General features: G+C 38.4%; 1 protein-coding gene across 1 annotated transcript; it reads right to left on the reverse strand.

The window, feature by feature from the left end:
- Window positions 1-1,611: 1,611 nt before the first annotated feature.
- On the reverse strand, window positions 1,612-105,712 carry LOC132795962 (optomotor-blind protein). The gene is given in 9 exon segments (XM_060806942.1): window positions 1,612-4,241; window positions 4,905-5,155; window positions 10,060-10,136; window positions 10,235-10,381; window positions 51,644-51,712; window positions 51,714-51,807; window positions 51,879-51,992; window positions 82,594-84,015; window positions 105,539-105,712. Coding segments are annotated over 8 exon segments (3,018 nt in total). The 5' UTR covers window positions 83,652-84,015; window positions 105,539-105,712; the 3' UTR covers window positions 1,612-3,033.
- Window positions 105,713-115,771: the final 10,059 nt, after the last annotated feature.

The following is a 115,771-nucleotide window of genomic DNA, read 5'->3' on the forward strand; positions in this document are numbered from 1 at the left end:
TGTTGTTGTTGTTGTCTCGTTATAGTTGTTGTTGTTTTCATTTTTAGTAATAATTTTTATTTAATTTGCTTTGTTTTTGTTTAATTAATTTTAATATAATTGCAGTGACATGAGGTGTTGTTGCTTGCGTTTTCCATCGTTAATTTTATGTTATTCATTTATACATACACACGCACACACATACATACATATATCTCTATATACATATATATCAAATATATATACATACATCTGTGTGCAGCTGTGTGTGTTGTCTATACGGTTTTTGCTTGCATTTCGTTTAAATTTAATTAACTATAATTAATATTGCTTTTGCGTATAATTCATTCAAAAAACAGCTAAACAAACAAACAAACAAAAAAAAAAATCATTAATTACGCATATCGATATATATATATAATTTGTTGTTGAAGTAAGTATATAAATATACACATCTATATATATAGTATATATACAGCTGTGAACATTGAAATAGCAGTGCGACAGAAACCGTTTTTTTATTTCTTTGTTTTTGTTTCGTTCGAACTTGTATTTGTAAATTTTTAAAGCACTGCTATTTCATTGTTCACATCTGTATATATATATATATATATATATATATATATATATATATATATGTATATATCTCTCTGTCGATTATAAAGAAAACAAACTGCGCTACAATTTTGCTCTTTTTTGAATTATTCAGTTTTCTTTTTATTTTTTATTTCTTTGCTGCTTTCGGTGTCTGTGTGTGTGAGTGTGTGTAAGGTGTGTTGTGTGTGTGTGGGGGGTGGGGCTGGGAGAGGTGCACAGGTGTGTGGAGGGGGAGGGATCAACTTAAAGCAGTCGCTCTTTATTTGTTTTGCTTCTAAACTTATGCGAGGAACATGCGTTGAATGCCATTTCAATATTCTCTTCACTTAGATACCAATAAAAAAAAAAAACTAATATCTGTATATATATATTTATTTCTATATATTGTATATCTATAGATACATATATATATATATATATATATATATATATATATATATATATATTTGCATGTGTATATGTATGTTGTATCTATATATATGTATAGGCTCTATTGATGTTTAAATCAAAACACACACACAATCATAATACTCTTCTAAGTAGCTATTCCGAGTCTCTTCTCTAATCTTGTCTGCATTACAAAAAAAAAAAAAAAAATCGTGTCTTGTTCTTTGGTTTTAGAACTTAAAATTAACAAAAAAAAAAATAGAGTACAAAACAAAGTCGAATAAAAATAAAATGTAAAAAATTACATAAAGAGCTGCGCTTGGCTTAGTTTTGTGATGATATACTTTGTATGAAATCTTTCTATGCTGTGAAGGATCGAAGTGGAGGGAGGCAAATAATGCTTCCTCCTAACTTCCTCATTGGTGCAGGGGAATGCGGAGGGTGGGGGGAAAAGGTGTGTGTATAAATTATGCATTGCTGTTGTTCTTGTTGTTGTTGTTGTTGTTGCTGTTTAACGGTAAACGGTACACGGTACTTAAGAACTACATAAATTAGTTTAATTATAGTTATTTTGTTTATATCATTTTTTTATTCTTTTTTCTTTGCTTTTCTTTTATTTATAATTGTTTTTTCTTCATCGTGTTGTTGTGTGTTGTTTTTTTTTTTTTTTCGGTTTGCTTAATTCATTCAATTTACGATTACTAAAAAAAAAATTCATCCTATGACTAAGAAAAAAAATGTACGTTTTTTTTTTTATTTTTTTTTTTTTTTTTTTTTCTGTTGTTGTTGTTTATGCTTGCTTGCTGTTGTTCTTCTTGTTAAAGGTTACAATTGTGTATATATATATATATATATTTATAATTTTTTTTTATATTTTTTTTCTTGTTTTTTGTTGTTTTTGAGATTTACATATATGCGTGTGTGGGTGTGTCTAGGGATGTCTGAGAGTGTGTGTGTGTATGAGTGTGGGCATCATCTTAGATGTTGCAAATATCAATATATATAACTATATATATGTAGATACGTATTTCAATTTATGTTTTTTTTTTTTTTTTTTATTTATATAAATTTGTTCAGCCCCTGGGCGCGTTTTACTTTGCAAAGATCTCTCTCGCTCTCTCGCTCTCTCGCTTTCTTTCGATCTTTCTCTTTCTATACATCTGCAGTTTCATATATATATATAGGGGTGTGTGTGTGTGGGATTTGTTACATACATATAAAGTTGTTATGCTTAAGTGCTAAAAATGGGGAGTTGCTCAAAAAGGGGATTCCAACTAATTGCAAGAGCACTGGGCAACGTGTTTTTCTTTAAGGAAACGAACATAACTCCAACTCACTATCGCTATCTCTCTCTCTCTCTCTCTCTCTCTCTCTGTCTTAGTCTGTGTCTGTATGTGTGTCTCTTTCGCTCATCTGTGCTTTAAACTAGGTTTTAAAAGCTGGCGGGTCCTGCGCATCACAAACAATTTACAGGCTAAACTTTTATATATTTGTCACTTAAACGCAAAGAAAAAAAAAAAAAAAATAGTATTGTTATTAACACTATGCGCAAAGCGACCCGCAACGTCTCTAGGCTCTATAGGGTATTACACTTCTCTCTCTTTCTCTCTCGCTCTCTTTGTCTTGCTGTGGGGAGGGGGAGCTGTGTGTGTGTGTGTGTGTGTGTGTGCTATATGCTATATGCTACAATGCCTACATAGATCGCTATTGCTGTTGTGTGTGGGTGTGGGTGTGTGTGTGTCGTCGTCGTCATAGCGCGTATTTACAGTCGCAAATGCTGGCCAGTGTTGGTTAACGCCATCAACTGCCACCGCTGGCCGCCAGCAAGTGATTGCCCCAGCCCCAGTCCCAGCTCCAGCCGTTTGTTGCACGCTAAAGCTGCTGCAGCTGTTGCGTTTGCGGTCAGACATCGACATCCAAATCAATGACCGAGCTGCGATCGTGCTCATCATCCTCATCATCATCCTGGTCATCGTGCTCATGCTCCATGCTCATCATCATCGCAGCCGTCACAACATCATCATTGTTGTTGGGGCCGTCACCATCGATGGTGCGGCCATCCAGTAATTGTCACTGATCCGCCGCCGTTGCCGCTGCCCCATGATGATGCTGCTGCTGCTGCTGTCCATGTGCCACATGCTGTTGCTGCTGCTGCTGCGGATGCCCTGCCAATGGATGCGCATGCGAATGCGGATGTCCGTGCGGCGGATGTGATGTGTGATGCTGTTGCGTGTGATGCAGCTGTGTTGCATCCTCGGAGAGCAGCGCTGCTGCTGCCGCCGCCGCTGCTGCTGCGGCCGCTGCTGCTGCGGCAGCGGCAACGCTGCCATTGTGTTGCACCTCCAACCCGTTGACCATCTTCTCCATGCTCTTCAGCTCCGACGGCGAATGTTGTGCCTGACGTTGTTGCTGCTTGCTGCTGCTGCTGTTGTTGTTGCTGTTGCCGCTGAGCAGCGATGGCGGCGTTGTCGGTGACATTGATATGGGACGCGTCGGTGGCGAATGCGATGTCGCCCGATGCGGTCGCGGACTCGAGCTCAAGCTACGCGGTCCGCTATCGATGGGGCCACCTCCACCGCCACCTCCTCCCAGGGGCAGCACATTGGGCGGCGCTGAAGCATCGGCGCTGCCATTGCCACCGCGATTGGCATTCGAGCCCGGGGTGACGGCATCGAAAGCGGAGCCCAAGCTGCCGGGCAGACTGTACGGCGAGAAGCGATGACTCTTCAGTCCCTGTAGCGGCGACACCGGCGTGTGTCCCGCCGCCGCGTAGGCATGGCCGAAGAGCGCCGGATGTTGGGCGGCCAATGCGAGTTGGGCATTGAAGAGGAGTCCCGGATTGAGGCCGGCGGGATTCATGGCCGCCGCAGCGGCCGGATTGTGCAACAGACCCAGATGCGGTGGCGGATAGAGACCATGCGGATAAAGGTAAGGCAACAGATGCGGCGACGGGTGTATCGGTGGTCCCACTGATATATTCGGCGATGGATAACTGCCGGCGGCATTCAGGCCAGCTGCCGCTGCTGCAGCCGCTGCGGCTGCACCGCCGCCACCACCGCCGCCGCCGCCAACGCCCTCCTTGGGACTGCCAGTGGAGGTGGGGCGAAAGGCACCGCCGGTGCTGCCACCGACGCTTTCCGAGCAGCTCGAGTCGCTGCCGTCGCGCTCCATGTCGTCCGCTTGCAGGCGACGGCGCAGCGCGTCCTCGGCATTCGCTGCGGCTGCGTGTTCGCCGGCGCCAGCGCCGGCAATGTGATTGAACCAGGCGGCGAGGGCTGCTAAATCGAGCGAGTGATGAATAGCACGTAGTAGGTGAGGAGTAACGAGCAACGAGTAATTAATAGCGAGTAGTAATCGAAGAGTGGCGAGTAACGTGTTATGAATAACGAAGAGTAAGGGAAGAACAGCGAGTAACGAGTGTTGAATAGCGAGTAGTATGAAAAGTAGCGAGTAACGAGACACGAATAGTATGCATGAAGCATAGTATAAAATAGCGAGTAAAGAGACACGAATAGTATGCAAATAGCATAGTATAAAGTACCGAGTAACGAGTGATGCAAAAAGCATAGTATAAAGTACCGAGTAACGAGTGATGCAAAACGAGGATCATACGAAAAGTAGCGTAAAACAAGTTAAAAATAGTGAGTAAAGCGTGGCGAGTAATTTAAATATAATTTAGCGAGCGATGAGTAACGAGTAGCGATTAAAAATGTAAAGAGTCAGGAAGCAAGCGTCGATTGATGAGCACCAAGTGGCAAGTGGCGCAAACGTATCGCAAGTAACGAGTAGTAGCGTATCAAGTATCGAGTAGCGAATGACATGTAACGAGAAGAGCAAAAGAACGAAAGAAAATTGATTAGTTAGATATTGTTTAATGGTGAGTGCCACCAACTAGCTACCAAAAGGCAGAAAGAGATGGAGATGTTGTTCAAAAAACTTACCCGAATGCTGATGTGCTTGCATCTGTTGCAGCGAGTGGCTCAATGGCAGCAGCGGACTTTGCGGCGGCCCCACCACATCCAATAGCTTATCATCGTCGTCCTGCTGATTGTCGAGCAGCGCCGCAGCGTGCGCGGGATGCAAATGCGGCGGCCGTCCGGCATGGCCCAAATGCAAGGGCGCCCGTGAGCTGCTCACGTGCGTGGGATTCAATTTGTCCGAATCGGACCCTCGGTTCGACATCAGCGCCTGCCTGTAACAACAGTTGGGCGAAACACAATAAAACCAATTAGAACATCCAATTGTTCACATTGTTCAAAATAACTATGATAGTGAGAGATACTAAAACATATATCCATAGTGTGATCCTATGTTTCTTGAGACATTCAAGTCGCAGAGATTTAAAATCAACAAAAAATATTTTAAGAGTTGTCCTTACTGCAAACTGGCTTTAATGTAGAGTTATCTTTCATTTGTTTTGCAAGATATTCTTTAACCTAGGTTTTAAAGATCTTAGAGATTATAAATGCGAGAATTATATTTTATCAAAATTTTTCTTATCAAAATCTTTGAAAATCATCTTTACATTAATCTTTCGCTTTTTGGTATTACTTCAAATTACGTTTCTTTTACATTATATTATATTTTTAATTCATCCAATTCTCTTCATTTTTATTTTTTAAATTCTTAAAATTCTTTTTCTATTTCAAATTTCTTCAACCCTCTTTATTTCTTTCTTACCAAATATGCCTTTATGTTTTACTTATTTTTATTATGATTGCAAATTATCTCTTTAAAGATATACTTCTATTTAGTGCTACAAATCTCAGAGATTTTAAAGAAGTAGTTGCATCTTTCGTTAGCACTCTTTTCACACATCCAATTTGCTTTAACCAATTCAAAAATTGTTTTATTTTTATGCTTCGTTTAGTTACGTTTGGTAAAAATGTGCAGAGTGTGTGCGCTAACAACGTATTTGATCCGGGCTACTATAATATTTTGCAGCGCGATGTTTGTGTTGGTTTTATGAGGCTTTTTGGATCTAGCGGGCACTTGCATAATATTTTTGCTAGCTGGCAATATCTGTTAAATGATAAAACGACGCTTGCGGCCCATTGCAAATGTGTCTGTGTGTGTGTGTGTGTGTCGGATGGGATGACAGAGGGAGAGAAGGGAGGGAGGTTTACGGCCGGAACCTTAATTGAAATGTAACAATGGCAGGCGGAAACAGCTTGCAGTTTGTGTCTGGGCTGACAATGAAATTGAAAAATAATTCAAAACACGTTAGTGTAATTTAGTGCTCCACACTGTCCGTAATATACAGACGGAGAGAGAGAGGCATGCCTCCCCTCCCCTCTCCACCCCCTTCATATGTATTCTCCGCCCACTCTTCTACGTCCGTGCATTTTGCTTTTTTGTTGTTCACACATCAAAGCAACGCTGCTGGCAGCGTCAGCTCGTGTTCGCCAAATTGGGCAATTTACCAACACACACACACACACACACATACACACACACACCGTGGCAGACATGTGTGTATCATTATCACAGCCCCGGAACCATCCATATAAACAGTGGCTCGCAATAGCTTCCAGCTCGCAATTCACAATTCGCAGTTCACCGTTTGCCACAGGCGTCTTCTTTTACACTTAACTGTTTTTCCACGTATTTCCCCCCAGCACCTGTGTATGTGTGTGTGTGTGTGTGTATTACTAATTTAATAGCAAATCAATTTGTGCTAATCCCAGGCAACGCTGCTAACCCACCCACTTAACAGCATTTGAAACGAGCGAAGAAAGAAGCTAATGGAGGCTAGAAAAGCAGCGTCTAAGGCGCCCAAAATGGGGCGGATTAAATTGTTTGAGTAGTTCTAAATTAGATTAACTGTTAAACTCTGATAAACTTTATAGAAACTTGGAGTAGTTCTACATTTGATTATCTGTTAAATTCCGCTAAAATTTATAGAACACACGATGTAATGGTATATTAGAAAATGCTAATAGATTTCCATAATAACTATATGACGATTTATGCGAATCTCAAATTGCTTCCTTTATTTATTTGTGTATTCGTAGCTAATTTGCCATTGAATAAGGTCCGTTTATAAAGCGCGTAAATTCATTATTAAGCATTTTGAGGATTCGAGTAGTATGTTTTGTTTTGATTTATTAAGTTGTTGAATCTATACAGTAATAAAGTACCATATCATCACATTTTAGGGAAATCAGCGTTTTTAAACGTTTTGGTGAAACTTTGATGCTTTAATCACCTCAGTGGCTTGGCAGAGTCTGTAGCTAAATCGAACGATTAGAATTAAATTTAAAAAATTTAATATTTGTTTCTTTGTTTCTAATCGGGCCCAAGTGTCGTGTATGGCGTTGAACCGCTCCTGTGTCTCACATGCAACTCGACCATAAATTTCAACACTCGCACAAAAAGCAACTAAGACGTTTATCTTTAGCTTTTGTAATGCTACCCCACCCCACCACAGACCGGTCGGGGGGCGTGGAGAAGGCGCGGCTGCTCTATAACACAATTTGTTGTTGTTGTTGTTGCTGTTGGTCGAGCATTTGCGAAAAGGGCGTCGAAGGCCGTGCTAAAAGTTGAAGAAATTGCGCGTTTGTCTGCGTGCTCTGCTCTGTAATTTTTGAATTACGTTTAAATGTGCCCAGCTTAAGCCAGTCACACACACAGAAACACACACACGCCTGTCTAGAGTTGGTGTACAGACCGCGCCCAAGCAAAAAACAGAATTTATATATATATATTTCAAGTGAATACCGACGAAAAATTGTGCCGCAATTGTCAACTGACGCCTGCGGTTATTTGTCTGGGAGAGACGAGTATAGAAAAGTGCAAAAGGGGAGGAAGGGCAGAAGTAGGAGAAGAGTATAAAGAAGGAAGCTGGCGCAAAAGGAATTTCAATTGCGCAACCGCTTCTCGAGCTGCTGTTAAAACGTTTTCACTTTAGATTTCCGCTGTGGCCCGCGGGGCCCAAAAAAAAAACTGGCCGGACAACAAAAGCGCGCCACACACACACACACAAAACACCGCACAAAAAGGGGTTGAACGACAAGGGAAGGAGAGGGGGGGTTAAAGGCTAATAGCTATAGAGATGAATATCATTGAGAGCGGAAGCTGAGAGAGAGAGAGAGGCTCCTGCAAAGTTGCCACCAATTAGCGAGACACCCAATGTGGTGGCAAATATCGTCATGGCATTGTTGTTGCTGCTGCTAATGAAGCACCAGAAGCTAAAGCAAAAGGGTTAACCGCAGTCACAGACACACAGCTTAAGCATTTAATGTGACTAAGTCCCGCTAATTGCTCAGCGCATTTTAAGCACACTAATTGAAAGTGGCTGCTGCCAATGAAAACGAAAAAAAAAGTATAGCATACTTTACAGCGCCGCTAGTAAAAGACAAACTTTGTGACTTTCGACTTTCGAGTTTGAGTTTGAGTTTGAGTTGACTGACACACGGCTGTCACAGCAATGACCAGCAACTTTTTGGCAAGACAGACATCAACAGTCAGGGGGGGAGGCGACGGGGGTGTGTCAGCTAATGCCAATCAGAAGGCGGCTGTAATCAGTTTTACAACAACTCAACGGGAAGTCGGTTGGCAAGTAAATTGTTTGTGTCAATGCAAAAGACTGATGAAGTTGTTCCATCATCGACTTGCTGTCTGCTCCCCCGCTTTCCCTTGCCCCCTGCGGGTCACTCTTCTACTCGCCCCCTCGCTGCTGTCATTGTCAGAGTGAAAATTGATTTGTAACGTTTAACAGAAGCAACTATTAAATGTCATTCATCATTATGCTAAGTCAGCGAGACCGAAAGAGAAACACAGCGAAAGAGCGAGAGAGAGAGAGAAAGAGAGATAGAGAGAGAGAGAGATGGAGCTGCTCGCCGGAAACCGGAACCACTCCAAGCTCAGCTTCCTCGTCCCCGGTTCGACATACAGTTTGTTGACTTTATGGTTATCCTTCAAAAACAATTGCAAAAAGTCAAAAGCATGCCTCGAATGTTGTTGGTCAAACAGGAAATTGAAATCAATCCATCAATATGGATTACAAACGCACTGCGGGGGCAGCAGCAGCAACAACATCGACATCGACATCAGCAACAACATCGACAGCAACAGCAACCAAGGTGCCAGTCATCATCATCCACATTGGAAGCGACTTTTGTGGTCACTCGCTTCTCTCTCGGTCTCTCGGCCTCTATGACTTGCAATTTGACAAGCAGCAGGCTAATTAGTTCCGCACAGATTTGACAAAAATTAATGTCTGTGCTAATCATGCTCTACAGATACAAAATGTGAGGCTCAGCTATAGATTGAGATACCACACAGTTAGACAAATGACTCGCATTCGCATTCGCTTTCGCATCAAATCGAATCGAATCGAATTCGAATTCGTAGCTGAATGTGAAGTGCACTACAAAGTGCTGATTAGTTTGCTTATCAACTTGGAATGGGGGAGAGAGTAGAAGTCCATCCTATTGAAATGCCATTCAATTGGATTTGGGCAACTGTCCTGACAACAAATAGAGAGCTTCTCATAGCTGCCTTGGCTACCAATTTCACAAATGCTGCTTCCACTTCAACAATGAGTTGGACGTAAGTTGCTTAAGAGCTTACTTTAACTTAAAACAGACACGTCTTGCAGCGTGCCACAAATTAGTTGCGCCAAATCATGCAAGCTATGAGGAAGATGGATATAAGTACTCTATATAGCAAGCACAATCAATGGCATCTCTATCAATGTTCGTTGAGTTAATCCATTTCAAGAGTTAAGAATTAAGAATTATGCTGTCAACATTTAGTAAACTAAATTTCAAGTCAAGGAATATACCAATTTGTATAAGAATTTAACAATAAGTTTCAAATGTGCCCGTATTATATATATCATAATCAGCATAATCAACGTGACCGTATTAAGTTTTTGGTATCCTTGACTTTGTTGTATGGTCACACTTGAAATTCACTCTAGAAGATTATTTGATAAATTACGACAAGTGGTCGGTTAATGGATAGTTATTAGAGTTTGTTTCTTAACAACAATTGGGTTTCATTTCCAAGTTCTGAGAGAACACTTGTCTTCACTTCCCCCTTGAGCTTAACCTTTGCTAATGGATCGGACTTAACTCTAGTGATACTCACTTCTTTTCCCGCTTGCCAGCACCAGTATCACGAAAGCCCTTCGCAAACGGATTGTTGTCAATTTTCAATTGAGTTATCTGTACGTTGGGGGAGAGAAATATGTAAGTAAACGTTGCTCAAAATGATTTATTATTTACTACATGTGTGTATGTATGTGCGATGGATTTTGGCTTACCTTCTCATTTTGATATGCAGTCACGGCTATAAACTCCGTCTCCTTGAACACGTACGTGCGAAACGTGGAATATGGTAGCTTCAAGATATCGTTGGCTCGCACCAAATGAAAGCGCGGCTGATACTTATGCATTGAGTTCAGTATTGTCTGTGGGGATAAGCGAAAGGAAGGAGAGACAAAGATTAGTTAGCTTGGCGTGTTAAGTACAATGGGGGGATCAATCAACAACACAACACAAAACAAGAACAAAAACGAGAAACGAGAAAAACGAGAAAAACGGAAAAATACGAAACGAAAGCAAGTCGGAGAATAAGCGACACACAAAGTATGATTTCCCCTCTAGAGTAACTTGACAAAACTTGACACACACAGCACAGCACAGCACAAAATACATATTGCAAATGGCCAAAACGCGGCGACATTCCTGTCCTATCCTATCCGGTCCTTTGCTGTCCTGTTCTGCCTGTTCTGACCACCCACCAAAGTGCACGACAACGACAACGAGCATGAGCGAGAGCGCGTCGAGTTTTGTCTCATAAAATATGAATTTGTCGGCAGCAAAAAGAAGGCAAGAAACAAACCCCGAAGACCTCCCATGCTAGCAAGCTAGCAAGGCAACAACATTTGCAACTTGCTGCGGTTGTTGCAGCAAAAGGAACACCTTTTTAATTACCATAACTCGTCGAATCGACTTCGATTAAACGACAACGAACTGCGCACAGCGTCTAGACCGTTTTCTCTAGGCTGCTTTTTGGTTTTTTTTGGGCTGCGTGTGGACCTCACAAGAGACGCTGACGTTGCCATTTTGTTCGTGTAATTTTGAAAACAAGCCGCGACTTTTGTCTGTTCCAGCGACTGCCTGTGGTTGCCGTTGATGGCGGCGACAACGGGCAGACAACAACCAACTACCAACAACCAACAACAACAACAACAGCAGCAGCAGCATTGAACTAGACAAGAACTTCATGGCGGAGTCTCTAGCCGATTGTATTCGCATTGTAGTCTGCATCTTTTTCAAAATACGAACATATACAATGTATGCATAGTATCTTGTATCTTGTGTGTTAGAGAGCTTGATTCGCACGCCCTCGGCGTAGACCACCAATGGCGTCTGTGGTGTCATGCTCAAAGGTGTGACTAATAAGATGCTTGTTGCTCTTGCTCTTGCTGTTGTGCAATTGCGGATTGTTTTGCTCTTGTTACCAACAAAACAACCAACAACAAATACGATTACATCGCAATGATTAGTTAAACACACTTGCATTTATAATTAGCCAACGATCATGGCGGCAACAACAAGTAGAGCAGGAAACGAGTTCTTTGATAGACAAGCAAACTGCATACTTTTGGCTTGAAGTTGCTAATAACGAGTTGAAAGCCAGCGAGCGACTTAGAACGACGAGTAACAATATTGAGTGATTTATTGCTGAAGTTGAAGTAGTTTTAAGTATAAACAATAAGTAATAATTGTAACGAATTGATTTATGATGTTTAAGAGCGAGTAATAGTGAGCGAGTTGAGCAACGAGTAACGAGTTGTTAATAAAGCGACTAATTAAACACCAAGTAGGTTATTATGGAGCAATACGAAATATGCGTAATACTAACGAGTAGTATTGATAACAGTTAAAAAGCAACGAGTAATATTCAAACGTGTTAAAAAGCAATGAGTAATATTTAAACGTGTTAAAACGCAGATGGGTGACGAAGTAATAAACTTCAAAAAGCTTATCGGTGAACAATGTAAGATTAGCGAATAAATAATTGACACTAGCGAGTGAAATACGTAACGAGTAAAGTTGAAACTAGTCAAAAATTCACAAATACTGCAATCTTCTAATGAGTTGTATGAAAACCTAATGAGTATCAAGTAAATAAATGTATTTGTCTAAAAGATAACAATTACAACAATGACATAGAACAATTAATACATAACGAATGCATAAGAAAAAGATCTGAATCAAATAAAACTGCTGCTAACAAGCCGATTAAACAAGTGCCAACGAGTAGCGACACAACTGATTGATATCAGCGTAACAAAATGCGGCAAATAACAAGCGAGTCAAAGTTTTACACTTGGCAATTTTATGCAATTGAAAAATGCCTCAACACAAAACTAAATAAGCTACTACTCTGAATGCATTCGAACAGCATTCACATTAATATGAATGCTGTGCTTGTAGAAATCATTGGACATGACGTTGCTGTGATCAATGGCTTAAAAGCTTTAACAGCTTTTTATTGCCAGATGCCAAAAACGAAAATCTCGCAAAATAATATAAAATAATAATAATAATAATAATGATTAATTGGCAATGCGTCGCCATTTTGCTGTTGTTGTTGTTGCTGTTGCTCTGGCTGCAGTTGCCAGTGCAACCAACGAAACGAATATTATTGCTTGTGACAGTCGGCGATTTGGGGCGACTTTAAAAGGCAAACACTTTATTGGCATGCGGCTAAAAGCTGTGGATCATCAATCAAACTCTGAGTGTCAGAGGGAGATAGAGAGAGAGAGAGAGAGAAGGAGAGCCTTAGCGCTTAGTTCATAAATCGTTTGAGCAAAATGCTGTGCTGCCTTTGGAAAATGTCGTTTGCTAATTTGCTTTAAATTTATTGACACATAAATTCATTTAGGCCGCCGCAGCAACAACAACAACAACGATAATCATGATCATTAAGTGAAATTACTCGTTGGTTTTGCATGCGTTTTGCATGTGTCTAGAATTTATTGATAAAACAATTTGCATTATTACGTACAATTGTATTCAATTTGTTGTCGCTGTCGCTGCTCTGGGCGTGGCTTCAAATTGCGAAGAGGCGCAAAATTGTCATTTAAAATGTGATTCGTCGACGAGTTGTCGTCGCTGTCGTTTTGCCGAGTTTGAATTGCGATTTAAATGAAAATAACCGTGAAGATAGCCATAAAAAAAAGCAAGCAAAAAAAAAAAAAAAACACTATAATATGTGCATGCACAATCATGTTGCCGTTGTTGCTGCTGCTGCTGTTGGCTGCATTGCTGCTTTTCAAATGGGCATAAACAAGTCTAATTAGACATGAAGTGCGATTACACGGACGCCACGCAGTCGTTGTCGTTGTCGTCACTCGACAACAAGCAACACAACAAATCAGCAACACACAGCACACAGCAATTGTTGCTGAGACAAAGAGATTGCGATTGAGACTCAACAACTCCGCAGCAAAGTCTTGTTGTTGATTGAATTGATGATTGGCAGCCAGACTCTAATGCAATTATGCGTCAAATATTGTCTAGATTTTTCGCATTATGATTGCTGCAAAACTAATGCAAAATTCAGCAACATTGCAGCACGTTGCAGCTAGTCTGTTGTGGCTGCTACTGCTGTTGCTGCTAGCAAGTGGCACTCCAATCCAATCCGTGGGCCACTTAATCACTCTATATATATTGACCAAGTGACAAACTGATTGAGCCGCCGGCAGCCACGACCAAAAAAGGTAGCAGCAATTTTGGTGCTGCCGAGTTGCCAAGTTGCCGAGTTGCCAAGTTGCAAGTTGCCGTTGAACGCTGCCAGTTGCCGTTTTGTTGCTCTGGCTGTTGCTGTTGGTGCTACGTGCAGTTGCCTTGGGGCCGCATCTTTCACGCTAGTCATGTGCCCCGATATGCCCGCCTGCCTGCCACATGCCTCCCCCCCTTTCCACGCCGCGCCACCATTCACCCTCTGGCTGCAGTGACACGTTTGTTTTGGGCTTTTGCGTGTTGATTGCTAAAGGCGGAGTTGCTGCTGGTGCTGCTGCTGTTGTGATTGCTGTCGTCGTGTTGCTGTTGCACACTCATTGTTGGCATATTATCACATAATTTAACTGATGATGGCACCGCAGTTACTCTTGTTGTTGTTGTTTGCTTAACGCTGTGTGATTGCTGTCGTTGTTGTCAACTTGTTGTTGTTGTTGCTGTTGCTGCTGCTGTAGTTGTTGCTGCTGTCCATTGTCCGCTGTTGTTGTCGGTTGGCGTGCTGCTTAATTGAATGATCACTCACACTTTGATTTGGCATGTTTTGTTCACATGCAAGCGGCAATAACACAACACACAACAGCACAACAGCACATCAACAGCAACAGCGACGATCGCTAACGGTTATCGACAGTTTGCATCGACTGAACTATTAACTTACACTCCCGATATCATTTTGCTCGATCGTGAGTGAATTCCAGCAGCAGCAGCAGCACCAACAACATGCTCAAATTACAGCTAGTTACACAGCTAGTGCACAGCTGGTTTGTGTGATTACACAGCACATGTAAATCGCATGATAAACTAATATTGTGGCGTTATCGATTACTATCGATTGCTAACAAGCTTGTAATTGCGCATGTTTGCAGCTCATCAAGCGAGTGGAGACTGAGTGCATTTCTGAGAGTTAAGCACGCACATTAATATATCGATTACGGTATATTGATATGTGGATTTAGTGCTGTCGATAACATATCGATTGCACTCAATCGATAAATAGTAGTCGCTACTCTGCACTTCGTTGCAATCAATATCAGTTTAAAAAGTTGCGTAATTTATGAAAATGTTATCGATATCCATCGCTAACGATAGTAAGTGTTATCGATTGAAGATGATCAATATATTACTAACACAACTACAATTTTATGTAGAGCAAACAATGTGAGTTTAAATAGCAGCAGAATTTGTGAAAATGTTATCGGTAATCGACGCTAACGATAGTAGGTGTTATCGATAACGATAATACCATAACAGTTTTAAGCAGAGCAGCCACATCTTATTAAGCTCGTAGTTTGACAATATTTATCGATAGACGTTTGTCGCACGCTTTGAGCTAATTTCTGTGACAACTGGCAAAAAAGACTTTAGCTAAAGTTCTAAGCACGCCGACGCTTGCAGCCTAATCTTTGGCTCGCTCTCCTCCGATTGTGGATTGTCTGTTATTGCCAGTTATTGGTCGCTCAATTAGGCAACACTGGCTACTGAGAGACTTGGCGATCGGGACAGAGAGGCATGAACAGGGGGCAGGGTGCAGAGTGAGGCAGCTACCAAAACCATTTTCGGCTACCTGTTGACCAATTATGGACATAATTGAAGGCGCCGACAACGACAACAACAACAACAACGATGTTGTCGATGACGACGACGATGTCGCCTGTTTGCTGTTGTTGTTGCTGCTGCTGTTGCTGCTGCTGCAGATGAAGATGGGACACACAACGAACACTCACTGACTAAGCGTCTCGAGGCTTATATTTTCTTAATTTTGTGTTATTTTTGTTGTTGTTGTTGTTTTATGAAGCTGTCGCTGTATTGTCTTAAGCTGCTTTCTGAAAGCTAAATCGATATGCATATTGAGCGATCTATACCATAAATATCAACACGAAAACGCGGCTCGAAACATGTCTTAATTAAGCCAGCAGGTCAAAAACTAGCAGACGTGAAAGAGGAGGGAGCTAGTCTAGAGAGAGAGAGAGAGTGATGAAGAGGGGGAACCGAAGAAGACCCACCATGCAGTCAGCCGGCTTTTTACATGTGTATGTGAGTAGACAGTAGATATATATATATCGATGCGTATATGTATGCGATAAATCGGTAAATTATGCATAATTTTATAGCCGAAGCAAAAGCAAAAAAAAAAAAACGTAAAGAAAGACAAAAGACACAAAATACGAGCAGTAGCTGGAGGATGTTGGCCCGGTTCTCTGTGTGTTATAGCCACCCAAGCGTTGATTCAACAAACGATGTTGATGCTGATGCTGTTGCTCTAGTCGAATTTCATTGATCTCTGTCTTGGAGATCTCTGATTTGCGGAACGCTAGAGTTGAGTGCGTGAGTCGATGTATTTCTGTTGACAAGTCCACCGATGTTTCAAATATACGCATAAAATATTCGAGTGAAGCAAGCCATTGAATGAAGTTTATTATTAAAAAATGTCTGTGTTAGCTGATTTTTTTAATAGCCACTGAATCATTAAAATTTAAACTTTTAAAAGGGTAAAAAAGGAAATTGCTTTGATTAATGGTAAATTAATATACCACAAAATACTAAAGATATTGCTAACACTATATTTGGTATATTTATATAGTACTATATTCAAAATATGCAGTAGAGTGTAAAATATAGCAGATTGTCAGATGCCCATAAAGCAGATATAAAAACTTCTACTTTTACTAACAATTTGCTGAAACATATTGTTACTTCAACAATGCAAAAAAACTTCAAATAAGTAAGGATTTAAAATATAGATCTAAAGTTCTATTAAACGAAATACTTTCGCAAGAGAACTAGAAAAATGTTTTTATTCAGTCAAATAAACTAAATTATTAACCAAAAAAACTCTGATCATTGAAGTTATATATTTTTGTATTTTTTTATTTTCTTATCATCTCCGTTTTTGTCGTGTCGTGCTCACGCGCTCATCTCTAGCTGTTCAAGCGAAGCTAAACTCTCACGCTGGAGATTGTAAGCAGTAGCTGAAGCTCAAGGGAAAGACAAGGCAAGTTGATGAACATTTCATTTAAATAATGTCAAAATTTATTTACAATTTATAACAATTCTTTTTTGGTGGGCAGTGGCTGCTGTTGCTGTTGTTGCTGCTATCTTTTGGTGGTCGTCGTCATCGATTGAACGGAAAATGTTAATTAAATGGATTTACATTTTAATGACAACACGAAGCAATGAAGCAACGAAGCAAAAGAGCCAAGCAACAGATTGAGATACAGGCGTGCACACAAAGCCCCCAAACAGAGTTGTTGCTGTTGCCACACAAACACACAAACACACGAGAAGTTGTGTCCAGCTATGTGAAATGTCTGTGCTGTGCTGGTCGCTCTTTCGTCCTGGCCTGGCCTGTTTTGTTGTTGTTGTCGTTGTTGTTAGCGTCTGTGCGCCGGTCAAAACGGCGACAGCCAATTGCAAATTTGCTAAACAAAATGGGCGGCGTTTTGGCCACAACAACAACAACTCAGCCACACAGACTAATGATGCCTGGGCACAAGAAAACGAAAAACGAAAAGAAAAAAAAAAGAAAACCTCTGAGGCTGCTTGCGACCGCGCCGTTTTGTTTTGTTGTATGCAAATCGCAGACGCAGACGCATTCGTTGCTGTTGCCATTGCCTTTGCTTTTGCCTCCCTTCGTGCTCACCTTTAGCTATAGTTTCTGTGGCGCCGAGAGACTCTCTTTTGAGTCACAGTCGATTGGGTAAAACAAAATGCTGGAGCACTCGATACACATCGATTTGCTTTGCTTTTCTTCATTTCTTGACTTTAGCAATTTGTGTTTTTTTTTTGCTGTATTTTGCGTTGCGTTGCGGTTCGCTGAAGCGAGCGGCCAATGAGCCGAATGAACAAATGCGCAGTCGATAACGATGACCATGGCAATTGAGATCAGCAAACTGTGGCGAACGAGTTGTTGATTTGAACTAAATTAGATTGCTAAGCGTGGCTTTAATATATTATCGATAACGATGGCCAACTTTTAACTAATCGGTAATTAATCGATAATAGCCACAGATCTAATCGATATGTTATCAATAACCACATGATAAATAATTGAAAGCGAACGCGACTTTCAGAGATAGAGATACATGGTATCCACTTCTTATAAAAGTGTCGAAGAAGAACTTGATCGATAGTATTCATACAAAATATCGAAAGAACAAAAGTCTTAACCTCTTTGTTTCTTCCCTAGCAATTTCTATGCTCTCGATTACAAAATTGAAAATATCAATTAATTAATTAACAAAAAGATTACTCTTTGCTTTTATATGCTAAATGCTAAAGCTGGATAATTAATCGATAGTAACCGGCGATTCGTAGAAAATGTCGAAATAACAGCTCCGAATGACTATTCGGTGTGCGTTTCTATGCTAATCGATAGCGTGATCGATAGCAAGTAATGCATACAATTTGCATTATTTGTTGGCTGGCTGACAACCTGGCACTCATAACTCCATAAATATCGATACACATTTATCGCCGCCACAGCGATGCGGCGTCATAAATAATGCAGCCCCCCGCCGTTGCAAGACGATGACGACGAAGACGAAGAATTCACTTACAAATGAGCTAAGTTAGTTATGGCCATCCTGTCATAGATAAACGATCAGCATGGCTAATGGTGAGGCAGCAGCTACTGCCTCATCTCTCTCTCTCTCACTCTCTGTCTGTTTGTCTGTCTCTTTCTTGTACTTGACTATCGGCAGAAATGACAAATATTTCAAATGATTTCAACACTTTGCCGACTTTTGCGATTCGGGGCGGGCGAATTGCGAATTGCGAATGATTTGCGTTTTATTGCAGCTAATAAATTGAATTGGCGACCCACCGCGTTGTCTGAGTTGCCGGATTCAACTATTTTCGCATTGACTATTTGTTGCGATAAGCTGGTCTTAAGTTGCCTTCTGCTTCTGCTTCGACTTTAAGTTTTGTGCTGAGCTGAGCTGTGTGTGTTGCATGCCACATGCAATGCGACGACGCGCATGCGTGTGTGCATTTCAATGCAACACTGATAAAGGTGTTCAACGCTCGATGACATTAGCACCATCCAAATGCCGCATGCCGCAATCAACTGGCAGTTGCCGCAAGTTGCCTCAGTTTGCCGTCGCCGTCGTTTTGCCATATTTGTCGGCACCTTTTGTTCTTCTTTATTAAAAAGGCGAATAATCATAATAAAGAACCAACAACGTTGTCGTTGTCGTCCATTTAGCCACTGAGTTTTGGATGAGCAGCCGGCTCCAAACCCGCCAGCGCCGAGTTTTGTTATTGCCGGCAAACTGCGTTGGGGTTCGGGTTTTTATTCTTCGTCTTCTCTCTTGTTTTTGTTGTTTTTTTTTTGGTTTTTTTTTTTGTTTGTATTTTGTATTTCGAGTGACTTTGTCTTTGGGTTCTTTGGTGAGGTTCAGTTCAGCAGCTCGTTCGGTAGCTGCTAGACTTGGACATTAATCGATAACACTTGAGTATTTTTTCATGTTTTGCAGGCGAGCCATTAAGCGATTGTCCACCAATCGTTGTTGTTGTTGTTGTTGCTCTTGTTGTATATTTAGGCAAATAAATGTGTGCGCTACGCCAACTAAGTAGATATATAATACATGATCTAGTTCTTTAACACTGCAGCTGCTGAACACGAGTTGAATAACCTCGGCAAATGATCAATCAATATGTCATTAAGTTGAACTAAATAGTTGCCCAAAAGTTGTCAATTTGATGTCAACTAATTAAGTGTGTATAAATTGTATATCAAGAATAATTGTTTTCCATTCTGTTCAGTTCTTTGCTGTATTTGGAAAGCTATAACTTAAGAGCATACAATAGACCGCTCAATGAATTAAAAGAGTAACTCATAGTTAAGTGCGGCAACAGAATTTTGTTTATATTTTCTATGCAATGTTGTCACAATTTAGTGTGACTCTTAAGTAATTAAAATATGCAGGTAAGTGCACAATGGTTGGCCGTTAAGTGAAGCTTATGTAAAGCAGCGAGGCTGTTAAGCGAGGTGTTAAACTGTCTAAGAAGGTAACTAATTAATTTTTCTATTTGCTAAGTTGTTATATTTGTAATGCCCAGAACCAATAATTTTAAAATTATTTTTCATTTAACCACAATTTCATTTAACTGCCAAATTATGCAACACATTATGGAACTTAAATGAAATTGAAGTTAAATTAAATATTATTTTCAAAATGTAATGCATTATTCTGCTAAGTAATATTTGTGAAGCTAGCAAAACAATATTTCAATGAATTCACATACTTCATAATGGATTAAATAGTATGCAACAAATTATGACAATTAAATGCAATTTTAGTTAAATATTCATAGAAAATTTGTTTTGAAGTGTGATTTAATTTAGTTGCCACAAATTATTGTGTTCAGCTTGAAGTACGCCACTTATTTAATTCGTAAATACAAATAAGTATTAATAATAATAATAATTTATCTTTTTCCACGTAGCGCATTCGCCTGTTCGCCTGACTGTCACATTTTTGTATGTTCCCAACTTTCTTTCCCTTTTTTTTCGCACAGTTTTGCTGAGCTCCCAAATCCTGTTTCCCAGCTCTCCCAGCGCTTAATGAAATTCAGCTTAAAGCGTTAATGACGATAGTAGCAAACGGCGTCAGTCGCTTTTTTCTTTTCTTTTATTTTGGGCCCAGTTCTGGCCAAATCGCAATGTCTGCGGTGTCCGCGATGTCGGGACTGCGCCTGTTTATAGTCAACACTCGGCAATTACTAAAAGACAAATTTATTTGCACGCATGCATATGAGATGCGGCGGGTTCGGATTTTTGTGCGTCTTCTTCTTGTGTTCTCAGTAGCTGTGTCGATGTGTCTGTGTGTCTGTGTGTTGTTCGTCGGCGACATGGACAAGTGTTAAGCATAATGCAGACACACTTAGCAGACAGCATAAAGAGGGGTGAGTGAAGGAGGGGGAAGCTTAATTGAAGTGCGGTCGCGTCGCCTCATTGGCGTTAAGTGTCGATAAATTAAGCATACGCAATGTGCGCCGCCGCTCGAACACAACATAGAGCAGCAGTAGCTACTCCACTTATGCATATGCATATATATCTGGATAATCTGTTCATCTGTTAAATCAGCTACCGGGTTATGCGCTAGCTTCTGATATTTGTTTTTTTTTTTCTTTTTTTGCCCCGTTTTCCTTCTTGTCTTTCCTTTTCTTTTCATTCATTTTATGAATGACACTCGAGGCAACGCAAATGTGAAAGGCATCTTCTTCTTCTTCTCTCCTCCCCTCCTACTCTAGAGTGCGCATAAATTGCTGATAATTTACAGCATATAAAAATCAACACAAAACATTTTATGTTAATGAAAATAAAAGTAGAGCTTCGTCGAGCTCTCTTCTTCTCAGGTGAAAGCCCCACCACCAGCATCGACGACAACCGAAATTATTATCAGCAGCATTCACATCAACATCATCAGCATGATCATTGTGATCATCATCATCATCAGCTCTCGCGGGTAGACAACAACACAACATCCTCTGTTGAAACAGTAGCTCTCTGGGCCGCACAGGCTCACAGATTCAGCTCAAAGCAGTCGCACAGATACCCTCGGACAATTAATGATCAACGCCAAGCAACTAATGAGCGCAATTTATACTGCAGTCAACAGCAGCATAGACCGGGAGACCGAGAACCAGAGAGAGCACGAGAGTAATTTTTCTCCTCTGACTTTATTTTGGGGGAATGTTGTTGACCCGCACAATTGAGATGCTCACGATAAACAATTTAAAGTCAGCTGAATGTATTTGATTTTAAAACGATTCATCACACGTTTTCACACAGAAAAATCTTGTAAATTCCTTAGAAATATTAACAACTTACAGTTGCTGAAATATATTTGAGTAAGTTCCTTTAAAGTACAACTCAAACATAAACCAATCCAGCTGAAATGCTGGCCAAATATTTCCTACTGATTCAGAATTACTTAGAAACTTTTTCAAGATTTTGAGTTACAACTTTGCAGTTACTGAAATATATTCTAATGAAATGGTTTAATCACAAATTTTGAATATTGGAAAACTCAACAATTCTAAACGTTATTACTTTGCTAACGTTGGTCACACTTTTTGTACAAAAATATATTTTATAGATTTGTGTGAAACTGGCTGTGGCTTAAATACTTTTTTATCATTTGAAAAATGATCTTAAATTATGTTTTAATAAAAACATTTCATAGTTTTACTCGCTGAAATACTTTGCTATTTGAAAACAGGATTAAAGGTTTGCTTTAATAATGTTCTGCTTTACTAATGTTAATCAAAGTTTGCCCTAAATTTTGCATTGCACTCTTTTTACTTCCAAGAGCTGACAAAGCTTTTAGGAACTTTAACATAATTCTCTGCAATACTTTTCTGTTACTTGAAAGCTGAACTAAAATTATGTTTTAATAATGTTTTTCGTTACTAGTGTTAATCAAATATTTTATAGTTCTGCACTAAACTCGTAGTTGATGAATTGCTTTGCACTATTTTTGGTTCCAAGCGCTTTGCAAGCTCTCAACAGCTTTAAGTTTATAACCATTTGTTTTACTGCAATCACTTCAGTTGCTGCTGCTGCTGCTGTTGCGGCATCTCTATTGATTTCTATCGCGTATTCAAGCATCAAATAGTTTGAGCACTTTTCACGCCTCCTTCCACCGCGTTGTGTCGTGGAGGCATTTTAGTGAGTTATCGCATGCAACGCTTGGCACGATCACGATTTTAGTGCAGCCAGAAGTCGTCAAATCCAAATCCAAATCCAAATCGAAAACAGGGGCAAGCCAAGTGCGTGTTACAGCTTCCCTTCAGCAACATTTGTTCGATTGCTTGGGGTTTGAAGGTAGCCGCTATCTTATCGGGGCGTAAGTAGTCTGCTGTTGCCTGTTTGGCCTGAGAGAGTGGGTCGCTCGCTTCCCCGTCACACCATTAACTTTGTTTTATAACTTAATTTTGTTGGTCGCAGCAGCAGCAAGCAAATCGACACTTGTTTAATATTTAAATGTAAATTTAAATTTAAATTTAAATTTTGGATTATCGCTCTCTCGCTCTTCCTCTTCCTCTCTTTCTTGTTTTGGTTAATGAATGAATGATTTTTTTTTTTTTGGCTGTTTTTTTTCGTTTTTTGGTGTGTGGCTCCAAGACGTGACCACCACACGCTGTGGCTAGGGTCTTGATCTTGTTTTTATGGCTGCACTAGGCCGGATAACAGCAGCAACCAGCAACCAGCAGCAGCAGCAGCAACAGGCAGCGAGCATCTATTTAAGTTCTTTGCTTAATTAACGAAAGGAAAAGGCAAAGCGTAGCGAAGAATGGGACATAAAAATTAATTAGCAGACAAAAAAAAAACAGAAAACAAAAAACGACAACAACGAGAAAAATCAAATCGGGATTATAACGGTGTGTATGACAGGCGCATGCGAGTTGGGTGGGCGTGTCTCAGCTTATTATCAATGGGCGCCCAACGTGCGTTGCACAGCTACAATCAGAGGTAATCTTTGGCGCCCAACGTGAGCTCAATTTTGGAGCTCATTCAATTCACAATTTACATGCCGCACTTATAATTAAGTGTAAATTTATGTAAATTTTCATTGCCCTCGGCTAACGCTTTTCCCTTCCGCCGCCCCCGAAATAGTTTGTCGTTTTGTTACCTGTTTTCTTGATTGGTTTTTTTTTTTTGTTTTGTGTGTCTGTCGTCTGTTTCTTTTGGTTGATTGAGGAAATTGTCGCTGTTTGCTGCTGCTGCTGCTGTTCCAAATTGGCAGCTAATCAGTGAGCTAAATGCAACGGAAATACCCAAATGCGCGACCATATATAGGAGAGAGTCTCAGGTTGAGAGTCGAGCCCCCCAGCCCACAATTTCCCGTGCGCTATGCTAATGTATATTTCAATACTCAAGTTTAGATTGTTGAATGTCTGTCTCTCGATGGAGTGTGTGTGACGATTTAGGTGGCCAGACCACAAAAGAAAGTCCCCAAAAATCAAAGAAGCTATAAGCATTAATTTATAACGTGACTACCAGCAAAAACAACGAACAGCAACAGCTTCCAATTCTCTCTCTCTCTCTCTCTCTCTCTCTCTCTTTGTCTCAGTCTCTCTGAGTCTGTCTGTCTCGCAGCTTGAGCATCAGTTGCTCATCAAAGCCATAAAAATGTGCGTTAATAACATTGCCGCCAAAGTAAAGTTGGCAATAAAATGGCAGATTCATGTGACGATGACGACGCGGCGACGATGGCGACAGCGACGGCGCTGCTACCGACGCGTTTGGTGGGAAATACGACCCTGGCTATAAGTATAACTACAACGATGACGGCAACGTTGACTTGGCCATGCAACTTGCAACGCATTAAAATTTACGTGCCATAAATTTCCACACAAGGCTGCTGCTGCTGCAGCGGCTTTTGTAGATTCGCATTTATGCGTTTAATGATAAAAAAAAGAACGCGAACGTCTCTCTCTATCTCTCTCTCTCTCTCTCTTGCTCTCTCTCTCTCCCCCCACATTGCGTAGCGTGTTGCCAGCGGTAGCCGCCAGCCAAGTGGTCAGCTTAAGTGCCGTCGCATTGCATTTCTTTCTTCTTGTGCTTTGTGGATCTCTTTCGATTTCTTTTTCTTTTTTGGGGTGCTACCCCAACCAAGCTTTGGCCACACAGGCGCACCAGCTTCACAGTGGTTGGTTGGTTGGTTAGTTGGTGGTCTCGACAATAAATGAATCGCATAGCAGATCGATAAAAATCGCTAAAGAGCGACATTGCAACCAACAACTTGGCGCCCAACGTGGCCCAAGACTATTAAATGCCATAAATTGTTGTAGCCCCAATTTCATTGCCAAAGCAATACAATCCTGGTGTTTGCCTTAAACACTTTGTATGGGAGATTGTTGGAAAAGTATTTGTGTCTAAATTATACATCAACAAAAATTATGATACTATACATCGTTTTCTTATTTTCAATATAAAAATTCAATAGAAATCAACCATATCAATTCTTTTGGTGCATAAAGAATGCTGTGTTGTAAAAAAGCCACAAAGGTACCACAATTATATATGAATAACCCATGTATCTATGTTAAGTATTAAAATCTTCGACGTGTACTTCATAAATTCAAAAAGCACTTTTAGTGTGACCAGCTTGCGTTTGGTCTTTTGATCCTAGTAAAATGGAATTAGTATTTTTTCATTGTTTTCAGTTTAGTTAAATTTAGAAACGAGGCTTGCCAATTTATGAAAAAAGAGGATAAGTTCATACATAGAGAGAGAAGCTTAACATATGCAATCAAAAGAAATGCATTTCAACTCAATCGCAGATTTTAATGAATGGAAGAGCGAGTTAATTTTTTGAAGTTCTCTATTCATTTTACCAAGACCCAAAGTTTGCTAAATTAATTGAAGTACAATGACATAATCTTTGAAAAAATAAACTTTTATGAATAATTATCATGCAGAGAAGTTCATTATTATTAGCAATGGATTTAGTCAACGTTTTCAAATATATAAAAATTTTGGTTGCCCCAAAGGCAATTCTCTGGCAATTGTTGCAGAGCAACTTCGGTTGTGAACTACAAGTTGAAGTTGTGTACACACACAATTAGGCCGCGGCGACCTTGCAGACTCCGAAGTAATGCGGCTGTTGAGCTCTTTAAGCCTAATTAACAAGTCTCGCATAGCAGGCAAAATAAAATGCATCAAATGCGCACGCGCAACAGAAGCAGCAGCAAAGTTGTTGCCACACAATTGGCGTCGATTTGGGCGTTGCAAGCGAAGGCGGCGGCACGCACTTCATGCAAAGTAGCCAGAGCCAGAGCCAGAGCTTCAACTTCAGCTTCAGCTTGTTACAGGACTGTCCGAAATAAACAAAACAAGTAACAACAAAAAAACAAAAAAAATGCGAGTAAAAAACACAGGACAGCTGGCGACGACGACGGTGGCTGAGCCGGCGCCTGTTGCCTGTTGTCCTCTCGCATGTCGGCGCTGCTTGAAGATGAATGTGTGTCGCTTGTCGCTTGTCGTTGCAGCAGCCACAGCAGCAGCCAAAGCAGCAGCAGCTTGTCAGCTCTTGTATTTTGTATGTAATTGGCTCTGAGCTGGCTCTTAATAGATGTGGCAAGCATCGGCAAACGGCGTCACCTGTCGCCTACTGTGTGGAGCCAAGATCGTAGTAACAACAACTAGCAACCAGCAACCAGCAAGCAGCAACCAGCAATGCTTGCAACTGTTGACTGCGCCATCGACTGCGGCATCGGCATCCAAAAAGCCAAAGACATTTGCAAATCTTTTGTTTCTCATGTCCGATCATTTCTCATATAGGCGAGCAGGCGACGACAAGACCCCAAGAAGAGCCCCCAGACTCCCGACTCCGACTCCGACTCAGTCCGAAGACCGAAGACGACAAAGGCATACCGCAGGCGCCAGGCCCAAATACACAAAACAACAGCGAGAGGCCAGACAACGACGACGGCGACGTGGCCACCGGCCAAACGACCAACGGCCAGCGGCCTCCAACTCTCGCAAAACGAGCTCAACAAAACCAAAAAAAAACCAAAGAGCGCGCCCAAAAAGGGGAGCAACGTGAGGAAGAAGAATCTCTGGCTTTTGGGTTTTCGTTTTTGCATTCACAGAAAACGACGACGCACGAGCTGCGAGAGCGCCACAGCAAAACACAGGCAGCAGAAGGCAGCAAACTAGTGGACAGACGGACAGACAGACAGTCAGACGGACAGACAGACAGACAGACAGACATTGGCTGGGCATTGTCTTGGCCGAGCGACATTCAAATCTTAACTTGAAATCAACGGCTTGAACGCCAGCGCCAAACAAATTCGAGCTGCCAAAATAATAAGCAGGCAGCCCTCCGGACTCTACCGACCGACCGACCGACCTTACCGATCGACTGCAGCGCACAGTGGCCAAGGCAGAGGCTGAGGCTGAGGCTAACTGCAAGAGACCCTCCAGAGTGGGTAGCAAAAGAGACAAATGCGTCGTTGTCGGTTGTGAAGGTCGCCCGGCTAACGCCAGGCCAGACCAAGCTCTTTTGGGGCCTCTTTGGCTTTACCTTACTTTTTTTTTTTGCGCTTTACTTTTTCTCGGTGGTCGCTGTTTGCCTGCCATAAAATTTTTGAAACAAGCCCCAGAAGGAGCAGCAGCAGAAGGAAGAGCAGCAGGAAGGAAGAGCGAGAGCAAGAGCGAGGGCTACGAGATAAGAAATTTTTGCTGAAAACTCGTGCGCGCGCAAAAAGGAAGCGACAACAAGCAAAAGGTTTGAACTTGCTAAAAAACGAAGAAGTTGGCGACGGCGACCGGTTTCATATATATTGATGACGACGATGATTCTTTTAATTTTTTTGTGTATTTTTTGGCGACCGCCTGCCTGCATAAAATTTGTTTGCCAAAGAAGCATGAGAAACAGCAGGCGCTGAAAGGCAGAAAGAGAGAGAGAGAGAGAGGCAGAGAGAGAGAGACGCATACAAATTGGCGTCGGTAGCAGCGCATTTTAGATGGCTATCAGTAAATAGAACACAAATGAAATTCATCGATAGAAATCGAAATCGGCAAAACTTAACCAACCAAACGAACCACATCAAAAAAAAGGGGTAACAGAGAGTTCTTTGAGTTCTTTCTCTGTCTCTGTGTGTGTGTGTGTGTTGTTGTTGTTGTTGTTGCTGTGGCAACAACAACTTCATGTGATGGAGTACACATGTTGCCGTGCACTTCTTGCCTGGCACGACAACATGACCAACAACACCCGACCACAGCACAGCACAGTACAGACTTTAAGCCCAAAAGCCAATGGCAGCCAATGCTCTGACCTTTTGGCCTTCGTCGCAGCGCAACGGCAGCAACAGCAACAGCAGCAGCAGCAAAATGGCTCAAAATTACAAGCAATGCAACACTTTGGCATGGTAGAAGCAACCTATCAGCATTGGCCACATTGACATCCTTGCCTGCAGCTCATTGCTTGCTGTTTGCTGTTTGTTGTTTGTTGTCGTGAGCAGCGGGTGGCCCAACAATGGCCGCCAGTTGGTAGCCCAAGAAGTAGATTTGTTTTACTTTTTTTTTTTTTGTTGACAACATTTCAGGCAATTGCAGCTAAGCAAATTGTGAGCTTTTTGTGTAAGAAAAGAAAAACAAAGCTGTTGAACTAAGCAAATTGTCAACGTTATCCGAAAACAAATCAAAAAGAAAAAACTATTCGCAGATTTCAATTGCATTGAACATAGCTTTGAATGAAGCACAAAAGCTGATTAATTAACAGCTTTAAGCTCCATTCAATGGAAGCGTAAATACTTAAAAGAAACAGCTTCCATTTGCAATTCGAATTTGGATATACAACATTTAAGTTTAACGAGAGTTTTGAATATGCCACAAAAGCTGCTTAATTTCGAGCTTTAAGACTCTTTTGAGTGGCAGCATAAATCATTAAAAAGAAGTATATAGCAAGAATGTTCATATATACAAATTTAAAAAACATTTAAAATTAAAAGTATTATATGATTTCTTGTCAACTTGCCGAAAATTGAATTTGAAAACAAAATTTGCTTGAGTAAAGCACATTAATTTTTTAACATAAAGCCGAAAGGCTTTGCATCCAGTGCTTTAGTGCAGTCTTAGTTCTAAAATATACCACATTAATATACGGCAAAAATACTAAAAATATACCAAATGCTATATTTCGTTTATCGATATAGTATTATCATATACCATAAAGTGCAAAATATGCCAAAATATTGCCAGCCAAAGCAAAGTAAACATTTTTCCATCACAATTCTCTCAACATTATGAAATATAATTCATAATTAATGCCGAACAATTGAGTCCTGTAAACGGCAATCAATTGCTAATGTGATGCCTCAGTTGTGTCCCCCATCGAATCAGCCCCAATCATGTGATTGGTTGTGCCCTCTTTCCCTCTTCTTTAGGCCATCTTTCTCAGTCTTATGTTATGTGTGTGTGGGCTAAGCATATTATCAAAAAAAAAAAAAAAAAGAAATACTGATGAGAAGACTCATTGTTGCTTCAAGTAGCTCACGACTTTTGTCAATTAATCAATAACAATAGAAATCTCTGGCCCCTGGCGACATCCAACTACTGCGCGTCTTTTCCATATAACATATATCGAAGAGTCTAATCCCCTCTAATGACAATGATGCTGATGCTGCTGTGGTTGCTTCTGCTGCTCTGGCTGCTCTGGCTGATGATGATGATGACAAAATGCCAAACAATAAAAGCAAACAGCTGCCTGGAGGTCTGCGGGCACCCTACTGTCGACAGGTCGCTCTCATGTAGATTTGTTCAAATCAACAACCAAAATAAAAAACGACAAAAAAAAAACGTCGAAAAAAACGAACGAAGATGGTATATAAAAAAAAGGTCAAGTGGAGGCTCTGAGCCTGTCCGTAGCTCATTCTCACATCATTAATTACAAAATTATTGGGTTTTTTTTTGCTGCTGCACACACACACAGAGGCACACACAGGTGTATGTGGTATAAATGTACAAATGTCCACGCATAGCCGCAGGAACTGTAACAAGACCTAAGACAACGACTAAAAATCCCCAACAAAACACAAAATCAAAAACCAAAAGCAAAATGTTAATTTTCAAATCTTCGTGGGAATTGAAATTAGTAGTTAACACAGATACACACACACACACACACTAACACATACGTACACTCGCTGATGCGTAGGACTTGGCTTGCTGTGCATATTCGTTATACCCTGCAGGCAGTCAATTGTAAAGGGTAGTTTCAATTTGTGACATATTCCATTTTCGATATTTTAACTTCTAAGTAAATACCAATATTTATTCCATTTATTTATAATATTTTATTAATTGAAATTTCCCAAACCAAAAAAAAATCTTATTGATAGTCAGGACTGAAATTTATATTTCACATGATTGCATACAAAATTTTTGCATTGTTTTTAAATAAATATTATACAAATATTTTGTAATACCGAAATTTCATGTAATTTATAGTACACTATACTCTATGTAAATGTAAATTGTTTTGAATTTTGAGTTTGAATTAAATGTTATAAAAAATAACAAAATACTGCAATCGGGCCTTAGTTGGCTTAAAAGACAATCTGGTATATTTCACACCCTATGGTATATACCGAATACAAAGCCTTTGGTATGTCTCAGTATTTTTGCTGTATGTGAATTTGGTATATTTTAGGAATAATACTACACTGATTTGCTTTTATTTAAAATGTGTACTTTATTTGTGTTTGATTGCGTTTAAATGCGTTTTTTCAAATTCTAAATTCCAGCTACAATAAATATATATAATATTCTTTAAACAGTTTATACAAATAAATAAATTGTATAGCCCTTTATTCAGCAAAGTTAGAAAAGGTTTTACTTTCTGTATACTTGGCTATAATAAAATTATAAAACATTATGTATTAATCTTTATAAAACTGCATTTGCCTTTACAGGGTATCGTTAGGTTAAGCTCATGATCGCATAAATAAAGCAATTCAATTTGTGTGTGTAGCTTTTCGAGACTCGCAAGAGCTGAAGAAGCAGAGATTGGCCTGCGGGCGGCCTACAGATATTAGCATTGTTGATTATCTAGAAGACGCAAGCGAGATCAGCAAACAAGCAGAGTAGAATGAAAGAGCAATAGAAAGAAAGAGAGAGAGAGAAAGAGAGCTATTGATATTGCATGATAATTACGCTGTGCACGCTCAGAGAAGCACATATTAAAATTCTCAACTGTATACAATATATGTATATAGTATATCTTTGTGCAATAATTGGAGTCTAATCTGAGTCACGGCAATGATTGAGGAGCCTCTTCTCTGCTGATTGCAGACGAGCGAGCGATGGGCCTGCTTTTTGGGCAATTAAACGATTTGGTTTTGTGTCTGTTGACTACAGCTGAGCAGATGCCATGATTAATATGTTTTTGAGTAGTTCTTAGCTGCAGGGCCACACGACAGGCCAAGCTAACAAGTCTACAGTCTTCAGTCTATATAGTCTGCTGGCAACGTATTTCTTGTATTTTTTTTTTTTTGTTGGTTTCATCTCTTGGGCATCGCTAGCAAAGTTGACAAATTGTTTGTAAATGGCTGGCAGACAAAACTGGAACACACGCACTTCAGCCGCCGGCGGTTGTCAGTTGTCAGTTTTGGTAATTGGGGTAACCGGGCTGAGTGGGAGATAGACCACAGCGAGAAGAGAGCGGGAGAGACAGCACGAGAGAGAGAGAGAGAGAGCGCATGCTGATCAAGCTGACTGAAAATTAATCGTTAAGTTTGTTGAGCAAAGCTCCCGCTAAACGCCAACGAATCATTAAGAGTCTATTGTTTAATGCGGGCACAAATTATGAAACATATTTACTATAAATAAAATCAACACTGATTAGCTATTTGTTATTTTTATTTATTATTTATGATATTTGTATTAACAATTTTAAATATTTGTTCATCAAAATGTTGTCAAATAGAATTTAGCTTTGATTTTAAAGTTTTGGCAAGGAGCTTTGTGTTTAATTCTTTCTAGTCGTATTTATCATTTAAGATAATAATTGTTTTTATTTAATGTTTAAGATATTTGTATTTTATCTACTAAATATTTGTTGATTGAAAAGTTGTTTAATAGAATGAACTTTTATCTAAAAGCTTGCTGATGAACTTTGTGATTATTTCTGTCTATTATTTGAGGTATTTATCATTTAAGAACATTTTTAAATTTTATATTATTTTAAAGAAGCTTTTGCTAGCTGTTATTCCTCGAGCTTTTGTATAATTTGTACTTTGGAGCTGTAAGCTGTTGTGATTGAAAAAGCTTTTGCTAATAATTATTCCTCGAACTTTTGTATAATTTGTAGAATCTGCGAATTGTCGACTTGAGAGACTGACAGTAAGCGTCGTCTAAGCGTTGCGTTTAATGCGATTAAATCGGGGAAAATTTGCTGATTAGTTAGCTGAGGCTGAGCTGTGCTAATCCCGCGCCCAGTGTCAGCTGGTGGCAAACACCTGCCAAAACACTTGACAAGCCGTTGACGTAGCGTTCTCACTCTCTCTCTCTCTCTCTCTCTCAGTCGCTCGCAAAAAAAATGAAAATAATGCCTGAATGGTTGAAATGGTAATGGCAATCGCATTCAGGCAAATGGCAATCCTATTAAGTCAAGGTGCAGCTTTAAGAAATCCAATTAAAAAGCAAACAACAACGAGTGGCTCAGGCTCCATCTCACAGATGGGAGATGGGAGTTGATGCAGCAGTTGATGTTGAAGTTGAAGTTGGAGTTGATGTTGGAGTTGATGTTGGAGTCAGAGCCGTGACAATGAGCATAATGGCTGGCATGATGGGACACTTGAGATTCAGTAGCTGAATCTCTCAGCATAATAATACGTTAATAATGACTGACTCACTGAATGAATGAAAGTGTGTGTGTGTGTGTGAGGAGTGACTCGACTCTGACTGAATGAATGAATGTCGAATGCTGTCGAATGAATGAATGCTGGGTGACGGTGACGCGACTGAAGAGCGCGAAACACTCCAAAGACATTAGCGCACTTCACACACACACAAAAATATGCAGCGCATATAATCTCCGGGTTCGGGTTCGGGTTCAGGTTCGAGTAGCTGGCTTAAATCCGCTCAGGATAAGCGGAAATGCGGCTGCCACTTATTGAACGGAAGTGTTTTATTTTCACCCAAATGCGACACAGCTAATGAGCAAAGAGTGAAAGAGAAGTCGAGAACTGAGTCTATTGATTGACTGGCCAACACAAAAAAAAAAAGAGCTTTCGGGTGTTTGTCAAGTGGCCAAGTTTTGTGTCCATCAAGAGCGCAAGCGAGATAGAGACAGAGACAGAGACAGAGAGAGAGAGAGAGAGAGCTGAATGCTTGGACAATTTGCATGCGCAAATGAGTTGCATAAAATGAACACAAAACGTAAGTGTAAGAAGAAGATGAAGAAGAAGCTGCAGCAGCAGCAGATCAGAAGTAGAAAAAGCACAGAGACAACAAGAAGAAGAAGAAGAAGAAGAAGAAGAGGGAGTGGCAGCAGCAGGCGATGGCCGCTTGACAAAAGACACTCCGAAGAATGAAGGAAGCAAACCGCAAAGAAAAAGTTTCAACATAAATAAAGATGACGAAGCTTGCCAAACAGAGACAGCAGCACATTGCACACACAGAGTGCTAATCAGGCGAGAGCGAAAGCGAGAACGCATGCAAGGTGTGCAAGGAAAAAAAAAAAAAAAAGGAGTGAAGAAGTGCGGGAGAGCGAGAGAGAGAGAGAGCGGGCGCCTCGAGTGCAAAGTCATGGCTGGGCACAATGGCGGAAATGTGTGAATGAGGGCAGAAAAGGCGTCAACTCGCCCTAGCTGCACACACGTGTGTGTGTGTGTGTATGTGTGTGTGTGTGTGAGTGTATAATTAGCACTACACTGCCAGAGAGAGCGTTCAAAGAAGAGAGCGAGAGAGAGAGAGAGCGCGCTTATGCAGTTGCAGTTAACGTACTACGAGAAAAACGCGCGCGTTTTAAAACGCGCCTTTGCAATTATTATTATATGGCAGGGCACTCACACAATGCATAACATACGTAGAATATGGATATTTGCAACAATTGCCGGGCAATCTTGAGTGCATTTTAATCGCTCAGACAACAACAACAAGTGGCCTGAGGGGGGGCCAGCCAAGGGTTAATTGCTAACCCACTTTATGCAGCGAGTTCTTCGATCGTTCGCTTAATTGCAGCAAGCTTGTAAAGCACCACCTTGCACCACAATCCCCTCCCCTTTCCACTTCCCCCTTCCATCACTCACTCCGCTCACAAATTGCTTTATAATCGTCATCAATAAATAAAGCCGTTGGGTCATTAGGCCAGTTACTTTTAGTCCGTTTTATTATCGATACACGTAGTACACTTTTGTTTTCTTTTTTTTTGGTTTTTTAGCGCTATATTCCATACATTATAACACACACACACACACACACTCAGTTCACCTCCCCGAAAAACAATTGCTAAACAAATTGAGTTATCAGCACTCCGCTGACCCCGCAAGGGAAATGCGTAAACAAAGAACTGTTGCTCAAACAGCACCCCCCAAAAACAAAACGGTATTCAAAAATGCAACCCACGGTTAATAGAGGTTCAGACTTCAAAACTAGCAAAACATAAGTTGGAAAATGTTCATAAAAAGCTAGAACAACATTTCATGAAAACGTACAAAAATGTTTTCGAATATTTACTGGAATAAATAAATCCTGTTTAAGTTCTAACATAAATATTATTCGTGTTTCGAGAACGTGTTTCGAGAATTTTCGAAGATATATAATATATATAATATTTTCCCTTTACTTAATAAGTTAAAACCACAATAAACTGCCAAATTTCGTACAATGAAATGCAAAATGGAAAAGATTATTCTAAATTGTATATTCATCCCAATTAATTAAAAAAAAAACCCCATAAAATGCCTACCAAAAATATAAATAAAACTATAACAATATTTCCCAAAGTTGTCTGCTATTTATAGATTTTATTAAAATATGCAATCTTAGCTTAGATTATATTATCATTTGTATTTATATTTATATATGTTTTGTTCATAATTTTAATTGCTTATCGTACAGTTTTGCTAACTATAATATTTGCAATTCTACAATATGTCGACTCACAATGACTGAAATTGAACTGCTTACAATCTAAGTATAACCTTTGGCTTTTTTTGTGTGCTCGCGACTGATGCTAATCGGCTTACGGCTTACATACTATATAACATATATAGGCACTTGAAAACTTGTATGATTTCCACCAGCTACTCGAAGTGGAAATGACGTTACGAAGTTACGAAGATAATTTCAATGCATTTGAGTAAATTGTCACGTTCCCCCCTCAAAAAAACAAAAACTATTCTCATAATATGAAATGTTCCCAATTTTCATACTTATGACACTTTGATTTTATGGCTCAGCAAAGTGCCAAAGTGGAGATGCCTCCCATAATATCTCAAGTACTATACTTAAAGCTATAGACGACGAATCCCAAAGCACAAAAAGAAAAAAAAAACACTGGCAACGCCTTGAGCTGCTTGAACTTGAGTCTTTATATGACTTTTATAGTGTGTGTGTGTGTGTGTGTGTTTATATTTTTTTGGGAACCTCGACTGATTTCATTGGAAATCAATGGCCGTGTAGTACGTGTCACAAATTATTAATAATCTATAATAAAAAGTATAATTTCAATTTTATAATGAGACGCGTGTTGAAATGCACAGGAGTTGGAGGGGGGAACGGGGAACGGGGATGAGATCCTGTGTGCACAAACAACTTGAAAACTTTTAAATACATATACATGTTGATAATTTTATTTGCTGTCGTTGTTGTTGTTGTTGTTGTTGAAATTTTTCATTTCATAAATCATCGAAAAAATGAAGTTGCCGACGCAGACGCATACTAATTTTATTTTACTTTATTTTTTTTTTTTTTGGTGGTTGGCCACGTTGCGCCCATTTTGTGGCTGTTAGTTGCTGCTGCGTGTGAGTGTGTGTGTGTGTGTGTGTGAGGGGCAGTGGCAGGGGCAACTGGCGCCAGGCGTGTGCAACTGTAGCGCCAGTTGCCCGGTTTTTTCGAATGTTGCATGCCTCTTCTGCCTTCTCCTCTTGTTGGTAGTTAAATTTTTTCGTCGTCGTCGGTTGTTGGTTGCTGGTTGTTGGTTTTCCAACGTGACGCCTGTCAGCTGCCAAAGAAAGGCAGCCAGCCAGCAGTTTGCCACGGCCATGGCCGAGACAATTAAATGCCTAATTTTGTATGCCCCGTGCCCCCGACTCTTCCCGCTCCCGTTGCGTTTGTTTTTCCAAATAATTCATTAATATTTTTGTTTTCATTTCTTTTACTCAAGCGTTCTCGTAATTATGAGCGAGAGCTGCGTTGCATGTGCAATGTGCCATGCCCATCAGAAAAAAACAAAACAAAAAACTCACACAACTTGAGGTGCTACAAATGTCAGCTAGCAAAAAATCGCATGCGAATTTTGACTAGCGTGCGATAAATACATTTTGCCATATTTTATTACTTTTTTTACTTTAATTTTTCTTTGTTTTCTTTAAATATAATCGCATGCGATTTTGCTTGCCATCAATTCGCAATTAACTATTAATGCTGTCTGTCTCTGTTATTGGTGTCTAATAAATTTCAGTTTGATTTTAATGAGTCCGCACTTAGTTAGCAAAGGCAATTACAATAGTTGGGGCGTGCATAATAAAAATAAAATAAATTGAGACTTGTTTGACGTGCAAAAGTGTTGAGGAATTAATAGCAACCAGCAGCCAGATGCAACAGCAGCAGCAGCAACTTGATGTATGCAAATGTAGCGCCTCTTAATGGTTACGCTGCATTATTTCTCTCTCTCTAACAATGCCAACAACCCGAAAAAAAACGAAACGAAACGGCAAAATGAGAAATGTGAAAAATAGATAAATGAATTACTTATTGTTAGTTTTTTTCTATCTGTTTTTTTTTTTTTCGTCGTTTTTCCAGTGCAGTGCACAACAAAAGGAGGGCAGCAGCAGGTAGCGTTTTGCTGCTACATTTTCATTCAACGTTAGGTAGCTGCTAACGTTGTCTTCTTCTTCTTCTTCTGCTACTTCTACTTCAACTAACATACTTCTCCTCTGCGATGATCCCACGACCCTCGTTTAAAACCATCTCATCAAGAGAGAGAGACGTGTGTCTAAGGCGCGAGTTTAGACAATAATTGTTCGCTTTGTTGTTGTACCGTTATTGATAGCTGCATGTAACAAGCCAGAAGGTTTGCCTTTGAGACTCTTTCAGACTTTACTGATGAACTAAAAGTTACCCTCTCTTGCGTAACTCAGAAGTTAAGTAAGCAATCGCTATGAAATTTTCAGAATATGTAGAGGAAATTATTAGCTGCAAGTTTTGATTTTAAAATTTAGAAATTTGTCACAATATAGAAATACGATAATAAAATATATTTATTATGCCTAAAGTAACTCAGAAGTTAGCCAAGCAATCGCTATGAAATTTTCAGAATATGTAGTGGAAATTATTAGCTGCAAGTTTTGATTTTAAAGTTTAGAAAATTTGTCATAATATATTACAATCATAAAAAAAGTATGAATTATGACCATAGTAACTCGGAAGTTAAGTAAACAATCGCTCTGAAATTTTCAAAATATATAGTAGGAATTATAAACTGCATATTTGATTTTGAAATTTAGAAATTTTCCAAAAAATACAAAAATTACAATAACATCTTTAAAGTATGCCTAAAGTAACTCAGAAGTTAAGCAAGTAATTGTTATAAAACTTTCCAAATATGTAGAGAACATTGCTAATTCCAAAACTGAGTTTGAAATTTAGAAAAAAATCTTCATCAAACTCTTTGACATATCTGAGGTAACTCAGAATTTATGCAAGCAATCGCTATGAAATTTTCAGAATATGTAAAGAACATTATTAACGATTATAAAATCAACAAAAAGTCGTTCAGACAGTTTGCCATAATTAATTCTAACTACAGGGTATGTTTTGATGGACTTGTTGGCAGCGCCGTCGACGCTGACGGCGCAAATTAATTTAATTAATTATCGCTAATAGTTTCGTTTTCTCCATATGCACTTGTAATCAGGTTTCATTGTTGTTGGCATTGCTGTTGTTGTTGTTGTTGTTGTAACAAGCGCAGCAGACAAACCTAATTACAGAGAATACTATATGAAGTTGTAGCTGGCGTTGTTGCTATTATTATTATTATTATTATTATTGCCTGCTATTGTTTATGCATAAACATATTTATTAACAACTTTCGAGTAGAACAAAAGCCACAACTACAACAATGGCAACTATAACAAGGGAGAGACATGAACAAGAATCAACGCAACTCAAAACTGAATTGAAATGAAAGGGATTGGAAATGGAATGAAATGAAAAATGATTGACGCATTCATTGTTTGATACATTGTTGCCCATTTGCCATGTGACACGCAAAAATCATGTCACATTGTACAAATAAATACATACATATACATATATCTTAATATACATATATTTATCTTTATATATATGTATATAGCAGAAACAACTGTAACAATTATCATCTATGGCAACGCCGCAAAAAAGCTTTTCTTAATGAGGCAACACCAAATTTGCGTGACGCTTGCAACGCGGCAACAGCAGACAACATTGTTGTTGTTGTTGTTGTAGTCATTGTTGTTGTTGTTGCCCCACCTGCCTGCCAATAATCAAACAGCAAACAGCAAACGCATTTGACATTTGTCAGTCAATAAAAGTGTCAGCCAGCATTAGTTGCAACGTTTTTTTTTTGTTTTTGTGGGTGCAGCACAAATACAAATACTTAGGGGAGTGCAACTGCTGACTGAAATAAGGGGAGAAGCAAGGGGGAAGGAGCTGCGGGGGACATATGGGACTTACATATGGGACTTTCACTTGCATGTCTTGATTTGCCAAGTGCACTCGAAAATTGGATTAATCTCGTTGCAAAAACAAAACAAAGTACATTAAAAAGCTTTTACACTGGAATTTCAAATTGATTTAGCTTTTATATTTGTACATTAAAAGAAATGTAGAAGAATTACTACAAATTATTGCTAAAGTTAACTTCAATTAGTGTATTTAAAAAAATATATGTAAGGATGTACTTCAAACAATTACATTTCAAATTAATGAGGCAACTGAATTGTGTGTATTCAAAATAAAGGTTTTCTACCTTGGAATGGATTTTATTTAATGAAATTTATATTGTATATTTTGTATATTCAAACAAAAAAGCTACAGTTGAATGTGATCGACTGTAAGATACCCGGTATCATTGTAAAATGGATAACCATATCAAAATATACCGAAAAAATACCAAAAATATACCGAAGACTATATTTGGTATATGGTTATAATATTAAATTCAAAATATACCATAAATACAAAATAGTGCGGTATTCGTTTTAAAATATACCGAATTAATATACCGCAAAAATACTAAACAAAATATAGCAAATCATATTTTTGATATATTGATATTCAAAATATACCATCGAGTGTAAAATATACCAAAATGTCAGCCTAATTTTGTGTAGCACAAAATATAAAAGAATTCGCTCAGAATGGACGATCAACAGAATCAACGCTTCATAACAATTATTGCCATTGACAATTAAATCAAAAAAGCTTTATAAAAACCTGCAATGAAATCAAGTAATCATTGAACAAGCTCATTAAAAGCTTGCAACAACTTGTTTAGAAAGCACAACACATAACAATTAACGCCTTATTTTCGATTGAGAAAGGAAAAACAAATGAAATGCATTTGAAATGCACTTAACTAGCGATTAGTTGTGGGAAAAGTGTGAGCAAAAAAAAGCGATTTTAATATACGTAAGCTATAAACTGAAGAATTCCAATCACACTCAACAAGGAGAAGAAAAGACAAAAAAAAACTGAAATTCCATCAACGAAAGAGTTGTTTGACTGAAAGTTCTTGTTTTAACCTAAATACTGGTAGAAATCAGATAAGCTGAGAAGAGAGAAGACGGGAGAATGCCAATATTAAAAGTGGGAAAGCAAAAGAGAGATATGCACAGCGAAAGATAGTTAAAGAAAACAAGAGCGCGAGAGAGAGAGAGAGATAGTGAGAAAGAGAGGAAAGACAGACAGACAGCTGGGGAAGCTGCTACTGATTAGCTTTTAGGCGCCAGTTGGGAAAAGATCATTGTGAAAGATGCCAGACGGAAGTTTGTGTACGCCCCAAGCGCCGGGTTGCTTATCGTCTCACGATAAGAGCAGCTGTCGAAAGGCAGAGCGAGAAGGAGACAACAAGAAAGAGAGAGAGAGAGAGAGAGAGAGAGAGCGAGCGCGAGACAAGTTAAACACAAGCGACGAATGGACAAATATCTCAAATTCAAATAGAAACAAAGGCAAACAGACAAACAACACACAAGACAAACGAACACCGAGAGTGAACTCTGAGAGTAGAGCGATAGAGAGAAAAAGACAGAGAGAGAAGGCGAACAAATGTAAATGCAATCAAAAGCGAATGAACGTGGAATGAACCCAAAATGTGGTAGCTTATTTAAGGTGTTTAACTGTCACCTAAGACTTAAGTAGTCAGCGATAATGCCCCAGACAAGTGGCGCTTGGCATATTTGCCCATTCAACAGCAACAACAACAACAACAACAACTGCCAACCGAAATGTTGTAGGCAAATAAACGACGCATGCGGCCAAACAAAAACAAAAGCCTATTACCCCAAAAAAAAAAACCGAAAAAAAGATGTGTATAATCGGATTACAACGAATTGCCGCATGCCCTAAGTCAGAGTTTTATGTTAACTGAAATAGATACTTGCATTTTTGATTCGCTTGTTTGTTATTTAATAGTTATCAATTATGTTGTTGTTTCTCTCGTTGCCGGCTTACTGCATTATTTAATACGATTTCGTCGTCCTTCAGTTTGTTTGCACATTTCGAAAGCATTTTATTAATTTAGTTATCTTTGAACTAAAGCTAATAAATTGTACGAATATTTCGAATCTACTTCAGCGATATACCAAATATGACCTTTTTTGTAGTAATTTTGTGGTATAATATTTGGTATATTTTTTAAAATAATACCGCCCTAGTTTGTTTGTTTTAGTTTTCTTTGAAGGCAAAGAAATTGTACGAATATTTCGAATCTACTACAGCGATATACCAAATATGACCTCCGGTATTTTTTGTAGTATTTTTGTGGTATAATATTTGGAATATCTTTTAAAATAATGCCGCCCTAGTTTGCTTGCACATTTCTAAAGCATTTTATTAATTTAGTGTTCTTTGAACCAAGGCAAATAAATTGTACGAATATTTCAAAAATACTTCAGTGATACACCAAATATGACCCTTGGTATTTTTAGCAGTAATTTTGTGGTATAATATTTGGTATATTTCTTAAAATAATACCGCCCTAATTTGTTTGCACACTTTTAAAGCATTTTATTGAAAGCAAATAAATTGTACGAATATTTCGAATCTAGTTCAGCGATATACCAAATATGACCTCCGGTATTTTTGTGATTAATATTTGGTATATTTTTGTTTAATTTGAACATTATTGAAAATCGATTTCTTTAATGTATATTTTTGCTGAATTGCAAAGTTTTATAATATGTTTCCCATTATTTTTTTATTGAATCATATCTCTCTCAGTCTATTCTTTCAGCTGTCGCATAGTGAGCGCTCTCATCGATCGACGCTGCTGATAAAGTGAGTGTATTTTGTCGTGGCATAAACACGCGTTTAGAAATCTATTTGCATGGCGCTGGCAGCAAATATTGCACTTCCGTTTCAATGCAATGTCTCCCCTTCTCTCTCTCGATCTCTCTGTCTCTCTCTCTATCTCTCTCTCTTTCATTCTGCCCACTCAACAGAGGATGAGGTTGACAACGATGCCGAAATCTGAAATCCGAAATCCAAGTCAAGCTTGTCTATTTGCTTTGGGCTAATGGAAGCGCTGACAACGCTAACGCAGCTGCCTGCAGTCCCTTCTCCCTCCCTCTCTCTCTCTCACACTCTGTTGCTATCTCTCTCTATTTCCTTCCCTGTTGCGCTGCCTTTCATTTGCTTTTTGGCAACAATGTGGCAAACAACAAAAGGCAACAAAAGCGCTGCTAGAAGATGATTTTTCTTCTTTTTTTTGGGGCGTAGGCGTGGCATTCGGGGGCCGGGTGTGTGTGTGTGAGTGTGTGTGCCCACGCACAGCTGCTGCTCATTTGGCGGTTGTGATGGGAGGATGGGGAAAGGAGAAGGGGGGAATAAGACGCTTTGTAATACGACTTAATCGTTAGATTTGCGCTGCTTTTTTTGTGTGCAAAGACGAAGGGGGGGAAAAGCGGGGCAAACACACACGCACACAGAGAAACACACACTCACAGCATGTGCTGAAGGCGCTTCTTACCATTGTCCTGACTGCAAAGCCGACGGCAGGCAGGCAGTCAGCTCAAACGGAAATGCGGCGCTATAATAAATTTGTCTTCAGCTGTCGTCGGCCTCAATTTCTAAGCATTTGTTTAGACATGCACACAATAGCGACTAAAGAGAGCGAAACACACAGAGAGAGAGAGAGGGAGAGAGAGGAGAGCGGAGATTGCGGTCGGATCCCTGCGGCTGCTGCGCTGCGGGGCGCATAACTCGAAAACTGTCTGTCTGTCAACGGTGGCGTATACGTAATATGCAAGCATAGCGCAGACAACTGGCCTTTTGTTGTTAATTATGTTGTTCCCCAGGATCCTCGCTCTAAGGATTTTCCTCCAAAAAGAAAACGAGCACAGACAGCATCAAAAAAACAACAAAAACGAAAAGTAAAGGAGGGGAGCAACCAGCAAAAGGGGCGTTTAATCTTGTTTGTTCGGCCAACTAATCGCCACTTTGATCAGCTCAGCCAAGAACCCAAAAAAAAAGAAAGGAACAGCAAAAACGGGAAGAACACAAAGAAAGAAAGAAGAGAGCCAAAAGAAATTGCGTTGCCCGCCTTCTGTGGATTTATTTGAGGTCAGTCCGGCGTCTTAGTTTCAGTCTCGAGTTTGTCAATGGTTCAGAATCTTTCTCTTGCTTTCTTTTACTTCATACTTTCTCTCTCTCTCTCTTACTAGGGATTAACAATCATCGGCTCATCATTAGCCGCCTGGCATTTAGCTTGGATTTGTGCCCACTTCTGACTTTTTTGCTTTGTTCACTCTTTTGTGGCAAACTAATTTCATTGATTTACCATTTCAGATCATGCTCGAAGTTCACTTGACATCTGCCGTCATTCGGTTGTCTTTTGCGATCAATCGATTTACTCTATTAACATGCGCTTTAAAGTAATGTTCATTTAAAATCAGCTTCAAGTTGGTAAATATAAAAAGTCTAACCCTAGGGACAAAGTTTAGTATAGATTTTATCATATTGCAATTAATAAGATTTTTCTGAAGTTGCCTTTTCTTAATCAATCAAAATATTCGCTTTTGCTATGCATCTAAGTTGAACTATGATTAAAGCTCATAAAAGTAAAAGCTCAAGCTCTTCTTCTTATTTATAAGCAGCTTAAAGCTACTTGATAGCTTTAGTTAAGGGAAATAGCTCTTGTTTCTTAAAGTATATTAAACAAAACATGCTTATTTTACAAATGTTCCAGCAGCCAACCAGATTTTAGTTTATTATTCCTAATAAGTGAAATGAAAGACTTTAAATTAAGTACTACTCTCAATTTAAAAAGTTGTTTGATTAATAAAAATTGTTAATTTTTCGCTTCTTAATAAATAAAGAATTACCATTAAAACTAATCGAACTTTGGTAGTAAATCTATAATAATAAATATTTTTGGTTTTATTTTAAAGTTCCTTTAAATAAATAAGTAAATAATCAGAATTATAAGAAATCTTTCTCGGTTTTCTTCGTGAAGTTCGTTTTAAGTCCTCTTTAAGAGTCAACCCACATCTCTGGCTCAAAACCTACAACGCATATCGCACTGTGCCAAATACCAAAGCAAATTTGTAGATTTTTTTTTTTGGTTGTGTTTTATGAAACTTTTCGACTCGCCACGCAATTGTTTGGCCAAAAATACCCAGCAGCCAGCAGTCGACAAAAGTTAAAGAGTTGCAGCTGCTTATTGTTTGTTAAAATGTAAGTGGCAAAGAGAGTAACTCTTGGTCGTGCAATTTCAGTTTTCATTTTTTCTTATATACAAACATATTTTTCCTCCTCTTGGTTTTTGTTTTGTGTTTTTTGCATGGCGTCTCGACATTCTGAACGTTAGAACGTTCAGCAGCGTCAACTTCATTTGAATATTAAAAAATTCCAAAACATAAAAGGTATTTTTATTTGTGATATTTTGTCGCACCTCAGCGACAACGTACTTGCCACCTCGTCAACGTCAACAGCCAAGAACAATGACGACGACAAAATTAAGTCAAAAATGTGCTAGCACCCTGGCTCTGAGCTCTTGGGTTTTCTCTGTGTATGTGTGTGTGTGTGTGTGTGTGTTTTACTGCAACTTGGATCACAATCGTCGTCCCGGTTTAATTTAACATAAAAGCGCGTTTGCCATTAGGCGGTTAACTTGTCTAACCCTCCAAAAAAAAACACCCTCCTCCCTCCATCCCTTTTATGGGCAGTGCGCATTGAAATTTATGAGGCATGCTCAGGTTTTTATTAGATTTTAACTAGCCTAATATATAGGACTGGCGCCAAGGGTTGTGTGTTGTGTCCACAGGGTTTGGCCGCCACATCACCGCAACGCCACAACGTGCAACGTGCTAAAAACATTAAATATGTTAATTAGTTTCAACGCCCCACCCAATTTCAAGCCCCCTCCCGAAAATGTCCACCAAAAAAACGAAAAAACAAAAATCAAGCGCAAAAACTAAATGTTCAAGTTTTAGCACCAACAAAATTTTTGCGTTTTATTCAAACGACTGAAGTTCCTCTCTCTCTCTCTCTCTCTCTCTCTCTCTCTCTTGCTCTCTCGTTCTCTTTCATTTGGTTGACATATTTGCCATGAAAAACTAGCGAGTGGTGCTAGAAAGCAAAGCAAGTCTTAAGTACGGCTGGTCACGTCAGCCTTCCAAACTCGCTTCACAAACATTTTTAAAAGAACTCCAACAAAATATATATATATATATATATATATATATATATATATAAATATATATTCTATATATATGTATATGTATTGTGTATGCTAATGCCTCGACACACAATATGACAGATGTCTGGGCGCAGTCGCATTCTCATTCTCATTCGCATTCACTGGCATCTGATGGCGTTTTTAGCTTTATCTGCGTGTAGCAAGCTGTACGCAATTGAGGTTAACACTTGCCCATTGAGTGGGCAGCACGATAAGCCTGGAATGAAGGCACTTATGGTGTGGCTGCAAATTAAATGACTGCGAGTGGGTTCTACATACAAAACACACACACAAAAAATATACTAAATAGCAAGGTCAGCGAAGGCGAAAGGAAGTAAGGGAGTACTTCTTTATAGCTGCCAAAAACAAAGGAAAGCAAAAGCCTCTCAGGTCGTACCTTTTACATGAGATCTGTTCTTTGAAAGCTACGTGATATATAGATTCTATATAGTTAGATGATATATAGTTAATGAAATATGTAGGAACATCAAGAGAAATAGAAGAAAGGTATTGAAAGTTATAGTTTTAGCTGTGAAAAGAAAAGCCTTTCGGGTCGTACCTCTCACTCAAGCTGTATAAAAAAGCCTCTCAGGTCGTACCTAAATATGAATGCAATAAGAAATGTAACTGTTCAAATAACTAAATGGAATATATAGGAGCATCAAGAGAGAGACAAAGAGTTGTACTTTTAGCTCTGAAGAAGAAGAGCCTCTCGGATCGTACCTTTCACTTGAGATGTGCTCTATTGAAGCAATAATGTAAAATGTGTAAGATCAGCAAAAAAGGAAAAAATCAAACAGCTCAAAGTTTCAAGCTTTTGCTACAAAAACTAGACCCTCTCGGGTGGCACCTTTCACTCGGTGATTTCTTTATGAAATAGTCAACCGATTCGTCTGAAACTTACATCTCGACTAGGTACAAAAACTTTGCTGAACTATGCGAGGTTGTAGCAAATGGACTTTAAAAACAAGCGATTAATCTGCAATGCAAATATCAATGGAAATAGTGGTCAATAAAACAAGAACTAAAATTGTTCTTTTCACTATTCCGAATAAAATCAAATGTTGTGGAGTTTTAGAAAACATATTAATTCCCTAGAAAAAAATAATATAGTCAACAGTTTCACAGCTTGTTAGGCAAAAGATTGTGCTGACAGTTGCAATTGGTGAAGCGCATAGAAAGTCGCAGACAGTCTGCCCTAGACTCTGAAGGGGGCAAAACTGAGCAACAACAACTAAATATAGCATCAATCAGAATCAAGTGAGGTGCAGTTAATGAGTTGGTTGGATGAGGAGCAAAGTGTGCTCCAAAATAGTTGATTGCGAGGCGAGTCCAACAAAAAATATGCAGCCAATTAAGGCAACGAGAACAGCTGCTGAGGCAAAAATTGAGCGAATGAGTTACACGAAAAATCTAAACTCGCATGTTTCATGTCTGCGGTTTTATTTTTTGTATTTTTTTTTTTCATTCTTTCTTTCGCTCAAGGATGCAGCAGCCAGCAGCAGGACACGCAACAACAGTTGCAGCCTAATCTCATTGATCGCAAAACTGATAGCCAATGGGTTTTTAGGGTTCCTCTTGCCCTTTCGCTTGATTCTCATTATTATTAGTCGTAGTTGTAGTTGTAGTTGTATTAGTTCTCCCCGGTTTTTGGTTATTTATTGTAGTCAAGCTGCAGATACGAAGATACCCTTTGCACTCAACAGCAACAGCAACGACAGCGACAGCGGCTGCTGTTGATGGTATGATGTATGTCTGCGGCTGGAACGTGCCCCTGCTCTCTGGCCCTGCCCCTGCCCCTGCTGTCTGGGTGCGTCATGATATACGCTGAGATAGTGAGCCGCAACGCCGCAATTGATGGCATTAGGCATTAGATAAGAAATCAGACATTTATAGGCGCACACACACACACAGACATGGACAGCAGGAAAGACAGACGGACAGACTAGTTGAACATTTGCTGTGGTAGCGAGCATCATCATTAAATAGCTTCGATAGCCTTTAGGGGTTTGCTACCCCTCGAGCAGGGTTGCGAATTGAACCTTCCCAAAAAAGGAAGGAAAAACAGCCATTTGCAGTGAAACATTTTAATTCGAGGAGCTGAATTAATGGATAGTTAAGAGCGCTGCAAAGATACTGCTAATCACAAAGAGTTTTGAATGGACAGAAATTTGGCAGTTGGGAGAGGTAGAAGAAGACTGCATTTGATGAATTGGAGATTTTAAGAGTATAAGAATAAATGGGAAGAGGCTTCAAAACGATTCAACAAATAATAAAATGTCATTAAAACATAAAATATGTATTTTTAAATGTTCCTTTATATCAAACCAAGCTTGAGATGTACAAAATTGCAACGTTGCTTCATTAATAGTGTTTTAACTTTGTATTCCCAAATAAGAAGATACATATTTCTCTTGTAATATTTAAGTGTTTTCAATATTTCATTATTTTTCCAATCGCATTCGCATTGAGATCATTGAGATCATGAAAATTGGGATAAAGAGGAATTTCTAGTGGAACTTGCTCATTTTTATAGAACTTATCATAAAGACATCAACATATGAAATAGTATTTTTGATTGTTTAAGTAGAGATATGCCAGCAAATGGCTTTAAGAGTAGCAAAGTTAAAGATATCAAAACACTTTTCTTCGCAATTATTATCCATATATTAAATTATAGAATATAAAATATTCTAAATCCTTGACAAGTGAATATATAATATTCTTTATTCTTTGCATTTGTATACAGATACTACTAAATCCTTCACATTTGAGAAGTCTTCAAAATGAGAATGAAACAGTAAGAGTTAAATAAATACAAATGGTAGCTAGCTTAAAAATGATTTTAACAGAATAAATAAAATGAGAAAAATGAACATTGCTATTTAAAATAATTGATATTAAAAAAATGCTCTATAAAAAATAATACATCTATCAATATATTGTTGGAATTTATTTAGTGGCATTTGTTTTGCTACACCATTTGTATTGAATCATTGAATTATTGTATAATTAAATACTAAAGTTCAATTGGCATTTGTTTGGCAATGAATTATAGTATATATAAATACTAAAGACTCTTATATAAAACATTTACCTATTCGTTTATTTAAAGTGACATTTGCTTGCCAGTTGGTTAAGCTGTGAAGACGTTTTGCTCGACTGCGTTGAAATTAGTTCGAGTTAAGAGTTGAGCATACTTTTCTGACCACGAGCCACTATATTCCTTTTTTTTTGTAGTTGGTGATAGGGTTAGAGGGGAGTATGGAGAAGCGTCACTTCAGCGAAAGAACTGTCAACATCAAAGCGACCTTTTAAGTTGGATATTGGGGCAACACCTAGCAGAGACAGTCGTCAGAACTGCGCGACTACCTGACTATGACAGACAAATTGGCCATATAGGAATACACAACACACACACTTGCACACACACACACTTGCACATACACACACACTCGCACACACCCGCAGGAACTGTATGCAAGGCATTCAGGGTCGCACTTCTATTTGCCGGAGCCGCCTTTGATTTTCTAAACGAATTGTTTCAAGACACAGGCCACAGCAAAAGGACGCAGCTTCTAAACTAAAGCGGGGTAAAAAGGAAGGGATGGGATAAGCCTTTGCTGCCCAGGACATGTGAGCTTCAATTAATTTGATTTCGATGGCGCAACGACGTTCGCTGATGTCCGGAAATGGAACTCCACTTCACTTTATTTGTCAACTTGGCTGTGATAAATTTTTTGCGCTTCGTCTGCTGCACAGAAGATGCGACACACAGCAGAAGTAGCAGCAGCAGGGAGGCAATGGACGGACGGACAGACGGCCGGACGGACAGACGGACGACCACTTGGTATGGCTCAATGGTCACACAACGATGATGGCCAACTATGTGCTTTGAACTACGATGAAACTAATGGCAGCAGACAGACGTAGTTGTTGTTGTTGTTGTTCCATGTTGTCCCCTTAAAGCGAAGCTGCTTTTGGGTCGTTTGGTCCTGGCAACTCTGCTCCTGGCACACACACACTTGACAACATCTTCAGTCCATATTGAAGTGCGGCTAATTGGCAAAGCTTTTGCTTCTGATTTTCCTCTCACTGCTTTTTTTCATTATACTCATTTTTTTTTGTTTTTTGCCAGCTTCAGCAATTAAACGCATTAGGCAACACCTCAGACACAATGTGCCACAGAGGAGACTCTGGCACACTCGAATGCAAAGCACATCCGAACCACCCCAGAATGCAGAAAAACACCGCAAAAGAAATGAAAAAGGCAGCATTGCCATCCATTTTAGGGTTGCAACATGGCCGACACTCTAACACACTCTAACACACTCACACACACGCACACAACTGCAGCTAGGGGCGTTTAAAAACGCGCGCGTTTTTTCGCTTTACGCTTGATCAGCATCTGTCTGGCTGTCTGTCCGCTCGCTGAAGTGCGTGCAACTCAGCGTCTAACACAGCCAACGTCTTTAAATTTGGCATACAAACTCTTCTATATGAAAGCTACATCATTATATAAATGTATATTAAATTGGGTTTCTTAAATTAAAGAAGGCCTTGCTTTAGGTAAAGGTTAATGAAAATTTGAATTATATCTAACCTTTTATAGATTTAAATCAATTAAATTTGTTAAAGGCAAAAGCAATCTCTACTTATTTTTAAAGTATTCTATTTTCCTCCTATGCCATTTCTTTGTCAATTAAATTTTTTATTTTCGCTTGATCGGGAACTGTTTTTGCGTCCGACCGTCCTTCTGTCTGTCTGTCTGTCCGCTCCCTGAAGTGTGTGCAACTCAGTTTCTAACACAGCCAACGTCTTTAAATTTGGCATACAAACTGCTATAGATAAAAGCTGCATTTTAGTGTATTTTCAATGAAAATGTATTATTAATATATGCACTACAGCATAACTGCTAGTTCATCAGCTGCTTTGCATTGATCTAGTAATTTTGTATATATTTTAAAATTTGTGCTAAGTGCATTTCAATGTATTAGCTGCGCCCCATCTACCGCTTCACAGCAAGGCGGACTACAAAAGTAAGACATGCAATCGTGGTCAGATACGCTACAATTATAAGCTGAGAGAGGAGTGAGAGAAAAGTTCGAGGGTGCTGAGCAGAGCAGAGCAGGGCAGAGTGTGTGACAACGACTTACTGTTGTTTTGACACGCAGCCAACGGGCATGAATGAATGAAGGACACACCAAGGCAGGCAAACAGACATCGTCACCTGACCTGACCACTGAGCTGACCTCAGGGTTCGTCTCTCTCTCTCTCTCTGTCTCTCTCGACCGCAAAAAAGTGTTAAATTATAGATTTTCGAGCGGTTCTATCGCATGACAGACGCCAAAGGGGGCGGAACTCTCAACAAATACCTGAGAGCGACAACAGCTGTGGCTGTGGTTACGCAAAAACGAAAAAAAAACAGTACAAGTATTATCATGAAGTACTTGGCTAGTACCGAGCCGAAATTGAAGAGAACACACGCAGCGCTTTGTGTCGGCGCGTCGGCGGCGTTTGAACTAAGCGAAATTAATGGCCAACACAGGCTACTTAGCGGAGGCCGAGAGGCCCACGCACACACAAGACACAAGACACATCGACAACCGAGAACGACATCGACGACGATGTTGTAGCCCTTATGGCAGTCGCCAAAGTCTGCGCCAGAGCTTGTTCAGTGTGCGATTTATGACTTGGCATGCAAAGAGGCATCGCAGTCGATCGCATTGAGAGAGTGAGACAAAGACAGCAATAGAGCAAAAGAGAGAGAATTGCATGGCGCCCGCCAGCGTTGCTGTCGCCATTTGCTCAGTCTGAGGGCGCAACGGGTGGGCAACAACAACAACAACAGCAACTTTTGCTCCGCCGCTGATCAATAAAATATAAAAGTAGGAACAGCACAAAATTTTCATTTTTGCTCAGCAGTTGATGAAATTTACGCGATCGTCGTCGGCAAAAGTTCAAAAAGCCGCCCGGCCTTGGCCAGCCAGAGGAGGATAGAAGGATAGCTTAGAGAGAGAGAGAGAGAGAGACCACCGGCGGGGGAGAAAAAAGTGAGTAAAGAGTCCGACAATTTGTTCGCCCACTTTGAGCAAACGAAAGTTGTTTGTCGCTCTTCGACTCTTCTGCTCTCGGCTGCTGCTCGCCTGCGTGTGAGAAGTTTTAGATAAGGTCGCACATTCGCTCTGCATGGCTGCCATACTTCAAAAAAATAAAAAAAACTTCAAACGCATCGCGCATTTGCATTGATAAGGCCCACCGCAGCAGCAGTGTCCGGTACTTTGGTACTCGGTACTAGCTAAAAGGCTGTCGTCGATGGTGTTGTGTTTTATTTGTTGTGGCCCCTCTTTAGCACGACAGCAGCTTCCTCTTTGATACGCAGTCTGATAGTGTTGTTGTTGTTGTATATTTGCCTTTGAAGTTTGCCAGCGCCACCGCCAAACAGCACGAGTTGGCAGCGGTAGCGGCAACCTCTCATCAATTTACAGCTGGTACCGCAGTTATAAAATGTATATTTGTGCTTAGATTGTCTATGCATCATTTTGGGTGACAAGGTAATTCAACGAAATCTGTTGATCTAGTACTCTGAAATGAACTTACTCCGAAAATATGATTACTCCGAAACTATACTCCGAAAATTGTATTACTCCGAAACTTGATCAAACTGCATATATCAAATTTAAAACAATTCAATTCAACGAAAACTGTTGATCTACTAATTCGATTGTAATTACTCTGAAAACATGATTACTCCGAAACTAGCTCTAACAGTATTTACCAAAATAAATACATCTTCACAGTATTAAAAGATAGCTGAACAAAAAAGAATACACTTACTCCGAAAATATAATTACTACGAAACCACCTCTAACTCTATGTATCAAAACAAATATAAATATGATTACACCAAAACTAGCTCCAACATTCTATATTAAAGTAAATTCAAATAATATTACTCCGAAACTAGCTCTCACTCAACATAGTAAAGTCAATACATATATTATTACTCCGAAACTAGCTCTAACTGAACATTTCAAAGTTAATACCAAGTCACACTCTTAAAAGACACCTAAACTAAAAAATTCGATTTCCAAATCGACTCCAAAAGTTGTCTCCCAAAGCGAAGTTTTTCTGTTACACTTCGTTTTTTGTTGTCGTCGGATAACAATGTTACCATTAATAATTATAAGAAATAAATAATTGAATGAATTGTGTGTTAGATACGTATTGAAAGGGTTGTTGGTGAATGGGACGTCTATATGGCTTAAATAACTAATGCGGTAAACAAAGAAGACGTACAGTACTTACAAATCCATGTTTATCACTAATATTGTTGGTCAATTTTAATTTGTGAAATGAAACAACTTTTTTGCATCCATTGCTCACCCGTTGTGGGTGAATCTGGATGAATGTACATGCGTTTTGGCATTTCAGGATCCGCTTTACCAGCGACCATCCAGCGACTGCAAGGGAATGGAAGATTGGAAAAAATTAACTCTACAACGAGAGGAGGATAAGGATGAGATCGACTTACCTATTATGAAATTTATAACGATAATCATCCGCCGCAACGATATCCAGTAGCAAGATGTATTTAGCCTTGGCATCCAGACCCGAAACACGAAATTTCATTTGCGGAAACATTTGTCTGTAGATGAAAAAAAAAAACGTAAGAATGAGCGATTCATTTTTTTTGTTATTGTTGTTGTTGTTGTGGGGGTAATCAAATAAAACATTAATCAGCACAGCATAAAGCCTAAACGCTGTACGCTGCTTGCCCAAGAAATTTCTCAGGGGGAAAGAGTAAGAGCGAGAGAGAGAGAGCGAGAGCAAGCGGGGGGCCACACAATCATCATCATCATCATTATCAGTGCGAGGGAAAAGCAAACAAAGCACAAACAAACAAACACACACAGTGTTGTGTGTGTGTCGGGACGAACGTCGCGCCAAGTTGGCCAAGTTATCAAGTGGCGCCAAGCCGCAAATTGTTTCCAGCTTCGAATTCAAATTGGCCAAACTCGATGTTGAAGTCGAGGCTCGTTGATTAGCCTCAGTCCATGTTCTGGCCATGTTGGTGGCAATGTGCAAACTCGAAAATTACATGCGAGAGGGAAACCACACACAAGCGATCTTTGCTCTGCTCTTAACCCACCCAGGCACCACAGAAAAGGGCTGCACCCTCACATACATACATACAAGCAAATACAAATACACAAACACACGCACACTCACAAATATGAAAATTATAAGTTTAAGTAGCAATCACTCAATCGCTGCGACTGCGCCTCAAACTTGAAAACTTTAGAGCGCCAGTCTTCGGGTCTTCAGGTCTTCAGGTCTTCAGTCTTCTGCAGTCTTGAGGTCTTCTGTCTTCGGTCTCAGCGCCTGCGCCTCATGAATCAAATTTAACGAACGTCTTGTTCATGTTCACAGATCATCATCAGCTGCGCCTGCATTTTGATAAAACCAACAAAGGAAGGAAGGCCCCCAAACAACGTTCACGTCCAACAGGGGCCAGCAGCAACAGGCTCGAGCTGAAGCTGGAGCTCGGGCTAACAAGCCTGACTGATGTCTGACTGCCTAAATGACTAACTGACAAACAGACAGACAGACAGAGACAGAGACAACACAGAGAGAGAAAGAGAGAGAGACTGACTCACTGACGAACTGACTGACGTTGCGATGTTTCTATTTAGAGAGCTGCAGAACAAGCCAACACTCGGAGTGGACAGAGCTGCCCGCAACGAATGCCAAATACACTGAGAGAAACTGAGACTCGAATGCAAAATGCAAATTATCAAATTTGTATGACAGCGAATTCAAAATTGCAGCCAAAGCAACACAAATAAATAAAGTTATTTACAAAAAATATTGATTTTATTTTTATCACTGCTTGATTTATTTATAGATCGGATAAAAAACATTTTTGAATTTTTAGTTAAGATGAATTTTATGGCTATTGATTAGTTGACACTTTTATGCGAGCGAAGAATGGATGAATGAAACTATTTTTCTGTTTTAAATTGGAAAATTTAAGAAAACGTTCTTAAAATCAATCGAAGCTCTAAGTATAGTGCTAATATAGACCTAAATTATAAAAAACCTTTTACATATTTTTAAAATTGTTGCAGTTTATGTTTTTTTCACTGTAAATAAAATAAAATGTACCCATATATCTTAAATATATATGAATGAAACTATTCCCAACTATTATAATCTTTTTAAAAAATATATTTAATATATATAATTGTTGAAATAACGATTCAAAAATTGCACAGCAACAAAAAAAAAAGATTAAACTATAATATTGCTATGAAGCTCAACCAAATATTTTACATAAATATGTTGCTAAATAAAAGCAATCAAAAATGTTCAATTTTTCTAATAATCAAAAAATAATAAGTTATGAAAAAAAGTTATGAAGAAGAATACTTCAAGTATATTGCCATTTTTTGCAGTGTAGGCATTTGGCTGACTGCAGCCTCACACAAACTGAGTTCCAGCTTCAGTCTCAGCCTCAGCCTGAGCCTTAGTCTGAGCCTCAGCCTCAGCCCACGGTTGGCGACTGCCTTTTTCGACTGCAAATTATTTTTTATTTGCGGGCCCAGGAGTTGAGGCGACTCGCCGAAGAAGACTGCAAGACACGAGAGTAAGAATTGGGCGGAGAAGCGGGGCATAAGGGGGGAGGGAAGAGGGAGGAGGAGACACAGCGACCGTTTGTGGCACGTCTGGCTGGTTAGTTGGTGCTGCTTTTGCCTGGGCTCCTTCTGCCTGAGCCTGAGTTTCTTTATATTTTCGTTGTGTGTGTGTGTTGGTTTTTTCTTTTCGTTTTTTTTCTTTTATTTTTTTTTTGGTTGTCTTAACTGAATAGCTCGTTAACATTATTGAGCACTTGGCGCCAGTTGTTGGCAGCTTGTTATAGCCATGGCCAAGAGAGACGCAACCAAGTCGCGCCATAGCGCCCCAAAGCAAATGGAGCCACAGTCGCAGTCGAAGTCGAAGTCGAGTTGCAGCATCCAAAATACAGGAAAAAAAATACAAATCGGGCCACCACACGCGCAACGTCTTCCGAAGGCGGGCTAAGACTTTGTCTCTATCTCTCTTGCTCTCTTTCTTTCTCTCTCCCACTTCATGTTGTTGTTGTTATTCAGTGGACAACAAAACGATTTGCTCTCGTTTGTGTTGCAACTTGGAAGCCACTTCTTCTTCTTCTCTTGGCCCCGTGCAAATCGTTACGTGTAAAACTTGCACCTTTTGACCAAAAAGCTGTTTGTTTTGTTTGTTTGTTTGTTTTGCGAGTTGGCTCTGAGGGCCTCCACACACTTTTCTGCAGCTAATTCAATTTTCCTCATATGCTCGCTGCTGCTCTCGTTCTCTTTTGGGTTTTATTGCCCAGCAATAACAAACAAAACAACGAGCTGTTAATGTGGCTTGAAAGTGTTTCAGACCAGGCTACTTGCTGTTGACCTAACCAGGCCTCGCCTGGCCACTTCACAAAAACCCTCAGCCCATAATTAAGCCTAATTAAGCCGACTCTCTCAACTGCGACTGCGTGTGTGTGTGTGTGTGTGTTGAGGTGTCGCTCGTTGCTGTCTTGCTCGGCACTCAACCTCATCCTTAACGTTTGCTGCTGCTGCTGCCCTCTTGCGTCCCTATTGAGGTTAATGGCTAATCAATTAGCCCTTGGGTTCGGCCAAAAGCCGCTTCTTCTACTTCTTCCTCTTCTTCTCTCTCTCTCTCTTTGTCAGGCAATGAAATACATAAATGTTCAACGATTGAGTTGTAATTGGTATTTCGAGGCACATTGCCGCCACAGATAAGCGAGCACCAAAAACGATAAGCTAAATGCTTCCCGTATTACGTGAATGCAAACCTCGCCCCTAAAATTGATATCATTAGAAGTTTTGTCGCCGCGTTAACAGCTGGCTTTACCTTTACCGCCTGGAAGGTTGTCCCCAACTTGCATGCGTATTAAGTGAAAGTGCAAGCATAAAGTCTGGCGAAAACAAACAAAAAAACAGCTACGTTGCTGGTACCAAACACAGCTGGAAGGTTGTACTGCAAAATTAAATGGCAACGTGTGTAACTGACCTAGTTTAAGGAAGGCTGCTGGTACCAGCTGCAAGGTTGAGCTGCTGTTTCTCGAATAAACAACTAGAGCAATCACTAGTTCAATTATTACTTTCAAGTAAATTATAAGCAAATGTATAAAAGGACCTCCTGCTGGTACCGCTTTAAAGAAGCTGCTCTTTTTTAATACTCAATCTAGATAATAGTTTCCTTAACTCAGCTTGTAATAGTCGCACAGTTCCCTAAACTCAATCGCTGCTCAAATTCAGTAGCATCGTAAGTAACAAAGATACTCTTTCCGGTAAAGCAGACAAGGCTTCTACAACAAAAGAGCTATCTCTAAACTCAATTGTCACCCAACTCCAGAGGTATCTCTGCACTAGCTCAATTATTACCTTCAAGCAAATGAACAGCAAAAGTATAGAAGGATACAAAATGAATGTAAAAATCATAAGAAGCTGCTGCTACCGCATTATATTATATAGATAATCCAAAAGCTGCTCTTTTAGTTCAACTTAAACCTTATAATAGCTACATAGCTCCCTAAAATCAATCACTGCTCAGCTTCAGCAGCATCTTAAGTAATAGAGCAACCCTTTAGACACAAAGCGGACAACTACAAATGAACTATAAACTCACCCTAAACTCAATTGTCACTCAACTTTAGCTACCCTTTTATACGATATGGTTGCCACATCCCTGGCGGTAAGACTGAGAAGGCTGCCACTACAAATGAGCTGCTAATCCACATTGGGAATCTCCAATCGAGACAAGCGTTGAAAAGATGTTTGCTGCTGTCTTTGCAAACCAACCATTTGCACCGTCTGCTATCAGTCTTTTTTTTTTTTTTTCGGGACTAAACGGTGTCTATTAAGGCACCTGTGCGCGTTGCTTTTAGAAGGTCGTGGTGAGATGTGACTGCCAAAGGAAGCGTCAATTGTCAATGCATTATCTGTGAGTCAATCAGACGCGGGTCCAAAAAGAAAAGAAAAGAAAGAAGAGAAAAAAATGCAGACGACAGCCGCAGACGTCAACAGCTGATGATGATTTGGTTGTGTGTGGTGTGAGAGCAAACAAAAGGCCCAAAAACTCAAGTAGGCTTGCAAAACAACCGACTGACAAACTGACTGACTGACTGACTGCCTTGTTCCCTGGCTACTTACAGATGGCGACGGCGACGGCGGCGTCTTCGCTTGGGTTTTGTCAACAAGCGCGGGGATTAAAGTAGCACCTGCAGCTGGCCAAAGGTACCGACAACAACGACAACAACGTGAACAACGCGAACATCGACTGCTGCTGGCTGCTGTTGACAGTTCTCCTTTGTGACAACAAAATTGTTGTTCAACTGTTTTTTCCCCTGTTGTTTTAGTTTTATTTTACTTTTACTGCTGCTGCTGCCTCGCATAATCTGTTTTTTTTTTTTGGGCAATTTTGTCAACACATTTTGAGCGGGCATCGCATTTCGATAACTATCGATAACTCAATCGTGAAAAGGGGTGCATCTTATTTACATCTTACATGTTCAATGTTCAGCTGTCTGTCGCAAGTTTAATTTGAATTTTATTGAATTACAATTGCATGCAAAACAACTTCCCACTCGATCGACAATTGCAAAACAATTTATTTGACAAATTCTCGAGAACGAAAACAACGAGAAGACACAACGAGTCGAGTCAGAGAAGAGTCAACGTAGCAGCTGCATCATAAACACGCTAATTACCCAGCGGATACGACAGGACACAAGGAGGATCATCATCATCATTATCATCATTCGTGCGTTCTGTTTGTTTTGTTTATTTAAGGGATCTACTATACTTTATATGTATGTATGTATATGGTTTATAGGGGCTTCGTTTGTTGAGCAAATTAGTTAAACCAATAAACTGACAGCGACCGCTTACCTTGCTCTCTCTCTCTCTCTCTCTCTCTCTCTCTCTCTCTCTCGCTCAGCTTATCTGCCATATTTCAACTCTATATAATAATAAAACAATTTATGAAGGCATAACAACTGAAACTCGGCCTCTTACTCCCTCCCTTCCCTGCCCATCGCCATCACCATCACCCATCTCCCCATCATCTTCATCGCTTTGGTCGATCGCTGGCTGTCAGTTAGCGGCAACGCCCACAAGCGTTTCTCGTTGTGGCTCAAAATGAATGGCCATGTCATTAAGACGTGCCCCAGACGGACGAACAAACAAACAAACAGACAGACGGACGGACGGACAGACGGACGGACGGATGGACAGTACAATGAGACAGGCAGCAACCCGCTGCTTTTTGACGTCCTGCACTCTTTTAAGGGCGCTTGAGTGGCGCTACCTTGCGATGGCGACTGGAGGATTGAGTGCTCAGCTGTCGCCAGGCCCTGTGGGAATTCCACACAAACTATAGAAAACTCAGCTACGAGGCGCCGCCTAACTTCCAACTTTAACTCACAAAAAAACTAAACCAAAAACTCGTAAATATTTTCCAATATATAAATCAAATCGCATGTAATTACAATTTGGCTGCTTAATTATGAAAAATGCGTGAAACGAGCGCTGGAAAAAACGCAACGCAACAAAGCCGAATAACAAATGCTCTAAAATTCTTAAATTTTCGATTTTAATTTATATATATACAAATTTAATATATAAAAAAAAAATAGATCATTTAAAAAATGATATATACAAAAAAACGATACTCTAAGCTTGCATTTTAATTTCTTTTATTTCAGCTTAAAAAACACAAATGTAAAAGACTAAAACATATAAAAAAAAAATATATATATAGAAAATCCATACCAAAAAAAGATCTTAAATGGTATTTGAACTTAATAAAAAAATAACTACTGAAAAGCTTAACGAAAATTCCGCAATTACAAAATGCGCCACAAACTGTTAACTTTAATATAAATTTCTTATATTTCAACTTAATAATAAAAAAAAAAACAATTACTGAAAAGTTTAACGAAAATTCTGCAATGTTTTGAGCAGTGCTACAAAATGAATTAACGAACTAACTACACCCAATGTCTTTAAAATAGAGAATATATAATAGTTGCATTCCTAAAACTTAGTTTACTCTTATCTGAGTCTAATGCTGATAAGAGAGAGCAGAGAATAGGGAAGCTGTCAACGTTGTCAAGCAACACACACACATGCAAACATTTAACTCAGCGAGTCGTCAACGCAACTACTTGATAAGTGGCTACTAAATACAGACTCTCAGCCTCTCCAGCAACCCTCTCGATACTGCCCGAAGAAAAAAAAACGTGCTGAACCCGTTGGCCCCGTTTGCTGTGTGTGTTTTTTTTTCGGGGAGCGATTAGAGGAGACTTTTGTCTCCAGCTCTCTATCTTGAGCGCGATGTTTACCGATCTGTACCAGTTTCCAATCGCCACTTGAACTTGTTTTGTTTTCTACACATTGTTGCTGTTGTTGTTTCATTTAATTGTTATGAATTGAAATGCAGTTGTTGCGGAGATAAGCAGCGAGAGTTATGTCTAAATTTCGACAGCAGGAATTTTAAGGGGTCATTGGGGACTCTCTTCGACTGTTTTGGGTGTTGATTTATGTGACATTCGAAAATGACAAAAAGATCTATGTCTGGCATTGTGTGAATTATGACGCTATAGATAACTACTATGCCAGATATGTGACGAACAAAAAAAAAACATATATATTTTTTTTATTTTATTTTATTATATTAAATCTAGTATTTAATACTACTGACATTCGACACAAAACACAAATATATATTTCAATTTCAAACTTAATAATTGTTAATATTATTTTCTTACTAAACTAAGTGTATTGCAATTACATGTTTCCCATACATTTAGTAGTCACAACTATTATCTAACTACGCTTTCAACGGTTTCCCTCCTCTTCATCAATCATAATTCATTTGGCAGTTCAACTTTAACTAACGCTATTTCTTTCTCGCTATCTATCTACATTCAACTTAATCCAAAAACATAACACATTCCCAAAATTCACTTTCCATTTCATAATTATTTATCATATTAATTACAACACATTTTTCATTAATGTAATTATAATGTTTGGTATTTAAGTGGGCGCTACCTTCAACCCGCAAAACACCGACACACACACACACACACACACATACACGATTAAATTTGCCTGAAAACAAAAACCCCGATGCCAAATCGTATCCAAATTACATATATTCACATATACAAATACAAAATTTTTGCCTGCTTAGTACGCAGCTCAAATGGCCGTCGCTTTTATTTGATTGTTTTTGTTTTGTTTTTATTTGTATTTTTGTTGTTTTTTTTTTGGGTTTTGGTTTTTGTCATAATTGCTCATAATTGCGGCTGCTGTCAAGCACACACACACACACGCACACATACATATGTGCGCCATTTTTGCTGAACATTTTCGGTTGCCGTCGCCATCATTTTCGGTCAATTGACACAGACAAACACACACACACATACATACGCAGATTGCACACCCTGGCCTCGCACTGACTGACTGACTGACCCCTCCCCTCCCCTACACACACTCATACAGAGCATAACCCACCCGTCATCGCAATACACAAAAGTTCTGCACACATTTCTTTGTTCCGTCTCGCTCTGACTGCTGGTTATTTGGCATTTGGTTCGCAAGTCGCACGCAGCTCATTTGCGTTGCATGCGTGCAAGCGGGACAGCAGACGCGCCCCCGCATATAAGTTTTTATTTGTGTGTGCTTTTGTCTTCTCCTCATGTGTGTCCGAGTGTGTGTGTGTGTGTGTGTGTGTTTGTTGGCATTTTGCTTTGTTATTTGCTTTGTAGTGCTTTGCTTAATTTTTTTGTCGTTTGCTGGTCAGTCGTTGTTGTTGTCCTGCCAGCTCCCCTTGCTCCCCTCTCTCTCTGGCTCTCGCTCTCTTTCAATCTCCACCATTTGTGTTTGCTCATTTCACTACACTTGTCACGCCGTCGACTGCGACAGCGACAGCGACTGCGCTGCCTCATTTACATGCAAGGCAGCGCTCGCTCACGTCTGTTATTCTTATTCTACACACTAGTTGTTGTTGTTGTTGCTGCTTAATTTTGATTTTGATTTGCCAGCTTTGTTTTGTTTTTATTACTATTATTATTATTACTATTATTTTCGTTTTGCTTGTCGCTGCTTTTTATGCTACTTACTTGTCGCGTATTTACAGCAATTTATTAATATTCTTATACTTATTGTTCGTTGCTCTGTTTTTTTTCATTTTTTTTTTTTGCCCCTCCCCTCCCACACACACACTCACTTAATATTCATGCCGTTGGCTGTTTGGCTTGTGTGATTTTTCGCACAATAATCAAAAGCCGCAGCAACAATAATGTTGATTGAAACAATTTAGCAGCGTTGTTTTTGTTCTTTTTTTTTGTCTTTCAATTGCAACGTTTTTTAAGTGCTTTCGTTATTGTTGTTGGTTTTTATTTCGTTTTTTTTTGTCATCATCAATTTGTTGCACACGCAAAAATTTAATTGGAATTGACAAAATAGACAGAAACAACAACAATAAATAATAATCTGTCAAATTGTTTTGTGCGGCGCACTGAAGCGCAGCTTGTTAAGGATTTTCGCCAGTATCTCGTACCACTGTGCAAGCAAATCGCTGACGAATTGCAATCCACACACACACACACACTTATACACTATTTTTTGCACTCGAATCTAACCTATCATAAGATCTATCTTCATCTCTTTTTCGCCCTTTTTTGTGGCTGTCTTTTTCTCATTTATCTATCTAGTATATGTATACTATGTAGTATTTAGTATATACCAAGTGTTCTACCAGGATATATATATAGTATATATAGTATTTAGTATATACCAAGTGTTCTACCAGGATAATAAAGTCTACATTAAGTCAATAGTTCAACCTTTAATTTTACTTAAAATGTTTGATTATAAGTCAAAACTTATTTTATTCTTTTCTTTTTCATGTTCTCTCTTAAGGTTCATTCTAGATCTTTATATCCAGTGATCTAATCTATCTTCAAATTAGCAAACTATTATTAATACAACTTAATATACTTATTTTATTCATTTCTTTTTCATGTTCTCTCTTAAGGTTCATTATAAATCTTTATATCCAGTGTTTAATCTAATCTATCTCCAAAATTTATAAACTATAATTATTATAATTCTTTATATTACTTTTTTCTTCATCTATAATGATTTATTATAGATCTTTAAATCCAGTGATCTCATCTATTTCCAAATTCGTAAATTATTATTATTATAACTTAATATACTTCTTATATTATTTTCTTTTACATCCAGTGATTTGTCTAATCTTTTTATCTACCTATTATTTCTGTTTCTCATTTTTCTATTATTTTTTTTCTTTCTGATTCTCTCCATTTTTAGACACAGCTCTTTGGGTTAAATCTTTCACTTCATCTGCTTACCTAAACAACAATCTTCAATCAATCTCTTTAGCTAACCAAACAGCTCAATATCCGAGATGCGTTCATCCCTTGCTATCGAATTATAAGATTTAATTTCCTTATATTCCGCAGATATTAACTGTAAGTGGTCTTCACATTGAGTGACAACGACAACGACAAAGCGTAGGCAGTTCAATAAGAAAAAGCAAAGAAATATGATAAAAAACGAAAACAAAAAACAAAATGTATCAAAGAAGAAGACGCAATGAAAAGGAAGTGAGCAAAAGCTAGTTTTTGGGGCCTTGGCTAGCTGCTAAATTATTTATGGACAAGCTTTAAATACATTTATATTCTCTATGCAATGCGCAGGGTTGTTTGGGGGATGCTGCCCCAGAAGGGGATGTTTTCTTCTTCTTTCTATTTTTTTTTTTTTGGGGTAAGGACTCGTCGTCTTATTTTTAATTAAATTGTGCGTCAAATGTTTTCAGCTCGTTGATTTGCGCGTTTCGCTAGGGCTTGGGGGTTGGGGGGTTGTAGTTTGTTAAGGGTGCTAGCAGTGGGAGTGGGGGCGGCAGGGGGCGTGGCCACTGCGTGTCGTTGGCGCGCTGTCAATGTTTGCTTGGCAAAGTGTAAGTAATTTATGCGCATTTAGCGCTTAAGTGAGCTTAAACCAAAGCCAACAAGATAAAGAAAACGCTTAAGAAACCAGTGGGCGTGGCCCACTAGTCTACAACAAGGAGAAGAAGAAGAACAAGAAGAGGAAGAGGAAGCAGCAGAAGGAGCAACAGCTAGACACTTGGCACATTCCTTGACGTTTATCCAAGTGTAAAACCACGGAAAATTTCAATTAGTTCGAGAAATTTTCTAAGCCCTCGCCACGCCCACAAATTGAATGCAAGGCGCCCACATTTAATGTCTAAATTATGGTGCATGCAACACATAAATGCGTTTGCTTTTGTTTGCTTTAACGAACTAAACACTCAAGAAAACGCCATGAATGATGAGGCTCAAAACTGAAACTGAAACTGAAACTGTTCCGAGGATCAGAAGATCAGCAAACATCCGATGAAGGCGAAGGCGAAGACGATCTCGACGAAGACACAGAAGAAGATGAAGAAGAAGAAGAAGGTAGAAGGTAGATGGCCAACAGCAAGGCAGACCGGTTGAAGGTTGAAGACAGCGTGAAGAGCACAGAGAAGAGAAGAGAGCGAAGTTTGTACGTGGCTGCGACTAATAACAGTCATCACACACGTCAGACACTCATAAATCCTCAAAGTCAACAAGGTAACAGGCAGCCAAAGCAGCAGCAACCAATATAACGAGAGAGCCACCAAAAACGAAGGGAATCGACAATCAGATTCTAAACGAGCTGCGTTTAAATGTTGTTAACATTTGTGCGCGCGCAAAAAAAAAACGAAATAAAATAAAGGAAACTGGCTGTGTTCAGGGATACACAGATTATTTTTCTAATGTCCCACACACAGCGCAGCTTGTTCTTCTGCTCTTCGTTCGATCGTCTGCAAAACTCGCATCGTCGTCATCCATTCATGGGTGGCTCTCTCTTTTTTTTTCTCGGCCAACGCATGTTTATAAGCATAATTCTTATTTATGATCGCATAGCGATAACGTTTTTTTTTTACTTTTTGCTTTATTCTTTTGCTCTTTTACAACTTGAAACCTTTTGGGTTTTTGTCTTTTCGAACGTTGTTTAAATAAATCAAATCAACACGATTCGCAGAAACTGTGCGTTTCTGATAAGCTTGCAACGCGACAACGCAACATTTTTGTTGCCAGTGGTAGTGCTGCAGGAGGCTGCTCTCTGGCTCTGCAAAATGGCACCTGTTGCGCACAATCTGCTTAAGTCAACAGAAAACACATTTGCCAGTGGGCAGCGGATATTTCTCGGGGCATGTCGATAACTCCGCAAGCAAAGGTACCAGCAAATGTTTTTGGTACAACCTCTCCCGGTAGTGCTGACAAGTTTTCACATCATCTCAAAGCTAGAAAAGGGTAGCAACCCTTTAACATGCTTTGCAGGTCACAAGTCTATATAATGTCTTATTAATTATCTTAAATCCAACAAAGGTACCAGCAAACTTTTTGTGCTACAACCTCCCGGTATTGCTGACAAGTTTTCACAAGCTAGCGAAAGGGTGGCAACCCTTTTATATGTTTTGCACATCACAAGTCTATATAATGTCTTATTAATTATCTTAAATCCTCAAGCAAAGGTAACAGCAAATGTTTTTGGTACAACCTCCCGGTAGTGCTGACAAGTTTTCACAAGCTAGCGAAAGGGTGGCAACCCTTTAACATGTTTTGCTGATCACAAGCCTATATAATGTCTTATCATAAAACCCATTTTAGAACAGAACAGATCGGGGTCTGAGAATGCCAAGCGAGCATATTGCGTGTTTGTCAGTGGCGTCAGTTGTGCTCAAGGACTTGTCCTGCTAGCAGGTTGACTTGTTGTGACTTGTGACTTGTGTCTGTCATAAAAGGCCCAAAAGGACAAAGGTGCGGGCACACGAGTGCGAGAGAAAGAGGAAGAGAGAGGCCAAGAACAACCGACAGACAGACGGAGCTACACGCATATTTTGTTGTTTTGCGGTTGCAAGAAGGCCGCAGAGGAGTTGACGGAAAAGGCAGCAACAGCAGCAGCAGCAAGCACGTTACAACTGCTGCCGTTTTGCTCTGCGACTTTCTTGTTGCCCAAAGCCAATGTCTACAAAAGGTGTTGGTCAAAACAGCAACAGCAACAAGAAGAAAACGAACGTGCAAAGCGGTGGCAAAAACGGGGACACAACAACACACGGGGGCAACATGCGTCGTCTCTGAACACAAGAACACACAAGCCAACAAGATGACTGAGAGACCAAAGAGCAACTTGTTGGCCAAACACTCTCTCTGAGGTCTGGTAGTAGCCGGCTGGTGTGTTGGCCTGGTTAAAACAACAAGACGAGAAAAAGCAAAAAACGTTATAAATAACACGCTCGAGCATTTAACGCGCCAAACATGTGTTCCACTGTCCAATTTGTGGTATGTTTACTTTTCATCAGCCACCAGCACGTACCGGACAATTGGACAGCCGCCCAGAGGTACCCGAAGAAGATCTGAAAGACTTTGAAAGAGAGTGGGGAAACTACTGGCTGAAGGTAAAGCTCAGCGAACAGCTGATGCTGCAGGCGCTAAGACTGCTCGAATTGATCACAAAATGCAGATATCGAAGTGCACAGAAACTGTACGCATTGCCTGCATTGTTTGGGGGAGTGCAGCAAATGCCTCAGGCCAAAAGTGATCGCAGCAAGCAACAAAGATGAGCAAAGCAAACAAGTAGGAGCAGAAGATGAGACAAACAAGACAACGTGAAATGTGAATATGAATGCGAATTGCGAATTGTGGCTTACCTGGCGCTCCAGGCCCATTATTGAACGATCAACAGTGGGAACAGGAGCAGGAGCAAACAACAACACACAGGGTTGCATGAGGATGAGGGTTGCCATCAAAGGAAGAGAAGTAAAGACAGCGAAGGACAGGCTCAGAGACAGGGACAGCTGACCGGCTTTAAAGAACTGGCAAACAAAAGCAAACCAAAAAAAAAAACAACTGAGAGCAGGACATGAACGAAATGCTGAGACCAGAATGCGTTGTCTTTGTTGTTATGGATTTTGGGGCAGACAATCTTTTGCAGTAGTTAGGCGCCGCAACAGTTAAGACAGTAAGACAGGTAAAGCGAGAGCGAGTTGAACTTAGACAATTAGTTAATTGTACTCTAAGCAGCCTATTGTACGAATGCGCATTGTGTGTGTGTGTGTGTGAATGCTACTCAGCTAATTTCCTGTATTTTAATTAGCAAGTGGCTGACTGACGAGTGACAAGTGACGAGTGACGAGCGATGAATGACGAATGACAAGCTGACTTGTTAATGTTTATTGCCTAGCAGATAAAACGAACGCGTAATTGGCATAGGGAAATTTCAAAATTGATCAAGTGCCAAATAGTTACACGTAATTCATGATTAACGAGTAGCGAGTGAGAGTAATAAAGATCAACGAGAGCACAACGATTAACTGGCTAATAAGTTGTCACTAGTTAAAGTATTTAAAACTTGTTAAGAAGCTCACTAATTGACGAATAGTTTATTGAACTAACGAGAATGGTTCATTTCTTACTCTAAATGAATCAAACGAGTAGCACGTAACGAGTTGAGGCGACAACGAGTAACTGGATAATTTGTAAGTGGTTGGCACAAGATCAAGGTGCATATTTAAAAACCTGTCATCGGTATTTGCCTCCTAGCTCCTTCTCTGTATCTCTCTGTCTCGCTCTATGTTGATTGCACACTTGCACTTCCGCTGCTGCAGTTTTTCTGTTGCTGAAGTTCGCAGTTGGTTGGCATTGCCACTGACAGTCAGTGCAACAAAATAGCAATTGACAAATTATGGCCAACTAAAAGTAATTACACACAACGAGAGACAATGGCAGAGCGAGAGAGGGAGATATGAGACTGTAAATAACGAGTTCGCAACGCGTTAATAGTACAAATAATCAGCGAGCGCAGCAAGTGCAGCGCTGTCAACACTAAACATACACTTTATATTAATTGTTTTTTATTAACACGGACTCGATGTTGCTGCCTGAGATTCATTAATAATTCACAAGCAACAACAACGCAAAGAGCAACAAAAAAATTGCACATGGCCGGCGGCAGCGCAGTCGCAGCGTGTAATCGAGTTGTTAACTCAAAGTGACAACGAACGAGGCGGCGGCAGCGACGTCGACGTCGACAGCAACGGCGACAGCGACGACGACAATTAAATGCAGTCAACACACGATCGCATCAAATGCAAGAGCCAAACAGAGATAACAACAACAACAACAGGTCTTTCGCTCTCGTTGTCTTTTTGCCTTTTTGCGTTTTTTTTTTTTGCTGCAATTGCAGCATTAATGAAATCAACACTTGCTGAGCAACGCGACGTTTGCACGCAAGCTTTATTATTGTTATTGTTGTTCTTGTTGTTGTCGTCGAGCTTTTGGGTGCTTAATTAAAAGCCAGATTGGCCGCAGCAGCAACAGCAGCAGCTAAAACATATTTCGCGCCTTTGTTGCTTAACAATTAAAATCAACAACAACAAAAGCTCAACTTCACACTCAATTAACACGACGCAGACAAACAACAGAACCACACATACACATACACACACACACGGACACATATGCATATGCATATGCCAAAATAAAAACGCAAAAACTTTTAGCTCTACTGCATTTCGTCCTTTTTTTTCGCCACCCACACACACACACACACGCACACACGTATGCATGCATGCAGCTTTTGTTTGCTCTTAATTGACTGCACAAACACATGCAAAGAGCGGACGAGAGAGTGAGCCGCAATGAGAGCAAATTTGCCAGACGCATGCAAAAAAGAATAACAAAAACCAAAGCGCCCTCAGCGTCAAAATACCCGCTAATCATATGTGGAGCAAAGTTATAGAATTATACTTTTATTTTAGATTTACCGAATCTTTGTTCAACAAGAAATATAATTTCAGATTTATGGATTTATTATCAATAAAATTACTCCACATAACTAGTTTGATATACCTCTTTAGCTCATAACTAACAGGTATAACACAGAACAGAACACAACACACACATACACATACAAAGTAACAACAACTAAAATGCAGCAGCAAAGTTACGAGTGCGATGTTGTTGTGCCCTAGTAGTTTGCTGCTATAAAGCCAAAAGGTAACACTGCCATGAATGAAAACTGATAGCGCACGTCATTGACACCTACAACACCAGCAGAAGCAGCAGCAGCAGCAGCGACGCCAGCGGCAGCAACGTCAGCCGAATGCACGAACCATTTGAGCGCCATACGAAAGCCAAACTTGTGGGTGTGTGGGGAAGTGGGAGAGTGAAGGATACACATGGGGAGTGAGAGCAAGCGCATGAGAGTATGAGTATGTGTGTAGGCTTAGGCGAGTTACGCTCTCTCTCTGTCTCACTCTCTTACTGCACTTCACACCGCAAGTGCTGCTGCTTCTTCTTACAGTGCTGCTGCTTCGACTACTTTTTCGTCTGCTTCGTTCTTGTTCTTCTTTTACAGTTTACTGTGCGTGCGTAATTGCTTTTATCGGCCTGTTCCTATGGATGTGTATGTGTGTGCGTGTGTGTGTGTTCGTGTTAATTTCAATGCAACGTTTTTCTGAGGTGCTACATAAATTTGATTTTGTTTTCCTCAGAAATCATCGTCACTTGTATTCATAAATTTCATTGTGAGCAGAGAGCTCTGCACATAAATACTACAAAAAAAGAACTTAAAACGTAACGGACACCCTTCCTCGCCCCCTCTGACCAATGTCTTTGTCCAGTGTGGCCAACGGATTGTGTTCGCATCAAGCAAACAGAACACGCAGCGCACTTAAAACGCACCAAAATGTTTCATACAATTTGTATAATATAATATTTACCTTCTTTTTTTAGGCTTCACAAAAATATTAAATACACAAACACACACACACACACACGCGAGCGCGATAATAAAATGAAAATAAAACCAAAGCAGAGCTCATCAATTTTTGCCACTTGAAATTCATAAAACGTTTTCGTAAGACGACAACGCAGCAGCAGTTGAAAAAAAATACTAGCGTGCAAGCGAGATGGCGCTATTGGAGCCCAGCAAAATATACGCAGAGTTGCATTGAACATGCACAATGAGATTAAAGGATAATACTAGATCTAAGCGGTTGCGCAACTGTTGCCTAAACGCCGTTCATGACAACTCATTAGTTGAGTTGAGAAAAATTTTGGCGCATTAGAAAAGTTTTTTGCGCGTCGTCAAAATTTGCAAATTGAAGTGCGTAAGTGATTTAATTACAAATTTCGAGTGCTTAACGAGTGTTTTATTGTTTAATGAATGTGTATTGTGGTTGGCACACATCTGTCGCGTTGTTGTTGGGTAAGTTTTTCCGCGAAAATTGCACAATTCAATGAGTTTGCCTTCCCTACCCCCCGCTCGCCCTATATCCTTTTTTTTCATGCTTCCTGCTTGTCGTTGTTGTTGTTGGGTCAATTAGCGTTCTAATCAAGTGTAAACTAATGCTAAAAGCCAAGTCGAGTTTGCGCTCAACGCGTGAATATGCCACGAGACAAAAAAACATACATATAAAAAAAAAAAGAGTAAAATACACACAAATAAAAGATCGAATTGAAGATGGTGACGAGGGAGCCACGAAGTTGCCAAAGAAGTCCGCTAGAGGGGTCTGAAGAGAATGGAAGAAGGGGAGGATGGAGGATCAACGACGACAGCTTTCGTTGTGTGGCTATGCTAATTTGACTAATTTGCCGAGGCGAGGCAAGGCGTGCGAGCGAGACAGCGATATCATTGCGATTTGCGCTTCGTTTTCGCCGTTGTCGTCTCATCTCGTCTTCATTGCCTTCGTTTCGCTCTCTCGGTTCGTCGTCGTCGTTGTCGTTTGTGTCGCCTTCTTTGATCTGCCAGCGCACATCTAGGAAATGTTTGTCAAATTCATTGGACCGTTCTCATTGTTTTTGACATTTCTTTTAGCTTCGCAACGCTGACTGCAGCAGCAATAGCAGCATCAGCCTCAGATCAGCGACGCCGCACCTCTCTCGCTCGCTCTCGCGTGCACTTTCTCTTGGCCAGCGAGCTTTTACTGAAAGCTCAAAGCACACACACACACACTCACATACAAAGTTTGCATTGTTCTGACTCTCTCTCTCCCTTTCACCCCCCATCTCCCGTTCTACTGTTGCTGCTGCTCCACGCATTCATCAGGCATTGTCGTTATTTTTCTGGCGCCAAAAAGACGCCGTCTTCAACGTCGCAGCTTTTTTTTTCGACGACGTCGTCGTCGTTGTTGTTGTTGTTGCTCCATTCTTCCTTTTTGGCTGCTATTTTAATACTGTACCAAAAGGGTTGAAGGGGTTTATAGAACACTTGACGCCAAAAGCAAACATATTGTTTTTTTTTAAACACAATAATTGTAGAACAAATGTGAAATATTAAAATACAATGGGTAGTAACAGCATTTTATAGGTCAAAAACTTGGCATTGCTTCAACTATTTTGGCTAGCGGGTATCTTTTAGTCGAGCACACTCGACTGTAGCTTTTTTCTGCTTGTTTTTTTTTCGTGTAGCCGTGCCCTTGCTGATGTTGTTGTTGTTGTTTTTGGGGTTCTGGTTCTGGCGAATCGAACTCATGTTCTTCATTATAAAGCAGCGCCTTTTGGGCCGTCGTCATCAACATGATGATGAGCATGCATTAACATCATTATCATCATCATGTCGTTGTCATATTTTCTTCCTCTACCATCTTCTCTTCTGTTCTGTGTGTGTGTTTTTTTTGCGCTCTTCTCTTTATGCATTTCATGCATACTTCAAAAAATTTATACAATATGCGTTTAATATTCAATTCTTGTTCCTTGTTGTCTGTTCTTCTTCTTTATTCTTCCTTTTTAAAACTTTTTGGTTTTTTTTTAAGGAAAATAAAAAGCGAAAGTTTCGACTAGAAGAATCGCTTGTCGCTCTTCAACTTCGTCTCAATTTCGATTTCAGTTTCGAATTCGATTTTTATGACTAGTTCACACACACACGTTTACACTTCTGAGTACAGTTGCCGCAGGCGCCTCAAACATTCCGACAAACGAAAACGCCTTTTTTTATTGCTCAGGTGTTTTCAAAGCGCTTTTCTTCTAAAGTGTTTAGCTGCTTCGTTATCAGTCCGAGGGTCAAGCGATAAGCATTCGAGATGCCTTTACGCTCGCTGGGCGTGGCTGTGGTAGGGAGGGGGCCGGGGGAGCGCGTACTCATTAGCCAAGCGGAGCGTGTAAACAGCGGAATTCTCGATTAGTTAGCCACTTAGCGGCGTTTTGTTACCAATTTGAGAGACAGTTAAACAATTTTTTTTTTTGGTTTTTGGTTTTGGTTGGTCTCGGTTTCGGTTTCGCTTGATGACCAAATTTGGTGGCCATTAAAGCCAAGCTTTTTTGACTTCCGCTGCCGTAGCGTAGGCGACGACAACGGAAGCAGCAACTTAATTAGCCGGCCAAGTTAACGTTTTTTTTTCTCAAATTAATTTTCATTTAATTTTAAGTGGGCGTAAATGCAATTTAAATTAACAGCAAATGCGCGCACTTCCCCCCGTTTTATTCCGTATTTTAATCCATCTACGTTGAAGTCTTCTTCTTCTTCTTCTTTGTCATTTGTTGTTTTATGTTTATGATTATTATGCTAATTTCTTGTAGTTGAGCTATAACAAATATGCTCTTGCTTAGTTTGGTTTTTGGGTGGTTTCTCGTATTGTCGAGTCGACCAACCACACAGCTGCCACTGTTGCATGCAACTGAAAAACTTATGGCCATGCAACTGCCACACGGAAAGACACCTCTATGCATACGAAACGAGCTGAGCTGTGCTGAGCTGAGTTGAGTTGAGCTAAACTGAGACCCTCACAACACGGAGACGGTGCCTTTGATTTGCACTGCCACTAACTTAGACTGCAACTTATAAACATAAAATGTGGCCACTGCCAACTTGTGGCAACGTGCAACTTGTGGATGCAACACACACACATACATTTGCTGTATGTGGTGTGTCTGACTGACAGTTCAGCCACGCTAAATATCCAAAATGTCGACGCATAATGCCATATATCATGCTTCTTTCTATCTGTCTATAAATATTTTTTTACATTTCATGACTTTTTCGTTTGCGTTTTGAAAGCAATACAAAATGTTCATATGATTTATCAAGTGCATTAGTATTATTTATATAAAGCGTTGTATATATTTTGTATTTGTTGTTAACTTTATTATGACATGATTTTCTTTACTTATTTTCAGTGTTTTTTTTTTAAGTGCTGAAAATGTGTTGTGTTAAAGTGAAGTGCAAGATCAATGAGTAGTCAAGGAATACCAGGTTAGATATCATAATATTTAAAATATATAAAATATTTTCTGTATTTCTATCATCATATTTTCTACATTGAATCTCCTTTTATTTCTATTTATCATTACTTATCATAAGACGTTTTCAATTGATTTGAAATACTTTATTTCTTTTCAGTGTTTATTTTTTCTATCTCTATTTTTTTAAAGTGAAATAATATTGTATGAAATAAGTGAAAAGTCAAGGAATACCAGTGAAAAGTGATATATTAATGCATCAAATAAGCGATTGAGGAATAGCAGGTAAGATTCCATAAGATTTATGGTTATATCATTTCAGACGATTTTAAATAATTTCTTTATTTATATCATCATAATTTTATTAACTCAATCTCATTAAACTAACTTTGTGAATTAAAATTTTTTATTTATTTTCAGTGTTTTTTTTTTTAATAATTTTTTTCCTTATGTGAGTGGAAAGTGATAATGTGAAAAATAGTTCAAGATCCAAAATTTATATGTGGAATACCAGGTAAGATTGAAAAAATTCATTTATAATCAATGTTATTTTTATCAAATTTCAATTATTGTTATATTCAAGCTAATAGTATTTATTTTTTTGCAGTGTTTATTTTTTTCTATTATTTTTTTGAAGTGTGAAATATTTAAAATAGTCCAATAGCCTAGAAGATACCAGGAATACCAGGTAAAGCTATTTTGTGCAGTTTTAATTTTGTTATTTATTGCTAGCTAATTGTTTTTGTATTTTCAGTGTTTATTTTGTATACTAATTTTTTTTAAGTGAGTGAGAATGTGAATAAAGTTCAATATGCTTGAAGATACCAGGAATATCAGGTAAGACAATTTTCTTTAGCTTCGCTTTTGTTATTTATTGGAAACTTACATAAATGTAATTATTTTTGTATTTTCAGTGCTTATTTTTTTTAATTTTTTGTTGTATAAAGAGTGTTGTGAAGTGAAGTGATAAAAAGTGAGAGTTATGAACACCTTAAAATTCCTCATTCGCATTTGGTAAGTTTTATTAAAATATGTTCTCTTTGATTTTAAGTTCTCTTTCTTTTGCCATTTGGGGGCAATGAATTTGTACGCTTTATCAGGCATATTTTTTTTGTTAATCATTTAATTAAAGACATTGCAAATTGTTGTTGCAAAATACGTGGAATGCGCCTGTTTTGTGCTGACTGCATTGCAATTAGTTTTAACTATGAATGATTTCGATTAGGGGATTGGAATCAATTTCACAACAAATTACGCACAAATTACCGAGGGCAGAAAGTGCGAGAGAGAGAGAGGGGGGCACATGCATTTTTCAGTTGTGTGTGCTCTGCTCTGACGCACAAAAGTTTGCTATGGAAATGTATCCTTGCGATGGCATGCTAAAAAAAGGATGTGCGCCTTCAATTGTTACCTGTCAATGCAATTATTATGCATTTTTCATGCATCGAAATTGTCGAGTCGCGTTCTAAGCTGAAACCACAATACAGCAACAACAACAACTAGAGAAAACAAGTGAGAAAGCTACAGTCGAGTGTGCTCGACTGCGAGATACCCATTTTGAATAAGAGCAAAGCATTGCGGCATTATTCGGTATTAAAATATACCAAATTTATATGTGGTATATTATTACCACAAAAATACTATTGAAATATACTAAATGGTGTATTTGGTATATTGATATGTTGCGGTATTTTTCTTAAAATATACCAAAATAATATACCGTAAAAATACTAGACAAATATATCGAATGGTATATTTGACATATTGATATGTTGGGGTATTTTTCTTAAAATATACCAAAATAATATACCATAAAAATACTATAAAAATATATCAAATGGTATATTTGGTATATTGATATGTTAATACATTGAAGACATCCTCTCGGATGTTGACGCTGATCAAGAATAGATATATTTTGTAGGGTCGGAGATGCCTTCTTATGCCTTTTGCATACATTTCCTGCAGGCACAAAGTTATAATATCCTTCTACCCTATGGGTAGCGGGTATAAAGAAAGAACGACAAAATGCCAACAGTTGCCATCGTTCCAATTACTCACAATTTGCGGTAAATGAGCGAGCGAACCGCGGAAGGCGTGCCAAGGAGACCGTCGACTAGGACTTTGCCACGCATTTGTCAACTTAGCACATCGATAATGCCCCCTCTCTATGTCCCTTCCCCCCTTCCCCTTCCCCCAACAACGACAATTTTCCACACACAATTATGAAAAACGCTTTAGCTACAATTTTTTGTTTTCTGTTTGTTGTAGTTGCTTTTGTTTTTGCGAGTCAAAAGTTGTGGCACGATTTAGTTAGTTGGAGCACATAGGGTTGCATTCTAACGCTAAATATAACAAAATTCTCAACCTAAACTACCCTCAGCACCACCCCTAATGACTTATCGACTAAGAGAGGGGGAGGTGGAGAGAGGAGTAAAAAAAAGCGCAAAACTCAAAGCTGAAAACTACAAAGTTTTGGTTAAAAAAAATACAAAAATTATAAAGAAAAACTTGATAGAAACGAGGAGGCAAACGCAAAGTAAAGAAGAAAATGCGTTACGCCCCTTTAATTGAGGCACGCTATAGAAAATAGGGGTGTGCCAGTGCACTTTGATTGCCCCCACCGAAAAAGAGAAAGGAAAAAAAAATGCCGTCAGCTGAGTATTTACCCAAAAGAGAGACCAAAGAGTCCTTGCAGGTCATTTTTATTTATGAAAATTAAACAAGTGAACTTTGACAGGCGGTTGCTCAGAGAGGGTTGACCCAACCGTGAGCTGTGGAGCGGGGGGAGAGCAAGGGGGGTCGTATCATTAAACATTTGTCGACCTGTGTCTTGGCACGGCCCTTTAACACATTAGCGCACGGCATGGCACGGCAAAGCAAAGCAAAGCAAGCAAGCAAGCTAGCACTCTGGGATAGACAAGGTCTGGCATCAATTAGAAGGCGCCGACTAGTCACTGTCACAACCTCTAGGGGGGCGGAGGGGAGGAATGGGAATGGGCGGTGACAACCTTAGACGAAAGCAAAATGTCGCTGTCGCTTATCAATTGGCATCCAGAGAGAGAGACGACGACGACGACGCAAGCAAATCAAAGCAAAGCGCAGTTGAAACATTTCGCTGATTTGACATTATAAATTTCATAGTCCTAAACTACGCTGCGAAGTTCTTAAGTGCGACAGAAAGGTATGCTTAAGTAAATGGAACTATTTTTCAAATGAAAAAGTATTTTTTAATAGATATACATAAATATGTATTATTATTATTATAAATTTTAGTATTATTATTTTATATAGTTTTTCTGTAGGGGGAAAAAATGTTTTATTCTTATTAAGATTGATTATTACTTCTAGAAAAATATGCTATCTAGTATATTTCTTCTATAAATAGTTTATTCTATATTATAACTTCAACTAAACTATATTTTTCCAATATATTTTACTATAAAACGTATATATAGTATATATTTCTATAAACTACAATCGATCTACAAAATATACTTTTTTTTGTATAATTCTGATGTCATATTTTAAATTGTGGCGTAAATTTTTTGAAGTGAAACTTTAAATACGTTTGCTAGATGAATTCCAAACAAAAACTGAATCTTCTTTTCGATTTCATTTAAAAACACTACAAAATTAGGCATACTTTTCCAGGGTATCACACAGTTGGGCTGATTGGCAATCTCTTCTCGTTTTTATTGAGTTTTTTTTTTTGCACTTTCACGCGGCAAAGTGTCGTCAAGTGGCTACCCAAGAGTCGAAAAGTCGCGAGTCGAGAAGTCGCTTTATTTATTTGCGCTTCGGCAGCAATTTCAATTAATTGATAAGTCAGAGACGACAACAACATCAGCAGCAGCAGCAGCAGCAGCAATGAGTAGAAGAAGAAAGCGACAACATTTCACGCAATTCGCTTTGGCGATTTAATTGCCAGCGACATTTTGTCGCGCAGTTTTGTGGATGAAGGGAAATGTGAATAATGAATGCGAATCCGAATGCGAATGCGAATGAATAACGAGATTCAAATGCGTTGCGCTAATTGAATCAGCAAAGTGAATAGTCTGGATACATGAATCAGTTTTACTTGCTCTTGCAACTTCTGATTGGTTTTGACTTGCAACACACAGATAAATTGAGATAGAAATAGAGTGAGCGAGATGGAGAGTAAAGTGCGTCGCACTTTTGCCAATTTACGCATAGAAAATCAAAAGGATCCACCACAGTTTTCGGGGCTGAAGAAGAGTCATTGGAAAAAAGCACTACGTAAATCATTATTAATTGCCAACAAAGTGCGTGTAGAGTGTGGTTTTGAATCCAAAGTGTGTAATGAATCCAAAGCGTGAATGCGGTTTCAATCTGCGAATCTAAACAAATAATGCTAACTAAATTTGTCTCATGATAGTTGTGAGAAAAAATTGTTGCTCTAAAGAAGAAGCCACAAGTCAACTGACATTAATCAAATGAGTAGTTTATTTATGCTAACATCTGATTAAAATAAATGTTTATGACTAATGGTAGCTTTATCCATTTCAGTTTGGGCATAAATATATTTTCTTTTTTTAGGGATTATGTGAAACTCAATTCTTATAGAAAATAAGTAAGAAAGAAAGCTGAGATAGCCGTTACCCATTTCGAAAAGGATCAAAACAGTGCAGTATTATTTTTTAAATATACCAAATTCATATACCCCAAAAATACTAAATATATACTGAATGTGGTATATTGATATATTACTAAATTCAAATACTAAAATATTCCTAAGGTATATTGTTATAGTATTAAGTTCAAAATATACCATAGAGTCAAAAATATACCAAATTGTCAGCCAAACATCGACTTCAAGTCAATTGACAATTGATGATTCACTCTGAATGACTTGAAAATAAAATGAGTGTAATTAAATCATATTTTTATTCATTTTTGTGAAATTCTATTCATATTCTTTTGATTACTCTGAATGCGAATAAAATGAGTATTCAAAATTTGTAGAAACCACTGATAACACTGAATAATTAAATGTAGAAATGTCTTGAATTATTTCTATTGAAATTTCGATTACTCGGAATGAATAATGAAAAGTACAATATCGTTATTCATTTCCTGTGAAATTCTATTCATATCATCTTTGATTACTCTGAATGCAACTAAAAAGAGTATTTGAAATTTGAAAAACCACTGATAAAAGTGAATAATTAAAAGCACAAATATTCATTCAACAATGAAAACTAAAAAAAATTGCTTTACTCATTTGAGTCTTGGCTTGAAATATATATAGTTAAAGCAATTGATGAGTGCCACTCACATCGTGTATTCAAACTATTCATGAGCGCGTGAATAAGTGGCCCTCAAGTAAGTGAAATGTTGCGCGGCTAAGTGAATGCAAAATACGCATGTTGGAAGGCGAAATAGCAATTAAAACATGCAATGTGAGTGCCAAGATACTCACACACACACACACATACACTCATACATATTCACACGCTGCCATGTGGCAGTTGCATATTGGGTGGGTGGGGATTAATGTTGCCGGCAATAACAAAACAATAATTTTGACATTGATGATGACGACGATGATTACGTTGTTGATGATGATGATGGTGTTGCAACACACAACAAAGTTGTTGTAGTTTTCGCACTTGTATTGGGGCATGCCACGTCGAATGTGGCGTGCAAAAAAGTTGCAACTTACATATGTGGCAGCGCACTTGCCACAAGTTGAGGCACAGCTCAGCACAGCACAGCACAGAACAAACAAACGAACGAACGAGTACTTAAAACTTTTACAAGCCACTCACACAGAGTGAGAGAGTGAAAGAGAGAGAGGGAGGAAAAGAGAAGTCGAATGGTGCGCTAGGTCGACTTACAACAATTGCATGTTAGTCTAGAAACACTTTCGCAGCATTCAGCTTCTGCAAGCAGAAGCCAGAAAGAGGGAGAGAGAGAGAGAGAGCAAGTGTGAGTGTGAGTGAGAGAAGACTTCAGTCTGCAGACTGCAATTCAAGTGTTATGCTAAACTCATTTGCTAGCGCGCTTTACACATTAGCTGCTGGGGAATGAACTGCGCGCCAGTAAATACACAATTTTTGCATTGTGGCAAGAGGCAGGAGAGGCAGAAGGCACATGAGGCAAGAGGCAGAGAGTTTGTTGCAACAGGAAGAGTTTGCCAGCAAAAATTCGAGTGGTTATGTTTATGGATGGCCACTTGGTTTAGTTTCACACTTGAGCGCTGGCTGGCTAATGAGCTTAAGGATTAAGCGAGTGCGAATGCCAGCACGAAAGAGAGAGAGAGAGAGTGGGAGAGAGATAGAGGGAGAGAGAGAGAGAGCAACTCCCAATATGAGGTGCAAAAATTTGTGCAATAAACTTTTGCACAACAACAGAGAAAATAGCAAGTTACATATTTAAAAAGCCTGCGCCGCGCCTCCTCCTTTTGTTTGGGCGCGTCAATAGTGGGGGCGTGGCAGCAACAGTAGAGCAGCAGTAACAGACTTGCAGCAGACGCCAAAAGCGTTTGGCGAACGCGCGCCACTCGACGAAAAACTTTCCGACGCTGTGCAAAACTATTTTCGCAAATATTTGTTTAGTATTTTTGTGTTGTGTTGGCCAAAGTCAAATGCAAAGTCCCCCCATCCCCCTCTTTAGGGGGGATAGGGGATTTAAGCGGCGAGTGGCGGAGGCGTCAAACAAATTTGTAGCTTTAAAATGCAACAGCAACAAGAAGAACAACAACAACAGAACCAAGTGGCAAAAGCACAGAAAACAAGGTGAAAAGCGTCGAACTAATTGAATTTGTGAATGAATCATTGAGTGAATAAGCGAATGCGAATGCGAGTGCATAAAATAACTCAGCTAATGACAGCGACTAGACACTGAACAACTTTTCACTTGGCTATTTCTGCATATTCTTCTTATCAATTAAAGACTTTTTTTTTTGTAGTTTCTTAAATTTGTGATTTTGGGTAAACATATTGTTTTATCTTTTTCCATTTTTATTGATTTCTTGATTCAACTTGTTGGCTGAGATGAAGATAATTTTGTAGAACAAATTGTGAATTTTAGGTAGGACAGATTATTTTTTTTGTTTATATTTTTCTATTTATGAATTCCTCTGAGATTCAGAATAAGTGATGAAATTTTACAATCAATAATTTATGATTTTATTTAGGAAACATTTTGTTTTATTATTGATTCTTCTTGTTGGCTGAGACTCATAATACTAAGTGATGAAATCATGAAATTAAGATTGTGTGTAGAACAATTTGTCAATTCTATGTAGAACAGAGTTTTGTTTATTTATTGATTTTACTTTTTGACTCTGGGAGTCATTTGTTGAGGTGGAACAACATTTTTTTCTTATTTATTTATTTATTTATTTTTTCATTGATTCAACACTTGTTTACTAAAATTCACAATAAGTGATTAAATCGTACAATGAAGATTAATAAATTTGGTGAATAAATTTGGAGAATAAATTCTTTGGGTTTTTGTATTCATTTCAGTGATTTGGAATTGAAATAGTTTATGGAACAATTTTTGAATTTTCGTACTATGAAGATTAATAAATTTGGAGAATAAATTCGTTGTTATGTTTTTTTTTTAATTCATTTATTGATTTGACTGATGAAATCTTGCAATTGAAATAGTTTATGGAACAATTTTTGTAGAAAAGATTTTTTTTTTATTGATTCAACTTTTTGGCTGAGACTCATATGTAATGAAATCTTACAATTAAGATTAACAATTTTTGTAAATGAAGAAAGAAGAAGAGTAGCTACTTAATGTGTAACTCTACATTAATATAGAAAATTGTGTTTGATTGATTTGCTGAATAGATTCGTTGGAATGTTTTGTTTTCTTTGTATTTTTTTTTGTCGCCTTGCTGTCAAGAGCTTTGGAAGGATTGCATAGATGTGGAAGAGTTTGGGAGTTTGGGAGTTGAAGTGACTCACAGTCATTGAGATTCATTCACAGAATGCTGCCTCAACTTCAAGTACTAGGTGTGAAGCTTAAAACGCATTTTCACGCGCGAACGCAACTTGAATGTCAACGTCGACCTCCGACGTCTGGAGAGCTTGATTACGATTACAACGTTGACAATGATGATGATGATGATGATGATGACACGCCTTGACTACTTACGAATAAGTGCGAGTGTGTGTGTGTGTGTCGAGTGCTGAGTGTATGTGTGTGTGTTATAACGATTGTAAAATGCGTTTTTCACCTACTTTTCCCAAAGACAATTCTCCTGCCTCGCGCACATTCGCTATCTCTCTCTCTCTCGCTCACTCATTCAGCTATCTCTTTCACCATCGCTGCTGTCTGTGCCACATTAGCCGTTGATGCGACTGCTTGAGACGCCACACGTGCTCAAGTAGCTGCCACTGGGCACCGTGTGGCATTGAATTGGGCACAGGGATGCAACACAGCAACAACAGCAACAACAACAACAACGATGACGACACTTGCTACTCAAGCTCTACTCTACTCTATGTGGCAGCATTGCTTTGACCTTCGCTTCGTGAAGAATCTGCGTGCGAATCTTGGCGAGTGGAGAATAAAGGGGGGAAATGGAGAAAGAGGGGGATTGGGAGGGTTGATCTAGCAAGTTAAATTGACAGAAACTCGGTGGAAGAATCGTGCGTAAAATGCAACAGAGTTGGCTTAAAGTGCTGTACAAATTGAGCAAAAAGCAAAGAGTTTACAAATTTGTGGCTAAATATTTTAAATTTAAGCTAAGCAGTAAAATAAAAAGAAAGGAAATTGTCATTTACTTGTTCTTAACGATTTCCATTTGTAAAGCCAAGTATTTAAAAGCTTTTGAGATTTTGTGAAAAAAGATTTTTTTAATAGGAAATCTTTATTAATTTTTTTTCTTTCGGATTTTTATTTCTATAGAATCTAACAATTTTTGAAATTATTTTGAAAATAACACTGAAAGATTTTTATAAAATGAAATTTTCATTTTTTTTTTTTGTTACTAATTTTCATTCGCAAATTTTTTTGTTGTACAATTTGATAATATATATTGGAAAAGCAAAAACTTGTGCTTTTTTTTGGCATATTATTTTAAGAATTAGCTAAGAAACTACGAATATTTAAAGGAAAATCTTCAAGAATTTTTTTTTCCTATTTTTATTGTAAATTTTATGTGAAATTCGTTATAACAAATATTTCATAATTTGTATGTTCAAAGATTAAAAAAAAAAAATTAAGAGTATTTAATTCTCTTAAATAAAATTCCATTTCTATTTCTAACATTGCGTTTCTAGAAGTCGAGATGCGTAAAATAACAATTATTTAAGCTTAATGGAAACTATGAAAATTCGTGTTCAATTTATTCGAAATTTTCAATTTACAAAAATTCGAAATTTGAAAATTATTTGTATTTTTGTTAATGTGCACATTAAATTGAATTCTTGGTGTAATGATGAGCTTTTAACTATTTTAATTCTGCACTTTTAGTAAATATGCTTGGAACTAGTTTGCCATCAAATTGGAAGCAAATAAAGCTGCGAATTTTTAGTGTATATTTATTTTTTTTTTATAGAAATTGCTCTGGTTTATATCATTCCAATAAGAAATTGTATTCGTCATTTCAATGAAATAATAAGAATAATTATTTCCAATCTTTACAAAAATAGTATTGTAGTTGCACTTGAAATTAATTTGTTTTTAATTTTAAACACTCCACTATATGATTAAACTATTCTTATGATGAGAGACTCTAGGGCAGATAATATTTTGCACTCTAATTATGCCATAGAATAAAGAAATTCTCAAAGGGATTTAAATAAATGTATAAATTTTGCATTTATTTATTTACCCAAGTTTTCAATAGTTCGCTTTTAAATAAATTTACAAATTCGTTTTTGGTATTCACTTATTTATTTATTTGCAAATTTTCAAATTTTTCTTAGAGAAGTTTTTTTGTATTCCCAAAATCCAAAGATTAGTTGACCATATTTTACAAATCACTTTAGACTTGATGAAATAATTAAAGTACACGTTTCTCAATAACTATGTTATTTTGTGAACTATCCCCTCAATTCTATAAAGAGAAATCCTTACACACAACAAGAATATATTTTGATAGTTCAACTTTAAAGAACTTTCAAAGGGAGTTACCAATATTCCCAAAATTTGGTCGATGGGGAGACTTTTAGATTTTATTTGATTTTTGCAAATCCTACAATTTTTTAAAAATTAAACTCGAAAAAACTCTTAAAAAGAATTTCCAAAATTGCCAATTTTATATGGATTTTGTTTTTGATTTTTCACTTGTGCGAGAGAAGAGAAATCCTCACTCAAAAAGAAGGTTTTTTGAAATTACATATTTTTGAGAACTCAATTTTTAAAGAACTTCTAAAAAGATTCTCAAAAAATCCCAATTTGCTAGATCACTTTGGTCGATGGGAGAAATCTGTGATTTTGTTTGAAGACAAATCTCCACAAACAAGTTTTTTTTGAAACTACATTTGATAGTTCAATTTCAAAGAACTTCTGAAAAGAAGTTAAGAAATTTTCAATTTTGTCTAGATTTTGGGTTTGATATTTGAGATTTGATACTTGAGAAATCCTCACGTAACAAAAAAGTATTTTTGAAATTACATTTTAAAAAATTCTTAATTTTATCTAGATTTTGTTTTTCACTTGAGAAATCCTCACACAATGAGAAAGTTTTTTGAAATTACACCTTTTTTGATAACTCAATTTTTGATGAACTTTTAAAAAGAAATTTCAAAAGTTCGAAATTTGATCGTCGCACTTTGGTCGTCGATGAGAGAAATGGGAAATCTGTGATTTTGTGATTTTGTTTGATTTTGATCATCGATTGCACTTGCACTTGGTTTTGGTTTGTGAAGCTTACCTGCCGCTCTTGGTGATGACCATCTCGGTGCCGAGCTTGTGGAACTTCTCCCACAGATCCTTGCCCTCGAGCGTGACCTTGGGATCATCGACGACGCCATCGTCCTCGGGCTGAAGGGCGCGCAGGGGTCGCATCGCCGGATGCAGCTGATGGGCGACAGCCGATGCCAAGACGACGTCCTCGGCGGTTGTGTACGCGGTGCCCAGCGGATGATGGGCGTGCGGATGCGCCGGATGCGGGGGGAAACGCAAACCGCCGGCGGCGCTATACAAACCCGGATGATGCGGCCCCGCCGGACTGCCAGCCAAGGCGGCTAAAGCGGCTGCCGGAAAATACGGCGGCGGCGGCGGTTGTTGTTGTTGCGGCCCCAAATGCTGCTGTTGCTGCTGCTGCGGTGGAGGTGGATGCAGTTGTTGTTGCTGTTGTTGTTGCGGTGGCAGCGGCGGTGGTGCAACGCTGGGCGAATGATGCGCGGGTAAAGAAGGTGGCAACGACGGCTGTGGCTGTGGCTGTTGTGACGATGATGATGACGATGGCGGTGGTGATGATGATGATGTTGTTGCTGTTGTTGCTGTTGTTGGCGTTGGCGAGTTGCCTCCTTGACTCAACGTTTCGGTGGTGCTCAAGTGGTTCTTGTTATTGTTGTTGATGCTGTTGTTATTGTTGTTATTGTTGTTGTTGTTGTTGTTGTGATTGCTGTGATTACTTTGTGGCGATAGCTGCGACGGCGAGCTGCGATAATTGCCACCAGCTCCAGATCCTGGCGAGCTCAAAGCTTGACTCGCTGCCGCTGCTGCCGTCGCTGCACTGTTGTTGTTGTTGTTGTTACTAGAGTTGCTGTTGTTGTTGTTGTTGTTGGTAGAGTTGTTGTTCTGATTGCTGTTGCTCTGATTGCTCTGGTTGCTGTTGCTACCCGCCGTCAACAGCGACGAGACGCTGAAGTCAGTGGGTCTTTGCGATAGCTGCAGAAATGGATGATATGCCATCCCATTTGCGAACCTGGCGAATGGATCCTCAGCAGACTGATGAAGTAGCAGCTCCTGGACGTCGTATCTCATTACATTACAATTTCATCAACATGTGCGTCACGCGTTAAATTCTCGTCTGCTGTGTTTGAGCCAAAACAAACCTCGTGCTTTGCTCGCTTTACTTTTTTTTTTAATAATTTTCTTATTTATTTTGGTTTTTTTTGGTTGATTTGTTTTGTTTGTTATTCGCTTTCTTGTTGTTGCACTTGTTGCAGTTGCACTGCTATTTTTTTGTTTGCTCCAGGTACTTTTTGTTGTTGTTGTTGTTTTGTTGTTGTTGTTTTTTGCTTTACACACACACACACAGTCACACACTTTTGCAGCACAAGAATTTATGTTGTTTTTTCTCTTTTTCCCAACTTGGTTTTTCTTTTTTGTCGTTTTGTGCTGCTTTCTAGGATCGTGCCAAAAAAAAATGAATCAAAAAACAATATGAAATTTGCTCTTGCTTTTGCTTTTGGTTTTGTTTTATGTTTTATGCTTTTTGCGTTTTTGCTGTTTTGTTGTTTTGGCGGCGGCAAAACGTTTGGAACGCGGCGGCGGCGGCGACGACGCGACGCGACGTTTTGTTGCACATCAAAAATATTCTAGAGTCTGGAACTGCACTCAAATTGTTGCTCGCCGTTTTTTTATTGTGTTTTCTTGTTGTTATTTTTTTATTTTGTTTACTGTATTGCTGTCGTTGATATTGCTTTGGTTAGTTGCAAGTTGTTGTTGCTGCTCTTGTTGTTGTCGTTCTGTTTGCCAGTTGTTGTTGTTGTTGTTGTTGTTGTTGGTGGCAGACAAAACAAGAAGACAGAAGACGACAAAAAAAAATGTAGCGAACAAAGTGAAGCTAACGCGACACACACGGCTCTGGATGAGGAGACAACACACAGAGAAAAAGACGACAACGACAACGACGACGACGCTGACGCTGACGATGATACGAACTACACGCCGGTCGCTTTCAAACTGGAAAATACACATACGCAAGCAAGCAGCGCAACCCCCCGAAGAAACACACAAAGCTACGAACACACACGCACAGAGAAACACAACACGACGACAGCGTCGACTGCGCTGCCAACACGAACGAAACGTAACGAAACGAAACGAAGAGCAGCAGCAGCAGAAGCAAAGCAAGCAAGCAGGCAAGCAAGCGAAGGCAAATACCAAATGCGAACAAGCTAGAGCGAGAGCGAGAACGAGAGAGTTCTCAACTTGTTCGTGCCTACGTGTGTGCCTGTGTGCCTGTGTGCCTGTGTGTGTGTGTGTGTGTGTGAGTGTGTTGAGTTTTGGCTGGCTGGGCGAGTGCGAGTGAGTGCGATTGGGTCTGCATTGTGTGTGGATTTTGTCGTCGTCGTCGTCGCAGTCGTTTGGTGTTTTTGGGTGTGAGAGAGCAGGGCAGACTGAGAGACTGACTCGACTCGGGGCAGTGAGAGCGAAACGAATCGGTTCCAATAAGAAAACCAAAAACCAAAGTGTTGAGTTGACGCTTTGCTGAGTGTGTGTGTCGCTGTTTATGTGTGCTTGTGTGTGTGTGTGTGTGCAGACAAACAACAATAGAGCAAGCAGCAAACCAACCAGCGGCAGCGCAGCCAACGTCGCAAGGCGTGTGACAAGCAGCGTGAAGCGTGTTAGAAGTAACAAGGCAGCTGACACCAAAAGTGCAGCGCGCCAGAAAAATGCCTCAAAATGTGAGCGACAGCAGCAGCAACAGCAGCCAAAGCAGCAGCCAGCAACAAAAGAGAGTGTAGTAAATCATAGCCAAAAAAAAAAAAAAAAACAAGAGTCTGTGTGGGGAGTTTTTGGGGAGCAAGTTGACAAATGACGCGCAAGCGAAAAATGCGCTTCAATGGTCAAATGTTTTGATGTATGCGGAGTGGGGGGGCGGGGGGTGATAAATGTGCGATGAGGGTTGGGTAGGTGAGCAAAGCACAGTAAATGCGATAAAGGCAACGCGTAGGCACTGAGATAAAGCAAATAGACGCCACTAACTGAAGAGGGGGTGCGAAAGGGGAAGGGGAACGGAGGCAGAGCAAAATCCATTGGAGGCTGCATAAAAGCCAAAGGCAACATTTTTTGCGCTTCTGTCACCATTGCGAGGGAGGCGCAAAGCAAATATGGTTGACTTGACAAAGTACACTGCAAATTTTTCTGATCAGAATCAAATAAGGGCAGAGAGTGCTGAACAAGCGAAAAAAAAGAGAGAGATGGAAGGATAAAGAGAGTCGAGCAAAAATAGAGAATGAGAGAAGGAGAGAGAGAGAGAGCTTTTGATGGCTGCGATCATAAATCAAGGATTACTGAGAGAGCTTTTAAAAGCTTTTTGAAGTGCGTTGATTGTTTTCAAGTAACTTTGACAAATGAATTGACCACAAATGTTGAAGATTTTGGCTATTATTAATTAAGTGAATTTTATAATTTAATTTAATATAGTGAAAATTATATATGTATACGAATTTGAAGTATTGTAGATACTAGAATGAATGTCAAGGATAATAATTAAATGAATAAATATTAATACGTATACGAATTTGAAGTATATAAAGTAAAATGAATGCCAAGGTTATTTTAGGCAGTTATTTAAAGAGTGGGAATTTGGAATGAAAGAATAAACGAAGAAAATATCTTGTTTTTTGACGTTATATATACAAAAGTATTATCAGATTTGCTACTTTTGTAATATAATAATTAAAAATCATAAATATTTTATAAATTAGTAATTTTAATAAACTGTCAAAGCTAAAACCTGTGTTTATTGATCTTAAGCTATTATAAATTTGATTTAAATTAATGATAAAAGCTGCGTTTAATGCTTTTAAGTTGTGAAAAATTTAATTTTATTTATGAATTGAAAGTGTATAAATATTTTTATTTATTTAGAAACTTTTAAGCAGCTAAGCTATTTTTTTCTTTGAATTGAGAACTGAATATAGGAATAAAAAATTTAATTTATATTGGTGAGAAATGGCAATTTGATGATTTTTAATTTATATTTGTTAGAAATGAAATTTAATGCCATATTTTGTTAGTGCGATTCTAGTGTTAAATTTAGAGTCGCATGACAAACTAAATGATGCGCGAGCAGAGAGCAATAAACAAAAAGGAGAAAGGGCAGCAAGAGTGTGAGGGAGATGGCAAGAGCAGCAAGGGAGTTGCAGAAGGGGGAAGGGGGAAGAGGCGCGCAGTGTCAGCTCCATAAAAGTTTAACGCCTTTTAGCCGCTTTGCCAGCTTTTATGCGTCCGAAAATGTAAATGTGGAGATTTATGCCACAGCAGCAGCAACAGCAACAAACAGCAAAAGCAACGCGAGCAGAGGCGTCGACATTGACGCCGACGTCGCCTAGGCAGCCGCAGCAGTGTGTCCAAGTGCGAAAAAGCAAAGTACGAAAAAAATAAGAGAAGAAGAAGAAACGAAAATTAATAACGCAGACGTAAAGCAGAAGAGCAACTACACAAACTGGACGCTAGGTGCCGCTGGTGAGAAGCGCCGCGCGCGTGTGACAAACTTGACGCTAAGTTTTGCGCAAACACACGGACGGGCGCGTGGGTGTGAGCGAGACGGCGCGCTGAATGGGGCGTACAAATGAAAGGCACAAAGCTCAAGCAAGAAGTCACAAACACAAACACACACACACGCACGCATACATAGAGCAAGCAGAGAGACAGAGCAGAGGCAGAGACAAAGAAGCTTTAGCAGCAGCGACAACGACGACGACGACGGCGCCAAAAAGCAAAAACGGCAACGCAAATGTATTTTGTCACACGTTTTCACACATATACAAACAACTGTGGTGTGTGTGTGTGTGTGAGCTGGCTGACAACATGGGCGCTGCATGTGCGCAAGAAAAAGACGACAAGCGCAACGACAACGACATCAACAACAACAACAACAACAACAACGACAGCGTCGTTGAACTTGCTAACCGAGCGACGACTGCGACTCTCTTTTGCTGCTGCTGCTGCTGCTCAGCTTGTGTGACAAGTTTAACCACAAATACACGCAGAGAACAAACACACACACACACATGCATACACACACACACAGACAGTGAGCGACGCGCCAGCTAGTTAACACCACACCTCACAATGGCGGCGACGTTAACTCTCCCCTCCTCTCACGCCTCTTCGTCAACACACTCGCACACACACACATAGAGACGTCGGCGTCAGAGTTCTCAGCCAGCCAGCGAGGCAGCCGGCCGGTCGGTTTTATTATCGCTTGCTCGCTCCCACTTACGCGTGTGTGTGTGTGTGCGAGTGAAATGGCGTGCGCGCATTCGTGTTTGTAGTTGTAGTTGTAAGAGGTGACAACATTTCTTTGCCTGTGTCTCTCTCTCTGTGTGTGTGTGTGTGTGTGGTGTGAAAAATTACAGCAGCTGCGTCGCTGTGGTGAAGAAAAGACAATGAGGATGCTCTGCTGCTGCGACATCAGCAGCGACAGCGACAGAGCAGCCAGCAAACATCTCTGCGACTGTCTCTGCTTCTGTTGCTGTTGCTTTTGCTGCTGCTCGCAAAGGGTGGCGTAAAGTGAAAGGCGATTAGTTTTGGTAGCCAGTGTAAAATAAGCTGTTGGTCAAATGGGCAAGGCTATAAACACAAATACAAATGCCATTCACACACACACACACACACATAGAGTATCTTTTTTTGTGCGTTTTGTTAGAAATTCAAATGCAATTGTTGACAATTTTCATTGCATTGTCAACTACAGTCGATCTTGGCTAAAGCGAACCTCTTCATTATAATTTTATAACTCTCAAATTTAACTATGTATGACCATAGATTTTACATGAAAACTAAGAAACTCTTCAATTTTCTTTAATAATTTATGAAATTACTTCAAACCTTTTTATTTACTATTAGTATTTACTTATTTATTTATAATAAATGTTTTTAAATATTCTTATATCATAAACATTTCAATTGCGTCATTTAATGTTGCACTTGAATTCAAATATAATTGTCTACATTATTTCAAAAAATCATTGACATTGAAATTTATTTTAAAGCAAATTGAAAAACTCGAAACGAATCCATATATTTAAGTTATTATTATTTTTGGGTAAGCTCAAAAATACTAATTATTTTTTGAAGATTTAGGATATTTATTTTTAATGATTTTATGTTAAAACATCAACTTTAATGCTTAAAAAGAAACGTATTTGTGTAATTCGGTTCGTTTTTAAAGTGTGAATTTAAACAGGTTTTTTCTCTTCCAATTTTTGATCTTTATTCTCATTAAATTACATTACTTTTAAAAAGGCTTCTAATTCTTTCTTAATTCATTTCAAAGCCAAATTTAAATTTGTTATTATATTTATTATTTTTTAAAATGCTTTAAATTTATCTCAAGTTTTATCTTCGTTTTTTTTTTTAATTTCAAAGCAAAATTTCATAATTTACTTTTTTTAAAATTTTGGTCATTTCTTTTCTTTTTTTTGTGACCTTAAAATGAATATTAAATTATTTCATGTCAACTTGAAAATTATAAATGTTGTGTCACTGTATGCGAAACTACATTTTTTAGTACTTAAAGATTTTTATATCAATCTGGCTTCTTCAGTTTAAAGTTGCTGAGTTTAATTTTCTTTTTTGTTTCTAATTTTTTGCACATTTATTTCTGATTTGTTTAAGTTGCCCAGTTAGGTAACAATGTCTATCTTTGTTACAATTTCGTTATTATTTAAAAAAAAAAACAAATTTTTGCACTTTAGAAATAAGAAACAAAAATGAGAATCAAACTCGGCAACCAAATGAGGAATTGTAAACGCTAAGAAATTATGTTTGTACTGCATTAAATAATTGCAATTAACTGGCGCATTAACTGCAATAAAACGCTGGAATTTATTGCGCTTAGATAATTCAGCGAAATGTGCGTAGTGTGTGTGTGTGTGTGTGTGTGTGTGTGTATGTATGTGCGTTTAAGATTGATGCGAATTCATTGTGGTATAGCTTTTGGATGCTTCTGTGTGAAAATTTGTGTTTACTTTTGTTTGCTCATTCAGCGGCTCCTTCGACTGTAGTTTTTACAGTGAATATTCGCTAAGGGGACAAGTACAGAAAAGTTCTCTAGTGGAGATTTTATCATATGTTATTAATATTTCTACTTTTTAGTAATTATTTGACAAAGATTACTATCTTAAAATATTACTTTTAATTGTATTGTTTTTACAACAATCTTTGTTTCCTTGGAAGTTGTTTTTAATATGACTTTTGTGGAATATGCTGAGAAATTTTGTCATTTTATTATTGTCAAGCGAGATTTATTTTCATTTTTTAATTAATTTTCGTTGTCTTAATATTATTTGCAACTAATTTATTAACAACATTTGTCGAAATTCCCATTTTTTATGATATTTGTACATGTTTTAAAAACAAAAACTACTGAAGAAAATTTAAAAATTGTATTCCAATTAAAACAAATAACAAAAATAATGAAAGACTTATGAATTCTGTTTTTCTTTTTGCAATTTTTCTATTATTTTGAAAAATTATTTTCCTATTATCCTATTATTATTTAATAATATTTTATAAGCAACAGTTTTAGAAATTCCTATTTGAAAACTACTAAAAATGGCATAAGAAAATTTCTGTTCCAATTCAACAAATTCATTGAAAAAATGGATGAATTCAAATACCAAAATTATTGAGAGCTTTCATGTGAAAAGTTCATGTACTATTATTCTTCTCAACAATTTTATTAACAACAGATTTAGAAATTTCCTTTTTGATAATATTTGTAAAAGTTTCAAAAAATGGAAAAAATACAAAAATGGCTTTAAAAATACAATTTGTAATTCAACAAATTCAAGTAAAAATTGAGAGTCTTCACTGTAGCCAAGATGAAGTGCGATCTGTGTTTTTGGTGAAATAAGCTTTTTCGCTGCTTTCAAGGTGTTGAACACACACACACTCGCACACACACACACACAAACAGAAAAAAGCAACCAACCAAAATGCCGCCAAGCAAAACTTTTTTTTTTATCTGCTGCTCGAGAGTTTGCTACTTCTTCTTCTTCGCACACTCGCTTGTTTGTATATTGATTAGTTGTTTGTGTGTGTGAGTGTGTGTGTGTGTGTGCGGGCGTCGCTGCCGTGGTGTATTGAAAAAGCTTACACCACACAGTCAGCATCCCAAAGAGAGCGAGAGAGAGAGAGAGAGCGTGGCGCTGCCTCTTAAATGCTCTGTCACGCTCGCACTTCGCCTTTGGCTGTTAGCGCGAAATTTCGTGTGATTTTTTTGCGTTTTTGTTGGCGCTTTGTAGCTAATTAAAAGTTTATGTGTGCACACACAGACACAGACACTGACACACATGCATATGCTTACACCTACGCCTACACACACACACACACATATACACATAGACTCAACTAGACAGACACACACACACATGGACACACAGCTGCTTCATAATTATCTGCGCAAAAAAACAACAACTTTATTTGACGGCATTTATTTGACTGGCTGCTTCTCCATGGGGGCTCGCTATTGCCCTCTCGCTCTCGCCTACTGCGAGGCTGTGTTGCCTCTCGCTCAGTCGCGCAGTGTTTATTTGCTTAACATGGTTTAGTTGCCAGTGTGTGAGTGTGTGTGCGAGTGTGTGTGAAAATTTACAAGCGGCGCGCGTTAAATTATCCAAATATGTTTTTGGCGCGGGGGGCAAAAAGGTGACGACGAATGGGTTAACACTTTGTGTGTCTATGTGTATGTGTGTGTGTGTGTGTGTGTGTGTCGTTAACATTATTTATATGTATGTGTGTGTAATATCTCAACTTGTTCGATAAGCTGCAATTTTACGTTTAAACTTCCGACAGATCTCGCTACTTAACCCTTGTGTGTGTTTCTATGACATGTTTAGATCATGTTCAGACATGTCTTGGCCGTCTAGAGAACTCAGAGAGAGAGACACGCCCATTTGCCCAGTTTTACAGTTTATGTGCGGCAATTGTGAAATTGCTTTTTATTGCGGAGGGAGGTTGGGGGGAAGTCAATCAATAAAATTAGCATAAACTTGGAATTTCACGCTGTCAAAAACAATGCACGCACACAACGAAAGCCTGACAGTGTATTGGTGTGTGTGTGTGTGTGTATTTCTTATGTAAACACAAGCAGTGAGAGCAATAACTGCAGAGAAAGACAGAGAGAGAGAGAGAGTGGGTGAGTGGGAGAGAGAGGTAGGGAAATCAGCAACAAAAGCGCCATAATAAATGTCTAGCCTTATGTAAACACAGACTGAATAACTGTCCATATATATGTATAACTGTGTGTGTGTGTGTGTTTGGCTTGACACCCCACATGGAATACCAACACACTCACTTACACACACACACACTGACACGAACACACGATTGGATAAGAATCCCAGCATTTACATAGAACGAATAACGTAAACGTCAAAGCAAAATTGCCTTCCTGGTGGGGGAATATATGAAGAAGAAGAAGAAGAAGCAGCAGGAAAAGTAGAAGAAGAAAACAGAGAGCCAAGAACTAGGCGAGACAAGACAGATATGTGTGTGTGTGTGTGAGTGTTACAGCAAAAAAGGGAAATAGAAGCAATCAAATGCTATAGAGATGACCACATTTGAGTTTCAGTCTCAGTTTTAGCTGCAGTTCCAATTTCTGCATCAAATGCACAAGGCACCAGCGAAGTGCTGCATTCAAATTGGTTTAATAAGGTTATTACATGTTGTCACATGCATTAACACACATTTTTGCTACTCGTTGCTTTGGGTGAGCGAGTAACGAATAATAAATCTATTACAAAGCAGGATGTTTGGTTTGAAGTTTGGATAATATGCAGATGAAGACAGAGAAAGTCTATTACACCATACTCGCTGCTGTAATAAGAGATAATACTCCTGATAATTTATCATACTCGCTACTTAAACGAGCGAGTAGCCAATGCTTAATACAGTATATGCAGCACAAAGCTCTATTTTATTAAGAAACAACATACTTTGCACACATCATTCATTGCACAGAGTGAGAGAAGGTGTTATTTATTCGCTACTCGTCACTCGTTGCTTTTTAACGAACGAAATAACTAAAGTCAAATATAGTATATGCAGCACAAAGCTCTGTTTTATAAGAGATCAACATACTTAACACCACATTCATTGGATAAAGTGAGAGTATGTTTGATTTACATACCACTCGTTACTCGTTGCTTGCAATAAACGAAGTAACTTATGCCAAATATAATATATGCAGCATGAAGCTATATTTTGATAAAGAACAACATACTTAATACAAGATTAATTGAATGTGAGAGTTAAGAGATGGTGTCACTTATTCGCTACTCGTTACTCATTGCTTTCAACGAACGCTGTCTTTTATACGGAAATAGCATACCTTGTAATATATGTTAGGCCACTTGAGCTAGGTACAGGCAAGGAAAAATGGAATTCATTTACTACTCGCAGCTTTTGCACAAGTGACGAGTAACGAGTAGCGAATCTTTGCCGACAGTCGCTGATAATAAGCAGCAAATAATTGTGAACAAACTGTAATATACAGCTTCACTTGCGATACTCACACACACACACACACACTTGCACACACACGCAAAGCGCTTTCTCTTGAAGAGTGTTGCCTACTTTTGAGGGCAAAGTAAAGCGCCGTCTGCTGGCAAATGGCCGCCAGTCAAAGCAATTGCTCAATTACAGCGAACCGGGCGAAGCACACACACACACTTACAGAGATACATATACATATGTGTACATGTATAAATACTAAAATACACACACACACACAGACAGATAGAGACAGACACGTATGCATGTGGTGTTGTGTTGAATTTCACGCCAAGCTGCCAAGTGTAGTCCGTAGTTTTTCGCCATTTTTAACGCATCGCTTTCACTGTATGTGTGTGTGTGTGTGTGAGTGTTTGTATGTATTTATTGTTTAATTAACTTTACGCCTGTCTATCACACACAGACAGAGCGACTGCAGCGCCAACATTGTGCATTGTTTGCACAGCGCGCTGTCTGCTGTCTGCGCTCTCATGTGTGTGTGTGTGTGTGTCCCTCTGTGTCTGTATATATATGTATACATGTGTGTGTGTGTGTGTTTGTGTATAACTTCCACGCATCGTGTGCTGCAAAACAGCTCTTGTTGCTATTGTTGTTTTTTGCAGCTCACACAAAAGTTAATCAGTTAGGGCAATGTGTGAAAAACAAAGTGCATTTCGAGCTGTTGCTGTTGCTTTTGCTTTTGCTGTTGCCTGATGGTTTTAATACCCTCATCATCAAGTGAGCACTTGCAAAAAAAGCGTGTATTTGTGCTCACAATTTCAATTCCATGTGAGTTCTTATATATCATTAATCGATATTTATATATCGAACACATATCATTGTTGCTTTTGCTATGCAATTTTCAGCATTTAACATCTACATTAAACTAAAATCGATTCAGAAGTTTAGCTAGCTTACAAATTTATTTGTAATCTATGCTATAACAATAATTAATAAGGCATCAGTTTATATTTGATACTTTTATTTGGTTTAGCAATCTATTTAGCATTTCGTTATTAGCAATTATAGAAGTTATTTAAGAAATAGTAATGCATGGAAAGTTTTAGCTGACAATCTGGTATATTTTGTACCCAATGGTATATTTTCAATGCAGTGCTATATGAGTATACCAAATATAGCCTTTGGCATATTTTTTCTTTATAATAATTAGGTATATTTGAAGAATAATATCGCAGTGTTTTCATTTTATTCAATTGTCTACTGCAATCGGGTCTTTGTTGCGTTGACTGACCATATATTTGGTATATTTTGTACTCTATATATTTTTACTCTATGGTATATTTTTTACTAATACTATATCAATATACCAAATTTACCCTTTAGTATTTTTTGCGGGTCTAAGTGCTTTTACTGGTCATATATCTTGTATATTTTGGTATATTCGGCACGAAATGGTATTTTTTACTCTGTGGTATATTATGCAATCAATGGTATATTTTTTACTGTGGTATATTGTGAATGTGCTACTATATTAATATACCAAATATATCCTTTAGTGTTTTAAAGTCTTTTTTGGGGTATATTAATATGATAATAATATATATGCTTTTATCCGGTCTTACTTGTTTTCAATTTGTATTTAACTAATCATTCAATTGAAGTCATTGCTAAGTTCGAATTATGTAAATAATATATTATACAATAAATTATATTATATTGAAATCAGAGCTATCTATACTTCAAATAGAATAACATATTCAGTTACCATCCGTAAATATTTGCACTAATCTATTATATAAAATATTCCTTTCTTCAAATCAACAAAATTAGCAGAATATATTTATATTTTCATGGAATTCTACCTTAATATTAATATAATTTAATATTTAATTAAAGTCAGCTAAAATAGATAAGATATGAAGAGTTCAATACATATTATTTTATCTTTTTAAAATGAGTTTTCTTTAAATTGAAATCAAATGAACAGTTCAATATATATTTTAGTTTTCTGTATTTGATAATTTAAAAGTCGTTCTCTTAGATGCTTTGTTTGATTTAAAGTGCAGACATTGCTATTATGTGCTTTACACAATAAAAATATAAAGAACACTTAATTTTAAGTCAATTTACATTTTTATTTGTTTTATTTATCAATTCAACAAAAGAAAACTAAATTTTAGTCAATATGTGTTTTGTTGAACTGCTTTATCAATTTAAAAGGTGATTTTTTAAATCTTCTTTTTGCTGCTGCAAATTTGCGGTTAACATAAATATTTTTCTGTTGCTTTTTGTGAAGTCAAAGTAAATTTAGTGTAAAAATTACATATTTGCACAACAAATTGTGGATGAAGTTATTGACTTTCTTTTGCAAAGATTTACTTAAAAGGAATTTTTAATTGATTTCATAACAAGAGAGGGAGAAAAAGAGTATTTGGTGTTCGTTGTAGCGCAGTATTTTTTGGGGGAAAACAAAAATTCGTTGCATTTAAGCTAATGAGAGAATGTGTTTTGTTTGTTTGCAAGTTTTGCTTTAAGCTGTGACTAGTTGCAGACAGTTATTCGAGTTGCACACACACACACATACACACACACACATCCTCTCACTCATACAAAGAGAGAGAATTGATGCTGTAAAGTATGCAACATTTTGCAAATGGAATTAGTGTAAACTTTTTTGTGTGCGATTAGTTGAAGGCGATTTATTAGGCGATAAGAGCTTAAGTTAATTACAAGATACGAAAGCGTAGACAACAACTCGAAAAAGAAAAGTGTTGAAAATATGTTTTCGTGAAAAGTTTGAGCGCATTTCAGATTTTCTTTCCACTTGCTTTTCACATCGTTTCTGTAATTTTTTAGTTTTTTTTACCATCTTTGATGATCTGATGCTTCTACTTGCTCTCTGTTCTTCTGTGTTTGCTTTTACGCTTCTGCTGCTGCTGCTTTCTATGTGTGTGTGTGTGTGTGTGTGTTGGAGTTTTTTTTTGTGTGTGCATTTTCCATTGAAAAGCTCGCTTCACAAGCAATTAAACACACAAAAGCGTTTTGCGCGCCGCGTCGCGCCGCAAGGCGAAACGGACAACGGGCAGTCGTTGGGTAGGAGGGTGGGGGGAGAGGGAAGGGGAAGGGGAGGGGAGCGGAGGAAAGGAAGTTGGAGTTGCAATAGAAATAGCAGCTGTGTGGCACCAACAATGTGGCAAGATAAATGGATGGCAAAGCACAAGCTGCAATATGAATAATCGCAGACGTGCAAGGGAAAGAGGCTAAGAGAAAGGAAGGGAGAGTGCGAGAAAGAGCGAGATTATGTGAAGCCAAGCGAGCGAAAGAGAGAGAGAGTGAGAGGCGACTGGGCTGCCCCAACACTTTTTGTGTGAAAAACTCGACTCGTAGTCGAGGTGCCACACTCAACGAGGAGGATGGAGGTAGGTTGGGTGGTTGTGTTTACACAAGCGATTGGCCAAGACGGCGACGGCGACAACGACGACGACGGCGCTGGCGTCAGCCAAAGGAGTGGCCAAAGTACACAAGATTCACACCGACAACGACACCAACACTTGACAATTTAAGCAACCCCTCGACAAATGAACACCCTACAACAAGAAGACTCAGCTCAGCTCAGCTCACTCGCTTGCTCGCTCGCTCTCTCTCGCTCAACGATGCTGCTGCTGCCGACGCCTTCGCCTGTCGCCTGCCACACCCACACACACGTACGCCCACTGTCAACCGCCTCCCGCTGTCGCTTTTGGACGCCACCAAGTCGCCTACTACGAAAACGAACGCATTCTCCTTGTCTCCTTGTTTGTCTGCTGCGTATTTCTCTTTGTGTGTGCGTTGTCTAACTTTTAGCAGTCACTGTGGCCCAAGTGCAACCCACACACAGAAAGCTTCTTCTTCTTTCAAAATCAAAAGACAGCCGCTGACTTGCGACATCTTAAGCAAATTTTGGCAACACATTTTGGTTCAACTTTAAACTAGCCATTTTTATTTGCAAATGTTGAGCTATTTATTTACTAAATTTGTTGTTCAAATCTTTACCTATAATAATTTAGTTTAGCTTGCAACGTAATCGTTTATTTAGCTCAAATTAATAACTATCCGTTTTAGAAATATGTATGTATATTTTCTTAATTTTTTGTTGTTCATTTTTTTAACATTTACTTATAATATTTTCCTTTGTGTCTTTCAGAATGATCTTGTTGCAATGGTAAACGTTTTTTATTTATCAATATTATTGTTATCAAATTATTGTGTCTCAAAGGCAATTTATGTAGAATAATTTCAAAATTGTTTTGCACTCTTTCTTAAAAAATCGTTTGTTTTATTTACAAATTTAACAAAAAAAAGATTAGAAAAGAATTAAAGAAGGATCATTTGAGTGTGATCGACTGCGAGGTAACTAACACACATTTTTAATAAAAGCAAAACAGTGCGGTATTAAATTTAAAACATACAAAAATACCGCAAAAATACCAAAAAATATACCAAAAGTTATATTTGGTATATTGTTAAAGTACTGTATTCAAAATATACACTTTTTTGGAATATACCAAAATATTCCGCAAAACACTGAAATATACCAAAAGTTATATTTGGTATATTGTTAAAGTACTGTATTCAAATTATACACTTTTTTAGAATATACCAAAAATATTCCGCAAAAATACTGAAATATACCAAAAGCTATATTTGGTATATTGTTATAGTACTATAATTCAAAATATACACTTTATACAAAATATTCCAAAAATATAAACTATATGCCAAAAATATTCCGCAAAAATACTGAAATATACCAAAGGCCATATTTGCTGAGCTTGGTTCAAATTTCAAAACTTGCTTTTAAAAACTTATTTCATTGGTAATTGATTCTGAATGTTCGAGAAGGTCTAGAGAGGAACAAAATGAAGTTCAATGTTGCACAATTTAACTCAATTTTCTTCTAAATATTTGAGGAGTTTTAAGGTGGAGGAAAATTAAGTTTAATATTCCACAATTTATATAAATTTTGTGCTGTTTTTTGGGAATTTTTAAAATTGATCTTGCTACAAAATCAAACATTTTCTCTTTACAAATTGTTGTTTTTTATATATTTTTTAGTCACCTTTTGACAAAAGCCTAGACTAATAAGCACACATCGTTGTTGTTTTCTATAAAAAAAAAGTTATTTAATTGCATTATTGCTTAGAACTTGAAAAGTTGATGGCAAATGATATTAAATACTTTTTGATTTTGATGAACTTCCAAGGCAACAAAAAATCAACAGTTATAATTATAATTGTCTCGAAGTTTGCAGATAGTTTTCATAAATGTCTGCTCAACAAAGAATTTTTGTGATGTGAACTTGAATTGTGTTGGATTTACGTAAGGTTTTTACTTGGCTTTTGAGTGAAAGCAACTTGCAGCAGAAGCGTCAGAAAGTGGCATTAAGTAAAAACAACAACAATCATAATAATAAATAACAATAAATAGCAAGAGTGTAAATGAAAACATGACACCTGAGCACAACTTTTACGAGTCAAACTTTTGACATGACGTTACGGCAATAAAAAGCAAACCTAATAATGGAAAGAATAGAAAAACTGCAGCAGAATAAATTTAAATTTGAAAAACAAGCAAGTGTGATTAGTTAGTTTATAGAGTGTAAAGCACAAAAAGGCATCAAAACTAACGAAAAAGCAAAAAGCAAAAAAAAAGGCGCCAGCCCGTCGACGCTCTCAGCAATTAAGCCACAGGCTCAACAGCAGCAGCAGCAGCAGCAGCAGAAGCACAGTGGCGCCCTCTGCAGGTCAATAGACGCCAGCGATGCCGAGGTGCGATTGTAAACAATCCAAAAATTGTGGCAGCAGAAGAAGGTGGAAAAATCCACCAAGAGAGAGAGAGCGAATTGGACATTGCGTGTTTTTGAGCCACGGAAACAATGGATCAACTCTAAAAGCGATATGAAGTGAGGGTTGAGCGGGGTTAAACGCAGCCAAAGAGGGTGCAAGGAAGGAAGGAGATGGAGGCAGGGGGCAATCAACTAAATGACTGACCAAAGGACGCGTCAGCGGACACATCAAATGAAATCGAGCGTCGCACAAGACGCGCCAAGCGACAAATATCAAAGTCGCGTCATAGAAATGCACTAAAATACAACTGAAGAAAGCGAGTATGCACGACTAAAGGACACCACTTTTATGACAAACTATGCGATTGTGAATATCCATTTCCACACAAGCACAACATCGATTTAGTTTTAAATATATATAATAAACACACAGAATGTACAGACAACGAGAGAGAGAGAGTTGAGATCAAGTGTGACCATAGAACAAAGTAAAGAATATTTAAAACTTAATACGATCACGTTTTTTATGCTATTTATGATATATATAATATGGCACATTTACAACACAAACTTTTATCTCACTTGATGCAATTGCCTGAAAGTTCTGCATGAAGTCAAATTTAGTTTAAGTATTTTGTAAGGTTTCCTATAAACGAATAATGGGGAAATTTGCAGAATACGAAGGGAATAATTGGACAAATTTTCAGAATGGAAATAATTATATAGAGACATTTCATTCCATTCTGGAATCAAATCAAATTTGGATTAATAATTTTTAAGTCGATTTTAGAGATTAGCTTTAAGGTTTCATATAATCAAATTAAGGGGAAATTAAATTAATTTAAAATGCAAAATGGAAAGACATTTTTTTTTAAATAACGAATTAAGAGAAAATATCGCAGAATAAGTTATATTTTGAATTTGAACAACTTTAGAAGTAAATAATTTTAAAAAAATATTGCAGAGTGGAAAGAGATATATGAAATTATTGCAGATTTTAAAAAGATTATTAGGAAAATCACAAGCTTTAAAGTCAATAATTGAATACGAATTGTTTGGACATTTACTGAATAAAAAGTCAATGGGATATTTCATATTTATTTATGAAGCCAAAAGAGTTGGTTTTGCGAAATTTCCGATATAGAAAATATAATTCCTAACTCCAAAAACATAATTGAAGTTAATGTAAACTGCGCGACTTGTAATTGGATATGAAACTAAGTAAAATATATATATTCTACTCTTGCTGTCACTGGAACCGGAAGATTGTTAACATTTTACGGTCCCAGTCTCAGTCCCGATTACAGGGTATCAAAGAGCAACAACAAGAGCGAGAGAGAGCGTGCCGAGACCCAAACAAAAGCATAAGAATAGAATCAAATGAAATGAAAGTAAAAGAAAAGCGCTGAATAGAATACAAGTACAACACAGAGCAACAAGACAACAACAAAAAAAAATAAGAAAGATAAGAAACGAGAAAGAAGAATAATGACAATAAGAAGAGAGAGAGGTTGACTGAAGATGAACGAAGCAAAAGAGGAAATAGAAGTGGAAGACGCAGACGAAGACGAAGACGAGGAGAAAAACACTTATAAATAAAAACATGCTCATTAATGTAAAAGTCAGACGCAATGGCAAAGCACAGCGCTTCAGCCCTTGCGACAGACAGAGATGGCCAGCTGATGGTGGGAGGGAGACAGCAATACAAAAGGTGGGTGGATAGGGGCAAAGGGGAAGAGGGGCTGCTAGCTGGGGTGCGACTGACGCTCTTCAATTCAGCAGACAATGTGAGGAAAGCGCTCCTTGGCTGCTGCTGCTCCTTGGAATTGAAATTGGAATTCACTTTTGTCTGAACGACAACACAGTTTACCAGCCTCCACCCCCCCTCTCTTGATAGAAGCAACAACAACAGCTCCTTGGCCATTATGATATTGTATTAAGAGTGCCAAGTGATGCTGTCGGGCGAAATGTACAAAAAAAACATAAGATTGAAAGAAAATGTAGCATTATTTGCTCTCCAACCGAGCGATGAGTCAGCGCAAAATGTTTTCGCTGCTACTGTGGAACTCCTCCTAACTTGGCCAACATTCGAGGCTCCCAGCGGGTGACAACTTATTTCAATTGCCAATTGAGCAAATGAGCAGCGAGCAGAGAGCAGAGAGCTTTAAGCAGCTTAAAAAAGCTTAACAGATTTAATGTTGAACATCTTAATTGCAAGACAAAGTTGCATGGACATTTTCTCTTGCGTTTACGTTTAGGCCATTGTCCAGAGCTTTTGCTTAAGTTTAAGCTTAGTTTCTGAGAAATTTTCTCTCGCAAACATTAATATATATAGCTTTAAAGCTACTTATTACATTTTAAGCTTTCTGTTGAAATCAAAGCATTAGCCTTTGCTTACGATTCTAGTTTCAGCTTAAGTTAACCTTATGTATAGAGCTTTATATAAAGTTTTAGCTTTCGTCCAGAGCTTTAGCTAACGCTTAAGCTTCGTCTCTTACTTTAAGCTTAATGTTAAGCTTACTAGCAGAGCTTTAGCTTAAGTTGAAGCGTAGACTCACAGAGAGAAATCCAAAATCAGAATGAAACTAAGAAAATTAATTAAAAAAATAATATAAAATTAAAAAAAATAATATTGAAAAGCGCCTTAAAGCTTAAAAGATTCAGCCAACCTTAATAAAAGGCTTCAAAGGCAGCATTTGAAAACAATTTAAAACTGTCTAAACTGCGTAAAAAGTGCTTAGATTAAAGCTGCTTGGCGACAAACGGATGCAACTGATGCGACTGCAAAACAAAAGCTCACACAATTTGCATAGCAATTAAGGAAAAAGTCAAAAACTTGTCAAGTGTTTTTCCTGCTGCCGCTGAAGCTTGGAGCTTGGAGTGTGAGCTGAAGAAAACAAACAAATAGCGTGAAAATGCGCCAAATTGTTAGACAAAAATTGTTGTATACATTATGCAGACATTTTGCGGAGCGAAAACGGAGATGAATGAAAGGAGAGAAGGAGAAGGCGAAGCCAAGGATGGAGTGTGAACGAGTGAGAAGAAGGAAGTGTGCGGTGTAAGCGTATGCACAAGTTTTGTAGCCAAATCATTTGAGCAATGTCAAGAAATGAAAAAGAATTTTCAGTTGGTTTCTCAGAGCAAAAGAGTGAGAGAGAGAGAGAGAGAGAGAGAGAGAGAGAGAGAGAGAATGAGGAGATCCACTGCACCTGACATTGTCAGACTTCTGGCTGACTGAAGTAGTTTCCCTTCAACTGCCAAGTTTTTACGTTTTTTCCTTCTTATTTTTTTATATCTCCCAGAGAGTGAGTCAAGTTTGGAGCAGAGAGGAAAGGGAGAGAGATGGGGGATGCCTGCTGCATTGACTTGACAGCTTTTAAGAGCTCAATGAAGTGCTTGAGGAAAAGCACTTGAGCAAAATCAATATGACCAAAAGCCCTACGCCCAGCCCACCACGTCCCGTTCCCGTTGCCTCCCCGTCTCCGTCTCCGATGCCCGATTCGTAACACGCCACATTCCACCCAACTCTGAGACTCAAAATCCTGAGCACTTTTAGCTCCATTCGTAAGCACACTACAACCCCAAGGGCTGGGACGCTAGCTATCTCGCTCTCACACATGCTCTTGCGTGCGCTATCTCTCTCTTTCTTTCTGTCTAAATTTCTTGTTTCCTGTGCACGACGCGCGCGCTGTTATAAATTAAATTCGTAATTGATTCCTGAATCCGCAATCCTGCAAATGGGATTACAACACGTTGGAAAATCAGCAAAACCACCCACTCACACAAATACACATCCAACACACACACATAGGCAAGAGCAACCACCAACAACAACAAGAAACAGGACAACAATGAGTGTGTTGTTTGTTGTTGTAGTTGTGTTTACTCTATAGATACAAAATTGCGTGCGCTGTAAATGAAACTGAAGTTCGTTCTACTCTCGAAGCCTAAGGGATGTGTGTGTGTGTGTGTTGTCCTGGCGTCAGCTGTCCTCCTCAACTGGGATATCACTTCTAAGCAGTCTCAATATTCTATAGATATCTCTCTATATATATTTTTCCAACCCCTCCCCACAACTACATCGAGAACAATTCCATTCTTCCGCCGGTAATAACAAGAAGAATAACAACACAACACAACACTCTGCATTTTATAGCAAAACGAGACTCCACTTGAATTTCCACAGCGTCCCAAAAACGTTTCACATGATTGTCTTCCTCTCTCTCTCTCTCTTTCTCCCCTTCTTTCTCTCTCTTCTCGCTCTTTGACCTCGTTTATTGCTGTGCCCAGCTTACAATAATTTCAATGCCAAAGTAATGCTCGAGCTCTCTCAACCCTCTAGGCCTCTTAAAGCTTAATAAGTCATGGCATTTTTAATACCCCAACACGGCGTACTTTTTTTTGGTTTTTGTTGGAAGCGCAATTGGCGCCCAACGTGCGTTGGGTTTTGGCGCCCAAAAAAAGTACTTTCAAAAATAAATAAATGAATGCAACTGAATGTCATTGCATTTCATCTTTGTTATTGTTGTTGTTGTTGCAACTCTGTGTAAAGCCAATCAAGTTCTTGCCACGCTTTTGTGTGTGGCACGTTGCGAGTTGCAAGTTGCAACTGAAAAAACCGGCTAAACCGACTATGCGCTTTGACTTGCGGCGATATTATGTTTTCCACAGCTGTCAAATTTGATTTGACAAATGTAAATGATACACAGCACAGCACAGAGCAGACAGAAGACAGCAGACAGAGAACACAAGCAGGGCTTAGACTCGACTCATGTCTGTGCTATAGAATATCCACAACACATAGAGACAACAAAACCCGGTACTGCGCTAATGACAGTTGGCATAATGCAGAGTTGGCAATTTGCATACAACGCATACACGTATGGAGTTTAGTTTGTACAGCGAACAACGAACTTACATCTATTGATAATGTCAACAGATTAGCACGTTATTGCAAATCTTGTTGTTACAACCTTTATGAGACAATCAAGAGACGGATATGAAATTCTACTCTCTGCTAACAAAATAGAGCTCAGTAAAGTGTGATCGACTGTGAGATAATTGTTATTCATTTTGAATAAAAGCGAAATAGTGCAGTATCAAAATATACCGAGTTAATATACCACAAAAATATTATTATTTATATTATAGTAATATGTGCCAAATTAAATTTAAAATATACCAAATTGATATTCCTTAAAACTTTAAATATACCAATAACCTTTGGTATATTGGTAAAGTAAAATTTACCAAATTAATATACCACTATGTATTTGGTATATTGATATAGTACTTCATTCGAAATATACCATTGAATGTAATCTATGCCAGCTTCTGATAAACATACCAAAAACTATATTTGGTATTGATTTAACGCTAAATTTAAATTATTCCACAAGATGTAAAATATACGAGATTGTCAGAAATATACCAAAAAACTATATTTGGTATATTGATATATAACTACATTCAGATTGTCAGTCAAAGTAGCTCAAACCCCTAGTTGACCAATAATATATATGCTTTATAGAGCCAAAGATCTATCTGTTACCTACATGACCTGTTACATACATTTCCTGGAGGCACAAAACTGTAATGCACATCTATTCTATGGGTATACAAAGTAAGAGGCTTTCGTATAGAGACATAATGAGAAACAAGTTTATATTTCTATACAAACGCAGCCGTTGATATTTTTGTTATTTCCAATGAATATAAGTAATCTAGTTAGCTACTTAAAATAATTATAAAAAAAACCTGAAATTTAAAAAGACAACTATGGAAGAAATGTAAGCCGTTGGTTGTCGAAAACTAAGTACAATTTAGGGATTTAAGAAGAGTTGGAAACTCATAACATTTTCATGACATTTCTATAAATGAATCAAACAAAATTTGTGGATAGAACTAAACTATAAATATTCAAAATATAGTTTTATACTACAAAGTTGATATAAAGCAGATACAAGTTATTGAGGATTTGAAGAGACAACTATAGATAAGAGTAATCCAGTTGAATGCCTCAAATATGTATGAACAAATGAATATTTGTTAAGTTTATACAGTTTTATACTTGAAAGCTGACTTTTTATGAGGATTTAAAGGGACAAACATAGAAGAAAAGTAATTCAGTTAAGTGCCTCACATATTTGAAATTGAAATTTAGTTGATAAAACTTAACAATAAGTTGATATTTCAATCATTTATGGTTTTAGTTACACCTCAAAGAAGTGATTCATAAAATAAAATTTTACAATATGACGAGACTTGTTGCCAAGCAACAAATTTCAATAAGAACAACAACATATTTACAGCAGACAATTAAAGATGTCTATTCCAGAAGATCAACTATAGAACATAAATTCATTTAAAGTTTGTTGACAGCAACTCTTGAAACCCCATTTAAGAAAGACATTAACAGACATTTGCTGGTAATGTTGGTAATAAATTTGCTAGTGACAAAATAAATGTAATTATTATTAGCTATTTGTATATATAATATTTTTATGCTGTTTTCCGTAATCCGATGTTGAACGCGAGATGCCGACGATGCCATCAAAAAGAACATTAGCATTAAACAACGTGAAATTCCAGCAAAAATGCAAAAAGCATTTTGTATTCTTCATTTTCAAACCTTTGTTAAGCGTTTCGTTTATTTACTTTTTCTTTATTTTTTGTATATATTTAAGCTGTTGATTCGCAACTTGTTGTTGTTTATGTTGTAACACAAAACACTTTGCAACACTGTGAAACACACAATTAACAAATCAAGTTTGATTTTATTTGTTTATTATATTTTACGCGAGAGGGAGCAAAAAAAAAACAACAACCAAAACAAACGAAATAAATTTGATTTGCTTGTGGAAACGCGACGGCAAAAACGCGACAAATAACGCAAGACGTTTTCTTATTGGAGAACGACGTAAACAACCAACCAAGAAAAAAAAAACAAGACGAATGCGTATTCTTCGTATAGATTTTTGTGAACGTGGCAAAACACGGCTGCAGGCCGAAACGTGTCCAAGCCAAAGCAGCAGGCAGGCAACACAGCCGGGCCGGGTTAAGACAATCGCAGCAGACAAGTCGCAAAACGCTTCCAAAGTCACAAACTCGCAGTCGACGTTGACGTCGCAGCAACAACAACAACAAAAGCAGAGAGCAGAGAACAACGCCGGCAACAAAGTTACGATTACAATTGCGATTGTTGATGGACAGCGGCAAAGTTCACCACAGCATCGACATCGCCATCGACGTCGTCGTCGTTAAGTAAAAGCTTAGCCTAGCTTAGCTTAGTTTTATTTTCTTTTTTTTTTGCGCTGTGTCGCGACAAGCATTTTGACACCGTTTGCTTGTTGTTTCTTTCCTCTGCTCTGCTCTTCTCTTCTCTTCTTTTCTGTTCCCTCCCCCCCCCAAACCTTGTGAAACAAAATGGCCGCCCTGTGCTAAACTGATCCTCCGACGGCAGCGAAACGCACAAAAAAAAAACTGTTGCACTCGAGATTTTTGCTGTCGTCGCTTCGTCGTCGCTTCTTCGTCCGTCGTCTGCCGTCGAAGGGCATCAAATGACAGACGCGCGTTGAGTGTCATTGTCGCTGTGCGCATTTGCTTTTTCTTTTTCGTTCTTTCTTTCTTACTTGTTTTTTTTTTGTTTTGTGTGCAGCAAACTCACCACGACGTCGGCGTCGACAGCGACTGCGACAGCGACAGCGACTGCTGTTTGCTCAGTTAATTAGGCGGTGGGCGAAACGCCAGCGGCGACAGCGACGTCGACGTCGACGACGGCAGCGACGTTGAGCCGAACTCGAACAGAATTTTTGAAATTGGAAGTGAACTAAACTGAACTGAACTGAGTGAGTGTGCGGAATTCACTCCAAACCGGTTTCTCACTCGCTCTCTCAGTCCCTCTCTCTCTCTCACTCGCTCGCTCTCTGTGTGTGTGTGTGAGTTGTAGGCCGTCTGAAGGCAAGGCAAGGATAACAACACGCTTCGAGACATGCGACGCAGCCTCGCGCGCTTCGCTCTCTCTCTCTCTCTCTCTCTGTCTCCCTCTCTCACTCTCTGCTGCTGCTGTTTCTTCTTCTTCTACTACTACTTGCTGCTGGCGCAGCTGCTGCTGCTGCTTCTTCTTCGCCGTCGTCGTCGTCGTGCAGTGGGTTTTATTGCTCTCCTGTTGTGTCCTTTTGCGGTAGCCAAAAAACCCAAAAAGCGCAGCGCCAACGAAAAATTGCGACATACTCATTGCGTGTGTGTGTGTGTGTGTGTGTGTGTGTGTGTGTAAGGGTGTATATGTGTGCGTGGGGGCCATTTTAAGGGTATTGAGGTCTCGCTGGAGTCCTTTAAAGACGGCATAACAGATTTGTCTGTTTGCCCATAATGTTTGCTTTATGTCGGCCACTGAAACTGGAGCAGCAATCATCAGCAAAACATCTCAGGGAATGCCTTAAAACACACACACACGCACACGCACATACACACACACACACACACACACACACACACACACACACACACACACACACACACACATGCGTGAGTTGGCAAAAAGTTTGCTTTGGGATGATAACAAAAGATGTCTTGGCATTTGTTTGTGTTCTGAGCCGAGTTTGCTAAACATTGTAAAAGATCTCGCTCCCATTCCCTCTCTCTCTCTCTCTCTCTCTCTCTAATACTGTAATAAGCGTAAAGCGTTGTCTATTTTTTCTTGCTTACACTCAAAATTTATAAAATTTACTTCTCGCACATTTTTGACATTTATTTTGAAGCTTTAAAGTTGAGAAATATTTTCATTTTTGTAATCTGATAAAAGTAATGAGCTAACAAACTATTGTAATAAGCTAAAAATAATTGCAAATTTAAACAAATTAATATTTTGAAACTTTATAAATGGAAGAAAATGCTTCAATACAATTTTTGAAATATATAGTTCTCTATACTGTTTGCTTATTTAATGTCTTAAGTAAGTAATGATGGTCATATTTGTTGTTTTGGTTAATAATTAAAATACTTTTATAATATTTTATTGTTTCATTATCAATAATTCTTTGTTAATTGTGAATAAAATAATAGTATTTATATATGTTGATTTTAAATTTATATTAATTTTTTTTTGTTTTTATTAAAAAAAAACAGTTTTCCCAATTCTTTTTCTAAAATAATAGTATTTATATATGATTAAATTCATATTTATTAAAGTTTTTCAATTTTAGTTTATTCAATTATAATAATAATAATAATAATAATAATAATAATAATAATAAATAACTTGTTTCTTTTAATAAAGTTCCTTTTGTTTTTTAAATTGTGAAGTTTCGTTATAAATAATGATTTGTTTTATATCTGTTGATTTACATTTTATATTAATTTTTTCATAAAATAATAAAAATTTTTATAATAATAACAAAAATCTTGTTTCTTTCAAGAAAGTTTCCAATTTTGAATTAAATTGTTAGGTATTATATATGTTTTTGTTAAACAAAATTACACTTATTCAATTTTTATATTTAAAAATTATTATTATAATAGGAATAGTATAAATAAAATTTAGAAATTACACTAGATATTTTATATTGAAAATTAAAGTTACAAATTACGCGAAATATTTTATCCATATTCTATGTTAAAGCTTAATAAAAAAGTGTATAAGTTTAGAAAGTAAAGAACAAGGAACATTAAATGAATAGTGCATTGAATAAATGCCAACTAAACTAAGGGAAAATCTCAGAAATAGCTGCTGAATGTAATTTGTAAGATGGAAAAATCATACCCAAAACTGACAACAATAAAAACGACAACAACAAAATGAAAGGTGGAGATAAAAGAAATGGTGTCATTAATGATAAAAAGAAGAAAAACAAATAAACACAGACGACGACGACGACGGAGGCGAAAGCAAAAACCAAATAATATGGCAGCACAGCAAAGACAGAGAGAGAGAGAGAGATAGATAGAGTGGGAAAGGGGTGTAAAGAGAGAGGGGAAGGTGTGCTGCCACTGAGCTGAAATGCTTTTGTGAATGCCTTATCACACTTTGTCGTCTCAGTCGCTGTGTCGCGTTTGCTGCCCGTTTCTGTTGCTGCTGCTGCCCGTTGAGAAGCGCCAGAACGTAATGAATAAAATATGCAATAAGCATAAAGAAGAAAAATATGCAAATTCGTTAACGGCCGGCCGACAACAATCGTCTCGCAATACGAATCTAAAGAGAGAGCAACGAGCGCTGAACAGCGAACACAGCGACCAGCGAACACCGAGAGTGCGAGCGAGACGACAGCTGAGCAACGCCCACAGCACGACGACCATTTTACATTGCGGCTCGGCCGTTGGCATGGGGCAGAGCGAGAGAGCGCTTGCGTCTGCGCCGACGTCGTGAGAGAGCATCGAAGGCGACGACATCGACATCGACGGCATCGGCATCGGGCAGGCAGCATGCTGTGCTGCTCACACACACGCGCTCAGCATTTGCTTCGATTTGTCTTCTGTTTTGTTGTTGTTGTTGTTTGGTTCGTGTTGTTTTTTTTTACTTTACTTTGTGTTTGTGTGTGTCGCTGCGTTGCTGTGGTGAATTTCACACACACACACACAGGCAAACAACTTGGTGATTTTGTCAACTGCTCAAAGAGCACTCTCTCACACACACAAACACACACACACATGTATTGACTGCACAACAAAAACAATGCGCACGATCGCTTTGTGGGCGGAGTTTAACCGTTAGCGCCGCAGTTGCTGCGAGTGTGAGCGAGACGCTTGCAAAAAAAAAAAAAAAATATAAATAAACGCCTTGGACTCCTTCTCAATCCTGACGTTTTGTCACAAACAGCGCAATGTCCTGTGGCGCAACTTCAACTTTCAGCTTCGGAATCGTATTCGGATTCGGATTTCGATTTCAATTCCGAATGCGTTGTGCATCCTGACCAAACAGCAACTTCGCCTTCGCCACATATCCTTCGACGCATGCTGACTTCATTTTTGGCGCCAAATTTTTCAAACGTTTCGAGTTGTGCGTTTGTGCAAAAGTTAAAGCGCAATAAGACATTTTATTTTCCATTTATTGTTTCGCTGTGATTTTATTTACTTAATAGGAAATTGTATTTTCCATTTATTGTTAGGCAGTGATTTAAATTAGTTTCTTGTCAGAAATCTTTTAATAATTTTGTTCACTTTTCGTGTATGGGTATCACAATATTTTATTTATTTATTATATTGAATCTGTTATTAAATACTAAATTTTATTTACAGAAAAGAGAGTGCTGGCTGACTAACTCTGATTATCATAAATTAGGTTTAGTTTTTATTATAAAATTCTAGATTTTCATTATGTTTTCCTTTGAAGCAATTTGTAAGAGGTTGAGGTAAAAGAATGATTAATGGAAACCAAACTCAGAGACCTTAATGCTTTTTAATTTTAGGCATGTCTTAAGGATATGATCCATGGCACGTGCTTTTATTTATATGGAACACTTAATAGAAATTTGTATGATTTTATATGAATTAATTTGAATTTATATGATTTTAGCTATACTTTGGCATAAATTGTTTTGTATAAATGAATATTTATGTTCTTGGTGTGAAGGTATCACAATATTTCGTGCTTTTATTTACATATGTATGTAAATAAGGCACTTAATAAGAATTTTTCTGATTTTGCTTACACTTTTGCATACATTGTTTTTGTCTCAATTAATATTATATTAATTTTTTTAAATTTATGATTGAATTCTGCACTTAAGACCTTTTCTTAAAATTTTCGAATTTGTTTGGTATAATTTCTGATTTATTAAAATGTTCTTTTGCTTGTTCCTTACAACTTTTTCAATTTAAAAATTAAATTAACAGTATTTAACTTATTCACGCCACAAAATTGAGTCGTTGAGCTGCTATTATTGAATTTAATGGAATATGCATTTATTGAAAATTACCTATTATGTTACATTTTTATTTTATTAAATTTGTTCTTACTAAAATGTTCATTTTTTTCCTTATGTTTTTTTCTAAATATAAATGTTTTCATTTCTAATGAGGCAAAGAAATATTTTGGGCAAACAAATAAAGGAAATACGTTTATGATATATTTATTAACATTAAGTTAATAAATACTTTTTAACTTGTACTTTTATTACATTATTTTTTGTATATTTTCATCTTACTAAAATGTTTATTTTTTTCTTAAAGAATTGAATTGATTTTCTTTGGTTTAAGTTGAGTTAGTAAATACTTTTCAACTTGTATTTTGAGTTGCACTGAATTTTTAGGGTAAGAATTCTTTAAAAATAGTCATTGATTACATTAGTTTGCTTTGCTTAGAAGTTTACTTACTGATTAATTTTCATAGACAGTAAAGATAAATGAATGAAATAAACGTTTTGTAATTTATTTTAGAAAACGAATGAATGAGTCTCGAATAAAATGTTGATTAACGAACATTTAAATGTTTGAAAAAGTGAAGAACATGAAGAAAAGTAGAAATTGAAAATACATGTGACTTCTCACTTGAATGAAAATAATGTTGTTGCTGCAACGCAAGAGTGCAACTTCTACGAAGTTAAAGACATGCCACTCCGGGAGGTTGAATGTGCGTAGCATCAACAGCAGCAGCAACAACAACAACAACAACTGCTGAACATGCCAATGCCACAAAATGGCGGCAAGTTTTGCAGCTGCTGCAGACCTAAAATAACAAAAAATGAAAAGAAATGCTGCACAACAAATAAAAAAAAAATGAAAAGAACGAGCAGAAAATTAACTGTAAAATGTGCCACAATATGCAATTGTTGATAATGAGGCATGTGGCGCGCATATCCTACGTGCCACCAAAAACAAAACTCAAAACTCGAAACTCGACAACAAAAAAAAGTGCCAAGCGAAACCGAAACCGAAACCAACTCTGGCGCCTGCGCTCTCAGCTCTGCTAATTAGTTTGGGGAGTCAGGAAATCAACAGAGAGGAGACAGAGGGAGAGGGAGAGAAAGGGAGATAGAGAATGAAGTTTTGGGGCGCCGTTGTTGTATTTGCTAAACTTTGCATTAAATTTTGGGGCGCTTGCAGCAGGCGGCGGCAATTAATTTTGGAGACGCAACAAGCGTTGAGAAGCGTCCAAATGAAGTGTGACGAGCATCCATCTTGCAACTGTTTCTTTCATTTCCCCCCCTTCTCGGCGTTTTTCCACACAACTGTACTCTCATCCTCTCTCCTCTCCTCTTCTCTCCACTCCACTCCGAGCTGGAGGAGCAATGTTTTTTCCCACCTTGACAATTGTGAATGTGCGTGACAATCTCTCTCTTTGGCCGCCCTCTGTCGTCGTTTTGGTCTTTTCCAGTTGCATCATTCATGCATGACAATAAAGACTATTTGCTGGCAGTTGCCAGTTTGCCAGTTGCTGCTTCTGCTGCTGCTGCTTCTGTTGGCCAAACACTAGGCAACAAATTGTTGTAATTATGGGCTACGGTTGCGTTTCGCTTGTCGCTTCCCGATGTCATAATGTCGGTGTTTGTTGTCCTCCTCATCATCGTCTGCTGCTGTTTCTGTTGCTGGCCTGCAATTATGGTAAAAGTTGCATGAAACAACAGCAAACCAGCAACAACAACAACAACAACAATTACAACAATAATCGACGACTAGCAACAACAATAACAACAACAACAACACAACGTTTCATTTTCAGTTATGAATTGAAATCATTTTGTTGTGCTTTTGTTTTCGCAATTGCCATTGACGCAGTCGAAAACCAAAAACCAAAACCAAAGCAAATGCAACTTCAAAGTTAACAAAGTCGAGTCGCACCTTTAAGCACCCTACAATTGACGAGGAAATAAAGATAAATATAAATATCAAAAATTTTAATACATGTTTTTAGCGATTCTTAATTAAATAATTTGACTTTTCTTTTAGTCCTTGAACATTATATTTATTAAGAATACTTAATGTTGAAATTGAATAGAACAAAATGGGAAAACAATATCCACAAAAAGAAGTTTTTTTAGCGCTTCGTTATGAAATATTTTTTGTTTTAAATTTCATTTAGTATGAAAAACAATGAAAGATGTAACTAAAAGAGTTAATTGGAGATTTCAAAGTTTCTGAATAAAACAATTTTGCATTTTATTTAAGCCATCATTTATGAAAAATAATTTAAATTGAATTAAAACCAAATAAGAAAATAAAAATAACAAATTTCGTTTTTGTTTTTTTTATTTCTTGAACTTTATATTTATTAAAAATAATCAAATTTCAAATTGACTAGAACGAAATAAGCAAATAACTTCAGAAAATGAAGTTTTTAGCGCCTCTTTATGAACTAGATTTTAGGTTTTCTCTTTGAACTTAATTTATTATTAGGAAGCAATAAAATATGAAACTAAATAGAACGAAATGGGAAACTAACATGACAAACTTTCATAAGTTGTTAGTGATTCTTTAATTTTATTGAATCCTTAGGCTATATTTTTATTATAATTGATTTATTTATTAATTTTAATTCAACAAACAAACCTATCATAAATTTGAAACTTTGTTTAAATAATTTTTTTTTGAAATTCATGTCTCATGATTGTCTAATAAAAAAATTTGATAAAATTGGAATAAATTTTAGGAGAATATCCATGAAATTATAAATTCTTAAATAATAAATTTATGAAATTTGATTAAAACTTTAGAGAGTTTAATAAAATAATAAACTATTCAATTTCAACAAATTAAATAAATTTATGAAATTGATATATATTAAAAAAGTTATTATAAAATAATAAATTCAATTAATTAGGAGTTCATTTGCAACTTTAAGCATTTTAAATTGCCTTGGTCTTGTCTTGACTCCTTTTCAACTTCTCTCTTTAAGGCTTCTCAAGCAATTTCGGAATTAAGATCTTTTGCTGAGCTGCTGCTGCTGAATGGCCGAATGGTTGAACACAGCTGACACATGCAGTCGAAAATGAGTGTAGCGTGTGTGTGTTTGTGTGTGTTGCATACCACACGCTGCACATGCAACATGCAACAAGCGGACAGTGCCTCAGTCTGGCGTTTTGGCTATTTTTATGATTATTAAACTGTCTCCGTGAGGTCTTCAGAACGGCAACGAAGCGCGGAGATAATTATGAGATGCGCGTTGAGCTGTTTTGACCTGGGTCACGTCAGTCGCACAAAAAAAACCCAACGCTACCTCTCCCCTTCTTTTGCTTTTCTTTGCTATGATTCTGCTATTGAGCGTGTGATCATGTCATGGCTCAATTTCATCATTTTGGGGTGCTACCTTCTCGACCTTACCTAATTTTCAAATGCAATTTAGTCCAAGTGCCACAGAAAGCTTTGTCGCTTTGTATGCTATGATCATGTTATTGAATGTGTGATAGTGTTAAGCCTCAATTTTATCATTTTGGGGTGCTACCTTCTCGACCTTACCAGACCAGACCCAATCTTATGTTAATCTTGTGTGTGTGCAATTTAGTCCAAATGCCAATTTGTTATGATTCTGCTACTGAGCGTGTGACTTGTCGTATAATTTCATTATTTTGGGGTGCTACCTTCTTGACCTTACCAGACCAGTGAAATATTATTCAGCCTTTGCAAGCAACATTTTGTCGCTTTCTTTGCTGTGATTCTGTTATTAGGCGTTGTGATCGTGTCGTATAATTTCATCATTTTGGGGTGCTACCTTCTCATCCTTACCAGACCAGTGAAATATTATTTAGCCTCTGCAAGCGACATTTTGTCGCTTTCTTTGCTATGATTCTGTTCTATTAAGCGTGTGATCAAATTCGACATTTTGGGGTGCTAAGTTCTCGACCTTACCAGGCTCAATTTCATCATTTTGGGGTGCTACCTTCTCGACCTTACCAAACCTTAAACCATGTCAATCTTATGAGAGGGCACAAGTGAAATGCAATTTAGTCCAAGTGCCACTGGAAGCGACAATTTGTCGGACATTTGCGTGGGCGTGGGATGTAAGTGTAAGGCTGAAGAGGCTGAGGCTGAGTCTCTGGGCGCCTGGTAGGGTTAAGGGAGGCTGAACGATTTGCTGGGGTTGAGTTTGCTTCGCAGTTTGGGGTATTTTGCTTGCTTACATATGCAAGTTCCGTTTCCTTTTGAATACTCTCAACTCCCACTCCCAAAACCTCTACACCCCCAAAAACAAAAATGTCAACCAGGTCAGCTGCTGCTGCTGTTGTTGTTGCTCTTGCTGGTCCTTTTGGGACCCTTTGCGTCGCGTCGAGTGTCGAGTGTGTTGCTTGAGTGGCCTTCTGCACTTTGCGCCTCCTTCTTCTGCTTCTTCTTCGGTTTGCCTGCTCTTGGGTTCCTGTGAGCCGTCGTCTAATGTGCTAATAATAATCATGGCAGTCTGCCCCCCCCCACTCCCTTTCTCTATCTCTACCCCCCTCTCGACATCAAATGGCATGTTAAATTTTGCACATTTCAGCTGAAAACCGACGTCGCGTCGCGTCACCCGGAAATATTTTCCACTCATTGCCAGTCCCTGAGCCCAGCCTCCTCTACTCTTCGCTCTTTGCTCACTTTTGGCCTTGTGCCTGGCATTATTAGCTCTCATTTAGGTAAATCCCATTACAACAAAAAAAGCAAAAAACAAGCTCATTTGACGTTTGGTTGGCTGCATCGACGTTGTTTCTCTCGTTTGCTGATGTTGCCTTCATTTTAGGGTGTTTGCTGGCTCCTCGAGCTGCTGCTGTGATTATTCTGTGCTCTGTACTGAGCTCAAGGCTTTGCTGGTGGTGTTAATGCAAAGCCTTTTAACCACCCAGAAAAAAGCATCGGTCTCTAAAGTCAGTCGAGTCAGCCAAGTGCTGCACTGGGAATAAACACACACGGTGTTTGGCTGCTTAGCCAGAAACCTACTTTAAAACAGCGACTCATAAAGTCAGCA

Source organism: Drosophila nasuta, chromosome X (genome assembly GCF_023558535.2).
Source record: "Drosophila nasuta strain 15112-1781.00 chromosome X, ASM2355853v1, whole genome shotgun sequence".
Lineage (NCBI taxonomy): Eukaryota > Metazoa > Arthropoda > Insecta > Diptera > Drosophilidae > Drosophila > Drosophila nasuta.